Genomic DNA, 137,581 nt, shown 5'->3' on the forward strand with positions numbered 1-137,581 from the left:
TTTCCTTTCCCATATTAGGGAAGTTTTCAACTATAATCTCTTCAAATATTTTCTCAGTCCCTTTCTTTTTCTCTTCTTCTTCTGGAACCCCTATAATTCGAATGTTGGTGCGTTTAATGTTGTCCCAGAGGTCTCTGAGACTGTCCTCAGTTCTTTTCATTCTTTTTTCTTTATTCTGCTCTGCAGTAGTTATTTCCACTCTTTTATCTTCCAGGTCACTTGTCCGTTCTTCTGCCTCAGTTATTCTGCTATTGATCCCATCTAGAGTACTTTTAATTTCATTTATTGTGTTGTTCATCGTTGCTTGTTTCATCTTTAGTTCTTCTAGGTCCTTGTTAACTGATTCTTGCATTTTGTCCAATCTATTGTCCATTCTATCTCCAAGATTTTGGATCAACCTTACTATCATTATTCTGAATTCTCTTTCAGGTAGACTGCCTATTTCCTCTTCATTTGTTAGGTCTGGTGCATTTTTATCTTGCTCCTTTATCGGCTGTGTGTTTTTCTGTCTTCTCATTTTGCTTATCTTACTGTGTTTGGGGTCTCCTTTTTGCAGGCTGCAGGTTTGTAGTTCCTCCTGTTTTTGATGTCTGTCTCCAGTGGCTAAGGTTGGTTCAGTGGGTTGTGTAGGCTTCCTGGTGGAGGGGGCTAGTGCCTGTGTTGTGGTGGATGAGGCTGGATCTTGTCTCTCTAGTGGGCAGGTTCACGTCTGGTGGTGTGTTTGGGGGTGTCTGTGGCCTTATTATGATTTTAGGCAGCCTCTCTGCTAATGGGTGGGGTTGTGTTCCTGTTCTGCTAGTTGTTTGGCATAGGTTTTCCAGCACTGTGGCTTGCTGGTCGTTGAGTGAAGCTGGGTGCTGGTGTTAAGATGGAGGTCTCTGGGAGATTTTCACCGTTTGATATTATGTGGAGCTGGGAGGTCTCTTGTTGATCAGTGTCCTGAAGTTGGCTGTCCTACCTCAGAGGCAGAGCCCTGCCTCCTGGCTGGAGCACCAAAAGCTTTTCATCCACAGGCTCAGGATAAAAGGGAGAAAAAGTAGAGGGAATTAGTAGAAGTATGAGGAAAGAAAGAAGGAAAGGAGGCAAGAAGGAAAGAAAGGAGGGAGGGAGGGAGGGAGGAAGGAAGGAAGGAGGGAAAGAAGGAAAAAAGAAAGAAAGAAGATACAGTAAAAATAAAATAAAGTATAATAAAGTTATTGAATTAAAAACTTCTTATTTAGAAAAAAAAAAAAAGGGACGGAAAGAACCTTAGGACAAATGTTGGAAGCAAAGCTATACAGACAAAATCTTACACAGAAGCATACACACACACCCTCACTAAAAGAGGTAAATGGGGAAAAATCCTAAATCTTGCTGTCAGAGACCACCTCCTCAATTTGGGATGATTCGTTGTCTAAAGGAGGGAAGGAAGGACGGAAAGAAAGAAAGAAAGAACGAAGGTAAAGTATAATAAGGTTATTAAAATTAATTATTAAGAAAAAAAATTTAAAAAAAAACATGGACGGATAGAACCCTAGGACAAATGGTGGAAGCAAGACTATACAGACAAGATCTCACACAGAAGCATACACATACACATTCACAAAAAGAGGAAAGGGGAAAATATCATAGATCTTGCTCCTAAAGTCCACTTCCTTAATTTGGGATGATTGGTTGTCTATTCAGGTATTCCACAGATGCAGGGTACATCAAGTTGATTGTGGAGCTTTAATCCGCTGCTTCTGAGGCTGCTGGGAGAGATTTCCCTTTCTCTTCTTTGTTCTCACAGCTCCCAGGGCTAAGCTTTGGATTTGGCCCTGCCACTGCGTGTAGATCGCTGGAGGGCGTCTGTTTTTTGCTCAGACAGGATGGGGTTAAAAGAGCCGCTGACTGGGGGCTCTGGCGCACTCAGGCCGGCGGGGACGGAGGGGCACAGAGTGCGGGGCGGGCCTGCGGTGGCAAAGGCCGGCGTGACTTTGCACCAGCCTGAGGCGCGCTGTGCGCTCTCCCGGGGAAGTTGTCCCTGGATCCCGGGAACCCGGCAGTGGCGGGCTGCACAGGCTCCGCGGAGGAGGGGTGTGGAGAGTGACCTGTGCTCGCACACAGGCCCCTCGGTGGCGGCAGCAGCAGCCTTAACGTCTCCCGCCCGCCTCTGGGGTCCGCGCTTTTAGCCGCGGCTTGCGCCCGTCTCTGGATTCCGCGCTTTCAGCCGCGGCTCGCGCCCGTCTCTGGGGTCCGCGCTTTCAGCCGCGGCTCGCGCCCATCTCTGGGGTTCGCGCTTTTAGCCGCGGCTCGCGCCCGTCTCTGGAGTTCCTTTAAGCAGCGTTCTTAAACCCCTCTCCTCACGCCCCAGGAAACAAAGAGGGAAGGAAAAGTCTCCTGCCTCTTCTGCAGGTGCAGGCTTTTCCCCGGACTCCCTCCCGGCTAGCTGTGGTGCACTAACCCCTTCAGGCTATGTTCAAGCCGCCAACCCCAGTCCTCTCCCTGCGCTCCGGCCTCAGCTCGCAGCCCCGCCCGCCCCGGCGGGTGAGCAGACAAGCCTCTCGGGCTGGTGAGTGCCGGTCGGCACCGATCCTCTGTGCGGGAATCTCCCCGCTTTGCCCTCCGCACCCGTTGCTGTGCACTCCTCCGCAGCTTCGAAGCTCCCCCCTCCGCCTCCCGCAGTCTCCGCCCGCGAAGGGGCTTCCTAGAGTGTGGAAACTTTTCCTCCTTCACAGCTCCCTCCCACTGGTGCAGGTGCCGTCCCTATTCTTTTGTCTCTGTTTTTTCTTTTGCCCTACCCAGGTACTGGGGAGTTTCTTGCCTTTTGGGAGGTCTGAGGTCTTCTGCCAGCCTTCAGTAGGTGTTCTGTAGGAGTTGTTCCACGTGTAGATGTATTTCTGGTGTATCTGTGGGGAGGAAGGTGATCTCCGCGTCTTACTCTTCCGCCATCTTCCGCCTTCTCCTGTCTTTCATTTTTACAAATTTGATTAATATGTGTCTCGGTGTGTTTCTCCTTGGGTTTATCCTGTATGGGACTTGCTGTGCTTACTGGACTTGGGTGGCTATTTTCCTTTCCCATGTTAGGGAAGTTTTCGACTATAATCTCTTCAACTATTTTCTCGGGTCCTTTCTCTCTCTCTTCTCCTTCTGGGACCCCTATAATGCGGATGTTGTTGCATTTAATGTTGCCCCAGAGGTCGCTTAGGCTGTCTTCATTTCTTTTCATTCTTTTTTCTTTATTCTGTTCCGTGGCAGTGAATTCCACCATTCTGTCTTCCAGGTCACTTATCCGTTCTTCTGTCTCAGTTATTCTGCTATTGATTCCTTCTTGTGTAATTTTCATTTCAGTTATTGTATTGTTCATCTCTGTTTCTTTGTTCTTTCATTCTTCTAGGACTTTGTTAAACATTTCTTGCATCTTCTCGATCTTTGCCTCCATTCTTTTTCCGAGGTCCTGGATCATCTTCACTATCATTATTCTGAATTCGTTTTCTGGAAGGTTGCCTATCTCCACTTCATTTAGTTGTTTATCTGGAGGTTTATCTTGTTCCTTCAACTGGTACATAGTCCTCTGCCTTTTCATTTTGTCTATCTTTCTGTGAATGTGGTTTTCATTTCACAGGCAGCAGGATTGTAGTTCTTCTTGCTTCTGCTGTCTGCCCTCTATTTGTAGACTTTGTAATGATGGCCATTCTAACTGGTGTGAGGTGGTACCTCATTGTTGTTTTGGTTTGTTTTTCTCTAATAATTAGCAACGATAAGCGTCTTTTCATGTGCCTATTGGCCATCTGTACGTCTTCTTTGGAGAAATGTTTATTTCAGTCTTCTGCCCATTTTTTGATTGGGTTGTTTGTTTTTTTGCTATTGAATTGTAGGAGTTGTTTCTGTGTTTTGGAAATTAAGGCCTTGTCAGTCACATCGTTTGCAAATATTTTCTCCTAGCCTGTAGGGTGTCCCTTTGTTTTGTTTATTGGTTCCTTTGCTCTGCAAAAGCTCATAAGTTTGATTAGGTCTCATTTGTTTATTTTTACATTTATTTTTATTGTGAGGTATGGTTTTATACGGTGCTTATATTGTCACAATATGGTACTACATGTTCTGACTCCATAAGATAGAAAACACAGGCCTGGGAACCAAGAGGTAAGACTGGCCTCTGTCACCATAGCTTACACTGACCCACTTGGGGAATTTGTGTCCCCATCCTTTCAACATTACGCTCTGCTGGACCAGAGCACCTGGCTCTAGGTGGTTGGCAGGGGATACATCTATCAATGGTCATAAAAAGAGTTCCACCAAAAGTACGGCTGATACGTGGTCATTTGGGGGTCCTCATGCCAGTAGACCAGCAAGCAAGGAAAGGAGTAACTATCTCGGCAGGAGAAGGTGATTACCATGAGGAAAGGTGGGCAAGGAAGAATGTATCTGGAACTCAGGAGTTTCAATGAGATGCCTCTTGGTGTTGCCATGCCTGGTAATAAACATAAATTGCCAATTTCAGCAGAATCTGACAAAAGCCTGTTAACCAGGGGCTAAGACCCCTCAGGGATGAGGGTCTGGGTTACCCCACCAGTCAAGCAACCTAGACAAGCACAAGACTAGCCAATTGTGAAGGGACTATAGAATATGTGTGTATTAGTTTGATGAGGCTGCCATAGCAAAATACCACAGACTGAGTGGCTTAAACAATAGAAATTAATTTTCCTGCAGTTCTAGAGGCTGGAAGTCCAAGATGACAGTGCCAGCAGAATTGGTTTCCTCTGAGGCCTCTCTCTTTGGGTTGCAGATGTTCACCCTCTTGCTGCCTCTTCACACGGTCGTCCCTTTGTGCACACTCACTCCCAGTGTCTCTTCTTTTCCTACAAGGACACCAATCACACTGGATCAGAGCCCCACCCCAACGGCCTTACTTCAACTTAATCACCTCTTTAAAAGCCCTATCTCCAAAACGGTCACTGGGGTGCTGAGGGCTAGGACTTGAACATATGAATTTGGGGGAATACAACTCACTCCATAACAGGGTGGTAGAGGAAGGAGATGATGAATATCAGTTATAGACTCAGGACCATCTGTAGCAGCAGGGACTAGAGCTCGTCCTACTAAACTTCCTGGGGGGTGTGTGTGTGTCTTTTGGAAACTGGGACAAGTGGTGACAGGATGCAGTAAAGTGCAGGTGGGCATGGGTGGACCTGAGCCGTGCAGGGATCAGCACTGCCAGCACCCCATCCACTTCCCCTCACTACCTATCACTTCCTCACATGCCAGCCCAACTTGCAACTGCCAGGAACCATGTGAGGACTCTCGGCCTGCTGGAACCCACTCTGCTGGTGTTCATGGAAAGACAGAAATGCCAGGGAACCAACACCTCCTAGGAGCAGCCCTCTACCTGTGACTGGTGGGAGTTGGTGAATGACTATCCCAGCTCTCTCCCCTCAGGTGAACTATTTCTGAGGTGTGGGTCCCACACTGTCACCCAAGAGTCCCAGCAGCTGAAGTTTATTGCCCACAGTGGTAACTTGCTTGATAATGAACATTTTTTTTTGCTTTCCTTCCCTTCGCTGTCTTACTTCCCCACTTCCATACTGGTGCATTCTGGGATCACCCCCCAGAAAAAGTACCTGCATTCAAATCTTTATCCCAGGGTCTCCTTCTGCTGGAACCCAAATTAAGGTGCTGACAGTCTGCAGAACAGCTCATACTTACTAAATTCATCATGTAAACTTATTTGACTGGCTTCCCTTTACACTCCTACTTCTCTCTCAACTGGTTGTTTCTCTAGCTACGTTATCTTCTTCTAGGCCACTAGTTCTTTCATATTTACTACTATGTGTCAAGTTCTGGGGATGTAGCAGGAAAAACGATAAGAGGGACCCTGCTCTCATGGAGATTACAGTCTAGGAGGGAAGCCAGACTTTGAACAATTAATTTCAAGAGTGAATCCTGTAATAACAAGGAAAATGTGAGAGTGGGGAAGGAGACAGCAGCGGGATCCCACCAAGCCTGGAGGCAGGGAACATGCTTCCCCGAGGAAGGGACCCTGCATCTGGCACCTGAAGAGTTAGTAGGAAGTGGCTTGGTGCCAGTCTCCTCCTGGCTTCCCTGACCGGCAGTTTGTCCTTCTATGGTGGTCTAATGATAGCAAATGTAACAAGGGGTCAAATAGAGCTTGGAAGAGAGATACAATTAACACAAAAATGCAAAATAAATCCCAAATCACCAGGAACCTTTATTTTACTTCATATTGAACTGGAAGAGCAATAAAATAAAGATATTTTCAATTCTTAAGACATTTTTACATCAGTTACACTGACCAGTAGAGAGAAAATTGAAATCCCTATGGAATTGCTAACAATAAATAAAATACTTAAAAATAGAATGTTCTGAGTTCAAAGGAAAATTTCCTGAGCCTGTTCAATCTGGGGAAGTCAATGACCCTTTGCAAACTCCAGTTTTTCAAAAGGCTATCCAACTGATGCAAGCTGCTGGTTATGACAAGAAGCTGCCACTTTCAGCAGCACCTTATATGAAAAGGGGAAACAATCGATCTTCCTTCAATCACTTTGTCCATAGTTCTGGGGAAGCTATGCACAGAGCAGAAAAGGAAGGTATCTGCTCTTTGTGGTACCAGAATTTCACAACATCCCAAATAAATGCCAGTGCTATTTTAACTTGTCATTAACTAAAATGTACCATTTGCTCAGTGTGCGAATATTAGACCAATCTCTCTGCTGTTTGTGGGTGACCAAAGGAAGACCCAAATATTTGTGAAAGGGTAAGATTGACACTTTAAAAATTCCAGGACCTAGCAAGGGAAAGATTCTCTGTGAAGACCAAAGATTGAGTAGTGGCTTTGTAGGTCTAAAATTCTCTTCAGGGATAAAGTCAAAATACCATGTTTCATTGATTCTAGGATACACTTTTTCCCCCACACTTTAGCATCTCAGATTCCAATGGGCTTGGCCATTAATTGTCACAAGTGTCAACTCCCCCACTGACTTTCTTAGTGGTATATAAAGTAAGGGGATGTTTTACAACGAATGGTTTCTTAGATTAGATTAAATATGGTGCTCTGTAGTTCAGTACACACAGTGAGCCATATAAAAATAAATCTGACATTTTAACCCTGGTAACTTTCCCAAGTGAAAAGATGCTGGCAAAAACATTTGGCGTCTTAAATTTCAACATGCGCATCACGGTCTCAGGAAGGGTTAGAAGGATGGTGATGTGGGATGAGCTTGTACTCTGCCTCTGCGTCTGTCCCTAGTCGGCTGAGAGAACTATAAGGAAATCGATTTCACACTTCTGGGACTCAATTCCTCATCTGTAAAATGAGAAAGTGTTATCAGATGGCCTCTAAATCTTCCAGCCAAAAAGGAAGGTGATTTTAAATCTTACACCACTGAGTATGTGCCACGCTGCCCCCAAAAGGCAAAGGAGCTTCTTGAGTTGCTGAGTTGCTGGCTCAGACTTCTCTGCAGCCATCCCTGCCCCAACTCCCAAGAGTCAAGGCTTCAAATCCACAGACTTTCTTGAATCAAGCAGAAAACACAATTCATTCACAACTTTAGTAACTTGATTGGAAAAGGATAATTCTTCAGTGTTGGGCAATTTGCAAACTTCTTTTAAAAACTGGAGAACTCTACTAGGTTAAGTTGAACTAAATGTCTACCATAAATTTTAAAACATCAAAAAATTATAGCAAGGGTTCACTTCAAAGTCTTCATGATTGACATAATTTCTACAGATTCTGCTGCTTTAAGTGTCTCCTTCCATGCCACAGAAGCGCCAACCACAGAAAGCTTTGTTTTCTGAAAGAAAATAATAAAGAAATTTCATTTGAATTAACTATTCATATCAGCACCCTGCTCCTACATTGAGATTTTATTCAACAAGAACAATGTGCTTGGCCAAGGAAAACAAACAGTGAGAAATGGGTATTCCAACTGATGAAAAATGGAATAAAAATGTTGCTTTATGATAAATAACACATACATTTATATTTTTATATACATATTTTTAATTCAAAAGTCATAATCTATCTTTACCTAAACATGTTAGAATTAAAAACAAGAATAGCAGCTAAAATCAACAATTGCAGAACAAATCACAAATTCCTAAAGATTCCTATTTAAATGTCAATTCCAAAGGTTCAAACTATTTTAAGTGTTGTGATGTCGCTTAACAAAGTTACTAATAAAGGTAGACTCCCTCTTTAAAATTCTCTTAAATTCAGTCAATTATACATGCTCGATTCCTACTCCTTGAGCTGGCACAGACACTAATGAGGCCCAATGAAATGACCAAACTTCAGCAAATGTGTTGGTATTGGCATCTTACATTCAAACAGCAGATTCTTGGGCTCTGAGGAACTACAGTTGCTGGCTCAAATGCTATTATTAAGCAACTAGAATATATGCTTTACCCAAATGGGTGAGGGAAAGAAAGGAAGGAAAAGAGAAACGAAAAGAAGAGAAGAGAAGGAAGAAAGTGGGGAGGGAAGAAGGGAAAAGAGAGGAGGAACAGGTGGGGAGGAATGAGAAAGAGAGAAAGGAAGGGAGGAAGAAAGGAAGGGAGGGAAAGGAAGGGAGGGAGGGAGGGAAGGAAGAAGAGAGAGAGGAAAAAAGGAAGGTAAAAAATAAAAATAAACTCTTGGAGCTGCTGATGCCCCACCACATAGCCATCACTGCATGGTGTTCTGGAGAGCAGGTTCTACCTTTGAACACCACGTCACTTGATTTCCCACGTTCTTGCTCTACCTCCAAAATGAGCCGGGCCTCTTTCCATGAGAAAGAGAGAGGCTTATGAAATGAAGCAGACGTGATGACTGGCTGTAAAGACTACAATTTGTTTGTTGGTCAGAAAGGTATATATAGTTAGAGGATGAGGTTTTTTACGTCTTCAATATCCACTATCTTTTGCAGCAAAGTTCCTTAAATATTATAAACACACTTCTTAAGCAATTTGAAGACTTACATGCAAATGTAAATCATACTTTCTGATTATTTCTGTCTAATCAAGAAAACCATGGCTTCTGTCCTAACAGCTAATTGGCCGTAAGTCACAAAGTGGGTGGTTTTAGAGGAGTGCAGGCAAGTAATGTTTGATGTGCCCACTTCCAAGCACTGGCATTGTTTGCCTGCAGTGATGTTATAAAGAAGCTTCAAAGACTTCAAAAATACAATCACCAGTCTAAACACAACTTGATTCTGTGAAGATGAAAGGTTCTTACCATTGATGTTACTGATAGATCAAACTGTAGTTATCAGGCAAAGAATAATCAGGGTCATCTGTAAAGGGCAAAACACAGAGCAACATTAGTTAACATTTTTTCATGATAATATATTAGCCCTTTTCAAATCAAGGCATCCCACTCAGAGTCTGGTGACTGCCATTTTGTAAGAAGAAAATATATCTGGCAACAAAACCTACAAATAATAGTCATAACTACACGTCAGAAAACATATTGGAAATCCCTATTATGATTTCTTTGCCATTTTTCAACCATGCCCAGATAGCAGTCCCCACAGTAAAATCACCTTCAAAAATGGACAAAAGTAAGTCCCACAGTACCAAGTGGTAATTATAAGGTAATAAGAAATCAATTAACTTAAATCCTTATCTAGTTCAAAGATGTAATTTCAGCCACTAAATTTTTCAGTCACTAAATTTTTGCCAAGATGCTAAATGCAGCCCAAGATATCTCTTCCCTCTTCCTTTGAACATAGATAGGCATATCTTTCTTTTATTCAAATAATAGGTATTTGTTGAGCACCTACTATGTGCCCAATACTGTGTTATGTTTTGTGACTGATTCAGGAGAAAACAAAGTGCCTGCCCTCAAGGATCTTGTAATTATCCAGGGAATACAAATTAACAAAAAGCACTAAGTGTGTGGTTCTCCCAGAGGTATCATAGGAGTTCAGAGAGAAAAAGAGACCAGGGTGCTCAGTGAAAGATCCAATTATAGGCAGTGTACAAAATACATAATATTAGGTTACATGTTTCCAGACATCTTCTATAAATTACATTTCTGTGTAATCCAAAGGAAACTGTATCCCAGTTTTGCTGTTCTCATGGTCCAAGTTGAAATAATCTCTTAGTAAGAATGCCTTATAAGTTTCTTTTGGTACTTGAGTAGCTGAAATCTCTTAGATAAGCTATAAAATAGACCACGAATTACCAAATTCCACTCTGTGACAAACAGTATTATAGTTTCTAATAATAGGTTCATTCTCTTGGAAATTTGATTCTATTTATTCCCTTCTTTCCTTTTATTTCAAAATTCTAGCTACTCAACCTTAAATAAAAGCTGACCTAAGATTTCAAACAGTCTTTACCTGGTAAACTTTTAGGAATTGGGAGAGGTCTTCTCCTGTAAGAAATGAAAACCAAAATCTTTCAGATAAGTTCTTGTTATTTTTCTAATTTTCTACTTCACTCTACAAACACTGCATGCTAATCAGATGGGGTTTCTGCTCTGGAGGGTTAAGAAAAGTTCAGAGGAAGCAAAAGCTCTGCAGCGCTGACCTCCTGGATCCAGGCTGCAGACGTTACATTATTCTGGGGAGCGGGACGCACAGAGCCCTGCCCCGCAGCCCAGAAATCTCAGTCATGTGGGCAAGAGTTCCTGATCACCTTGATAAAAAAATGGGAAGTCAAACAGTTCCTACCTTGCTGTCAGGGTTAAAGGAACTAACTCAAAGTTACTGCTTTGAGCAGCGCTTGGCATTCTTAAACAGTGGTGATGAACTTGCACTTCCCCGTCAAACACTCCCTTATCTTTTTAAAAACTGGACTGAAAATTCAACAGCTTAGACTCCGAGGTGACTGTATGTGAAACAGAAGTTTCTCTTCCCTCAGGATCCTTTATATCAAGGCAGCAAACTTTTTCTGTAAAGGGCCAGATAGCAAATGATTTAGGCTTTTCTGGCCACACAGCATTTCTATCTCATCACTACTCAGCTCCAATGAGAAAGCAGCCGTAGACAGAATGGAAACAGATGAGTGCAGTCATCTTCTAACAAAGCTCTACATATGAACACTGATGTTTGCATTTCATGTAATTTTCACATGTCACAAAATAGTATCCTTTCAATTCTTTTCAACCATTTAAAAACATGAAAACTATTCTTAACTTGCAGGCCCTACCAAAACAGGTAGGTCAGATTTGACTCACAGGGGGCCAGAGTTTTCCAACTCTTGCTTTCTACAAGAAAGGTATAGGATTCATGCATGAGTAATAATAATTACACTCAAGCATGATACAATCCCCCTCGAACTATGACTAGTACAACCCATTTAACGTTTGTCCTAAAAATGCTATTGCCAAAAACCTAGCACTCACTAAGCAAATGCAATGGTAGAGATATGTTCTGATTCTAATACGTCCATATTAGAATTGGAACACTAAAAATAAAAATGTTCTTTAGAAGTACTTTTCTTTTCTTTTCTTTTTTTTTGGCCACACTGCGGCATGTGGGATCTTAGTTCCCTGACCAAGGATCGAACCCGCGCCCCCTGCAGTGGAAGAACAAAGTCTTAACCACTGGTCCGCCAGGGAAGTCCCCAAAAGTACTTTTCTACATGTGAAAGAAAGCTGGATATTACCTTGCCAAGTCAGACCCTGTAGCCTTTCCTGGTGGGGCAGCATTCTTCTGGGGGCAGTAGAAATTCTCATACATGATGGGTGCTAGGGAATCATCAAGACGTAAAACATTAAGAGGCTGATGACTTCCATTCTCAATGATCTGTGACAAGAAAGACTAATAGAATTGCTTAATTAACCCCCCACCCTACAGCTCCATTCACCTGGTGGAGTCTGTCCAGTTTTGCGCTGATTCACAAAGTACTCAATGTCCTTCTCAATGCTGCACATTTCTAAACTCTTACGGACTTCTTCATACATCTAACAAAAAGAAGATAAATCAAGGTAGAGGTATATGTCCATAAAAATGGTGACACAGCTTATTAAAATAGGAGGTTTGATGAATGGCTGTTTTCCAAATTTTGCTTTGAAAAGAAAAAAGAAGACATTCCCAAGTCCTGGACTCAAATAAAGGGATTTCTCTGATGCATATCTGCATTTAAATTTTTTTTAAAGATGACAAAAAAATATAGATTTTTTTTTTGTAGCAGCACAGAAACCTTGGTGGAAAGATTTTTTTTTTTTAACTACTGATGGGACAAAGAAAATAGACACCAAGTCCCATGACCAATTCTACACACAAATGCAAAGACAATTGGAGAAAAGTTCTTCCAGTCAATCCTACTTGTTTTCTGGGTGTTTAATTATTCTTCTAAAGTGAATGTCCCATCTAAGCGAGGGTGGCTATTTCTTAGGAAAGAAAGTGGTGATAATTTGATTCATGTCCCCCTGAGACCTGGGAACCCATGACAATTGCTGTGTACAAGTTAAATCTGGATCACTAATGGCCCTGGAACACTGCTGAAGTAAATCCTGAGCCCTGGAGTGACCGTTAGCCCGGGCATGGCTCAGTCTGCTAGTCCTTGGTGCTGTCCTGGAGTGACCTCATTTCAGACCGGAGCAGTCTCTGGGACTCACATTCATTTTGTGACATCTCTGTTTTCCATAAATTAAACTGCATTTGGGTCTCCCTTCTCTGCTCTCCTGCTCTGACCCTTTATTTCTTAGAGAGAAAGTCATAGTGGTAAAGTGAAACAAGAGTCAGGCAGGTTAGGTGTTTATCTGGGTCCATACTCACCGTGTGGACTTGGGCCAGTCACTGTACCTACCTGGGCCTCAAATGAGGCCCTAATAAATGTTTATGGAACATAAAACATTTATTAGTTCCTCCACGGAGGAACTAATAAATGTTTATGGTTCCTTCCACTCTAATGAATCTAATATGCAAAGCATCCTCCGTGGATGCCTCTGACTTACGTTATCGCTTGTGACACATTGTTGTGACAGCTGATTCATGTGTAACCACAGTGCATTCCGAAAGAAGTTTATTCGTTCACATTCTTGAGTCTCAAACACCTACAGAAACAAAACTACATGTACATATGCAGAGAAAGGGGCCATTTGTCTAGACTGGCTATGACTTAAGAAACAATTTCAACCTTGAATTATCTGTAAGCTTATTGTCCCATTTAGCATACTCCCACCCACCGAGGAAGCTCATAAACTCTTACTCAGGCAAAGAATGCAAATGGATTCTAATAACATATTAACACAAATAGGACTGGATATAGTTCTGAAAGTAAGAGGTGATGATGAACCTAAACGTCAATGTTCTAACCTGAATTCCAGCTCACATTTCCAACTGCCTAATGGGCATCTGTACCTGGGCAGCCTGCCAGAGCCTCCAATTCAGAGTTGCCCTCCTTCTCACCCCCTCCCAGAATGAGTGAATTCAACTGGCAAGACGGTCACAATTGTTGAAGCTAGTTGATGAGTACATGGGGGACCTTGCACTTGTCTTTTATCCTTGTGTATGTTTGAAATTTCCTTAATAAAAAAAGTTGTTTAAAAAGTCACTGCCTGAACAATAGTTTTTGGATGTAAGCAAATACAACTTATGGAAAATCAAACTATTCTATAAAGTGGATGCTATAGTATTCAACAGTGGATGTTATATATTAATGTATTTTTTAAAGGTTGACTACAAAACTATTACATTTTAAAGCTTCTTATAATGTAAAACTGTATACATATACAAGAGGAGAGAGAATAGCATAATGAATCCCCATGTACCCATCACCAGCTGAAACACTTATCCACTCACAACTGACTGTTTTACCTATTTCCCTACCAATGCACCTACTCCCTGGAGTATTTTGAAGCAAATACACTATTTCATCTATAAATATTTTATTATTCATATACAGTATATAAGTACTACATACGAATATTACATTATTTTTATTATAGACTATTTCACGTAGACAGAATCATAGAGACTGACATTAGGAAGACCCACATACCAACCACCCAGCTTTGTCAAAACTTTTGGCCATATTTGCTTCAGATTTTGTTAAAGCCTCTGTGTGCTTTCTTCAATCTCTACTATGTTCCTCCTCCCCCAGAGATAACCATTATCCTAAATTTTATCATTCTTATGCAGATTTTGACAATATATATGTATCCATAAGATGTATATGATATTGCTTTGCATGTTTTAAAACCATATAAAAATGCTCTTATTTCAGGTTTTTCCATTAGATTGTGGAATTAAGGAAGTAAAGCAGAAAAGAGTGTTTTAGGAGGGACCCACAGTTTCAGGTGCTAAAGACCGGTCAAATAAAATTAGAAACTGCAAAGGCATGCTGGACCTCACACCAAGGGGACCACTGGTTCCTCTGGGAGAACAGCTGCAGGGGAGCAGACCCCAGACACAGCCACTGGGACAGGCAGGACAATGAGGATGTGCAGGCAATTCCCCCAGGAAGCCTGGCTGTGAAGAGAAGGGAGAAGCAGCAGTGGCAGGCTTGAAAGCTGGAAGGAGCTGAGGTGTGAATGATAATAAAAGTCCACTGTGAAAGGGAGCTGTGTGCAAGGGGGTGGGGAAAGCCAGCTGGAGGATCCTGAGCCCAGTGGTGGCAGAGCAGCCCTTTACCACTATCACAGGAGAAGGGAGGGTGGTAAAGATCAGTAGTTCTCGTGCTTGAATTCACAGCAGAGTCACCTGCAGGACTTATTAACATGGAGACTGCTGCGCCCATGCCCAGGGTTTCTGATTCCAGAGGCCTGGAGTTGGTCTGAGAACCTGCATCTCTGCATCTCTAACAAGATCTGCATCTAACAAGGCAATGATGTTTGTACAGGTCCTGGGACCTCCCTTTGAGAACCACTGGTAAGGAAAATGTGTAGACAGGGTGACAGAAACTTGAGGAAGTTTCCAGGTTGTGTCTTTATTTTCTCTGGGTCATTGTGAGGCATGTGCTGAAAATGAAGGGGGCAATGGTGAAACAAAAGGTGTGAGAATAAAAAACTCTAGGTCAGCTCTCCTGCCATCTGCATTCCTCTGTCACAGAGCAAGTACAGGTGAGGCTCTCGATAGGAAATCAATGAATTAACTGTTAATTGATTCAGCTGCTTCATACCCGTGCGAATCAAACATCAGAGCAAGGCCATGAACAGAGTGGGACAGCATGGTCAGGATCGGGAAGAAGCAGAAAGACAAGGTTTAGGGGAAAGCATTCCAATTCCTTCCACTCTCCACTTAAATTCCAGATTTCTAATTTGCCCTCAAGTAATTCTACAGAAGTAGAGGAAGGAAGACCCGCCCTTCGGGTTCCAGGTACCTCGCAGGCCTTGATGTGTTCGCTCTGCCACTCTTCACGGACCTTATCCAGAGTGTTGATGTGCAGCATGTACGCCTTGTCTGCAATGGAGGGGAGGGGCCTGGGTCTGGAAACTGGATGGGAGGGGGCTCGCAGACCCATGAAAAGTAAGCAAAGGTGGGCATCACGTTCTTTATAAAGAAAAACCAAGCAATTAGCCAGAAATGCTCCAAGGAAGGAAAAGTGAAAGCTGACAAGGAACCTCAGCCAGGGTTTCCTTCCACCTCTTACCATTTTCAGGAAAATTAAACAAACAATGAGGGGTGCAGAAAAGTGAACTACCAAGTTACTTCAGTTTTGGATTCAGAAACTTAAGCAACCACGGTTGTGAGAGGCTTGTCTCCGGCAAGAAACTGTGGCTGGGAATTAGAAGCCTTTGCAAACGCTTGGTTTGGATTTTAGACTTCAATGATGACAAGGCCTCACGACTTGGTTGTTTCTTTCACAGCAGAGAAGAGTTATCAGGGCTGAAAAGGGGTTTTAAGATAGATGTTCCCAATAAATCGGAGTGAGCACCTGGTCCAAAGCAGCTGCCACTTGACCCCCCCTCCCCCCCCCACCCCCACCCTTCAGTCACCTGTCAGGCGGCAAGACCTAAGGCAGCAATGGCCAGAAACCGCTGCCTCACTTGCTTCCTCCGACTCTCCCAGGTTCCCATATACTCTCCCTTCCCCTCTCTCTTCCTTCCCTGTTTCCCCCTCCGTCCCTTCTCATACCTTGTTAATCCTACTGTATATGTATACATTCACTATTGTATGGTATATAAAACTGCCTTTCTCAGACAGATTTAGGATAACATAAGCCCCACCACAATCCTCCCCCATCCTTGGGAGCAGACCCGTCACCTGAGTCTTCTACTGCAGTCTTTGAAGTTGCCAGTTTCACAAAAAGCTGTGAGGACAAAACAGAAACAAAAACAAACAAACAAAAAAAGAGGTCAGGAATGCTGGGCTAGGGTTCTAAAGGCAAAACAGATTTTAAAGCAATGACTGAGAAGAGACAAGTTGTAGTTCAAGTCTAACCTATATTTCTCTCATGAGTTAGTCATTCAACTTGCCCTCTAATCTTAACACCATTGGAAAATAGCCATCGAGCATCTTGCCCTACATCTTCCTAAAAACATATCCCTCCCTACCTTCTGATTGCTGATGATCTTATATCCAGATTTTATAAAATTAAATTTATAAAACACCCAAGCAGGAGGCAGCCTAGCTATAAAGAATACATGAGCTGAGTTTTGAAAAAAAGATGAAAACATCAGAACCCCCTCCCCTGTGGCTATGCTCCTCTAGCTCTTCCCCGACCCCCAAAATAGGACAAGGGTTTTTCTGGCTCCGAGGACTCTAATTGCCTGAAGGAGGGTATTGCCAGGAGCTCAGAGTGCAAGTCCATTTTTTATTAAGACTATTAATTGGCTTTAGCTTGATATATGTAAATCTCAGATTTTTCAGGCTGTCTGCTCTCCCAGGTACCTTTTCTTGTTGCTTCGGGTTCGCCACATTGGCACTCCGGTGGACAGCCTGCTCTGCTTCATCTTTGTCTCGGCATTTCTGCTCGTAGTTCTTCTTTGCCTTTGTAGTTATGAGCCAAAAGAGGATCAAAACAGATAAGCAGACGGTGACCCTAGCCCCCCACGCCCAGGAGAGAAGAGGGCTCACTGATTAGGGCTCTGATCACCACTAGACTGGGGGCACTCAGAGGACATGCTCTTTCTTGTCTATCTTTGGAAGGTCTCTCCAGCCCTTTTCCAAATCATGTATGTAGTGGTAACCTGATCAAGGAAGTAACGACTCCTATTTGGCAAAAACAAAGTACATGAGCTTTAAAAATTTACTGAAACAAAAGATGGAATTTGAAATAGGCAAAATCAAACACTTATGTAACTATAGGATGTGAATATGTAATATTCATAACCCTCAGAACTTAGATGCAATCACTTGGTCCTGGTAACTATAACTATGTTTCAGTATTCTGACGTGCCTCCTCATAGCATGTGGACAGTGGGGAGGGCATCAATCCCATCATTTCTGTAGCTCAAGGGTAGTCATGTTCCTTCTTGATTTATAGAATTCTGTTTTAGCCAGTTTAAAAGTAGGCCGTGGTCTCTCCTGTGCTACCATTACTATCAGCAGTATGAAAATAGTTCACAAACTACAGTTAGTGAATCAAATAATTTTCTGTTTCAACTCTTGAAGCAAAGACTTAACTTGTTCAAACAAAGCAAAGCTGTGAATCAGTTGGCTAATAAATAAAAATGATACTCCCCCCAAAAAATGCTTGACTAAGAATCAAGACACCTTTGCAGAGATGGTTTGTGCTCATCAAATATCTGACGTGCTTTCCTACATTTCTCAGCATCCCTTGCAGTTCAGTTGGGGTTAACCTTTCAGTAAACAACCTTATAATTCTCTCTGCTACACATACATAGAAACAAAAGTTGATAACTTTTCTTAATTACAAGCACATAAGATATTCATGCAACAATTCTTTTCTTATGCAACAATATCTTATACACACTTCTCTGTATCAAGCATGAAGCCTGCAGCTGAACACTTTTTAAAAAAATTTTTATTGGAGTATTGTTGATTTACAATGTTGTGTTAGTTTCTGCCGTACAGCAAAGTGAATCAGTTATAAATATACATGTATATCCACTATTTTTTAGATTCTTTTCCCATATAGGTCATTACAGAGTATTGAGTAGAGTTCCCCGTGCCATACAGTAGGTCCTTATTAGTTATCTATTTTATATATAGTAGTATGTGTATGTCAGTCCCAATCTTCCAATTTATCCCTCCCCTCCTCTCCCTGTTGGTAATCATAAGTTTGTTTTCAATATCTGTTAAGTCTGTTTCTGTTTTGTAAATAAGTTCATTTGTGCCCTTTTTTTAGATTCCACATATAAGCAATATCATATATTTGTCTTTCTGTGTCTGACATACTTCACTCAGTATGACAATCTCTAGGTCCATCCATGTTGCTGCAAATGGCATTATTTAGTTCTTTTTTATGGCTGAGTAATATTCCATTGTATATATGTACCACATCTTTTTTATCCATTCCTCTACTGATGGACATTTGGTTGTTTCCATGTCCTGGCTATTTGTAAATAGTGCTACAATGAGCATTGGGGTGCATGTATCTTTTCAAATTATGGTTTTCTCCAGATATATGCCCAGGAGTGGGATTGCTGGATGATATGGTAGTTCTATTTTTAGTTTTTTAAGGAACCTCCATACATACATTCCCACCAACAGTGTAGGAGGATTCCTTTTTTTCTCCACATCTTCTCCAGCAATTTTTTTTTCTTTTTTTTTTTTTTGGTGGGGGGGTATGCGGGCGTCTCACTGTCATGGCCTCTCCCGTTGTGGAGCACAGGCTCCGGACGCGCAGGCTCAGCGGCCATGGCTCACGGGCCCAGCTGCTCCGCGGCATGTGGGATCTTCCCAGACCGGAGCACGAACTCGTGTCCCCTGCATCGGCAGGCGGGCTCTCAACCACTGCGCCACCAGGGAAGCCCTCTCCAGCATTTATTGTTTGTAGATTTTTTGATGATGGCCATTCTGACTGGTGTGAAGTGATACCTCATTGTAGTTTTGGTTTGCATTTCTCTAATAATTAGTGATGTTGAGCATCTTTTCATGAGCTTTCTGGCCACCTGTATGTCTTCTTCTATTTAGATCTTCTGCCCATTTTATGACTGGGTTGTTTGTTTTTTTTGTTATTGAGCTGTATGAGCTGTTTGGATATTTTGGAGATTAATCCCTTGTTGGTCACTTCATTTGCAAGTATTTTCTCCCATTCTATGGGTTATCTTTTCTTTTTGTTTCTGGTTTCCTTTGCTTTGCTGTAGCTGAACACTTTTAATGGTTGTAAATACACACACATACATATATAAATGCCATAATTTTCTTAACCAACTCTCTACTGGTGGACATTTACCTTATCTCCCATTTTGTATAACATAAAAATACTCTGATTTTTATTTTGGGTAGTGTGAATTTACAGGTCAGATTCCTAGAAGTGTAATTGTTTTCACTAATTCATACTCCTATAAACACGTACGTGAGGGTATATGGCCTCATGCTCTTACCAACACCAAAATAAGACAATGTTTTTAACCTTTTCTAATACTAGAGTTGAGAATGTTGGCATATGCCTTGTTTTATTTGTATTTATTTCATTACTAAGGTGATATGTCATTTCTACTTCATGTCTTTTACCTACTTTTTTTTGGAGCATTCTTCATTTTAATTGATTTTTAAGAGTTCAGTCTATACTAGGAACACTAACTGGTTATAAATTATATAAGTTACTAATATTTTTTCCCATTTGTTATCACGTATAAGATGATATTTTTTTCTTTTGCTCTAAAGCAGTCTTAAATTTTTTTATACTTTTTTTTTTTGACTGCACTGGGTCTTAGTTGCCGCACACATGATTTTTTAGTTGCAGCTTGCGAACTCTTAATTGTGGCCTGAGAACTCTTAGTTGTGGCACGTGGGATCTAGTTCCCTGACCAGGGATCAAACCTGGGCCCCCCTGCACTGGGAGTGCTCAGTCTTAGTCACGGGACCACCAGGGAAGTCCCAAAAAGTCTTAAATTTTAATGTCAGTTATCAATCTTTCTCTTTCGTGCATTGTTTTTTTAATATGACATATTAAGCACTTTTTCTCTGTTGTTACATAGTCCTCATAATAATATTTTTAAAGGTTACACAATTTAATCTTTCTCCATTTTTGTCACTAAATCATGTACATTGTAGTTTTCATTATAGGTAGTGAACACGGTAGTGCATTTTGTTTTTCTTATTTTGGATGATTTCCTAAAGATAGAGTCTTAGATTCTTAGTGTAAGATTGATGGGCTATGATCATATTTATGGCTCTAAAAGCATATCGTAAAATATCGTTTTAAAAGGTTATATGGGCTCCAGAGAAAATGGAGCAGATGTACTCTACCTTATTCCTCCACACAAGTATAACTAAAACCCCTGGACAGTCTACATAAAACAAACATAAGATTCTGAAAGGTGGAGAGAAGAAGGCAGATTAGCTGATGTCCTTGATCTCAGAGAGAAACCTAGAAGTGAGTGCCCGGGGTTTTCTTTGGGCCTCTTATATCACAGAATGAATGCCAAAGCAGCAGACAACCAAGAAATGCCAGTGGACATAAACAAATAAAAAAAGCCCCAATGAAAACCTCCCCTCTCTAGCCAAAAGACCAGAAAAGGGGCAGCACAGCAGGACAGAAGCCTCCACGTTGTACAGCAGCCAAACACCACATAAAGAAACCATGCCCCCCTCCCGCCCACCACACATCCAGCAAAGGCCAAGTGGGGAGTCTAGACTTCCACCCTCACCAGGCTATAATGCGGTTCCCAACTCCCCTGCTGAGGTGGTATCAGAGAAGGACCAATAGGGGACTGGGACCTTCATCCCCACCAGGAGGTAACAAAGCCCCACAAGCCCCACACACAGAGCTAGTGGAGACTCTGTGGGGAGCCTGGACTTCCACTACCCCCAGCTGGCAGTAATGAGGTACACGCCCTCCCTGCTGCAGTGGTGTCAGAGGAAGTCTAATGGGGATTCAGAACTTTAATCAACCCCCAGTAGTAACAAGGCCACACTGACCCTATGGTGTCAGTGGAGGCCAAGGTGGGGAACCTGGCCTGGAACCCCTCATAGCAGTTATGTGGTGGCACTTCACCTCAGTCGCTCGAGTGGTGTCAGAGGAAGCCAGCTAAAATAGAAGGTTTAAATAAGATCCAGAGTCTTGCAACAGAATACCTAAAATGTCCAAAATCAATTGAATATCACTTATCATACCAAGAACCAGGAGGATCTCAAACTGCATGAATAAAGACCATCCATAGATGTCAACACCAAGAAGACAGAGATGTTACAATTATCTGACAAAGATTTTAAGGCAGCCATCATAAAAATATTCAATAAACATTTGCAAACACACTTGAAACATGAAAAAATAGATAGTCTTAGCAAAGAAAAAGAAAATCTCAGCAAAGAAACAGAAGATATAAACAAGAACCAAATGGAAATTTTAGAACTGAAAAATATACTAAATGAAAGGATGGATGTATGAATGGAAGAGATAGAAGAAAGAATTGGTGAACTGGAAGATAGTACAATAGAATTTACCTGGTCTGAAAAACAGAGAGCAAATAGGCTGAAAAAAAAATGAACAGGACCTCATGAACCTTTGGCACCATAACAAAAGATCTAACATTCATGTCCTTGGACTCCTAGGAGAGAAAGGTGGGCTGAAAAAGTACTTGAAGAAATAATGACTGATGAAAAGAATGAAATAATGCCATTTGCAGCAACATGGATGGACCTAGAGATTGTCATACTAAGTGAAGTAAGTCAGACAGAGAAAGATAAATATTATATGATATCCCTTACATGCGGAATCTAAAAAGAAATGATACAAATGAACTTATTTACAAAACAGAAACAGACTCACAGACTTAGAGAATGAATTTATGGTTACCGGGGGGAAGGATAGTTAGGGAGTTTGGGATCAACATGAACACACTGCTATATTTAAAATGGATAACTGGGACTTCCCTGGTGGTCCAGGGGGTAAGACTCCTCGCTCCCAATGCAGGGGGCCTGGGTTCAATCCCTGGTTGGGGAACTAGATCCCACATGCATGCTGCAACTAAGAGTCCACATGCCACAACTAAAGATCCCGCATGCTGCAATGAAGATTCCACGTGCTGCAACCAAGACCTGGCGCAGCCTAAATAAATAAATATTTTTTAAGAAAATAAAATGGATAACCAACAAGGACCTACTGTATAGCACAGGGAACTCTGCTCAATGTTATGTGGCAGCCTGGATGGGAGGGGAGCTTGGGGAAGAATGGATACATGTATATGTATGGCTGAGTCCCTTTGCTGTACACCTGAAACTATCCCAACATTGTTAATTGGCTATACTCCAATATAAAATAAAAAGTTTAAGAAAAAGAAAGAAAGAATAGCTGAAAACTTTCCAAATTTGGCAAAAGATATAAACCTACAGATTCCAGAAGCTGATCAAACCCCTAACAAGATAAAGCCAAAGAAATCCATGACAAGACACAGAGGTGAACTTCTGAGAACTAAAAAAAGAAAATATCATATCTTAAAGCAGAAATGACACCTTATCCATAAAAGAAAATCAGTTTGAATTACAGCAGCTTTCTTATCCGAAACTATGGAGGCCACGAGGAAGTGGCACAACATTTTTCAAGTACTGAAAGAAAAGAACTGTCAACACACAATCCTATACCCAGTGAAGATATCCTTTAAGAATGAAGAGGAAATCACTAAAGGAAAACTAAGAGTAGTTATCACTAGCAGACCTACCCTGAAGAATGGCTAAAGAAGTTCTCCAAGCAAAAGAAAATTATAAAAGAAGAAACCTTAGAACAGCACAAGAAAAAACACACACCAAGCAAAAAATCCGTAAATACAATAGTCTTCCTTTCTCTTCTGAGTTTTCTAAATTACTTTTGACAGCTGAAGGAAAAATTTTAACACTGTTATGGCTCTAAATGTAGGTAGAGGAAATAGGAAAATTATATTTCAATAGGCTTTCTCTTTAATTGTGAGAGAGCTTTCCCCAGATTGCTCAAAACATAAAAGTTCTGGGAGTAATCATATATCAACCAACACCATTTCTGCATTACACTGACATCATTCCCTATTTATCAATCGCTTTTCAGGTGCTCTGCATCAAAGAATAAAAAATGCAGAACAGACTGCATACGCCATCAACATTGGTGACATTTTCTTTTTTGACAAAGTTACCAGATATGATGTCATAGTCATAGAATATCATGATGATACTTCTGTACAAAGATGGAGTCACAGATGTTCCAGTAACAAAGTTTCATTTTTAAGAGATTCATGAAAAGCTAGAGTAAGGTCCCCAGCAACTTCTCTTAGTTCTATCTTGTTAAGCATTTTTAAAATAAATTACTTAAAGTAAAGGAGGCTTTTACTATTTGCAGATATCTTAAAACTCAATAAAAATAGGTAAGAAATCAAGATTCAAAACAGTCTTAACAGGGAAGAAGATTCAAAACAGTCTTAACAGGGAAGAAGCTCAAACCCAACAAGATAAAAGACATCATAAAGTATACATGTCCTGGTCTGAAATATTTAAGTTGACTTGCTATACCTTCCCAGGTTGCCAGAAAGATAACATCATTGTATTTCTTCTGTCTGATTTCATCCTCAACCTTTCCAAGGCCTTAAATAGAAAGTCAAACCACCAAAGGCTGTTTTCCCTAAAACACCTCACTAATGTTATTTTCAGGAATATGTTGATACATAGCACAGGATATCAGAAAATATCACCATTACAAAAAAAAAAAAAAAGGCAACATAGTGAGACTCACATCCATGGTTTTCTTGAATTGTAAGCTCTTTTGTTTATGGGCAGCATCCATTATAAGCTCCGTCTGTGCAGAGAGAACAGGCACTATTAATAATCAAAACCAATTGCTAACACCAGCTTATCTTGAGGGCTCAGTGTTCAACGTGGCTTATCTCAATTAGTCCTCACACAACCCAGAGGGTAGATGTGCTATTTATTATTACTCCCATTTCACAAGTAAGGAGACTGCAGCACAGAAAAGCTGAACAATTTGCCCACCTTTGAGCCTGGGTGGCCACTAGCCACTATTGAGAATCACTGATCATCTTAGAGTATCCTCATCAGTAAATCTGGAATCAAGGAACTTAGATTTTAAAACTTTGTTAAAGCACCATTTATATTTTAAAAGGGGTCTTTATTCTGTAAGCCTATGTCAGCACAGTTAAAGACTCAGAAACATTCACTTCTGTGGCATCTGTCAATGGCACGTCCTTCACCAGCAAGGAGCCCAAGCAGTATGAAGGGAAGAAATGCTTGTGGGACAGCTAAAAGAAGCTGTTCCCCTACTCTTTACCCCATCTAATCCAGGAAAGGTAAGCTACTCTTCAAGTTCACTTGGGAGCAACTTCTTTGTTGTGGCTGTGATGTTAATACTTTTATTAGTCAAAATAATGGAGCTAATAATAAAAATGTAGCTCTCAGACATAATAGTAGCTCCCATTTATTAAGCACTATTACGTGCTAAGCAACTTTCATGCATCACAACAACTGTGAGCACTCATCCCCATTTTCTTGACAGTAAACTGAGATGGATTAACTCACCCAAGGTAAGACTCTCAACAAGTAGCAGAGTTGGGATTTGGGCACAGCCAGACTCCTGTGCCCTTGTTCCTAATCATTATCCAAAACTATCATTATCCTTATGATAGCTCTTTAAAACCAAAAGGCCAAGAAATGCAATAATTCAAAATGAGCTATGGCATTGCTCTTATACAAAACTATATAATCCAAAATAATGTTGAAAATGATATCAAAAGATTTCTCTTTCTTCTGGAAAACTAAGATTTTTTCTGTTACCATAGCACACAAACATGGATGGATTTTCAAGATATCTGGATGGAAGGTTTGGGATGGTCTCACTTCAAATATGAACTATGTGGAATACACGAAACTCCCTTGGGGGAGCCCCAAGGGCCCCTCAGGGAACAGAACAGCCATCTTCCAGCCCAGATGAAATTGAGGGACCAGGAGGTAGCTAATGGTCCCAAGGAGGCTCCAAGGACATGAGAACAGACAGGGCTCCAACGTGACCCGACAGGGAAAGACTCATGGGCAGCTCCCTGCCATCAAAGACAGGGAGCTGTGTGGCTCACGTGAGCATCTATGTGCCTCTGCCAGGAGGGGCAGGGTTTATTCATAATAATAAACCCTGATTTTCCCAGGCTCCACAGAGCAGATCAATTAGCAACGTCGGTCCATCCGTGGTCCTTTCTACTCCGAATATACACACTGCCATTCTTCCTGTTTGGGAGCTGCTATTAATTTATAGTTTATGGCCCAAGCCAGGCCTCCTTATCTCCAAGTTCTACGTAACACCTGCTTCAAGCACCTCTCGCGTGTCTACAAAGTTCTACTTCACACCATTCTTCTCTCTGCCTTCAAAGATTCCTGGCACTTGTATGTCGGCAGGATCTTAGAAAGCAGCAGTCCAGCTCTCATCTGACAGGTATGATCCCCAGGGCCCATGAGGTGATATTGCTCAAGGCCACTCAGTGACACCCAGTCCAGCTCTGTCTCCTATACCACCTTGATTTAAGTCTCCTCATGTCCATACTCACTTGTAAGGTGGTCTATTCATGGTGACCCCAGAAAGTCACAAGTTCTCTTTCAGGACTCCTTTTTTTTTGACCGCACCATGCAGTACGTGGGATCTTAGTTTCCCAACCAGGGATCAAACCCGTGTCCCCTGCAGTGGAAGTGCAGAGTCTTAACCACTGGACTGCCAGGGAGGTCCCCTCTTTCAGGACTCCTTGGGGGAGTTTTCCTTCTAGGACTCATTCTTTCTGCTTAGACCAACTCCAGTAGAAATTTGATTATGTTTTGTTATCAATAACACAAAATAGTGCAAAAACACAATCCTCTATGCTATCAAGTGGGGAGAAGCAAGAGGGAGGGGAAAAGGAAGAAGAGATTTATAAATGACCCAAGTGACCCTGCAGTAAATTACTGACAGAGCTGCTGAGTGGTCTGTTTGTCTACATACATTCAGACTGTACTCTGAAAACTGGAAGTGAAAACCTGCGTGACCAAAGAGGTTCCCTTTGGAGACTGCTCTCGACACAGGCAGAACATTCTGCTGTGATCGTCCCTATCTTAATATGGGCACCAAAGGAGAGGATGACTGACCACATGCTGCCTTTGTCAGGCTTAGGACGTTCTGGGCTGGGAAGGAACTCCAGCACCTAAAAAGTCAAGCCTCCTGAGAGTGGCTCCGAAGATCCCTCTCTGCCTGCCAACCTCCAGGGGTGAGAGACTCCTCTCTCTCTGCCCTCACCCACACTGCCTTTCACTCTGCTGGCTTTAGCTTCAAGGTCGCTGCCTCCAGAAGGCCTCCCCAGACCTATAAATTAGGTTAAGTGTCCCCACTTCATGTTCAGCTGGCACCTTCACTTCCCTACCTTTTAAGGCTCATCACACTTTGTCATGATTATTGTCACGTCAGTCTCTCTAGCCATGCTCTATGCTGTGTGGGAGAGATGGCCATGGCCGCATTGGTTACCACCCTCAGAAAACAGTAGTTCTGTAAGTGAGTTCACCAAAACTTCTACCAGCCATTCCATCTGTACCTCCCCCGTCCCAGTTTGCTAAAAGAAACTAACTGATGGATTTCCTGGAAATGGCTTAATTTCCAAGAATTGAGAGACCAGCGCATGCAGGGTTTGACCAGTGAAAATGAGAAGTTAACACTAACACATTTTCTGCAAAAGTTTGCTTTTTTTAAAAAAAAAGGTATCAATACAAAAGTGGAACAACCCAGAGTTCATTGCGACACAAGTAATTACAAATTTATTAATGAACTTCGGACTCTGCAAAGAAAGCTCAGAAGGTATTTTCCTGCTCTTGAGAGCACACAATATAGGGAATTTGGGTGACAGTGGTGGAAGGAGCCCAGGCGCCTCTGTTGCTTAAGAGAATTCAGAACAGTTCTTCTAGCTGTGAGAACTTGGTCTTTGTAACCTGCTAGGAAGGGAAGTTTCAGAAGCCTTGCAAAATTAACAAAACTCTCCCTGAAATAACTAAGGCAACCGAGGGCACTTAATAATGTGAGGAAATGACCCTCTTCTCCTCTTAGGGGAAATCATGTGTGCAGAGACTCTGGTTGTCTAAGGCATTTTGCTTCTGAAAAATTGTAAATCCTTTGGAGAGGCAGGCAGGGCTGGCAATGTCAGCCAAAAAGAGTTTGACCGTCCAGTAGATGGGTGTAATATACATATTATTTTTGCTCTGAAAAGTACTTTAGGTCAGATGCACCCCCTCAAACCTCATACATGAAGCTTGAGTTTGTGTGAAAACACCTGACATGATGTTCCTTAACTGTTGGTTTCTACCCTTCCTTCCTATAAGAGGTATAGCAGTTAAGAGCGGCTCATGAAATGACAATATATGTAAGGCAGTCAGGCTCTTAAGATAGTGCCACCCACTCTGAATGCCAAGTGGCCACCAAGGAAGCTGGAATTAGACTCTGATTTAGAACCACAGGCAAAGTTGCTGAGATTGAGGTAGGGGTAGAGCCAGCTGTTTACTGAATACACACTGCAGACTTCCAGACACTAAAGGGCCAAGATGAAGAAAGATGTCCAAAAAGTCCATGCAGAGCTGTATGGAGAGACCTGGGTGGGAATGTTTGGATGCCAAATAGGGAAGAGCTTATCCCCCATGTGAAGTTCATTCCAACCCTGGAGACCAGTCCAGAGGTTGGCAGTCCAGAGGTTAAGACTCTGTGCTTCTGGTGTGGCCAACAAATTTAAATAATTAATTAATTAAATGTAAAAGTTCTGGAAGGGCCCTATCTGGCTGCCAGGCCAACCTGAATGTACAAGTCTTTAAGGAACAAAACAGAAGGAAGTCAGAACAGTGGTCTAGTCTAAGGAACACTTTAATATAAATCTGGACTTCTTTTCTTGATGCCTATAACTTCCCAAATGTTTACCAGTTTTATTAACTCTTGTTCACTCCCATCTCCTTCCATATAATTGGCCAGATTAAACCCTATAAATGAAAAAGAGCCTGTAAACATCTGCTTTGAGGCCAAAAAGACTTGAATTTCCCAGGGCCTCAGTTTCCCTATTTGTAAAATAGGGTGGTTGGACGACATTATGGTCTCCAGGGAGAACATGGGTCCCCTCTACTTCTTATCCTCCCCTTACTGCCTTGTCCAGGAGGAGGAGTGTCGTCTGAGAACCTACCACCTTGGTAGCACATGCTAGACCCTTATGAAGACAGAGGGGTTCCCCCTTCCAGTCATAGTTTAAACAGTGGCAGCAGATATAAAAAGAAGAGGAAAGCAGGCTGGATCCCTGACTCTTACAGCAATTAAAAAAGAACTGCCCTAACGTGCAAATGGGCACAGAGGCATCACCATCTAGACTGAGTGCCCGTATGGTTCCCAGTAAATAATCTCATAGGTTAAAAGAAGAGTGTGGGTGCTTGAGGGTAGGAAATGGGTCAAGGAGTTTAATGAACAAACAAGCCTGGAATTTTCTGCTGGAAGAATGGCAACATCTTAACACATACGTAAACCCAACCTTTTTTCGCTGTAACTTTTGCTTTTCCCTGAATTCTTCCATCTTCCTGGCCTCTTCTCTTAGAGTCTGTGCAAGCTGAATGTGACTTTGTGCCACACTGTCTATTTCTGCAAAAAGAATTAAAAAAAAAAAAAAAGATCTACACATGTCTGATTTCAAACCAAAGAAACTATACAAAAAGTTTAAATACATACAAAACGCTAGGGCAAGTGGTAAAGTTAACCTGCTTCACTTGGTCACCAACATTTATTGAGCCCCTCCATGTGCCCAGCATTGCCCTGGCCACCAAGACCGAGCTGGCAAACCTTTAGCTTAGCTTCCTACCACTAACTGCTATAACCTAGTGCATGCCCGGGGCCAGGGAGAAGCTCATGGAGCTTGCACGCTAGCACACATTACTAAACCCATTACAATTTCAAACTCGATCCTATTTCTCATTACATGACTCTGAGGTTCTTTCCATCTCTAAAATCTCATGAGCCCATAAGAAATTTATCTCTGGATAGAAAGATTATTGGTGTTTTTCCCTTTATTTTCTTTGTAATAAGCACGGCTTACTTTTTTAATAGAAAAACCGAAATGCTTACCTTTCTTGTTCTAAGAAAACAAACTGAAGATGGCATTAAAGCTAGAAAGACTGACAGATCTGACCTAAGAAAAAATTTTAAACTTGCGTGTGTGTCAAATAACCTTGAACAAGGTTAGAAGGTACATGACAAACTGGAAAAAATATTTGCAATTTATGTAACAAAGGGCTTTCACAAATCAAAATAAATATATATACTCCAGTATTTTTTAAATGGTTAAAAAACATGAAATTTTTAAAAAGATTGGCCAAATAGCCAGTAAACATTTGAAAATGTATTCAGCCTTAAAACTACTGAAAAAACACAAAGCTTTAAAACCCTGAAAACTATCACTTTTTACCTTTCAGTTTGGCAAAATTTTTAAAGTGTAAAAATTCTTGGTATTGGCAAGCATGGGGAAAAACAGCATTGTTGGTGGGGAAAAAATCAGTATCACCTTTCTGGAGGAAATGTGGCATTTTGTAGAATAAAAATATTTTAAATGTAAGAGTGAGACAGATCTGCATGAACTGAAACGGAAAGATGTCTAGAACCACTCAACTAGCTACAGAAACATGTTAAGCACATACTGTGCCACATTAAAGCCCTTAGCTTGGAAGCATGAAGAACAGAAGGACTTAAAGTCTTAAATTCTGAGTAACAGGCCCAGGGAATACTAGAACTGGACAGGACCCCTGGAAGATCAGTGCCAGGGCCTCACCCTGAGTTTGCAGTGTGAGAACCACTGCCCTACGTAAGTCAAATGTACATCATAACGTGCAAGTGTGGACCGTTCTCCAGCTCATTTCAACTCTGAAGGGCTATTCCTCACCTTAGGAGTTGCTCTGATTTTTTTTTTTTTCACCCAGTATGAGATTGCTGTTCAAATTAAAACGCACCTTTGACGACAGACACAGAGCTTGCCAAAGACAGCAAATACATTTTTAAAGAATCACTTACGTAGCTTGAAGACGTCAAGGGCCCGCTTCAGGGTGCTTAAAAAAAAAAGCACATATATAATTTCGGTTCTGGAAATTGGCTGTATAACCTTATTATAATGCCATTGTGTGTTTCTCCCAGCCCACATCTTAACTGATAGCCTACGGTCTGATCTTTGCCTGGGAGCTTGAGAAGACACCAAAAGATCAAGACTTCTTCAGTCCAGTTTCCTCTCTCTTACCCTTTCAGTCCCAGGCACAAGCATCATAAATGCTTCACTGTCTACCTGGGTGGAGCCAGATGCCAAAATTCTTCATGCTTCATTTCTCCCAACAATAATATGGGAGTTATGGTCCCTTTCTCATAAGAATACCAGTCATTCTTTAAAGTATGGTAATTAGAAATATGAATACATAAAGGAAGGATTCAAACTGTGGCTCCTGATCACCTCCTTTTTCATCCATTCTTCAATCAACACATACTTACTGCACATAAACTATGGGCCAAGGCATTGCAATAGATGTTGGTGATTCAACAGTACAAGACAGATATTGTCCCAGACTTAAGAGTCTTAACAGAGGAGACAGACATTAAACACATCGATTTAGTGTTCCACCACTGATGAACAAACTACCACAAATTTAGCAGCTTAAAACAAGACACATTTCTTACCTCACAGTTTCTGTGGAGAAGACCAAACTCATTTTTCATACCTTCTCTCCGTCTCCCTGCGCCTTTCCCTCATAACCCATGGCTCCTCCTCCCTTATAGCTCGCCCTTGCCCATGGTTTTAGTTCACCCCCATCCTACACTTCCTTAGTAAGCCTCCTTTTAGGGCTTCCCTGGTGGTGCAGTGGTTGAGAGTCCGCCTGCCAATGCAGGGGGCACAGGTTCGTGCCCCGGTCCGGGAAGACCCCACATGCCGCGGAGTGGCTGGGCCCGTGAGCCATGACCGCTGAGCCTGCGCGTCTGGAGCCTGTGCTCCGCAACGGGATAGGCCACAACAGTGAGAGGCTCACTTATCACACACAAAAAAAAAAATTAAAAAAAAAAAGCCTCCTTTTAAGGTGAAGTGGCCCTGGGGATTTTCTTGCTCACTGCCGCTTTCATGGAAGCATATCTCACTGGGCTCACTCCAGCCACTCAAGAAGGAATGGGACTTAGTGAAGTCATGGTCCCCCAGCCCCCAGCCACAACAGCATGGGATCATGGATCATATTCTATATGTATATATGTAGGTGGAAAGTTCTGCTATTTTGCAAACTAATAACACTTGTATCTTCCAGCTGGCCCCTTCTTTTAGCTACACCTCATTTTTCTCACTCTGTTTATTTGTCCCAAAACAAAGCGTTCTTATTTCTCCCTGCCTTTTCTCACATAAACATTCCCAGTTATTACAAACACACTAAGCAGAAAAACATAACTGCACAGTCTCCATACACTTTATCCATCTTATGATACAATTTTTCAAGGCATGCAATGCACTAGAAAAGTGTCCATATCCAAACAAAGGCACAAGTGGCCCAGAAGGATGAATGAGCCCCACTGGGGAGCAGACTTATGACTGGAATTAGTGAGGGAGAAAGATGGCTATGGCTGCAGATACAACTAGAAGTCTTCCCCATAGTGAGCTGTGGAGTTGGAAAGTGACTTAGAGATAAAGTCTGTTCAGGGTCTAAAATTTTTCTCCTACCCTAAGTGACTGCCTAAAACACCACTAAGATAGAAGCCCCAAACTCCCTTTAGTTTGTCATCAGCTTTGTTGTCCCACACCATCACTTTATTGCTGTTTCCCATGTCCAAAACTGACGACAATCTGAGGATAGAATCTGAACCTTGGGGATGGTGTTCTCTCAACGTCCATGCCCTCTTCTCCCTGGTGTTCTCCTTAACTGTGGGAAAAGAAAATATTCTGCCACCTTTTAATAAGCACTTTGGCCTTAAACCCTAACAGGGCCCATCAGAAAGCCGAAGTCTCTCAAAGTGGTCGATGAGGTGAAAAAATCCTATTTAGTCCCTGGACAAACAAAGTCGTGCACTCTCATCTAGGGCACCTTCCTAAAGATCACCCTGGAGGTGACAAAAACAGAAGTACCTGAATGGTCTTTCACTTCCACCTTGGAAACACAGTCCCCAGGTCTCATATCCTGTTGCACCTTCCTCTCTGAGGAATTCTTAGAAGGAAAACTGACGGGCTTTCGTCACAGAAGAGAATGGCGCTATAGTCTCTTAATGAATTTACCAAGTTTAAGTCAAATGTGCAAGAAATATCACTTTGGATCAGACTCATTCTGCCAAATATATTTTTCAAGAAGTACTATGTGAGAGAATATGGCTATTTTCCATCACATCACCTAAAATTTTTTTGGATATCTTCCCAAATGGCTTATGCTTCTTTATGAATAAACAAGTTTTTGGATCAACTGACCCACTAATCTTCCTTGAAAGTATCTAAACCCTCCTTGAATAACAGTGAAACCTACCTAATACTATGCAATTCTGACCTCGAACATAGAAATGTTTTACATATTCAAAAAAGAAACTAAACCAAGCAGGAAAAGAAATTAATCCTTAAAATTTAAAACAAACAAACTTAACTATATATAAAACTGTTTACATAATCACACAGAAAATAGTATTTTACATGACCTTAGAACACAGTGTTCTTAGAGGGATATAAGGTCAAGAAGAACTGCAAAAAGAACTGCAAAGAAATGTTAAGTTTCATTCAGAAGTTTTATTGTTAGTAGCAGTTTAATATTATTATTTTGAAACATTTTACTATATATTGTCATATAAAGCAAATAATTCTGCTAATATTGTCAGGAACCAAGATTTTTCAGTGCAAGAGGAAATAAATATAAAATGAAAGAAGTTAAGTGAACTGTAAAGTTAATTAGAATTGGAAATATCAATATGAACTCAGGCTTTTAAAATCTGTCCCCTGAAACAGCCTAGAAACAGTGACACCTCTGTGACAATGACCAACTCTAGAACTCAGAGTTTCATCTCTAAATATGATTAATCATGAAAGGAAAACGTGGAGAAATATGTGGAAAAATAGCTGACTCCAGGTTTAAACACCAAAAAACTACATTAAGAAAATATGACAAGTATGAATAATTGTTAAATCTGGGTGATGGATTCACAGCCATTCATTACGTTTGTCTTTTTACTTTTCAGTGTGTTTTAAATTTTTTCATTTAAAACATCAAAAATATATAGAATATAATCAACAAACAAATTCTCCTTGTACTAATTTCCTCTGTCTGAGGGTAACAAGTTTTTAAGGTTTATGTAACTGTTAATATTTTAAATATCTCCCAATGTTTTCCTCCTCCTCAATAATCCAGTACTTTGTAGTCTGGGATAAGTGAGTGTGTGTGTGTGTGTGTGTGTGTGCGTCTTAGGATCAAGAGAAGAGAAGGGGAAGGGCAATGTCTTGTCTGCTCCCTGTACTACCTCTGAGGGGACACAGACCTCAGGGTGTCTCTGCAGCTGTCTACAGCACAGCCAAAGCAGTGTGCATGTCAGCATGAGGTGTGATTACATCTGCAGAGATCTTCAAAGGTCTGCCTAAACAATTTCCCCCTAGTCTCCCTCAGTATGCTATGTTAGAGAAGGAATTTAGAAACTTCCATGTGAGTAGGACTGGTTACATAATTTGTGAGGCCCACTGCAAAATGAAAATGTAGGATCCCTTGTTTATAAATCACTAAGAATTTCAAATAGTGACGGCAAAGAGCATTAAACCAATTACGAAGCCTATCTATGTGTGAGATCCTATACGACTGCCCAGGAAGCCAGCCCTGTATACGAGGGAGTGTGTTCCTAAAGTAGGCACCATGTCTGGCCATCTCTGTATCCTCAGAGTATTCAATGAATGATGGAAGAATAAATAATTGTGGTAAAGAAATCTCACACTGGTGGTGAGAACTATGAAATAGTGCAAAGAGAGTCTCTTGTAGCTATCACAAACTATGGGTGTGTTTTATACACACACACACACACACACACACACATATATATACATATAAATAAAACAAGAATACCCTCTCTATTAAACTTCTAGCATAAAATTATGTATAATTCTACCTATAAAAAGTATATATAGGAAAGGTCTTCAAGGAAAATTTAGAAAATATTAATGGGTTATGGCTTCATAATTCATTTCAGCTTTCTTTCTATTTTTCTATATATTTTTCACAACTAGAAATAAAAAAAATTAAAATTTTTTTTTCACCCAACACACTTCACCCTACTGGCCAGCTCTGCCTGCTGAAGTGCTGGGGGCTCTGAGTGGTATCAGCCAACCTAGAAACCAGAAAGAAATGTGGCACCTACTTGGTCTCAGACTGTCCACATGGCTTCTTCCTAGAGAGGCCGAGCAGATCTTTGCCATATTTCTCTTCAATTGATGCCCTAAAAGGAACATAAAAGAGGGTTATGAGTCCTTCTCAGGGCTGATTCTTATTTCAGACACATGGCACTTCCCTTGAAGGCAAAACTGTACCCTTGACAGTAGAAGCTCAGATATGACACATTTCTCTAAAATGTGAAACTCTCCTCTACAGAACCAGGAGGAACTGTAAAAGAACAGTGGCCTTCATCTCAAAGGTGTTCTTCTCCAGCAAAAAGTCTCTAGCTTGAATATTAAAGCCAGACCAAGCATGGCCCCTTGACCAATACTGGCTAGCACATTACAGAATAATTTTCAAAACTATGATCCATAATTTATATAAATAATCTATATAAATCTATATAGATATAAAACATACCTTTTATAAGTGGAGTAAAAGATATTTCCACGAAACGCTGCAATCCTAAGGCCCACCCCTCCCATCTTCTCTAAGAGTATCCTTTAACCAACCTATAGAGTTCCTCATTCATAGTCAATTCAAATACACAGCTAAACCATACCAAAGAGAGGGGAATTTCAGAATATAAACCCTGAAGTTGGCATGTCTCACAAGAACATCTGCTTGTTACTCGGTGTGGCACAGGTCTGTGTAAAGCACAAAACATCCCTCACTTCCCCCCTTCCCCTAGCCTCATGGCCCTCTGTCACCATCTCCACTTTGTGTCCCAGCCCCGGCCTTATCTAAACCCTTTAAGCTCATCTACCCCACTTTCTTCAAATTAAAAGAAAAAAAGTATATTATGAATACATTCTCACTGCAAAAGATTCACACAACACAAAGTCATATGGAATAAAACACAAAAAGTCCCCCTTCACGCTATCCCCCAATTCCACTCCTCTCCCCAGAGGGAGCCACTGCTAAGCTTGGTATGTACCTTTCCAGTTCTTTTTCTGCATTTACATAACTGTATCTCACAAATACACAACGGTTACATAATTGAGATCATTCTATTATTTGCTGTTCTGTTTTTCACCTAGTAATAAATACATCATATAGATCTTTCCTTATCAGTACATGCTAACCACCGTGTTCATAATATGGAGTTTTCCACAGTTCAGGGTCACCTATTTGTTTCTTCATTACTGCCAAAAAAAGCTAAATGAACATCCTCAGACAGACATTCATGGGCATCTCTGAGAATGTTTCTCTAGGCTAGGACTTCTGAGAAAGTGGATTTACTAGATCAGAGGAATATGTGTTTTAAATTTTGGAAAACAGTGCCAAATCGCCCTCCAAAAAAGCCTTCCCAATTTATATTCCCACCAAAAGTGTGTAAGAGTCCCATTCCCAGAAACCCTCCCCCACACTGGATATTATAATTCCTTTTTAATTATTACCAGTCTTTAGTGACAGACGTTAAAAAAAACTCTCATTTTAATTTGCTTTTCCTTGAGTTCTAGTGTGATTATGCATTTTATATATTTATTGGACATTTGTATATATTCTTCTATGAGTTACCTACTCACATTATCCCAATTTTTTTTTTTTTTTTCTGTACGCGGGCCTATCACTGTTGTGGCCTCTCCCGTTGTGGAGGACAGGCTCTGGACGCGCAGGCTCAGTGGCCATGGCTCACGGGCCCAGCCGCTCTGCGGCATGTGGGATCCTCCTGGACAGGGGCACGAACCCGCGTCCCCTGCATCGGCAGGTGGACTCTCAACCACTGCGCCACCAGGGAAGCCCTATCGCAACTTTTTAACTGAGTGTTTTGCCTTTTTCCTATTATTTTGTAGAAGTTCTTTATTATGAATATCAATACTTATTCTTACATGTTATAAAGTTTCTCCCACTCTCATCTGTCCTTTCTAAATAATGACCTTATCCATTTTATTAAAATGATACATGCTCATTATTCAAAAATAAGGAAAAAGAAAAATACATAGAAGAAAGCAACAAACTGTCCAAAATTCCACCAACTAAAAATAATTAATATTAACACCAGGTGATGATTGTAATGGACATTTCTTTATGCAGATATGCAGGCAGGAAGGATGGACAGACAGGCATGAGTAATTTTAAAAGAATGAGACTATATTCTACATGCTATTTAAAAATAAAGTATTAAGCCTGATTTTATTTAAATTTCACAGAAGAAAAGAAAACTGAAAGGAAGCTGAAGGAATTGCTGAATTTCAAATAATTGTTTCTTTGCCACAGGAAAAATTAATTCCTAAAATATCCTTCTAAAGCTAAAAAGGAGTTTATGAAAATAATTAAGGGGATTGAGACATTAAAATATTTTAATGACCTACTTCAGTTTTTGACAGTTTCAGATGTTTGACAGCCCGCCCGTGAAAGGATGAGATGATTAGCACTATCGTACCTCCACCTCCTCCTTGATAATGTTTACATTATTTTTACTTCATTTGTGTCTATAACACACTTTGTTCTCCAATCATAATTCCCCCAGTTGTGTAGTCTTAACTATTTATTAAAATGGATGTGATGCTCACTACCAGTCCTATTACCATAGCTTTTCCATCCCTAAGATTTGTATTTTGGTTCATTTCTTCACTTTGTGATCTTTTGGCTGAATTTCATCACTTTGTGACCTTTTGCCAAAATGGCTCAGAAGGGAGGGCATCAGTATTTCCTGAGTTCTTTCATATTTGAAACCATTTACCTGTGGCCTTCACATTTGAAATTATTATTTTTTACTTTTTATTGAAGTATAGTTGATTTACCAGGTTGTGTTACTTTCAGGCGTACAGCGAAGTGATTCAGTTATACATATACATATATCTATATATGTTATTTTTCAGTTTCTTTTCCATTACAGGTTATTACAAGATATCTAATATAGTTCCCAGTGCTATACAGTAGGTACTTGTTGTTTATCTATTTTATATATAGTAGTGTGCATCTGTTAACCTCACACACCTAATTTATCCTCCCCCCACCTTTCTCCTTTGGTAACCATAATAAGTTTGTTTTCTATGTCTGTGAGTCTGTTTCTGTTTTGTAAATAAGTTTATTTTTATCTTTTCTAGATTCCACCTGTAAGTGTTATCATAGGATATTTGTCTTTCTCTGTCTTACTTCACTTAGTATGATAATCTCTAGGTTGATCCATGTTGCCGCAAATGGCACTATTTTATTCTTTTCTACGACTGAGTAGTGTTCCATTGTATATATATGTACCACAGGTTCTTTATCCATTCATCTGTTGATGGACATTTAGGTTGCTTCCATGTCTTGGCTCTTGTAAATAGTGCTGCAATGAACCCTGGGGTGCATGTATCTTTTCAAATTAGAGTCTTCGTCTCTTCCAGATATATGCTCCAGAATGGGACTGCTGGATCATACGGTAACTCAATTTTTAGTTTTTTGAGGAACCCCCATACTGTTCTCCACAGTGGCTGCACCAATTTACATCCTTACCAACAGTGTAGGAGGGTTCCCTTTTCTCCACACCCTCTCCAACATTTATTATTTGTAGATTTTTTGATGATGGTGTGGCCTTTATATCTGAATGACAACCTCGCTGGTGTAATGAATGTTCTTAAACTTTCCCTCAGAACTCTGCTGAACTTGTTCCATTGGCTTCCGTCATTGAAGAGAAACCCAAGGCCATCCAGATTCCCTGCTGCTCATTCCTATTTCAAAAACTTGGTTCATTTCTTTCCTAGATACTTGAAGTATTCTTTCTTTAACTAAATAACTTAACCAGGATGAATGTTAATGTTGACTCTTAAATAATCATAATCAATATTGATTACTGTGTATCAATGTTTCCTGGTTTATAGTGTGTGTCCTTCAGATCTATTTAGTTCTTCTACATTCCATGAAATTTTTCCTGGATTCTCTCTCTGAATACTTTTATTATTCCCTTTTGGTAAATTTTCTACTTGGGATCAGTTACCCAGATTTTGGAGTGGCTTTGTCTATCTGTTCTTGAGTTTGGGGCCCTGGTTCTTTTGCTCTTTTTGACTTCATATCTTCCTTCCTCCCTCTCTCCCTTCTTCTCTCCCTCCTTTTTTTTGGCCGAGGTAATTTGCACGGCTGTTGCGTCATTTGGGTTTACCTTGCTCCTGGTACTGTGGGCAACCCTATCTACTTGCTCTGAAACCATGCGCGCGAATTCTTTTCTGCCCTTCTGATCTTATACAATACCTTCCCCTCACTACCATAGCTTGAGCAAGAATCCTGTGTTTTCTTGGGCCTCTACTCTTGGATTCTATTTCTAAACTTTTTGCCCACTCCTGATAATGTAGAGTGAAACACACCTGAAACTGACTCTAGTTGTAAAAAAGGATGCATTTTGGGCTTCCCTGGTGGCGCAGTGGTTGAGAGTCCGCCTGCTGATGCAGGGGACACGGGTTCGTGTCCCAGTCTGGGAGGATCCCACATGCCGCGGAGCGGCAGGGCCCGTGAGCCATAGCTGCTGAGCCTGCACGTCCAGAGCCTGTGCTCCGCAACGGGAGAGGCCACAACAGTGAGAGGCCTGCGTACCGCAAAAAAAAAAAAAAAAAGGAAAGGAAGGGAAGAGAAGGGGAGCGGAGGGAATCCTCTAAAGCATGCCAGATCCCCTCAGGCCACCAAGCCCACCACCCTGCGGAGCACCACTACTGGCACCTGCATCTTTCCCACCACCGCAGCTCAGTGGTCTCTGAGCCAGGCTCTGCCTCCCTGTCACTGCACAGGCCCTGCTTGCCGCCCTCCCATAGACACCTGGGTGTTCCTCCACAGACCAAAGCCATCTCTTCCTCGAGTTAAGGGACACTTCAAGATCTCCTCCTCCATGACGCTGGCCCTCCGTTTTTGCCAGTCGTCCCAAGCTCTCCTCTCCCGTGAGGTCTTTCAGTATCATACGTATCACAAAACTTAGTATTTTATTATATTTTGTTTGCTGTTTCATTCATAAATCTTATCTCTTGAACAGCTTCCTAAAAGCTTTAGGACAAAGATATCATTTACTTCTTGGGGATCCTTCCATAACTTTACAACAGAGGGTTTTGTGGACCATTAAAAACAAACAAAACCAGTAAACTGTCCTTGTCTGTGTGGGAGTGTTTTGTCCACCCTCTGTCTTCAGAGAGAAACAACATGTACCTTTCTTTTAAAAAGTCTTCAAACTCTTTGCAGTTCTTGCGGCCAGTGTTCAGATGCTGGATGATGGTCTCATAGCCAATGCTGCTGAGGATGTCTGAACTCTGGTGAGAAAAACAACACTGTGTGAGACGGGGAGTGCGGTGACGGTAGCCCCGAGGCCTGAAGCGTGGACAGGGCAGGGCACAGGGAAGCTGGCCATGGGGAGTTGCTGAAACACTTACCTCCAAGGCACATGTGACCAAAAAGGACAAAATAGAAGAAGTTCAGAGTGCATGTAGCTATGGAAGAGTTTTTAAAATTATGAAACCATGGGGCCACGAAACAGGAAGGAAGTGACAGAGGACTGAGAGGCACATGGACGAGGGAGCTGGCTGGGCTTGGGGCCCCTCCCTGGGTCCCCACATGCCCTGATCAGGCCAGGCAGGGAGCAGGAACTGAGCCCCCTTCCAGCCTTCTGCTGAGTGACCCTCTATCCCACGGTGGGAAACTCAGTTACACCACAGGTCCATTTTAACCAGGGATACACAGTGTTCACTGTGTCCTCACACCTGTCACAGAGCTTGACCCTGACATCTCTTCCCAAAGCCAAGAAGCCTGGTGTGAGGGTCGAGGGCACTGTTGAGCCACGCCCCAGCATTGCGAGAGGGAGGCCGGCTTCCCGCTGCAGCAGGAAGCTAAGCCCAGCAGCCAGCAGGCCCCGATGGGCTGGCCCCACTTTGGGGGAAAGGAATTTTTTTTAAATTTTAAGCAGCCATTTATTCCTATTTTATTCTACTACGTGCTCTGGAGTTGGAGGAAGCTGCCTGAGTCTCCCAAAGCAGTAGTCCCGGATGCAGTATATTTTAAAAATCAAAGTGCCCTCAGCTCCCCAAACCAACAAATCAGGAGCTTTAAAGAATACCCCTAAAGTGTCCCCTAATGTGGCTGGTTTCCTGGTTTCTACCCTCCAAATGCATATAATAGGTGGTCTGATCCAGACTCCAGTCCCTTAGGGAGGTTGGTTAGGCTGCCACTGGGTGTGCCCTGGGGAGCTTTGAACTGACCCAGCCCCAGCCTAGCCTCCCTACATTCCATCTGCTGAAGAAGGTTCTTCTGTGCCATTGGGTGGGGGTGGGACCCCCTGAAGATACCTCTCTGCCCAGCCCTGGACACTAGAGAAGCAGGATTTCTCTCTTCCATTTGCTGCCACTCCTCATGGCCTGGCTGAGCAGACAGGGGTCCCAGAGAGACCCAGCAGGACCAAGGCCTGAGGCTGATTTCAACCTCAGAAACTTAACTAGCCATAACTCACACTGCATTTTAAAAAGTGGATTATTATAAGTATAATAAATTTTACACATGGGCATACAAATAAATCTTAGTTAGAAATACATTTAATTCTACGGGTTCTGGCTACTGTTTGAGGATAGATTTCGGCCTCGGGAAGCCTAGAGAAATAGCCTCCACCAAAGCTTCATTTCTCCACCCACCCCCTCCACACATGCCCTTCTGTCTCAGCGGGGTAGGCTTCTAACTGCCCCCCTGAAATGCGGTGCTCAGTGGCAACTCTAAGACGATGCTTACATTATCCCCTCCTGAATCTAAATTCAGTCCCTCCACCCCCGAGGTTTCTGGAAGCCTTTCCTGAGTAGCCCTAATGCTCCCTCTTCTGGACTCTCAGACTGTCCAGCTTCTGAATTTGCTGTTTGCTACCCACCTTGTGAGTAGCCTTGTTGGCCCAACACTACTGCAAGAGCCTGCAGCTTCTCCCAAGTCTCAGACCAGTCCTGCACACACACACACACACATCCAAAACATTTAGCTTAAGATTATGCAAACCAAAGGTCTACAGTAAAATTCTGTGGGATGTAAATGTCTATTGTGTTCCCAGCCAGATGCATTAGAAGAGAATGATGAAAACAAAGGCTCCTGAGTGAATGAACGGGTACAAAGGGTCAATGTCAATATTGGTTTGTGGACGGAAGTGCTTTGATCTTCCCAGAGAAGTACACTTAGGTTCTCTGTTTTTTGATATTCATTTGGAAAAGGTGGTTTCCTTTTTCTTAATTAAGGGTGTGGACACTCTTTGAACTGGGCAGGGAGGGTGGAGCTAGAACAAGATTTCCTGGAAACGAACCAAATCACCAGGCCTCCTCCTGGCCACCAGCCTTGAAAAACCACAACTGCTGCTTCAGAGGAGTGACTGGACTCCAGAGGCAACCAAGAAAGAAAATCTCCAAGAGAAAACAAAGAGTGCCTAAGTCCAAGAGCCAAGAGGCAACAAAGAGTGCCTAAGTCCAAGTGCCAAGAGGCAGGGGATTTGGCCTGGAAACTCCTTCCCACGCTACTCAGAAAGCACTGCTGAGGAGCTCTGACTGGCAGATGCAGAATAAGAGGGCCAAGCAGGAAAGAAAACTGTGTGAGCACCAAGGTGGCACAGCAGATTTGCCACCAAAAATGAGTATGCCAGGGCTTCCCTGGTGGCGCAGTGGTTGAGAGTCCGCCTGCCGATGCAGGGGACACGGGTTCGTGCCCCGGTCCGGGAAGATCCCACATGCCGTGGGGCGGCTGGGCCCGTGAGCCATAGCCGCTGAGCCCGCGCGTCCGGAGCCTGTGCTCCGCAATGGGAGAGGCCACAACAGTGAGAGGCCCGTGTACCGCAAAAAAAAAAAAAAAAAAAAACAGTATGCCAAACACATACCTCCATATCCTGCTTCACAGTAGCCCTGACTTCTGTCCCCTAGTTTTCCCATGCTGGTCTCTCCCCATCCTCCAAATGGGCAGTGTACATTTATACCTCAGGACCATTGCACATGATTTTCCCACAGTGGGAATGGCATTTCCTCCATCTTCACTTAAATCCCACCTCTGTTTCAGGGCCACTTCAAATCCCAAGTCCTCTCTGAAATCCTCCTCAAATAATTTGTCCTACAGTCTCCTCTTCCTCTTCAGAGAACCTGGAGTGTTTAATGACATCTCCTCTCATTTGGTTTTTATTATATATTATTTTGTGTCGTTAGTTAATATCTTTTAAAAATTAGTTAAAGCGTATCTGGATTATACCCAACCTTTATCATCCACAATAGCTCCTACATTAATGGTGCTTAAGAAATGTCTGTTAATTGTATGCCAACTACAGACAAGGTACTAAAAAGTTTACAGAGTCAGCATACGATGGAGTTCCTGTAATCAAAGAGACTATCATTCATTTTGGGAGTCAGTAAAAGACACACACATAAAACAAATGTGTATGCATAAAAAAAAATGAGAGACTAAAACAGAGTATAAAAGTATACAGAGAAAATATATAATGAATGAGGTGGAAAAGAGGAAAATAGGCTAGAGTCATCAGAAAAGAGAAGACGTAAGATTTAAATTGAATCTTTTAAAGTGACTGGAATTCACACGAGAAATCAGAAGACATTTCAAACCAACTGACAGTGAAGAAAACAGCACATCAAAATTTATGAGATGCAGAAAAACAGTGCTTTTTCTACAGGGAATTTTCCTCTAGGGAAAATCTTCGTATAGGGAAACTTGTAGCTCCAAATGCTAATATTAGACAAGAAAAAAAGTTTTTAAAATTAACGACCTAAGCTTTCACTTTATGGAACTACAAAAAGAAGAACAAATTTAAATTTGCAGTAACTAGAAGAAAGGAAATAAAAATAGTAGAACACAATGAAATACAATAGAAATGGCCAAACAGGGACTTCCCTGGTGGTCCAGTGGCTAAGGCTTCATGCTCCCAATGCAGGGGGCCCGGGTTCGATCCCTGGTCAGGGAACTAGATCCCACATGACACAACTAAGAGTTCGCATGACACAGCTAAAGATTCCGCATGCCACAACTAAAGATTCCACATACCACAACTAAAGATCTCACATGCTGCAACAAAGATCCCATGTGCCACAACCAAGACCCAGCGCAGCCAAATAAATAAAAATAAATTAATTTTTTTAAAAAAGATAAATGGACAAACAATAAAGAAAATTAATGAAACCAAAAGTTAGTCCCTTGAAAAGCTTAATAAAATCGGAAAACCTATAGCTGGGTTGATCAAAAAACAAGAGAGACAGAAAGAAAAAACACAAATTATCAATGTCCTCAGTCTGACAAAGGACATCTACAGAAACCTAGAGCTAACAACTTAATGGTGAAAAGACTGAATACTTTCCTCCTAACAAGGAGGAAATAAAGCAAGAAAAAGATAAAGAACATACTTGTTGGAAAGAAAATAGTAAAACTGCCTTTATTTTCAGACAACATGATTGTATTCACAGAAATTTACTCCCCAAAATGACTAGAACTAATAAATGTAACAGCATTGCAGGGCACAAAGTCAATACACAGAAATCAATTATATTTCTATATACCAGTAGCAAAATCATTTAAATGGCATTAAGGATATAAAATATTCAGGAATATTAAATATTGAGGATATAAATATTTATTCAGGAATAAAATATTCAGGATATAAAATATTCAGGAATAAATGCTTAAATAAATTCAGGAATAAATGCTTAAAAGGTTATACAATACAAGATTTCTTCACTGAAAATTACAATGTTTTGCTGAAAGAAATGAAAATAAAGGTAGACCATGTTTGTCGATTGAAAGAGTAAATATTGTTAAAACATCAATTTTCTCCAAATTGATCTACAGATTCAACACAATCCCATGAAAATCCCAAAAGTCTTTTCTGTATAAATTTGCCAGTTAGCCTAAAATTTATATGGAATTAAAGGACCTAGAACAAACAGTTTTTTTACATACCACCTGACTTCAAAACTTGCAGGGAAGTTATAGTAATCAAAACAGTACAGTACTGATCTGAGGACAGACAAGTAGATCAATGGAACAGAATACAACCTAGGAATAGACTCACATGTCAATTGACTTTCCAAAAGGTGTCAAAGCCACTCAGTGGGAGAAATGACAGTCTTTTCCACAAGTGGTCCTGGGACAACTGCATAAAGCTGGGGAGAGAAGAGTCTTTGCTCACTGCCCCCACTGCTCCCACTGCACACAAAGCACACACAATTAATGTGCGATGGGTCACAGACTCAGATGCAAAACCAAAATATAAAGTTTTGGTTTATTAGTATGGGCAAGTACCTTTGAGGCCTTGAGGCAGGAAAAGATTTCCTAGAGAGGACACAAAAAATACGAACTGCTAAAGAAAAAACTGAAAAACTGGACTTCATCAAAATTAAAAACCTCTGCTCGTCAAAGGAGATTATTAAGAAAATTAAATGGCAAGCCACATGCTGGGAGAAGATATTCACAATACATATGTCTGTCAAAGGACTTGTAACCAGAACATATAAAGAACTTCAAATTAATAAAAATATAAGCAACCCAATAAAAACTGGGCATAATACTTGAACTTCATAAACACTTCATAAAAGATATTTCTTTGGCCAAAAAACTCATGAAAAGTTGCTTAACATGACAGGGAAATTCAAATTAAAGTCACAATGATATCTACTTCATGCCCACTAGAACAGCTGAAATTAAAAAGTCAACACTGAATGTAGGCAAGGATGTTGAACTATCAGAACTCTTATTCTGGGAGTGTGAAAATGGTACAATCATTTTGAAAAAAATGGGAATTTCTCAAAAAGCTAAACATGCACATATCATATGACCCAAAGTTCTACTCCAAAACATTTATCCAAGTGAAAGAAAAACATATGTCCACAAAAAGACCTCTACAAGAAGGTTCATAGGACTTTTACTCACAATAGCCCCAAACTGGAAACAACCCAATGCCTAACAGTCGATGGATGATAAACAATGTGTGGTATATTCATACAATGGAATACTACACAGCAATAAAAAGGAAAGAACTACTGACACTGAAACAACATGGATGAATCTCAAAAACATTATGCTAATGAAAGATGCTAGATGCAAAAAGTACTTACTGCATGATCCCGTTTATATGAAGTTCTAGGACAGGAAAGCAGTTCTAGGACTTACTTCTATGGTAAAAGAAGTAAGAACAGTGACTGCCTGAGTCAGGGGACAAATTGAGGGTGGACTGGGAAGAGCCATGAGGGAACTTCCTGGAATGATGGACACACATCCAATCAAGATCTTTCCATAGAGGTGTGAGTTGTACAGGAATATGCAGTTTTCAAAACTCGATCTGTGTGCTTCATCTTATGTAAATTACACCTCAAAAAATTAAAAGCCCCAAAAAAATTGATTAGGAGTCAGAAGAATAATGGGAGGGAGGCAGTCACTAGAAGGAACAGAGGTAGATAAGCCTTGAAAATTGATCCGGTCTTGGAGTCCCGGGTGAGGCAGGGAGATGAAAAAGAAGGAGGGGCAGATCCAACCACACAGCAACCTCCCAAAGACCCAGAATGTAAGGTTTAATAATGCTCAAATAATAAAGAGGTAAATAGCATTCAAGTTTTTTGTTTCTTTGGTTTTTTTTTGCATTCAAGTTTTAATCAGTGGATTAGTATTTTAATCATAAAGCCACTTAAGGGACTTCCCTGGTGGTCCAGTGGTTAAGAATCCGCCTTTCAATGCAAGGGACGCAGGTTCAATCCCTGGTCAGGGAACTAAGATCCCACATGCCGTGGGGCAACTAAGCCCATGTGCCGCAACTACTGAGCCCGCGCACCACAACTACTGAGCCCACGCACTCTGGAGCCCTCATGCCCGCAGCTAGAGAGAAGGCTGCACACTGCAGCGAAGATCCTGGGTGCCGCAACTAAGACCCAATGCAGCCAAATAAATAAATTAATTGAAAAAAATAAATAAAGCCACTTAAATTTCTTTAAGACAAAAATTTTGCCAGGTCCAGCAATGAGCACATGTGTGCCGCATCCAGGAGATGTGTGATCCAAAGAATAATAAAAACAGTCTTGCTGTGATGCCAGCGGCCAGTCCAGACCAGGTGGTGGTGTGGGTTCAGAGAAGGAAATCTCCGTGGGCTGCCTGGTGGAGGATAACTCCACTGCCGCCAGCTCCCCCAACCCACCCCTAACACTCAGGTCTGGTCTCCCTCAATCCAGGCACATGTACTCCTCCTTCCTGCCCAGCCCTGAGGCTCATGTTGCAGGGGCCTCTGAGAACTTGTTTCCAGAGACCTTTTCTACCATGTGGCCACTAGGCAGAAGGGGAAGGCAGAGGGGAAGCAAAAGATACCTGCAGCCTCCAAAGCCACCATCAGAATTATGGTGCTACCACCAGAGCGTCCCCACATCCAGTTCTGTGCTGCACCTCACGTCCATCCTATCATGGCATCTGCTACACGGTTTCAGTTTCTCTAGATGTGGGCTCCAAGGACCACCTGTGCCAGAATCACCCAAGCAGCTTGGTAAACGGGCAGTCCCCCAGTTCTCACCCCAGACCTGCTGATTCTGAACCTTGGGTGGGGGAGTCGCCACTTCTTACACTCTTCCAAGGACTGTAATGCCGTTTGAGAACTGCTGCCATAGAAATTACAAAAGACGATAGAACAATCATGGCTCCTGCCTTGAGGAAAGCAGGATACTTGCATGTGAAACTAGAGAACACAGCAGAATGGGGCAGGAAAGAATGACTGTTAGTAAATGCAAAGGAGAAGAGGCCAGGGAAGACTCTCCATGGTTTGCATTTTATTTTATAACCTCCAATTTTGAGTAAAAAATGCAAATTGGCATTGGTGCCCTTTGGAAGCCGAGAGAGCCCCATTAGAATGGGGAGAAGGCACTGACTTTGCATTACACACAAAGGTTGAGTTTGTTTGAAGACTGGCCATGGGATGTGTTAATGTACTATACTTTGCATTAAAGGACCACAGTATGCTCCATATAAACACAGTGAGACAGGAGCTATTTCCACGTTTACAGCTGGAGAAAATAAGACACAAGGAAAAGGAGTTCTCCTTATCACTTCCTCCAACCACAATGAAAGATCTGAACTCTCAACCAACAATATTATTCAAATCTCCATTATTTATTAAAAGCTATATGGCAACAGAAGACTTGGGATAAAGACCGAGGACTTCATTTTACCTCCCTCTGTTCTCAACCTTGATCTTTCTTTCCTATCTCTTTTACTAGAAGAGGTAAAACTAAATGGATCAAACTCACCTTGTCTGCAAATATGGATTGATTATTGTTAATTAATATTAATAATTCAGGCCAATATACAGTGAATGTTTGCTGTGTTCCAAATAGCATACCAAGTATTTTGCATGGGACATTTTGTTTAATTCTTGTAACAATCCTATGACGTAAGTATAATTATTATCTTCATTTTACAGGACAAGAAACTGTGGCTCTGTACTCTGAAACCACTCGACCACACAGCTTCTCTTGTTTGAGGATAAGAACCAAATCTAACTTTTTGCCAGTCAGCCTACTTCCCTACAGTTCTAAATGGGACATACGCAGGCTTTAACGCCACACTTGGGTGTGAGCCCTGGTTCTACCACACACAAGCTATGTGACTTGGAGCTAAGTAGCTCAATCCCTCCTTACTAGACTATAAAATGGGGGTATTGGAAGGACCAAATGAGATAATGTACTTTGAGTTTATCAAGTGCTTCACAAACTAAAGGAATTAAGGCAGACACATCAAGATTTTTCAAGACCAGGCCACATAAACAAAAAAGCATATGTGTTTGAACAATACAATTTTTTTTTTCACTGAAAGCAGACAACAGTGAAATAAATGTAGCTGTTAGCTATTCAAAAGTAAGTATGTCGCCATCTGAGGAAGCAGCTGGAAAGGTGTCAGGGATACCTCAGCAAAGGATATGGAAACTGCCATTTTCAGGCATGAAAAACCTAAAGTCAAAGTCATTACAGTGGTTGTGCCCTTAAGCCTTCTCTTAAGCAATAATAATGGATTGTGAAGGCAAGAATAAGACCCCACCCCAGTTCCCATGCCAGCCTTGTTCTACGAGCCCACAGCCCCAGCTCTGTCTAGACTGGATCCACACTTGACATTTTCACATGTCTAAGTGTCCCTCCTGTCAAGTCAGCAGGTCAATTACAAAGGCAACTCTACTCAACTGAAAATACTTTAAGTGAAAGATAAACCGGAGAAAGTGTGCAATGCAAAAACTCCACATAGGGAAAAAAAATGACTAGAAGGATGTGCACCCAAATGTTGAAAGCAATTCTCTTCTTAGCATGCTTCCATATTTTCTACATTTTCTATAATATCCTTACATTGCTTTTATAACCTGAAGTCTTTCTCCCTACGTCCATCCCTTAAAGATGGCAAATTGAAGTCTTGTTTCTCTCTCATCTGTTCCCAGGCCCCACTAAAATAACAAATGATCCACAGCAACAGCAGAAAATAGGAAAGGGCCCAATGAGGAAGGTGCACATTTGTAGGAATTTCTGTAATATAAAAAACAGATAGGACTAGATGGGCAGGGTCAGAAGCCAGTATTCCAAACTACACAAAACAGAAGAAAGTCCACAAACATTCCCAGCAAAGCCCTAGAAAATCCCAAGCTCAAATCAGCAGGGGCTGAAACTGGAGCAGCCATGGAAATACTGGGAGGGTGTCTGTAGGACACCCAGAACCCAGCCAGTGCCCTGCCCCAGAGCAGCTAACTCTGAATTTTGTACCAGAGCCACAGCTGGTGAGGACTCCACCCTGCAGCAGGCTCCTCGCAAGGGCACAAAGACCAGAACGGCAATGGGGCACTGTCCCTAGGCACCATCAAAGCTTGCACACTAAAAATTGAAGGAAAAAAAGGTTCTGTACCATTATCAAGTCCTGTAAATACCCTTCACTTCCAGGGTAACACCTTTCCCACTTTCTTACTCCAGACAGAGGCAAAAATATCAGAAATTGTCATTATTTTTAGATTATATAATTATCTACTTGGAAACCAGAGATTATCAAGTGAAAAGCTAGGAACTGAATTAAATATTTTTTAAAAAATCAACAGTTTTCTTATATATCAATAATAACCACTTAAAATGTAGTTTAAAACACAAAATCCTATTCATAATGCCAATAAAACCTATAAAATACCTAGGAATAAGCCTTTTTGAAGGAAAAATATAAAACATTACTAAAAAAATACAAAGATCTCAAAACATTTAGAAATATATCCTAGTCCAAGATGGGAAAGTCCAATATTGGAAAGATTCAATTCTCCCCACATAACCTATCAAGTTAAAATAATTTCAATCAAGGGACTTCCCTGGTGGCGCAGTGGTTAAGAATCCGCCTGCCAATGCAGAGGACACAGGTTTGAGCCCTGGTCCAGGAAGATCCCACATGTCACGGAGCAACTAAGCCCGTGCGCCACAACTACTGAGCCCACGTGCCACGACTACTGAAGCCCGCGCCCCTAGAGCCTGTGCTCCTCAACAGGAGAAGCCACCACAGTGAGAAGACTGTACACCACAATGAAGAGTAGCCCCCACTCACTGCATCTAGAGATAAGCCCACACACAGCAACGAAGACCCAATGCAGTCGAAAATAAATACATTTCTAAATAATGATAATTTCAGTCAAAATCTTAATGGAATTTCTTTTTAAATTTAAGTTCATTCTAAAACCAACCTAATATGACCCAGCAATCCCACTACTGGGTATATACCCTGAGAAAACCATAATTCAAAGAGTCAGGTACCACAATGTTCATTGCAGCTCTATTTACAATAGCCAGGACATGGAAGCAACCTAAGTGTCCATCAACAGATGACTGGATAAAAAACAAATACCGTATGCTAACATATATATATGGAATCTAAAAGTAAAAAAAAAAAAAGGTTCTGAAGAACCTAGGGGCAGGACAGGTATAAAGACTCAGATGTAGAGAATGGACTTGAGGACACAGGGAGGGGGAAGGGTAAGCTGGGACGAAGTGAGAGCGTGGCATGGACATATATACACTACCAAATGCAAAATAGCTAGTAGTGGGAAGCAGCCACATAGTACAGGGAGATCAGCTTGGTGCTTTGTGACCACCTAGAGGGATGGGATAGGGAGGGTGGGAGGGAGACGCAAGAGGGAGGAGATATGGGGATATACGTATACATATAGCTGACTCACTTTGTCATACAGCAGGAACAAACACAACATTGTAAAACAATTATACTCCAATAAAGATGTTAAAAAAATAAATAAAGCAAAGAAGAATTTTTTGGGGAAAAAATTTAAAAACAACCCAAAAAGAATAAGTGAATGAAAATAGACCCTAAAATGTTGAAAAGATGAATAAGTGAAGACTTACCCTACCATGCAAAAATGAGTATAAGTAATCAAAAATTTTCAAAGTACTATGTTATGACATTGAGAACTGATAATCAGGTAAGTAAAATACAAACAACAGTCCAGGAATGGCCTTATGTATGTATGGGGATTTAATATATGATAAAGGAAGCATTTACAACCAGAAAGAAAATGATGCCTTGTTCAATAAATATTATTGTAACAATGACTGTTCATTTTGCCAAAAACTAAATATAGAGCCCTTTCTAACACAGCACTCTAAAATAAGTATCTGATGAATTAAAGATCTAAACATGGAAATCACAAACATGTAAAAAGAAAATATAGAATGTATATATTTTTAAAATATTGAGGTAAGAGATTTTTTTCTAAGTATGACTCCAAACTTAGAAGAAAAGACTAACAGACTAGCCTATTCTGAAAATAGGGTTTACCAAAATTGACACCATTTGAGATAGAAAGCTGAGAAAGGCCAATTTCCTTAGAAGAAACAGAGAAAGTAATCAAGGAGCAGAAAAAAGCAACATAACTGGATGTTTTTACAGGAGAATGGAACTCTACCGAATCTTCAGGAAAAAAAACATATTTCTAAGGTCCATAAATTGATCGGGAATGAAAGACAATGTATTAGTTCACTTTATAAAGCAAGTATAAAACAATACTTAAGCTCGATAGAGTATAAAAAAGAAACTTACTAATATCATTTATGAATATTAATCAAAAAGTACTAAATAAAATATTAGCAAAAATAATCCATTACCACATTAAGAAGAGACTATACCATGACTGAGTGGGACTTATTCCAAGAATGAAAAGTTGGTTGAATATGAGGAAATTTATTAACCTAATAAGTCATTTTAATAAATCAAAAAGAAAAATCATCTGGATAGCTACATGTAAAAGAATAAAATTAGAACATTCTCTAACACCAGATACAAAAATAAACTTAAGATGGATTGAAGACCTAAATGTAAGACTGGAAACTATAAAACTCCTAGAGGAGGGTGGGAGGGAGGGAGACACAAGAGGAAGAGATATGGGGATATATGTATATGTATAGCTGATTCACTTTGTTATAAAGCAGAAACTAACACACCACTGGAAAGCAATCATACTCCAATAAAGATGTTAAAAAAAAAAAATAAGAAAAAAAAAAAAAGAAATACAAGGAAGACAGCAAATGCCAACACCACAATTCTTCCTCAGTAATTTGTCATCTTGTCTGTCATCTTAAAGGGTGCCCTATTATACTGTTCACATGCTGTATATTTGTTAGTCCTACTTTACAGAACATCACAATGGTTCTTTTGTTCTTTTATTATCTTATATATGTATTTGGCATTAAATTTGATATCATGAAAAATATAAAAATAAACAAATGGGACCTAACTTTCCTTTGCATGGCAAAGGAAACCATCAACAAAACCAAAAGACAACCTACTGAATGGGAGAAAATATTTGTAAATGATATGACCAATAAGGGGTCAATATCCAACATATATGAACAGTTCATACAACTCAACATCAAAAAAAAAAAACCCGATTAAAAAATGGGCAGAAGAACTGAATAGACATTTTTCCAAAGAGGAAATGCAGATGGCCTACATGAAAAGATGCTCAACATTGCTAATCATCAGGGAACTGCAAATCAAAACCACAATGAGATATCACCTCACACCTGTCAGAACGGCCATCATCAAAAAGAACACAAATAACAAATGTTGGCAAGGATGTGGAGAAAAGGGAACACTTGTACACTGTTGGTGGGAACACAAATTGGTGCAGCTACTGTGGAAAACAGTATGGAGATTTCTCAAGAAACCAAAAATTGACCCAGCAATTCCACTCCTAGGTATATATATGAAAAAAAACCAAAAACACTAAGTCGAAAAGATACACGCACCCCATTGTTTCTAGCAGCATTATTTACAATTGCCAAGATATGGATGCAACCTAAGTGTCCATCAACAGATGAATGGATAAAGATGATGTGATACACACACACACACACACACACACACACACACACACACACACACAACAAAATATTATTCAGCCATAAAAAAGAATGAAAATTTTCCATGTGCAGCAATGTGGATGGACTTGGAGGGCATTATGCTAAGTGAAATAAGTCAGAGAAAGACAAATACTGTATGATATCACTTATACACTTATATGTGGAATCTAAAAAATACAATAAACTAGTTAATATAACAAAAAAGCAGACTCACAGATACAGAGAACAAACTAGTGGTTACCAGTGCGGAGCAGGAACAGGAGAGTGGCAATACGGAGATGGGGGTTGGGAGGTACAAATTATTAGGTATAGAACGGGTTGCAGGGATGTGCTGTGCAGCCCGGGGAATATAGCCAATATTTTTTTTTTCTTTTGCAGTACGCGGGTCTCTCACTGTTGTGGCCTCTCCCGTTGTGGAGCACAGGCTCTGGACACGCAGGCTCAGCGGCCATGGCTCACGGGCCCAGCTGCTCCATGGCATGTGGGATCTTCCCAGACCGGGGCACAAACCTGTGTCCCCTGCATCGGCAGGCGGACTCTCCACCACTGCGCCACCAGGGAAGCCCTATAGCCAATATTTTGCAATGGCTATAGATGCAATGTAACCTTTGGGAATTGTGGATAACTATGTTGTGCATCTGTAAATTGTATGGCATTATGCAACATCTATACTTCTAAAAAATAAAATTAAAAAAAAAAGAAAATCATGACTTTCTCCATAGACGTAGACTGAATAATGGACCCCAAAGATACCTAGGTCTTAATCCCTGGACTCCATGAATTTTATCTTTTATGGAAAAAGAGTCTTTGCAGATAGGATTAAGTTAAGGATATTGAAATAGGGAGATTATCCTGGATTAGCTGGGTGGGCCCTAAATGCAATCACAAATGTTCTTCTAAGAGACAAGCAGAGGGAGATTTGACACAGAAAAGGAAAAAGCATGTGACCATGGAGGCAAGATTGAGTAATGTGACCACAAGCCAAGAAACCCCAACAGCCACCAGAAGCTGGAAAAGATGAGGAATTGATTCTCTCCTAAAACTTCCAGAGGGAGTGTGGCCCTGCTGACACTTTGATTCCATCTCAGTGAAACTGATTTGGGACTTCTGAACTCCAGGACTGTAAGAGAATACATTTCTGTTGTTTTAAGCCACCAAGTTTGTGGTGATTTGTTACAGCAGTCGCAGGAAAGTAATGTAAGGCCAAAAAAGATTTTGACAGTATTCAACACCCATTTCTGATTTTAAAAGAAAGTCAAGAAAATAGGAATTGATGGTACTCTCTTAAGATGAATATACTGAATATATATTCATGCCCATATCTCCACTACTTTATACTGAAGGTATTAACCAATACAGTTTGAGAAGATAAATCAATTAGAAGCATAAGAGTAGGAAAAGAAATAAAACCATCTTTACTTGCAGATAATATAATACAAATAGAAAGATTCTGTCATTAAAATGTCAGTTCTTAGTTAATTTTAAAACGCAATGCTGGGGAATTTCCTGGTGGTCCAGCGGTTAGCACTCGGCACTTTCATTGCAGGGGCCCTGGTCCGGGAACTAAGAACCCTCGAGCCACGCAGTGCAGCCAAAGAAACACAACATAATATTATCCCAATAAAAATACCAACAAGTAATTTTTTTTTTTTTTTTTTTTTTTTGCAGTACACGGGTCTCTCACTGTTGTGGCCTCTCCCATTGCAGAACACAGGCTCCGGACGCACAGGCTCAGCAGCCATGGCTCACAGGCCTAGCCTCTCCGCGGCATGTGGGATCTTCCCAGACCGGGGCACGAACCAGTGTCCCCTGCATCGGCAGGCAGACTCTCAACCACTGTGCCACCAGAGAAGCCCCAACAAGTAATTTTTTACATAGTAAACAAAGTTCACATGGAAAACATAAAAATATAAAAATAGCAAGGAAAAAACTGACAAAAGTTATTAGGGAAGCCAGCCCTACCAGACATTTAAACATATTATAAATGCTATATAATTAAAACAGTGTGGTATTGGTGCATAAATAGCCACACAGACCAGTGGAATGGAATATAAAATCCAGAAATAGACCCAAGTACACAGAGAAATTTAATATATGCTAAAGGTAGCTTCTCACATCACTGGGGCAAAAATGGAATTTTTCATAAGTGGTTCTGGGACAACTGTTAGCCACTTAGAAAATGATAAAAATAGATCCAAACCCCAAACTATATACAAGAAATTCAAAATAGATCAGAGATCTTAATGGAAAAACATGAAACCACACAAGTACTAGAAGTAAACATTCAAAAAGGTTTTCTAATCATAACAAAATCCAACTGCAATAAAAGTTTCATAAATTTTATCACCTACGGAATTCCCTGGCAGTCCAGTGGTTAGGACTACACACGTCCACTGCAGGGGGCATGGGTTTGATCTCTGGACGGGAAACAAAGATCCCGCATGCTGCAGCATGGACCAAAAAAAAAAAAACTTGATCACCTAAAAAGAAAAACTTTTCATAGTAAAAATAACAATTAAGACACACCTCTTAGATAGCCTCATCCACCAGAGGGCAGACAGCAGAAGCAAGAAGAACTACAATCCTGCAGCCTGTGGAACTAAAACCACATTCACAGAAAGATAAACAAGATGAAAAGGCAGAGGGCTATGTACCAGATGAAGGAACAAGATAAAACCCCAGATACACAACTAAATGAAGCAGAGATAGGCAACCTTCCAGAAAAAGAATTCAGAATAATGATAGTGAAGATGATCCAGGATCTCAGAAAAAGAATGGAGGCAAAGATCGAGAGGATGCAAGAAATGTTTAACAAAGTCCTAGAAGAATGAAAGAACAAACAAACAGAGATGAACAATACAATATCTGAAATGAAACTACACTACAAGGAATCAATAGCAGTATAACTGAGGCAGAAGAATGGATAAGTGACCTGGAAGACAGAATGGTGGAATTCACTGCCATGGAACAGAAAAAAAAAAAAAAAAAGAAAAGAAATGAAGACAGGGCTTCCCTGGTGGCGCAGTCGTTGAGAGTCTGCCTGCCAATGCAGGGGACGTGGGTTCGTGCGCCGGTCCGGGAAGATGCCACATGCAACGGAGCAGCTGGGCCTGCGAGCCATGGCCACTGAGCCTGCGTGTCCAGAGCCTGTGGTCCGCAATGGGAGAGGCCACAACAGTGAGAGGCCCGCGCAAAAAAAAAAAAAGAAATGAAGACAGCCTGAGAGACCTATGGGACAACATTAAACGCAACAACATTCGCATTATAGAGGTCCCAGAAGGAGAAGAGAGAGAGAAAGGACTAGAGAAAATATTTGAAGAGATTATAGTCGAAAACTTCCCTAACATGGGAAACGAAATAGTCACCCAAGTCCAGGAAGCACAGCAAGTCCCATACAGGATGAACCCAAGGAGAAACACGCTGAGACACATATTAATCAAATTAGCAAAAATGAAAGACAAAGAAAAATTATTGAAAGCAGCAATGGAAAAATGACAAATAACATACAAGGGAACTCCCATAAGGTTAACAGCTGATTTCTCAGCAGAAACTCTACAAGCCAGAAGGGAGTGGCATGATATACTTAAAGTGATGAAAGGGAAGAACCTACAACCAAGATTACTCTACCCGGCAAGGGTCTCATTCACATTTGATAGAGAAATCAAAAGCTTTACAGACAAAAGCAAAAGCTAAGAAAATTCAGCACCACCAAGCCAGCTCTACAACCAATGCTAAAGGAACTTCTCTAAGTGGGAAACACAAGAGAAGAAAAGGACCTACAAAAACAAACCCAAAACAATTAAGAAAATGGTCATAGGAACATATATATCAATAATTACCTTAAACGTGAATGGATTAAATGCTCCAACCAAAAGACATAGGCTTGCTGAATGGATACAGAAACAAGACCCATATATATGCTGTCTACAAGGACCCACTTCAGACCTAGGGACACATACAGACTGAAAGTGAGGGGATGGAAAAAGATATTCCATGCAAATGGAAATCAAAAGAAAGCTGGAGTAGCAATACTCATATCAGATAAAATAGACTTTAAAATAAAGAACGTTACAAGAGGCAAGGAAGGACACTACATAATGATCAAGGGATCAATCCAAGAAGAAGATATAACAATTATAAATATATATGCACCCAACATAGGAACACCTCAATACATAAGGCAACTGCTAACAGCTATACAAGAGGAAATTGACAGTAACACAATAATAGTGGGGGATTTTAACACCTCACTTACACCAATGGACAGATCAACCAAAATGAAAATATATAAGGAAACAGAAGCTTTAAATGACACAACAGACCAGATAGATTTAATTGATATTTATAGGACATTCCATCCAAAAACAGATTACACTTTCTTCTCAAGTGCACATGGAACATTCTCCAGGATAGATCATATCTTGGGTCACAAATCAAGCCTCAGTAAATTTAAGAAAATTGAAATCATATCAAGCATCTTTTCTGACCACAACACTATGAGATTAGAAATGAATTACAAGGAAAAAAACATAAAAAACACAAACACATGGAGGTTAAACAATATGTTACTAAATAACCAAGAGATCACTGAAGAAATCAAAGAGGAAATCAAAAATTACCTAGAGACAAATGACAATGAAAACACGATGATCCAAAACCTATGGGATGCAGCAAAAGCAGCTCTAAGAGGGAAGTTTATAGCTATACAAGTCTACGTCAAGAAACAAGAAAAATCTCAAATAAACAATCTAACCTTACACTTAAAGGGACTAGAGAAAGAAGAACAAACGAAACCCAAAGTTCGTAGAAGAAAAGAACTCATAGAGATCAGGCAGAAATAAATGAAATAGAAACAAAGAAAACAATACCAAAGATCAATAAAACTAAAAGCTGGTTCTTTGAGAAGATAAACAAAATTGATAAACCATTAGCCAGACTCATCAAGAAAAAGAGGGAGAGGACTCAAATCAATAAAATTAGAAATGAAAAAGGAGAAGTTACAACAGACACTACAGAAATACAAAGCATCCTAAGAGATGACTACAAGCAACTCTATGCCAATAAATTGGACAACCTAGAAGAAATGGACAAATTCTTAAGAAAGGTATAACCTTCCAAGACTGAACCAGGAAGAAATAGAAAATATGAACAGACCAATCACAGAAGAAGAAATTGAAACTGTGATTAAAAATCTTCCAACAAACAAAAGTCCATGACCACATGGCTTCACAGGTGAATTCTATCAAACATTTAGAGAACAGCTAACACCCATCCTCTCAAACTCTTCCAAAAAATTGCAGAGGAAGGAGCACTCCCAAACTCATTCTATGAGGCCACCATCACCCTGATACCAAAACCAGACAAAGATACTACAAAAAAGAAAATTACAGACCAATATCACTGAGGAATATAGATGCAAAAATCCTCAACAAAATACTAGCAAACAGAATCCAACAACACATTAAAAGGATCATACACCATGATCAAGTGGGATTTATCCCAGGGATTCTTCAATATGTGCAAATCAATCAATGTGATACCCCATATTAACAAATTGAAGAATAAAATCCATATGATCATCTCAATAGATGCAGAAAAAGCTGTTGACAAAATTCAACACCCATCTATGATAAAAGCTCTACAGAAAGTGGGCATAGAGGGAACTTACCTCAACATAATAAAGGCCATATATGACAAACCCACAGCAAAGATCATTCTCAATGGTGAAAAACTGAAAGCATTTCCTCTAAGATCAGGAACAAGACAAGGATGTCCACTCTCACCACTAGTATTCAACATAGTTTTGGAAGTCCTAGCCACGGCAATCAGAGAAGAAAAAGACATAAAAGGAATACAAATTGGAAAAGAAGAAGTAAAACTGTCACTGTTTGCAGATGACATGATACTATACATAGAGAATCCTAAAAATGCCACCAGAAAACTACTAGAGCTAATCAATGATTTGGTGAAGTTGCAGGATACAAAATTAATGCACAGAAATCTCTTGCATTCCTATACACTAATGATGAAAAATCTGACAGAGAAATTAAGGAAACACTCCCATTTACCATTGCAACAAAAAGAATAAAATACCTAGGAATAAACCTACCTAGGGAAACAAAAGACCTGTATGCAGAAAACTATAAGACACTGATGAACGAAATTAAAGATGATACCAACAGATGGAGAGATATACCATGTTCTTGGATTGGAAGAATCAATATTGTGATAATGACTATACTACCCAAAGCAATCTACAGATTCAATGCAATCCCTATCAAATTACCAATGGCATTTTTTACGGAAGTAGAACAAAAAATCTTAAAATTTGTATGGAGACACAAAAGACCCCGAATAGCCAAAGCAGTCTTGAGGGAAAAAAATGGGGCTGGAGGAATCAGACTCCCTGACTTCAGACTATACTACAAAGCTACAGTAATCAAGACAATATGGTACTGGCACAAAAACAGAAACACAGATCAATGGAACAAGATAGAAAGCCCAGAGATAAATCCACACACCTATATGGTCAACTAATCTATGACAAAGGAGGCAAAGATATACAATGGAGAAAAGACAGTCTCTTTAATAAGTGGTGCTGGGAAAACTGGACAGCTACATGGAAAAGAATGAAATTAGAACACCCCCTAACACCATACACAAAAATAAACTCAAAATGGATTCAATACCTAAATATAAGACCAGACACTATAAAACTCTTAGAGGAAAACATAGGAAGAACACTCTTTGACATAATCACAGCAAGATCTTTTTTGATCCACCTCCTAGAGTAATGGAAATAAAAACAAAAATAAACAAATGGGACCTAATGAAACTTAAAAGCTTTTGCACAGCAAAGGAAACCATAAACAAGATGAAAGACAACCCTCAGAATGGGAGAAAATAGTTGCAAACGAATCAACGGACAATGGGTTAATCTCCAAAATATATAAACAGCTCATGCAGCTCAATATTAAAGAAACAAACAACCCAATGCAAAAATGGGCAGAAGACCTAAATAGACATTTCTCCAAAGAAGACATACAGATGGCCAAGAAGCACATGAAAAGCTGCTCAACATCACTAATTACTAGAGAAATGTAAATCAAAACTACAATGAGGTATCACCTCACACCAGGTAGAATGGGCATCATCAGAAAATCTACAAACAACAAATGCTGGGGAGGGTGTGGAGAAAAGGGAACCCTCTTGCACTGTTAGTGGGAATATAAATTGATACAGCCACTATGGAGAACAGTATGGAGGTTCCTTAAAAAACTAAAAACAGAATTACCATATGATCCAGCAATCCCACTACTAGGCAAATACCCAGAGAAAACCATAATTCAAAAGGACGCATACACCCCAATGTTCATTGCAGCACTATTTACAATAGCCAGGTCATGGAAGCAACCTAAATGTCCATCAACAGATGAATGGATAAAGAAGTTGTGGTACATATATACAATGGAATATTACTCAGCCATAAAAAAGAACGAAATTGGGTCATTTGTTGAGCCGTGGATGGATCTAGAGACTGTCATACAGAGTGAAGTAAGTCAGAAAGAGAAAAACAAATATCGTATATTAACGCATGTTTGTGGAACCTAGAAAAATGGTACAGATGAACCAGTTTGCAGGGCACAAGGTGAGACACAGATGTAGAGAACAAACATATGGACACCAAGGGGGGAAAGCCGCGGGGGGATGGGGATGGTGGTGTGTTGAATGGGTGATTTGGATTGACATGGATACACTGATGTGTATAAAATTGATGACTAATAAGAACCTGCTCTATAAAAAAATAAATAAAATAAAATTCAAAAATTAAAAAGAAAAAAAAGTAAGTTGAACTATATGCAGCATGATCCTATAAAAAAAGAATAAAATTAACAACATAAACATAATTGAAAAAGTTAGAGAATATAAAATGTAGCAGAATAACAGTTAAAGTACTAATATATAAATAATTCTTTGAAACTGATTGAAAAGAACCCAAAAATGGGCAAGAAATATGAACAGATGATTTACTTTGGGTGTATGTGTACCTTAAATATATAGAAAAATATACAAGCTCACCCATAAAAAAGAGAAGTGCAAATGAAAACAACTGAAATACCATTTCTCATCCATCAGAATGACAAAATTAACAAGTGTGACAACACATTGTGTTGACAAGACTGTGGGAAACAGCCACTCTCTTATATTGTTGGTGAGAATGAAAATTGGTTCAAACTTTAGGAGAGGAAGTTCAACAATATCTAACCAAACCACGTATGTATTTACCTTTATCTTTTTTTTAAGATTTTTTTTTGATGTAGACAATTTTTAAAGTCTTTCTTGAATTTGTTACAGTATTGCCTCTGTTCTGTGTCTCAGTTTTTTGGCCTCGGCGCACGTGGGATCCTAGCTCTCGACTAGGGATGGAGCCCACACCCCCTGCATTGGAAGGCAAGGTCTTAACCACTGGATCACCAGGGAAGTCCCTGTGTTTACCTTTTGATCCAGCTATCCCACTTCTAGGAATGTACCCCTAAAGATACACCTCCAGCAAAACCAAAATACATATGCACAGGTTATTCACTGCAGTACTGTTTGTAACTGGGAAATTTTGGAAACAACCTAAGTGCTCATATATAGGAGAGTGCTTGATAAAATATGGTACATCCACACAATGAAGTTTTATGCACCTATGAAAAAGAATGAGGAATATCTCTAAGAACAGATATAGCATGATTTCCAGTCTATATTTTAAAGTGAAAAAAGCAAAGGGCAAGTTTTTATACCATAGAAATTGGCAAAGGTTGCAAATCCCAGTTTTTATCCACTGGAGACCCAGTTGTTAACCATTTAGCAGCACACCACCTGAAGGGATTGGGAAATATAGCAAGCAGGGTAAGGCTAGAATAATCTTGTGACATTGGAATGGAACTGGAGGTATCATTATGCATACATACATATATTTCCTTACTCTGTCTGCTGAGAGAGCCTAGAAATATGACATGTAGGGTCAATGAGCATAACTAGAGCACAAATCCTGGTTTCTAAATACTATTCTCTATGAAAAGGAACCTGGGCTCTTTGGAGAAATGGAAGATTCCAGGACTGGGGCAAAAAAATGTCATACTAAGCCTGTAACATCCTGTGCCAGAAAGCATGGAAGTGCTCAAAGAATGATGGGGATATTTCAAAAGGACACAGGATCCAGGATAAGAGGATCCAGTTTAAAGGGGATCCCCACTGTCCAAATCTAGGACAATCTGAGCATCAAGATAAATTATTGTATAATAGTAACATAATCCATTGAACAAAATAAGAATCCATAAATCCATACTAACAGAGAAAGAGAGAGACAGAGAGGGACAGAGAGAGACAGAAAGAGAGAGAGAGGCTCTTCCTTCCAGTAGAATGCCAACTTTATTATGTAGATGGAATTAGAAAATCACCACACAAGGACTTGTACATGAATGTTCACAGTAGCTTTATTTGTAATAGCCAAAAACTGGAAATAACCCAAAAGTCCCTTAAAGGTCAATGAATATACAAACTGTGATATGTCCATAAAATGGAATACTACTCAGTAATAAAAAAAAACCAGACTATTTACACACGGCAACATGGACGAATCTCAAAATAATTATGATAAACGAAGGCAAAAAAAGAGTACTTGTTGTGTTCCAATTACATAAATAAAAGAAAATACAACTAACCTACAGTGACAGAAAGCAGATCAGTGGTTGCCTGGAAGAGGACTGATGAGGTAGGAGGCATTTCAAAGGGGCAAAGGAAAGTTTGGGGGTGATGGATATGTTTACTATCCACTATCTTAACTGTGGTGACAGTTTCATGGGTGGAACACACATGTCAAAACTTATTAAAGTGTATACTTTAAACATTATCAGTTTATTATATGTAAATTATTCTTCCATAAAATTGCTAATATTCGAAAATCACTATTTAGGAACCATCCTAAATAGTTGATTAAGAGTAATAATTGGGGCTTCCGTGGCGGCGCAGAGGTTGAGACTCCGCCTGCCAATGCAGGGGACACGGGTTCGTGCCCCGGTCTGGGAAGATCCCACATGCCGCGGAGCGGCTGGGCCCGTGAGCCATGGCCGCTGGGCCTGCGCGTCCGGAGCCTGTGCTCCGCAATGGGAGAGGCCACAACAGTGAGAGGACCACGTACCGCAAAAAAAAAAAAAAAAAAAAAGAATAATCAATGGATGTTAAAACTAATGGATGAAAGTTTGAGCAAAGTGGTATGTTTACATATTTTCAAGTATTTTCCTGTAATTACAAAGAGGAAAGCAGTAATTTTACAGTGGAGAAACCTAGAAAACACCACTGGAGTAGGCTGAATAATGACCCCCTAAAGACGTCTACAGCCTAATCCCCAAACCTGTGAGTACGTTTCCCTACGTGACAAAAAGGACTTTACAGGTGTGATTAAATTAAGGATCTTGAGATGTGGAGATTATCCTAGATTATCCAGGTGGGCCCAGTGTAATCACAGGGCTCATCATAAGAAGGAGGCAGGAGAGTCAGTCAGAAATGTGAAGAAAGGTGCAGAGGTCAGAGAGAGAGATTTGAAGCTGCTGTGCCGCTGGCTTAGAGGAAGGGACCACAAGCCAGTGAGTGCAGGCAGCCTCAAGAAGCTGCACAAGGCAGAGGCTCTAGAGCCTCCAGAGGGAACCAGCCTTGCTGACACCTTGATTTTAGCCAAGTGAAACTCATTTCAGACTTCTGACCTCCAGAACTATAAGATCATAAATTTGTGCTGTTTCAAGCCTCTAAACTTGTGGTAATTTGCTACAGCAGCAACAGGAAACTAACACAACAACCTTAACCAAAGGGTCAAAGTTAACACAACCAGTAACAGGACACATAAATATCACATGCCCCTGATATTGAGAATAACACAGCATCACTTCTGTGTAGCTCATGCCAAAAACAGCTTGAATCTAATCATAAGGAAACAGGCAAACTCAAATTGAAGGACATTCTACAAAATAACTGGCCTATGCTTTTCAAAAATGTCAGTCATAAAGAACAAAGACTGAGGAACTGTTCCAGATTAAAGAAGACTGAAGAGACCGGACTAAATGCAACACAGAGTCCTGGATCAAACGAAATGTTTTCTTCTTTAGTTATAAGGACATTACTGGGACAATTTAAATAGGGTCTATATGCTAGCTAATAGTATTATATTATCATCATACTGTGATTAAGCAGGAAAATATCCTTATATTAGGAAATATACAATGAAGTATTTGTGGATAAAGGGAGATCATGCCTGCAACTTTACTTTTAAGTGGTTCAGAAAAAATAAGTGTGTGTGTATATATTTTATGTGTGGATAGATACACAAACATCTATATGTATGTGTGTGTACATATATATGTATATGTATGTGTGTGTGTTTTATATATATATATATATATATAGAGAGAGAGAGAGAGAGAGAGAGAGGGAGTGAGAGAGAGAGAGAGAGAGAGAGAGAAAGAGAGAAAACAAAGTATTAACATTTGAGGAATCCAAGTGAAAAGTAAATAGAAATTCCCTGTACAATTTTACAACTTTTCTGTAAATCTAAAATTCTCTTTCAAAGTTAAAAACTTCCCATAACAAAAGACACTCTAAACAAAGTAAAATGACAAATTGAGAAGAACATAAATATTTATTTATTAATTTTTTTTTATTTTTATGGCTGCGTCGGGTCTTAGTTGTGGCACGTGGGATCTTTCGGTGTGGTGTATGGGCTCTTCGTTGCGGTGCGCGAGCTTCTCTCTAGTTGTGGCATGCGGGTTTTCTCTTCTCTAGTTGTGGCGCACAGGCTCCAGAGCTCGTGGGCTCTGTAGTTTGTGGCATGTGAGCTCTCTAGCTGAGGCGAGTGAGCTCAGTAGTTGTGGCACACGGGATTAGTTGCCCTGCGGCGCATAGGATCTTAGTTCCCTGACCAGGGATCGAACCCACGTCCCCTGCATTGGAAGGTGGATTCTTTACCACTGGACCACCAAGGAAGTTGCAGAGTAGAGCAGAAATATTTAATCAAGGATTAATGTATACAATGAGCACCTAAAATCAATCATATAAAGATGAACAACCAATTTTTTTCAAATAGCTAAGAGATATAAACAGACAGTGCTCTTAAAAAGAAAAACAGGGACTTCCCTGGTGGTCCAGTGTCTAAGACTCTGCGCTCCCAATGCAGGGAGCCCGTGTTCAATCCCTGGTCGGGGAACTAGATCCCACATGCATGCCACAACTAAGAAGTCTGCATGCTGCAACTAAAGATTCCGCATGATGCAACGAAGATCTCACACGCGGCAAGCAAGATCCTGTGTGCTGCAACTAAGACCCAGAGCAGCCAAATAAATAAATAAATGGATAGATATTAGAATAAAGCAGAATTACACATAGAAACATAAGAAGATATTCACAATATATTGTTACAAGAAAACTGAAAGTTGCATATATGAGCCCATAATAGGTGAACTTATATATGTTAAGAAAAATGTATAACTTCATTATATATAACAGCAAAGAGAAAAGTCTAGAAGCAGACATACCTCACATTTACTAGTGGCAACATCTATTTCTGAACTGATTGGATTCCTATAACAAAATTGGACATAAAACTACAAAAAGTTCATATTTTACTAAATACAGATTAATTCATATTATGCATGGTGAGATCATGGCTTTTTGAAAGACGATTATCCCTGTAAATTTAACAAAGAAGGCATAAGATTTAGAAGATATCAATGTTCAGAAAGTTGGCTGTCTGACATTACTCATCTAACCTTTAACATGATCCAAATCTCACACACATGTGTGTGCACACACACAGACACACACACACACAACCCTCAGGGCCACGAGACATTTGACTTACAAATCCCCTGGGAGAGAAAATATGAGAATTGAAGATAGGTGTTTTAATTCATAGGGAACACCAGACCACCCCCAAGAGCACTGCTAATGTTAGTGCTACGGCTTTTCTAGTTAATAAAAATAAGTTAAAGGTTTGTAGTTTACCCTGAGAGGTGCATGACTATACACATCACAGGGTAAAAACCAGTGATGTGTCAGTGCCCAGAAATACAGACCCCAAAGTCCTCTTCCTGGTCCACGGCATTCCAGAGAATTCCCAGACATGCCCAGGACACTGTCCAGGCCTGGGAGGCAAGCAAGTACCAGGAAGAGGTTGCACCTGAAACTGAAAGTAGGTCCTCAAATATGGGACCAACAAAATCCAAGGGAACGACAAACTCTAGCAGTCCCGCCAGGAAAGGCAAGAAAGCAAGCCAGTTCAAAAACCAAATGTACTGCCAATCCTGCCCAAAGCAAATACAGCCAGGAATCCAAAGTAGGTCAAACCCAGGGGAATGGGCACAGTGACTGCACCAGCTGACTCGTAGCCCCTCCTACTCCCGGTGGGAAGTTTGGGCCCAATCCAAAAACATTCCCAACAGCCTCTGACACGCTTCATATCACACCCCCACTGCGATACAATTTTAAAGGGCTTTAATCTCTATCTACTACCCTTCTGGTTGACCCACCAGGCAAACTGGGTACTCAAAGACAGTAAGTTTTGAAGTCTTAAGACAATACATAACTGTGAAGATTCTTAAGTGGTCTCATCCCTGCAAAATTCACAGCTAGGATGCATTTCACAGTGGCTAACTGGCACACCTCAACTTAACTCCTTATCCTGTACTCAAGTAATCCAGATATTCAATTGCCTGGATCTTTTTCTGAGACAATTTATCTGAAGTAAAGGAACTGCAAGTTAATAGAAAATATTTACTGTTAATAACTTCCTTAAGGTAAAACCTGGCCTCAGTGCATTCATTCCTGTTCAGTTTCCTCCATCTTATCTATCTCTATCTCTGAAACCCCAATGCTTAATCAGAAAAGTCCTCAAGAAAAATTCCCTTATATTCTCTGGACTTCGATTATCCAAAGCAAAATTAGACTTATAATTTCTAACAAATTTTGAACCAAAAATGAATCAGGGTCAATTATCAATTGATCAGAAAGTATTGCTAATCAGAATATCCCATTTCCTAAACAGTCTAGGTAATCGAAGAGTCTGTTTACTCTCCCACAGTGTTTCAGCCTTGGCATGCTGGTGTATCAGAAGACATCTTAGAGCTCAAGTAATCTCTGTCCTTTAACCAATGAAGAAACTGAGGCCCAGTCATAACATTCTTTTCTTTTTTAAAAAAAATAAATTTATTTTCAGCTGCGTTGGGTCTTTGTTGCTGCACGCGGGCTTTCTCTAGTTGCCGCGAGCGGGGGCTACTCTTCGTTGCGGTGCGCGGGCTTCTCATTGCAGTGGCTTGTCTTGTTGCGGAGCACGGGCCCTAGGCACACGGGCTTCAGTAGCTGCGGTGCGCGGGCTCTAGAGCACAGGCTCAGTAGTTGTGGCTCATGGACTTAGTTCCTCCACGGCACGTGGGATCTTCCCGGACCAGGGCTCGAATCCATGTCCCCTGCACTGGCAGGCGAATTCTTAACCATTGCGCCACCAGGGAAGCCCCCAACATTTTTAACTCAAGTAGAAATACATAAATGCAAAAAGTGTTACTCAACCAGCAACATGCAAATAAATGCAATAATCTCTAAATTTGCACATCAGGCTGATTAACTTTGATCCTGAGGAATAACATTTTTTTCATTCCAGAAATCACTCATCCTCTGTCTCAGTGATTCAGCTTTCCCTGACCCCTGAAATATGTGACTCTTGGTTCTACTTGTTTCTACTGACTATAAAATAGACAATTTGGGTTGACCTTGAGGCTTTTTCAAAGTTTTAATTTAAATTTAGTTAAGTTGTAGGTTTAGTTTATTTTTAGTTTCATCACTGCCATTTCACTGAGGCCAGCCCAAGTTCAGTATATTTAGGGTTTTCTGTACTTCCTGTCCATGAAATTTGGGAATGAGAATGTTTTCATATTCAAATTTCAGACTTATGTGTGAATTAAATGTCAGGATTTTAGAAGCGAATAAAAAGTAGTTCTTCCAGTACATGTTCATCTGAGTCCACTGCCTTTTCTCCTTTTCTAACTCACTGATTTCTCATCCAGCTTGATCCAGTGAACATCTTGCATGAATTTGGAGCACAGAGGATATTCAGGCATATTAGATGTGAAACACATGTTAAAATGACATTCAACTGAGCTGGATCTGACTCACTGAAACTAAATCTCAACTAAATCAAGTTTAAAACTTATGTCCATGCAAACCTACACACAGATGTTGATAGCAGTTTTACTCATAACTGCACAAAATTGGAAGCAACCAAGATGTCCTGCAATAATAGGTGAATGATAAACAAACTGTAGTACATACATACTATGGAATATTATTTAGCAATAAGAAGAAATGAGCTATCCAGCCACAAAAAGACATAGGAGAATCTTAAATGCATATTGCTAAATGAAAGAAGTCAGTTTAAAAAACCTACATACCATACGATTCCAACTATATGACATCCTGGAAAAAGCAAAACTATGGAGACAATAAAAAGGTTGGCAGTTACCTGGGGTTCAGGGGAGGCAAGGAAGGACGAACAGAGGATTTTTCAAGTTAGTGAAACTATTCTGTATAATACTGTAATGGTGGATACATGGCATCACACATTTGTCAAAACCCATAGAAAACGCAAAGTGAACCTTAATGTAAAGTACGGACTTTAGCGAATAATACTGGTGCAGCAATTGTACACACTAATGCAAGATATTCAGGTGGACCCAACATTAATCACAAGAGTCCTTAAAAGAGAGAAGCAGAGTGATGTGATTGCTGGCTTTAACAATAAAAGAGGGCCAGTAGCCAAGAAATGAGGGCAGTCTCTAGACACAGGAAAAGGCAAGGAACAGATTTTCCTCTTGAGCCCCCAGAGGGAATGCAGCTCTGCAGACACCTCAACTTTAGCCCAGTGAGATTCCTGCCATCCAGAACTGTAAGATGATAAATTTGTGTTGTTTTAAGTCACTGAGTTTGTGGTAATTAGTTGTAGCAGCAATAGGAAACTCATACACTCTATTTCCTTCACTGCTGTCACCAAGATCCTTAACTGTATGATACGTGTATTTGGCCACCATGGGATTCACAGACTAGAATATAAACTCCTAAAATCTCGTGTCATGTCTAGCACAGAGTAGGTGCTCAGCAAACACTCATTAAAGGCAAGATTTCTCACCCCAACCCTAACAGGTATCATCATCCAGATGTTTCAGATGCAGACACAGAGACTCAGAGAGGTAACATCACTAGCCCAAAGTCACACAGCAATAGCATACATAGCCGAACAGAGATTCAAAGCCACATTCACCCAGTGCCAAAACCGGTGCCACTGGGCCCTGAGGATAATACTGTGGAATCAGCCTCATGAGAGAAGTACAGAGATCCCTGTGGGGGCACAGAGGAGAAGCACTGTCAGGGCTGGTAAGACCAGGCCTCACAGAAAGGGAGACATTCTGGAAGACTTGAGGAGGAATTTTCTAGGTGGAAAAGCAGGGATGGAGGTGGTTATTTTTGTTTAGGTAATTTGAAATTTTTTTGTCCATTAAGTAAAATTTAGGACCCATGGGAATGGGAGAATAAGGAAAGAAGAAGTTTAAAATGTAGAAACCATTAACAGAAGCTCGTTTGGGGCAAAAGTTCCCTAAAACAAGCTCCCTCTGGGTGTAGGGCCTTGGGGCATATGGGTCTTTGAAGCAGACTTTCTTTCCCTTTCTTCCTCTGAACCTTGCAGTTTAGGGATGCCTAAACCTGTGCTGTCAGCTGACTACCCTGTCATAAGATAAAATCAGACTATTCCAAACTTTTGCTGCAATGTACACCTTTCTGCGTCAGCACTTTTTTCATATTTGGAGTATTTCCTTAGGCTTGATTGTCAGGAGAGGAATTATGGTGCCAAAGCCTATGATTGTTAAGACTAAAAACACATGCAGCCAAATTCTTTCCAAAAAACTCTACAGTGTTCCCTGTCACCAGCAATGACTAGGAGTGCTCACCTCCCTGCATCTTCCCCAGAGGAAGGCACTGCACTTAACACATATTTTTTTTAACTTGCTAAATGTGACAGGTGAAAAATGTAATCTCAGTACTGTTTTAATTTGGATATTTTATTATTAGTGAGGTTGAACATTTTCCATATTTTTACAATATTTTCACTTTTAGATCTTCACTTATGAATTGGAAAGATCACTATTAAAACAGTACAAGGCCAAAAGGTGGAGAAAGCACACAGATAAACAAGTTTCTACTGCAAGGGAAAACCTGATCTTTTTTGGCTACATCTTTCTTGTTGGATAAGTACCTAACTGAGCCTTAGGTGGGCTTCCTCCCAAGCCTGGCTTCTGCAGGAGCCCCCTCTCCCACACCTTCCCCTCCTCCTTCTCTCTCTGCAGCAGAGATGTGCTCCACGCTCAGGAGACCTTCTGTGAACCCACAGCTCCAGCAGCCATGAGGGAGCTGAGAGAACAGAGAATCCCGAGGCTGTGCTGGGTCCACTTTCTATCTCCTCACCAACATGAAGCTTGTAGCTGGTCAGGGAATTCCCATGGAGCCCCACGTATGTTCTCCCAGCTTCCCTCTCCCATCACTCCCAGCCCACCCCGAGCCAGGGCCTCCCTTCTGCTGTGAACTGCCCTTTCCCAAAGTGCTTACCATTTCCAAAGGATCCCTTCTACCAGGGAGGACCCATTCCAAATAGGGTGAGGCAAATAATGACAGGACCATGCAAATACAAGATTTTCTTTAAAATTTTGTTCATTGTGGGGTTTTTTGCATTAATTTTGATTTTTAAAAATACTGCTTTAAAGTATTATTTATCTTGATTCCTGAGGGTTTAGGGCTTTTTGGCATCCCCTTAAATGTTATGCCCAAGGCAAGTGCCTCACTCTAATCCTGGTCCTGCCTTCCTCCCACCAGCAGGGATGCCTCTGTCCAACCAGGACCTCCTTCAGTCACATTGAGGTGCAAAGAACTCAGCCACTACATTTCTTGGGTGGGGAGACTTAAAACTGTTGTAAATTTACAGAATATCTGATTATCCTACAGTGAACACACTAGGAAAAAAGAACATCAAAATCACCCACAATCTTGAAAACCAGAGATGACTTCCATTTACATGCTTTTAAAAAACACAAAAATGCTGAGTTGAGGGGAGGAGCAGCTTTATAATCTGCTGTTCCTTACAAGGATCATAAATATGCTTCTTCAACAGCTATGTGGACAAGCTATACAAGCATATGTCTACTGCAAAAACCTCCAGAAACTTACTCTATAACTTACCCCTGGAGGTTGGGATTTGAGGCGCTGAGGGAAGGACTCTGATGTTTTAAGTTTTCTTTTCTTTTTTTTTTTTTTTTTTACTATATATGCACCTGTATTGTTTTGCTATTTTACAATGAGCATGTGTCACATGTCTACTTTTAAGAATACCAATAGGGACTTTCCTGGTGGTCCAGTTGTTAGGACTCCATGCTTCCAACGCAGGGGGTGTGGGTTTGATTCCTGGTTGGGGAACTAAGATCCCACATGCCATGCGGCAAGGCAAAAAAAATTTTTTTTTAATTTTAAAAAATACCAACAGAGGGCTTCCCTGGTGGCGCAGTGGTTGAGAGACCGCCTGCCGATGCAGGGGACATGGGTTCGTGCCCCGGTCCAGGAAGATCCCACATGCCGCGGAGCGGCTGGACCCGCGAGCCATGGCCACTAAGCCTGCGCATCCGGAGCCTGTGCTCCGCAACGGGAGAGGCCACAACAGTGAGAGGCCCGCATACCACAAAAAAAAAAAAAAAAAAAAAAAATACCAACAGAAATTAAAAACAAATGACTCATTGTATCTGCCAACTGGTTCTCTGCTTACAGGGCAGATGGCAAGGAGAGGTGATGGTGAGGGTCTTGTCCTTTCACCAGTGTGTGTGGGAGCAGGAGGGGGTCTCCCCTGGACCTGAGTCCCCCCAGTCAGGTGGGGCCCCCTTCCCCTCTAAGGGGAAAGCCTTGGCCTTGGCACAGGCAGGTAATGAGGCCCCTTCCCTGCAGGCTGGTCCGTGTCCCTCTGGGTTTGATACTTTTATTCTACGGCCTAAACAGGTGTACTTCTTCTTTTAACAATTTTTTTCTTGTTAAAAACCTTTTAATTCTTTATTTTAAAAGTTACACTTATTGTATAAAAATGGAAAAGTACAGATAAACTTTTGAAAATAATTATATTTTTCATGTCACATGAAATCCCAGAGAAAACAATAGTTAACATTTTGCTGTACAACTCCCAGATATTTTCCTAATGACACATGACTATGTTTTCATATTTTTTAAATAAAAATGAGGTCTTATTTTACAAATTAGTAACTTTTTTAACTTAATGTATTATAAATACCTTTCTTGCTGCTTGTTTTAAATCATAATTTTTAGGGATTAGGAACTATATTTCACTTGTTCTAACAATTCCTTAAACTTTTTAAAGTGATCTCCACTCATCATTTTCATTAATGATCTCAATTTAAAATATTAATTTAACTGCAAAAAACACTACAATATTGCCATACTAATACATTACTGACAATTCCACCTCTTCCATCTGAGACACAATGGCCCTAGGATTGGGCTGGCCAGATAGTATTATCATCATTGCACAATAGGAAGCTCAAGCCCAGAGTGGTTAGTGGGTGGCTTCCAGCAACCCATTTAGTCTGAGGCAGAGTGGGGTACAGACCCCAAATGATATGTAGCCCCGGCCGGGAGGGATGTGGCTACCCTTGACTGCCAGCCTCTCCCTCCCTACTTCCTGTTCTCTCCGAATCAATAACAATTCCAGGGCTTCCCTGGTGGCACAGTGGTTATGAATCCGCCTGCTAATGCAGGGGACACGGGTTTGAGCCCTGGTCCGGGAAGATCCCACATTCCGCGGAGCAACTAAGCCCGTGCGCCACAACTACTGAGCCTGCGCTCTAGACCCCGCGAGCCACAACTACTGAAGCCCACGCGCCTAGAGCCCTTGCTCTGCAACAAGAGAAGCCACAGCAAAGAGAAGCCCACACACAGCAACAAAGACTACCCCCGCCCTCAGTAACTAGAGAAAACCCGCGTGCAGCAGGAAAGACCCAAAACAGCCAAAAATTAAATAAGTGAATAAATAAATTAAAACAACAACAACAATTCCATCTGAATAGCTGAAGTCTTGTTCACTCAGCCTCTCTCGGGGCCCCTGCCTTTCCAGGCTTCCAGCTTCGCCTTCAGCAACTGCCCCCCCCCCCACCCCCCACACACACAGGACTCATTTATTTGCCCTCAGAGAGCAGACAGGCTCGTAGCTTGCTGAGCCTTTGGGCTCTGGGACCTTTTGTTTAGTTTCTGCAGAAGGGGCTGTGTGGCTCACAGGCAGGTGCCTGGACCTGCAGCATGTCTCCTCCCTGAGAGCTGAGGATGCCCAGGAGGAACATGCGGGTCCCTCATACACAGACTCCCCAGGAAAGGGCAACAACAGCCTAGGTCTTCCAGGGAGAGGCCTGCCGGCCAGGAAGTAGCCCTGAGCCATGGCTGGTCAGAATCAAAGCTGACCACTCTTCTGAGCAGGAATTATGTGGGAATCCTGATTAAACAGGTAGGTGCTAACATAGGACAGGTGGATGAGGAAGCCTGAGCTGGGGCAGATAGCCCACAGAACTGGTCAACTGTCCAGATCTGGCCATCAGTAGAGAAGCTGTCAAATGCCTGAGAGCTTAGGTCTTTCTGTACCCTTAGTTCAGGACCTGACTCTCAGGATCAAGAAAGCCATGTCTGTGTTTGACAACAGGGTGTAGCCTCAGAGGAGCTTCTAAGAGGTGGGGCAACCAAGGCCTTGAGCAGTGAAGGAACTGTATTTGTGGCCATTTATGAACCCATCACTTTAAGCAGCTATTCTTTAAATAGAAAAAGTAGTGTTCAAACAGGAGTGGAGACTCAGCAGTGCAGGGCAAGAGTGGAGAGGAAAGATGGTGGTGACTATTTTCTCAGCATTTCAGCTGGCATCCATCACGCAGCAAAACTAAGCCTGAAAATAAACTAGGCTCCGGCCCCTCAGAAGGTGGCCAGACTATCAACTGTTTTCACTCAAGCAAGATCTTCAGGTACAGGTGGAGTCTCAGTCCACCTACCCTAAGCAGCTTATTCAAGTACTTCTTCTAGCCCTGTGCCATGCCATAGCCTCCCTTGAGGTGATCTAGAACCACAGATTTCCCCATCTTATCACGTACCCGGTACCATCTCACCACTTTTTAGGGACTGGTACCCCAACTGAGCCTGCCCCATAATCCTGCCCTGCTAACCCACTCATTGCAGCATGAGGAAAATAGATGAACCTGTTTCCAATCAGTGTGTTTGCCCCTTAACAAAAGTGTAGGCCCCCCGAGGGCAGGGATCAATCTTCTCCTGACTTTACAAGTCCACACACATCTCTGGCTTCTGCCAATGTTCTAACACCTAAGGGTTCATACAGAAAGACAATTAAATACTGAGTAAAACTCTACCATTAAAAAAATATCAAAAAAAATAACTGAATGTTTATCAAGCTTTCAGCATGCAGAGGAGTTTTTAAACCTTGACATGCAATAGATAAAATTACAAAAGATTAGCTCCACGAACTTCACTGTATAAAGTGTTTTCAAAATACATATACATATTTAAGCACAATGATCATTTTACAGATGAGGATACTAAGCTTAGGAAGGTTGAGTAATTTGAACAAGGGTACGTCCCTCAGCTTTAAAGGAGCAGAGCCAGGATTCCAACCCAGGAATGTCCACGGCAAAAGCTTGAGTGCATGAGGAACGCCCTTCACTACTGCATGCTAGTTACTGGAGGCTAGAACGTGTGAATTACACACACAACTGCGTATACACATACTCATATATATAAGAATATACATACAAATATTTGTAGCAAATGACAAAGAATATCTTTATCATTAAAAAAACTTATGTAGATTTATGAGTAAAGCATGAGGAAGGAAATAAAACCATTTGTAGAAGGGGAAATACAACAAGAAAATAAACAATGTTCACTCTCCCTGTTGATAAAAACACAAATGAAAGTTTAATAAGGCATCTGTTTTTGCTTATTAAACGGGCAGGGAAAAAACCACACTGGCCATGGCTGATGTAGTAAAACTGATTATCTTCACATATTACTGGGGACACTGAGAATGTGTCTGCCCTTTAGGAAGTCAGGTTGGTTCTATATATCAAAAGTTTTTAAACGTTTTTAATGTCTGTTAATAAACCCTATTTTCAGTCATTCAACAACTATTACTGTGAACTCATTATGTACTAGGCATTAACCCAGGTACTGCTCAAGGAGCCAGACAGACGTGTGGGCTCTGACACTGTGGGTGGCCGTGCCAGCCCTGGAATGAATGGCTGGGGATTTCGTGTGCGAGATAAACATTGTCTTTGTAGAGGCCACTGTTGTTTTGGGTTTTTCTGTTACTCATGGTTGAACCTAATTTTATATAGAAGGTAAGTGAGCTTTTACCAGCCGGTGTCTGATTTCTTAATGGAGTAGGAGGCAAGATCATCAAAACAGAGGAAGAGGGCTTCCCTGGTGGCGCAGTGGTTGGGAGTCTGCCTGCCAATGCAGGGGACACGGGTTCGTGCCCCGGTCTGGGAAGATCCCACAAGCCGCGGAGCGGCTGGGCCCGTGAGCCATGGCCGCTGGGCCTGCGCGTCCGGAGCCTGTGCTCCGCAACAGGAGAGGCCACAACAGTGAGAGGCCCGCATACCGCAAAAAAAGAACAAAAGAAAAACAGAGGAAGAATGTGGAAGGTAAGTGGAGGTCTGAATAGAGAGGAAAACAAAAGCAAACAAACGGAAAAGAAAGTAAGAGGTGTTGGTGAGGATGTGAAGAAACAGGAATCCTCTGCACTGTTGGTGAGAATGTGAAACCATACAGCTGCTGTGGGAAACATGTGGCAGTTCCTCAAAAAATTAAAAATAGCATTATTATATGATCCAGCAATTATACTTCTGGGTATATACCAAAAGAATTGAAAGCAGGGTCTTGAAGAAATATTTGTATACCCACGTTCATTGCAGTATTATTCACAATAACTAAAACATGGAAGCAATTCAAATGTCTATTGATGGATGAACGGATAAGCAAAATGTGGTATATACATACAATGGAATAATATTCAACTTAAAAAGTAAGGAAATTCTGGGCTTCCCTGGTGGTACAGTGGTTGAGAGTCCACCTGCCGATGCAGGGGACACGGGTTCGTGCCCCGGTCCGGGAAGATCCCACATGCCGCGGAGCAGCTAGGCCCGTGAGCCATGGCCGCTGAGCCTGCGCGTCCGGAGCCTGTGCTCCGCAACGGGAGAGGCCACAACAGTGAGAGGCCCGTGTACAGCAAAAAAAAAAAAAGTAAGGAAATTCTGACATATGCTGCAACACAGGTGAACCTTGAGGACATTACACTAAGCGAAATAAGCCAGTCATAAAAAGACAAAAACTCTATGATTCCACTCACATGAGGTACTCAGAGTAGTCAAAATCACAGAGACAGAAATGTAATGGTGGTTACCAGGGGCTGGGGGAAGGGAAAATGGGGAGTTACTGTTTAATGGGTATAGACTTTCAGTTTTACAAGATGAAAAGAGTTTAGGGGATGGATGGTGGTAATGGTTGCACAAGAATGGGAATGTATTTAATACCACTGAACTGTACACTCAAAAAAGGCTAAGGTGGTAAATTTTATGTTATGTGTATTTTATCACAACTTTTGAAAAATGTGGTAGCAGACTAAAAAAGGCAACAAAAATTAAATATGTGGAATTCAGTTGCTTGGCCCCTGAATATTATGTATTGTACAGGGGGTGGAGGGTGGGGTGGTGACTCTTTAAACATCAAGTAGCTGAGGCTTCAGTGTTCATTTATTCACTTGTTAAACATTTATTGAGCACATATTCTGTTCTCGGAACTGTGTCAAGCTCTAGGGACACAGAGGTAAATAAGAGAGAAGTTGACCGTAGTCCACCAAGGAAGGCAAACAAGGAAAGATGGTTAAACATAGAGTGATAAGTATATTGTTAGAAATGTGCAACAGACTTGCAGAGAAAGTCTCCTCCCCAAGACCTGGAGGCTGGAGTAGAGGTCAGTGCAAAGGCTTGGGAAGGGAGCCAAGCAACACCTCCCACCAACCTCCCTGACCCCCAATCCCCCTGGGGTGCAGCAAGTAGTCTTGTGTGGCTGCACCTCACAGAGTGAATGCTGAGGGTGTGAGGCAAGGGTCAGCCATCCTCTGTCACTACAACTTTTCTTATTTTTTATTCTGTGTGTGTGTATCTCCCTCTCCTAAAATATAGTTGTAAAAACAGTGATGTCACTGAGGTATGTGGCACTTACTACCATTCTTGGGGATTTATAAAAGCACTTGAAACTGGAAACTACCCCTATAAACAAACAGTAATATGTTTAAAGAATGAACAGTGATCTATGAAAAAATATTTAAGATCATTGCAGCCTTTAAAAAAAGAAGAAAAAACAGTAAGGAAATATAGCATTTAAACACCTAAGAATACTCTTTTGCTTTACTTTCACAAATATTTAGCTGTGATCATTTCTTGAACCAAAGTCTTCACTTGGTTTCTAATCCCCTAATGCAGTCCAGTGTGACTTGGTTAGTGCTAATGCAACAGCCATATCTGACCGGTAAGCTGGGAGGCTATGTAACAGTTCCCAAAGAGAGATTCTCATGAATGTTACGGGTTCATGCACTGGGGTTTAAGTTGCTCTGTGCTGCCCTGAGCCTCCTTACACATACAGATAGTGTAAAGCATTTAAGGCAAGAGCATTAGGGTCGACCGGGGAAAAGCTTTCCCCTTCTCATGAAGAACAAACCCCTATCACACGTGTTAAAATCCGCTGCTTAACCTTTGTCTAACCTTCAGCCCAAAACTCACAAAAGTAATACAGCTAATCCCAGAAAGCAAGTTTAAACAAACAAGCCAACAGTCTACTGTGTCTTTAAAAAGCCTACTCTGCCTACTTTCCTCACACGCATGCTGTTTGAGAAGCAAGAAGCCCCTGATTCTGAGGGAGGTTCCGAAGCCCTTGTTGGAGGCTGTGAGACTCACAGCAACTATTTGAACAGTGGTGTCCAAAGTATCTGGTTTCCTGCTGCCTGCCTTTTCTGGAGTGAGATCACATAGCTCTGCAGTCTTCATGGATTTTCACAACATATAAGAGTTTTAAAATTCCTGGCAACCATATCTTAATTATTCTCATTTATCTAGATGGAAAATTCTAATAGTTCTATATTTTTAAAAATTACAATGGCTATCATTCTATGAAGCTAACCAACAGTTCCTACTCTTACTTAAAGCTCCTTTTTTGTCAAAGCTGGAGATTTCTAGCATACGCGAGGAAAGAAAAATGTTAGCCACGTCTTACTCAGATGACCTTTTCATTAACACTGAAACTTAGATGATATTGATGCTGTAACAAAACATGTACCAAAATGGACAATCTGATTACATTTAGGAGATAGTAAATGAGAATTACAAATATTAATTTCAAAATTACCTATTAGCTGTACACATAGAGGTACTTTGGATATTGTACATATTTGGAAGTAACAATATTTTGCTTTCACTGGCTGATGACACCTATAGTTGCCTTTACCAGAAAAATCCATAAATTAACATGCAACCATTTACACTTATACCAAGTTTGCACAAACCAAGTCTTTCTGACTTTAGAATTAACTTTAACTATGTGTATTTATCTGTGCATGTGTTCCCATAATGGGTATCTGAGACACCAAACTCAGAATTCTACATTCACTGTGTAAGTCCAATCTGAATAAACTGTTTGTGGGGAAAAAAAAAAAACCTGATATAGTGGAGCATTAAAAAAAAGCCTCTGATAAAGATGAATAATGTCCCCTCAAAAACAGGAATTAGAAAGACCAGGAAGAGTACTTCTGCTGTCAGTGTCCTTGTTCCCACAGTGAGCCAAAGCCATCCCCTGCCTCAGCAGGAGACCCTCCAACACTAGCAGACAGCAGAAGCAAGAAGAACTACAATCCTGCAGCCAGTGGAACAAAAAACACATTCACAGAAAGACAGACAAGATGAAAAGGCAGAGGGATATGTACCAGATGAAGGAACAAGATAAAACCCCAGAAAAACAACTAAATGAAGCAGAGATAGGCACCTTCCAGAAAAAGAAGTCAGAATAATGATAGTGAAGATGATCCAGGACCTCGGAAAAAGAATGGAGGCAAAGATCGAGAAGATGCAAGAAATGTTTAACAAAGACCTAGAAGAATGAAAGAACAAACAGAGATGAACAATATAATAACTGAAATGAAAACTACACTACAAGGAATCAATAGCAGAATAACTGAGGCAGAAGAACTGACAAGTGACCTGGAAGACAGAATTGTGGAATTCACTGCCACGGAACAGAATAAAGAAAAAAGAATGAAAAGAAATGAAGACAGCCTAAGAGACCTCTGGGACAACACTGAACGCAACAACATTTGCATTATAGGGGTCCCAGAAGGAGAAGAGAGAGAGAAAGGACCAGAGAAAATATTTGAAGAGATTATAGTCGAAAACTTCCCTAACATGGGAAACGAAATAGCCACCCAAGTCCAGTAAGCACAGCGAGTCCCATACAGGATAAACCCAAGGAGAAACACGCCGAGACACATATTAATCAAACTGGCAAAAATGAAAGACAAAGAAAAATTATTGAAAGCAGCAAGGGAAAAATGACAAATAACATACAAGGGAACTCCCATAAGGTTAACAGCTGATTTCTCAGCAGAAACTCTATAAGCCAGAGGGAGTGGCATGATATACTTAAAGTGATGAAAGGGAAGAACCTACAACCAAGATTACTCTACCCGGCAAGGATCTCATTCAGATTCGATAGAGAAATCAAAAGCTTTACAGACAAGCAAAAGCTAAGATAAATCAGCACCACCAAACCAGCTCTACAACAAATGCTAAAGGAACTTCTCTAAGTGGGAAACACAAGAGAAGAAAAGAACCTACAAAAACAAACCCAAAACAATTAAGAAAATGGTCATAGGCACATACATATCAATAATTACCTTAAACGTGAATGGATTAAATGCTCCAACCAGAAGACACAGGCTTGCTGAATAGATACAGAAACAAGACCCATACATATGCTGTCTCCAAGAGACCCACTTCAGACCTAGGGACATATACAGACTGAAAGTGAGGGGATGGAAAAAGATATTCCATGCAAACGGAAATCAAAAGGAAGCTGGAGTAGTAATACTCATATCAGATAAAATAGACTTTAAAATAAAGAAAAAAACAAGGAAGGACACTACATAATGATCAAGGGATCAATTCAAGAAGAAGATATAACAATTGTAAATATATATGCACCCAAAATAGGAACAATGCAATATATAAGGCAACTGCTAACAACTATACAAGAGGAAATCGACAGTAACACAATAATAATGGGGGATTTTAACACCTCACTTACACCAATGGACAGATCAACCAAAATGAAAATATATAAGGAAACAGAAGCTTTAAATAACACAACAGACCAGATAGATTTAATTGATATTTATAAGACATTCCATCCAAAAACAGCAGATTACACTTTCTTCTCAAGTGCACATGGAACATTCTCCAGGATAGATCACATCTTGGGTCAAAAATCAAGCCTCAGTAAATTTAAGAAAATTGAAATTATATCAAGCATCTTTTCTGACCACAACACTATGAGATTAGAAATGAATTACAAGGAAAACAATGTAAAAAACACAAACACATGGAGGCTAAACAATACGTTACTAAATAACCAAGAGATCACTGAAGAAACCAAAGGGGAAATCAAAAAATACCTAGAGACAAATGACAATGAAAACACGATAATCCAAAACCTATGGGATGCAGCAAAAGCAGTTCTAAGAGGGAAGTTTATAGCTATACAAGCCTACCTCAAGAAACAAGAAAAATCTCAAATAAACAATCTAACCTTACACTTAAAGGGACTAGAGAAAGAAGAACAAACAAAACCCAAAGTTAGTAGAAGGAAAGAAATCATAAAGATCAGAGCAGAAATAAATGAAATAGAAACAAAGAAAACAATAGCAAAGATCAATAAAAATAAAAGTTCGTTCTTTGAGAAGATAAACAAAATTGATAAACCATTAACCAGATTCATCAAGAAAAAGAGGGAGAGAACTCAAATCAATAAAATTAGAAATGAAAAAGGAGAAGTTACAACAGACACTGCAGAAATGCAAAGCATCCGATGACACTACTACAAGCAACTCTATGGCAATAAATTGGACAACCCAGAAGAAATGGACAAATTCTTAAGAAAGGTATAACCTTCCAAGACTGAACCAGGAAGAAATAGAAAATATGAACAGACCAATCACAGAAAAGGAAATTGAAACTGTGATTAAAAATCTTCCAACAAACAAAAGTCCATGACCACATGGCTTCACAGGTGAATTCTATCAAACATTTAGAGAAGAGCTAACACCCATCCTTCTCAAACTCTTCCAAAAAATTGCAGAGGAAGGAACACTCCCAAATTCATTGTATGAGGCCACCATCACCCTGATACCAAAACCAGACAAAGATACTACAAAAAAAGAAAATTACAGACCAATATCACTGATGAATATAGATGCAAAAATCCTCAACAAAATACTAGCAAACAGAATCCAACAACACATTAAAAGGATCATACACCATGATCAAGTGGGATTTATCCCAGGGATTCTTCAATATGTGCAAATCAATCAATGTGCTATACCATATTAACAAATTGAAGAATAAAATCCATATGATCATCTCAATAGATGCAGAAAAAGCTGTTGACAAAATTCAACACCAATCTATGATAAAAGCTCTACAGAAAGTGGGCATAGAGGGAACCTACCTCAATATAATAAAGGCCATATACGACAAACCCACAGCAAACATCATTCTCAATGGTGAAAAACTGAAAGCATTTCCTCTAAGATCAGGAACAAGACAAGGATGTCCACTCTCACCACTAGTATTCAACATAGTTTTGGAAGTCCTAGCCATGGCAATCAGAGAAGAAAAAGACATAAAAGGAATACAAATTGGAAAAGAAGAAGTAAAACTGTCACTGTTTGCAGATGACATGATACTATACATAGAGAATCCTAAAAATGCCACCAGAAAACTACTAGAGCTAATCAATGATTTGGTGAAGTTGCAGGATACAAAATTAATGCACAGAAATCTCTTGCATTCCTATACACTAATGATGAAAAATCTGACAGAGAAATTAAGGAAACACTCCCATTTACCATTGCAACAAAAAGAATAAAATACCTAGGAATAAACCTACCTAGGGAAACAAAAGACCTGTATGCAGAAAACTATAAGACACTGATGAACGAAATTAAAGATGATACCAACAGATGGAGAGATATACCATGTTCTTGGATTGGAAGAATCAATATTGTGATAATGACTATACTACCCAAAGCAATCTACAGATTCAATGCAATCCCTATCAAATTACCAATGGCATTTTTTACGGAAGTAGAACAAAAAATCTTAAAATTTGTATGGAGATACAAAAAACCCCGAATAGCCAAAACAGTCTTGAGGGAAAAAAACGGAGCTGAAGGAATCAGACTCCCTGGCTCCAGACTATACTACAAAGCTACAGTAATCAAGACAATATGGTACTGGCACAAAAACAGAAGGATAGATCAATGGAACAAGATAGAAAGCCCAGAGATAAACCCACTTACCTATGGTCAACTAATCTATGACAAAGGAGGCAAGGATATACAATGGAGAAAAGACAGTCTCTTCAGTAAGTGGTGCTAGGAAAACTGGACAGCTACATGGAAAAGAATGAAATTAGAACACTCCCTAACACCATACACAAAAATAAACTCAAAATGGATTCGAGACCTAAATGTAAGATTGGACACTATAAAACTCTTAGAGGAAAACATAGGAAGAACACTCTTTGACATAAATCACAGCAAGATCTTTTATGATCCACCTCCTAGAGTAATGGAAATAAAAACAAAAATAAACAAATGGGACCTAATGAAACTTAAAAGCTTTTGCACAGCAAAGGAAACCATAAACAAGATGAAAGACAACCCTCAGAATGGGAGAAAATAGTTGCAAACGAATCAACGGACAATGGATTAATCTCCAAAATATATAAACAGCTCATGCAGCTCAATATTAAAGAAACAAACAACCCAATGCAAAAATGGGCAGAAGACCTAAATAGGCATTTCTCCAAAGAAGACATACAGATGGCCAAGAAGCACATGAAAAGCTGCTCAACATCACTAATTACTAGAGAAACGCTAATCAAACCTACAATGAGGTATCAACTCACACCAGTTAGAATGGGCATCATCAGAAAATCTACAAACAACAAATGCTGGAGAGGGTGTGGAGAAAAGGGAACCCTCTTGCACTGCTGGTGGGAATATAAATTGATACAGCCACTATGGAGAGCAGTATGGAGGTTCCTTAAAAACTAAAAATGGAATTACCATATGATCCAGCAATCCCACTACTGGGCATATACCCAGAGAAAACCATAATATAAAAAGACGCATGCACCCCAATGTTCATTGCAGCACTATTTACAACAGCCAGGTCATGGAAGCAACCTTAATGTCCATCGACAGATGAATGGATAAAGAAGTTGTGGTACATATATACAATGGAATATTACTCAGCCATAAAAAGGAATGAAATTGAGTCATTTGTTGAGACATGGATGGATCTAGAGACTGTCATAGACAGTGAAGGAAGTCAGAAAGAGAAAAACAAATATCATATATTAACGCATGTTTGTGGAACCTAGAACAATGGTACAGATGAACCGGTTTACAGGGCAGAAGCTGAGACACAGATGTAGAGAACAAACGTATGGACACCAAGTGGGGAAAGCTGCGGGTGGGTGGGGATGGTGGTGTGCTGAATTGGGCGATTGGGATTGACATGTATACACTGATGTGTATAAAATTGATGACTAATAAGAACCCGCTCTATAAAAAAATAAATTAAATTAAATTAAAAAAAAAAAAGTCCAGGAAGGATAAGAATGGAGGTCTAATCATAATATACTACTTAGCTTTAAACTAAACAATCTTTACATGCTGTGGGAATTCCCTGGTGGTCCAGTGGTTAGGACTCCATGCTTTCACTGCTGTGGGTCAGGGTTCAATCCCTGGTGGGGGGAACTAAGATCCCACAAGCCGTGCGGCCAAAAAACAAACAAACAAAATAAAGCAATCTTTACATGCTGTGACAACATAAATAATGTTTATATTGTTTTTCATTATAAGTCTTTTGGAAATATTTGGATATTTAAAGAATGTGCTTGCATCATCTAGATTTTTTTAAGGCTTGTTAACAAACTTTTGTTTCCTCTTTACTTGTTCAGATTTTGTTTTATATATTTCAATAAGAATTTCGTATTTTCCTTAGAAGGTAGGCCCCATGCCTCTTATTAAATTTTAAAGAAGCTAAAACAAGAAAAAAGGATTTTGATAATTATTTTAAAGATAGACCCCAGTGGCTGCTCTAGGAAGAATGAACTGGAGGGGGCAATCGTCAATGACTTTGCCTTGCATTTTGCCACCAGGCAGGACAATAGCCCTCCTGGTGTGTTTCTAGGGACTGGTTTCCAAGGGAGAGGATTAAAAAAGAAAAGCAACAGCCTATACATTGTATGAAATAGCACATGGGAAAAAAAAGAAAAGCACATGGGGGGCTTCCCTGGTGGCGCAGTGGTTGAGAGTCCGCCTGCCGATGCAGGGGACACGGGTTCCTGTCCCAGTCTGGGAAGATCCCACATGCCGCGGAGCAGTTGGGCCCGTGAGCCATGGCCTCTGAGCCTGCGCGTCTGGAGCCTGTGCTCCACGACGGGAGAGGCCACAGCAGTGAGAGGCCCGCGTACAGCCAAAAAAAAAAAAAAAAAAAACCACATGGTGTGATAACCTGTTTTCTTCTTTGTTTATTTAAGAAAAAAAGCACCCTCCCATACTGTATAGAGAAAAGTCAAGGAGCAAAGCCAGATACAGTACCAGCTCAAGCTCTGGTTATACCCAGAATGACCAGATTCCAAAGTGGCCAGAGGTTTGAAGCAGAGGGACAGCCCTGGGTGGCCAGGGGCAATGAGCAAGCTCCTTCCCCTGGTCACTCACCAGGCAGAGCAGAGAGGCCACACCCACTGCAGGTGTTGGGGCGGGAAGAGTGCAGGACAGACAGTAGGAAGCTGGTCTGGGCCAAGAGCCGTAAGAATCAGGAAGACCAGGTCAAAATATAAGGGTCAGGCTGGGCCTCACACCCTTGTGAGGAATGTGGGGCTCTCCTGTGGCAGGACATCTTGCTCTTCTGGAGCAGGTTCTACAGTCACCTGTGCATGGCTACATGGATCACAGGCCAAAGGCTGGGACTTTCCCTCTGCGGCCTCCTACCCTGGAGCCCTGGAAACCACATCCATGGTCCCCGTCTTATTCCGACAAGGTACCACCAACATTAACCAGAATAAATAACAGCACCACTTAGCCACATGACTGCTGGGAGGGAAACAGCACACAGGCGTTGTGTCCGAGTCAGGCAAACTTGGTTGGGGACGATCCCAGTTTTAAAGAACACTTGAGTATTCTCTTTTCAAACAAATCCACCTAAAGGTTCCTTTAACTAAACTCTCCATGGGGCATTTGAATAAGATTATTTGTAAAGTATGCGCTGACTTATACCTTTTCAGGAACATCTACGTAACCATGGGTCTCTCAACTTTCATGGAACATTCCTCTCCTGGCCCTGTGATGGCTCCTGTGAGGGTTGAATCCCTACATCTCTGCCTCTCTTTCTCTGACCCCTCTCTCTTCCTGCCAAAATACAGGTAGTCACCAAGAGTGCTTCTCTGGGGACCTCTTATCTCTTGATTCTTTCTCCTCAAGTAACTGTCACTCATTTCCTTTGTCACCTCTGTGCTGATAATAGTTGACAATCACAAGTGCTCACTATGCGCCAGGCACGTACTAAACTCTGCTTTAATCCTCACAACAGTCCTAGAGCGTACACATTGGTATTGTCCTCATTTTTCTACATGGAAAAACTGAGTATGGGAGTTGAAGTAATCTGCCCAAGGTCACCCAGCTACAAGGGGCAGACCCGGGATTCAAACCTGGCCAGGCCACCTCATAGTCTCTGCTTCTGCACGTTATGCTGTTCCGTGCACGCTCTTGCTTGGACACCCTTTCCAGGGTACTGGGGCCATCTCCACCAGCCCCTCAAACCCAGAATGTTGACATCAGAGCACACTCACTGACGTGTTTGTACTGGTTGTTAAAATATTAAAATACCCCCAAACCTTGCTGTCTGGCACCCTGTTCCTTCCCCAAGACCTCCCCATACCCAGCAACCCTGGCATGGTCCTGGAGGGTGGGGGCCGGGTGGGGGGGTTCAGGATGCTCCTGGCCTGCCTATTGTCAATACCGCTTCTGCTTCCTCTTCCTTCCCTCCCCACAAACCAGTTCCTCATCTGACTTCCTTATTTCTGGGGTCCGCAACTCATTTTCCTGTTCACCTTACACACAGCTTCCTTCAAGCTCTCCTTTCCTCTCTCCTACTGCCCAGCTTCAATTGGTGACCCTGTCCTGTGGCTCTGACTTCTTCTACCCTCTGCCATTCCTCTCATCTGTCTCCTCCTGTCCCTTCCCTATGATTTCCATCCTGGAACAGACCCTTTCTACCCCTGGCCCAGTTTTCTTCACTCCTGCTAGACTCTCCCATCCCCTGACCCCTTTGCCCTCTACATCCCTGAGGACACGCATTCAAGACCAAAGCCCACCCTCCCTGCCGGCTTCCTAATGAGGAATCTACCTTCAATCCAAGAGTATGGTCTTAACCGCTGCAAATGCCACCTCTATACAGAGAAGGTATTTTCTTAAATATTTATTAAATTCACTCAACTGATACCCACCTTGTTTCCAAAGTTTTCTACCTTATGTAATCACAACCTTCTTGTCCTTGAAGCATGAAAGTTATTGCCATCTCCTCAGTGATAACAACAGCCTTGCTCCCCACCCCCACCCCTGAGAGTGTGAGAGCATCGCAGGCAGCCCCTGAGGTCTCCAACAGTTTCCCTTCTGCCCCTTTTCTCCCAAATCCAGGCTGACTGTCCCATCTCCCTGATTCCTAAGCCCACATGCAAAGCACCATCGCAGTTCTGGGGGCTCAGTGGATGGTGGGAGCCAGTGCAAACCTCCCAGGAGCTCATGGTTGGAGCTGAAGGAGAGCAGGTCTATGCAGAGTCCTGCTCCACTATTTAATAGCTCTACAAACTTGGGGAATGTTGCTTAACCTGTCTGCCTCTCAGTTTCCTTATCTGTAAAATGGGATACTCAGTAAGGGTAGTTGTGAGACTTAATGAGTGGTATGTGTAAAGTGTTTAGAACAGTGCTTGCCACAGACTCTATACACAGTAATATTAGCTATTACTGTTTTTGTTATTTGACATAAAGTATAGGAAATTAGAGATGGAAGATATCTTTGCAAACTATCTCTCAGGATCGCATATCTTCTGAAAGTAAAAGCTCAGAGGGGAAAAAAAGAAAGTAAAAACCCAGAAATTTCTCTGCCTTGGACCTTCATCCTACCTCTAACTCCCAACACAGATCTCACGTCTCCCCTCTCCCCTAACCACTCCTGCAAGTCTGCACTGGGAGGAGCTGGGGGGCTGCCTTCCTATGGCCTGGGAGACCTCTGAGGATGGAGGCCGCAGCTCTCACCCCACTACATACCCTGTCAGCCTTACAGATCCACTGTACTCATTCAACCACTATTTGCTGAGAACCTACTGGCATCAGCCTGTGCAAGGGGCAGTGGCATTGAAAGCCAGCACAATAGCTGTCCACAAGGTGCTCACATGCTTGTAGGCCCCAAACTCAAAACCATAAACTGACAAATGCTATGAAGGAACAGAACATGTGCTATTGGGTGCAGTCAGGAAAGGCTTCCCTGAAGAGAAGACACTGAGCAGAGATCTGAAAACTGCATGTTACATTATTATTTTTTTTAATTTTCAATTTTTTATTTTTTCTTACATCTTTATTGGAATATAATTGCTTTACAATGGTGAGTTAGTTTCTACTTTATAACAAAGTGAATCAGTTTTACATATACATATGTTCCCATATCTCTTCCCTCTTGCATCTCTCTCCCTCCCACCCTCCCTATCACACCCCTCCAGGCGGTCACAAAGCACTGAGCTGATCTCCCTGTGCTATGCGGCTGCTTCCCACTAGCTATCTACCTTACGTTTGGTAGTGTATGTATGTCCATGCCTCTCTCTCACTTTGTCACAGCTTACCCTTCCCCCTCCCCATATCCTCATGTCCATTCTCTAGTAGGTCTGTGTCTTTATTCCTGTCTTACCCCTAGGTTCTTCATGACACTTCTTTTTTCTTAAATTCCATATATATGTGTTAGCATACAGTATTTGTCTTTCTCTTTCTGACTTACTTCACTCTGTATGACAGACTCTAGGTCTATCCACCTCATTACAAATAGCTCAATTTCATTTCTTTTTATGGCTGAGTAATATTCCATTGCATATATGTGCCACATCTTCTTTATCCATTCATCCGATGATGGACACTTAGGTTGTTTCCATCTCCGGGCTATTGTAAATAGAGCTGCAATGAACATTTTGGTACGTGACTCTTTTTGAATTATGGTTTTCTCAGGGTATATGCCCAGTAGTGGGATTGCTGGGTCATATGGTAGTTCTGTTTGTAGTTTTTTAAGGAACCTCCATACTGTTCTCCATAGTGGCTGTACCAATTCACATTCCCACCAGCAGTGCAAGAGTGTTCCCGTTTCTCCACACCCTCTCCAGCATTTATTGTTTCTAGATTTTTTGATGATGGCCATTCTGACTGGTGTGAGATGATATCTCATTGTAGTTTTGATTTGCATTTCTCTAATGATTAATGATGTTGAGCATTCTTTCATGTGTTTGTTGGCAGTCTGTATATCTTCTTTGGAGAAATGTCTATTTAGGTCTTCTGCCCATTTTTGGATTGGGTTGTTTGTTTTTTTGTAAGAGCTAACACCTATCCTTCTCAAACTCTTCCAAAATATAGCAGAGGGAGGAACACTCCCAAACTCATTCTACGAGGCCACCATCATCTTGCTACCAAAACCAGACAAGGATGTCACAAAGAAAGAAAACTACAGGCCAATATCACTGATGAACATAGATGCAAAAATCCTCAACAAAATACTAGCAAACAGAATCCAACAGCACATTAAAAGGATCATACACCATGATCAAGTGGGGTTTATTCCAGGAATGCAAGGATTCTTCAATATATGCAAATCAATCAATGTGATAAACCATATTAACAAATTGAAGGAGAAAAACCATATGATCATCTCAATAGATGCAGAGAAAGCTTTCAACAAAATTCAACACCCATTTATGATAAAAACCCTGCAGAAAGTAAGCATAGAGGGAACTTTCCTCAACATAATAAAGGCCATATATGACAAACCCACAGCCAACATCATCTTCAATGGTGAAAAACTGAAAGCATTTCCACTAAGATCAGGAACAAGACAAGGTTACCCACTCTCACCACTCTTATTCAACATAGTTTTGGAAGTTTTAGCCACAGCAATCAGAGAAGAAAAGGAAATAAAAGGAATCCAAATCGGGAGAGTGTTACACTTTGAGGGGAAGAAAGGCAGGTCTCTGTACCCTGCTTTTTCCCACAATGCCTGTCATGGGACCCAGAAGTCCTTTATTCTACCCAAAGAACTCGCAGGCCTCTTCAAGGGGACAGCTGCGAGGTTGTTCACCTTCTCTGTGAAGCTGAGGGGGGTGGGGGTTGGGGGCGGTGAGCTGCACCCTACAGGTGGGCAGTGTCCCAGGAGAACCTCAAAATCTCCAGGAAAAGGGACTTCACAAAGCAGGGTCTAAACTGTGTCCCGAAGGTTACAGGGCCAGGTTTCTCTACCCAGCAGCTCTAGATAGGGGCCAGGAACCTGCTAAGCAGCTATGAGGCTGAATGGGGGACAATCAGGGTCTCAAGTAAGGAGCTGGGGCGGCTTGTTAGCAGTGGGTCAGTCTGGAGACGTGCTGACTTTCTGCTCCTGCCTTAAAGGGATGAGGGCGGTTCCTCCGAATGAGGGGGTACAGACCCTTGAGGGGCACCTGCGCAGTCAGATGACGGGGGGAAGACGACTGGACAGAGGGAGAGGGGCAGGCAGAACTGCTGCCTCCTGGTTGGGCCCGTCCTCGGGCTCAGATGTCCCCACCACCTCGCAGGGTCTCACACACGCACCAACCTCCCCCTGGGCGGGGGCAAAGACAGGGAGAGGCTCAGGAAGCGGAGCTGCAGAACCCGGCAAAGCTTCTGCTAGATAACACCTCTAGGGTTGTCTGCCGGGGCGAGCCGGGAGCTAATGGGGCTCGGACAGGCTGTACGTTTCCGCGGACCTGGAAAAGCCGATCAGCCTGGCGAAGTTCACCCCACGTTCTGCGCCCCACGTCCCCCCAAATCCGCTCACAGCGCAGCCTCAGGGGCCACCGGCGACTCTCCCCGGACGGGTGACTCCTCCTTTTGGGTCTCGGTTTCCCCATGAGATGAGGGGGTAATGTCCCGACTCTAAGGCTACACCCGTCAGCAGTGTTCCGGGGCGCGGGCGGCCGAGGGGGAGCCTAGGAACCGGATCCCGGGGACCCGCGGGCGCGCGGTGGGCTGGGGGAAGCGCAGAGAGGGGCCGGCGGCGGTGCCTCCCCTCGCGTTCTGCCCCGGAGCACTGGGCAGGCGCCCACGTCTCCCCTCGGAGCCCCCGTTCCCGAGCCCGGCGATGGGTCTCTTACCCCGCCGACTTACCCAAAAGTTCCCCTTGAACAGTGAGCCCGTCATGGCCGGCGCGCGAGGAGAGGAGAAAGCCAGAGCAGGCGCGCTGCGACGCGGACTGTCAGGGCCAGCGGCGCGTCCCGCCCCCGAGTCCCGCCCCCGCGCCTGCCCCGCGCAGCCCCGCCCCGCGCCGCTAGCACCCGGCACGCCGCACTCGTCCCGCGCGTAACGGAGGGACTGCCCGCGGGTTAGAGCCCTGCGGCGTCAGCCTTCAGTTAGTCAGCCCTACATTCGCCCTCCTTCGGGAGGCCTTTAAGGATTGGAAGGAACCGGTCCTGTCGCCTCCCCAAATTCGGCTCCGTTCCTGCCCACAAGCCCCCTCCTCCCTCGACCCAATTCCTCACGGAGAAATCCAGGCTTGCGCGGTGGTGGAAGGAGCCCCCGCCGGATCGGAGGTGGTCGCGGGGACAGCGCGTCGGCTCTGTGAAGCCTGAGCACTGACAATGCTAGCGGCCGCGTCAGGTGTGGACGCTTCATCTAGTCGAGTGCAGGACCCCAGAGGCGCCCGCCACAGACAGACAAGCACGGTTTAGTCTCAAAGTCATGGAAACATCACTGGTACTGTTTCCGCTTGACTCTAGGTCCCTCAGTGGGGTCCTTACAAGGCATCCGGGAACTCAGCTCCTCGCGACCCTTCCGCATCTTAGGACCCAGACCCAATACCCTTTTCCACCAATCCCATTCCAGAAGTAGGAGCCCGAACTTCCTTCCTCTCCCTCCACTTTCGTAACATCACACACTCACAAACATAACCCAGGGCAAGTCAGACCCATCCGGGCTTTGTAGTAATGCGGCACTCTGGGACAAAGTACTGCCCTGTGCTACATGCCCTGAACCAAAACTGAAGCCCAGAGGCTGATTGACTTGACCAAGATCACAGCGTATTTAAGGTATGAAGAGCTCGGTTACAGCTCTTCCAAACAGAATCAGAGCCCAGGATAGAGGCCATTTCTGGGACAGATCCATTCAAGGAGGGAAGGATGAAGGTCAAGGGTGCCAGCCCAGAACCTCATGCCTGGAGAGGCAAGCTTTGCCTCTGAGCAGGTTCTAGCTTGGTCCAGAGCGAAAGGACAATTGCTGGGGTGATATGAAGGACAGCTGGAAGATTCTGCCTCGTAATACCTAGCCCCCTCCCCTGTGATGAAATCCCACCAGTAGAGTCATCGCAACAACAAGGATAGAGGGGTGGCCTCCAACCCTGGGTCACTCCGAGGACATGCATTCATTCATCTTGTTGTTCATCTCTTTGTAAAGCAGTTAGGTTAGAAGGAAGAAAGGGAAGCCTGACAGCATCATAAAGGGCAGCAGAGGCCACAGAGGGCACCAGGGGGACAGGCTAAACAGCAGGAGGGGTAAGAAATAGTGACAACTAGGGAAATGAAAGACGCTGCAGTGCCACAGGCAGCATCAAAGCTTTTTCCTGGGAGTTTTGAATATTTTGCAACAAATATTTTAAATACAATTCTAATTGTCTAAGTTTTCATTTTTAACATTTTTTTAACATCTCACGGAACATTGTACTTGATTTTCGTGGCTCAAGCCCAGTCCCCTGGATTTTAACTCTCTTCCACCACCCGGTGGCAAGATTGCAAAGTGCAAATGGTTGTCCGCGCTGCCAGAAAATATTCCTCATTCATTCATTTATTAATAACCTCATCACCTGGACAGGTGTTGGGAGTAAAAAGACAAGTAATATCTGTACTATATCCAAGGGTCTATAACAACTTGGGGACATTTTATTAATGAAATTAAATAACACTACTACAGCAACAATGGAATGATGAAGTTTAATGATCAATACATTTAAGATAAACCACTATTAATGTTTTGGCATCTCTTCCAATAACATACATTTGCATGATTGAGCTCTTACTGTACATAAAATTTTGGGTTTTGCTTTTGTAACTTAACATTTCATTAGTATTTTCTAAAGTCCTTTAACACACTTTTCCTAACAAAGTTTGATAGCACCTGGTGCGGGCCAAACAAGACAGATACTCTTTCATGTAAAAATTGAAAGTCTCTGTGAAGAGAAATTTGGCCATGGCATCAAATTTTTGTATGTATGTATGTATGTATGATTTATTTATTTGTTTGTTTGTTTGTTTGCCGCGAGGCTTGCAGGATCTTGCAGGATTGCTCCTGACCAGGAATTGAACCTACACCCTCAGCAGTGAAAGCAGAGTCCTAACCACTGCAGTGCCAGGGAATTCCCTAAATGCTCCTGTGTTTTGACCCAACAATTCCATGTTGAAGAATTTACCCTCCAAATATCCTTATGTGTGCCAAGTGAAGTACGTACAGTTATTTATAACAGCATGGTTATTCTGCCAAAGATTTTAAAGAACTAAATGTCATCAGTGGAGAACTAGCTCAATAGATTGTGATACTGCTATACAATGAAATCATATTCAAGCATTAAAAAAGCGAGGAAGCTGTGTTTTGATATGGGACAATCAACAGCTATTAAGTGGGAAAAAAAAGCAAAACAAACTGCCATTGGGTGAGGAGGAAAAAGAATAGACACACGTTTTAAATGGGTTTCTTTGATAGGGGGATGGGGCAGAGGGGCATAGGCGGGAAGACCTACTTTTCTTCATGCCCTCTGGACCTCTGAATTTATACAAGGTGAGTTTATTTCAAATCCCCCCAAAATTAAAAAGAAAAATCTTCAGTGTCATTTTTTAACTTTTGCGTAATTTCCTATCAAGTGGATATATCAATACTTCCTTAGCATTTTCTTAATGCTTTTAGAAATATTACTGTGATAAATATCTTTCATATAAATTTTTGTTAAAATTCTTCATAATGGAATGTTCATAGCAGCACTGTTCACAATAGCCAAGATATGGAAACAACCTAAATGTCCATGGACAGATGAATGGATAAAGAAGATGTGGTACATATATACAATGGAATATGACTCAGCCATAAAAAAGAATGAAATAAATGCCATTTTCAGCAACGTGGATCTAACTAGAGATTATCATACTAAGTGAAATACGTCAGAAAAAGACAAATATATGATATCACTTATATGTGGAATCTAAATGACACAAATGAACCTATCTATGAAACAGAAACAGACTCATGGACATAGAGAACAGACTTGTGGTTGCCAAGGGGGAAGGGTTTGGGGGAGGGATGGAGTGGGAGGCTGGGGCTAGTGGATGTAAGCTGTTATATATGGAATGGATAAACAACAAGGTCCTACTGTGTAGCACAGGGAACTATATTCAATATCCTATGATAAACCATAATGGAAAAGAATATTTTAAAAAAGAATGTATATATACGTATAACTGAATCACTTTGCTGTACAGCAGAAATTAGCACTGAAAATCAACTATACCTCAAAAAAAATTCCTCATAGTTGCATTACAGGTTAAATAATATAAACATTTTTAAGGTTTTGAAATAAAACTGTCAAATTGTTTTCCAGAAGTTATGGAGAAAAAGGAGGCTTCCCCAGAAGGAAATAGGGATCTTTTCCCGGAAATAGGATAAATGGATGATGAGCGGCAAAAATAACAAATGCCCACTAAAATCACCAATTTTCCTTCACACTTTAAAAAAACCGGTCTGCATTCCTCTTCCTCCCCTCCACCAATTCCTCTTAGCTGTTCCTTCTTGAAACACTGCTTTCTTCTCGTCTCTGCTCTCCTCACAAAGCCACATTTCCCTATCACAATTAAGTCCCAAATGCCCCTGTGTGGTCAAGACCCTCTGACCTTTCCCACTTCACTCCCCGGCTTCCTCCCCTCTCCTCACCCCAGGCCAGTCAGGCTTTTCTGCCATCCCAACTTTGCTCCTCTTTTGCAGGCTGCCTGGGTGCTGCTCTTCTTTCTGCTCAAGTTCCATCTCACTTCCCCACCTTCTCCAGCCCTCAGTGTCTTCTCACTTCTTGCATTTCTAGAAATTGTCATCCTTGTCACACAAACTAGCCCTTAATGAAATATAATTTATATCCTATGTTCTTCTCTAATTTCTGTTCCTCTTGGATAGCTTACCTCCCCAAGAACACTGAAAAGCACCTCAAGATAAGGATATTTTCTCAAGTACTCTCATGGATTAGACAATGATGGAGCCAGCCAGGGAATTCAATAAGCTCTTTCTGATCATCAACAGCAGAACCAATTTTTACTTCAGTTCCCATAGTCCGATCCCTTCCTTCCAGGAGACGGGAGGAAACCTGGCCAAGGAGGTAAAGCCAGGATCTGAGGACCAGGACCTGGCCAAGCAGAGGCCATGGTACAAAAGCAACAGAGGGCAGGAGTAAGCTGTGTTATTAGGTCTGCCAAGTCAATGTCAAAAGCAGAGAGGATGGATTTCGTCACCAGGATTAGAAGCTGAGTAGATTGAGGAATGGAACAGAGGGTCAGAACAGGACAGGAATAGAATACAAAGGGAAAACTTCCAGAAGGAGGCTTCAGTGCCCAAGGGCTACTAGCTGCATGGATCAAAGCAAGGGTTAGGGTGAATACCATTGTTGGGGCCCAAGGCAGACCACCCGCAAAGTATGCCTCAGTGGCATACTGATTTTGAGTTAAAGTTATTTAAATTGCAAATGCAAGAGGGACACTTGACCATCCTGTCTCCCTGAAAGCAGGAAATAAATCTCCCATTTGAAAGGTGCCCTCCCAGTACTAGGAGGTTGAAATACATCCTTATCACCAGAGATATGGAATTCAGGGCCAAGAAGCCTGTATAAACAAAACTTGTTACTGTAATTCTTTCATCTACTACCCCAAGCCCAAACTCTGTTTAGACTCACTTATTAAGCACCCAAAGCCTAAGTTTCTTTGTCCTGACAATTCCTATCAAATTTATTCTTTGTCTAAAAATTATAGACACCACCCCTGGTGGTGCAGTGGTTAAGAATCCATCTGCCAATGCGGGGACACGGGTTTGAGCCCTGGTCGAGGAAGATCCCACATGCCGTAAAGCAACTAAGCCCGTGTGCCACAAATACCGAGCCTGCGCTCTAGAGCCCATGAGCCACAACTGTTGAGCCTGTGTGCCACAACTACTGAAGCCCGCATGCCTAGAGCCCGTGCTCCGCAACAGGAGAAGCTACTACAAGAAGTCCGCATACTGCAATGAAGAGTAGCCCCCACTCACTGCAGCTAGAGAAAGCCCACGCGCAGCGACAAAGACCCAATGCAGCCAAATATAAAAATAAATATATTTAAAAATAAAAAGTATAAAAGTTGCCTGCTTTAGCCACTTCTTATATCCCATTTCTGAGACTTCCATGTGCACGAATTAAAATTTGTTACTTTTTCTCTTGTTAATCTGTCAGGTGTCAATTTTATTAGTAGGCCAGTCAAAGTGGGGGAGGGGAAAATTCCCCCTACTCAACACCTAAATTAAGATTGGAATTTTCATAAGTGAAAGTGAGTGAGGTAAGGAACTCAGAGGATCTGTTCCTGGTCCAAGTAAAGATGGAAAAACTTTGATATTCACTGTCACAAAAGACAACCTACTGCATGTGGGGCTTTTTCATCAAAAGCCACCATTTAAGAGTGAAAAGCAAGCTAAATAGGAGATGAAATTTCTAATACATTTATCCTACAATGAACTCATATCCAGTATGTGTATATATACATGTATATGTGTGTGTGCTTTTTTATATATATATATATATAAAACTTGTAAAACTAAAACTGAAATACCAGGACTGTTTCTAGGGCTGGGGCAGGAAATATACAATATAAGGTAAGCATGGAGCATTTTGCAGTACCAGAAAGCCCACACGTACACATACACAATTGAGGGCATTACAAAGGGGCACCGGGGCCAACTGAAAGAGGCCACAATGGCCAAAGCTGGAACAATTTGAACAAAAGTAATGTAATACTGCATTATAACCCAAAGTATAAAATAACTAACCAGGAATTCGTACTGATATAAATAGGTGACTGAATACATAAAGGATATATAAATCTTCTGTGCATAATTCCAAATAATTTATGTTGATGCTCCACCTTCAAGGAGGTGAGTAAAACTTCCCATCCCTTCAGTGCAAGCTATGAATAGTCACTTCCTCCCAAAGAATACAATATGGAAGGAGGTGAGGGGAGAGTAACCTTACAGTGGAGAAGCCTGATAAACAAAACCTCAGGTAGGTGATCAAGATTAACATGAACAGTCATAACTCACATTGACAGTATGTACCCTTGACATCAGGTGATAAGACTGGTAATCTACCTCTGTGGTCTTTCACCTAAAAACCTATAATCCTAGTCTAATCATGAGGAAAATATCAAAGTGAAAGACATTCTATAAAATACCTAATTACTATTCCTCAAAACTTTCAAGGTCATTACAAACAAGGAAATCTAAGAAACTCACAGCCCAGAGGAACCTAAGGAGGCATGATGACCAATGTAGTATCCTGGATGTGAAACTGGAACAGAAAAAGGACATTAAGTAAAAACTAAAGAAATTCATGGTGTGGGGGGGGGAGTAAAAAACAAAACACCTAAGGAAATCTGAATAAAGGATGAACTTTAGTCAATTATGACGTATCAATATTGGTTCATTAGTTGTGACAATATACCATACTCCTGTACTATCATGATGCTGCCTCAGCTCAGAAAGGCATTCAGGTCAGCTCCAGTTCAGGGGCCAGAGCTGTGCTGGGCTCGAGTTGATACCTTGGCCAAATAAAATAGGTTCAGACAGAAACTTGTATAAACCACCTTTCTAAAATACATCTTTATGGTTAATAGGATTTGTTTTAACTGGCTAAATGCAGGACCCCTGGAGAGCACAAGTGAGGTCAGTATTGCAGGTTGGTCTTGCGATAATTATTGTTTTAAAGATGCCTGTGCAGAAGAGGCAGGCCTGGGACTGCTGCTATCTTGAGAAAAGCCTGCTTGCAAGATTAGCCCTTGACTAGCATCTAGGAACCTGACTGGTATTCAGTTCCAACACAGATATAAAAATTTTGTGCCTAAACTGTTTGTACAATGTGACTTATGCTGAATACCTGTTTCCTTCCAGGAGTCTGGAATTTTAGTACATGCTAGGCAGAAGGTACCCATGTGACTAGCCCCAATAAAACCCTTGGACTGGGAGAGGACTAGAAAGCTTACACCTCGTTTCCTCCATACATTACTCCAGGAGCATCTTCCCATTGCTGATTTTGCAATCTCTGGTTCATACTGATATGAGATGGAATGCTTTCCTTGAGAAAATGCCAGCTAGTCAATGTAGAAAAGAATTATAAAACCACCACTTTACAACTCCCAATGTTGTAACTATTTCAGGCAAGAATCAACAGATCCCAAAACCATTCAGTGAAAGATGCTGGGGAGATAATTAGGGAAATTTTATTAAGGACTGCATATTAGTGAATCAATGTTTGTCTTCTTAGGTGTAATAGTGGTATTGTGGTTATAAAGATGAATATCTTTATTCTTAGGATATAGATGCTGAAATGTTTTAGCTCAAGTGTCCAAACTGTCAGGATGCCTGCAACTTACTCTCAAATGGTTCACCAGAAAAATGAATAAACGAAGTAATGAATGAATAAAGCAAATGCATCAAAATATTAACAACTGGTGTATATGGATAAAGAGTAAATGGGTGTTAATTGTACTATTTTTTCAACTTTTCTTAGGTCTTCATAATTTAAAAAGAAAGTAAAGAGGGGACTTCCCTGGTGGCGCAGTGGTTAAGAATCCACCTGCCAATCAGGGGACACAGGTTCAAGCCCTGGTCCAGGAAGATCCCACATGCCGAGGAACAACTAAGCCCGTGCACCACCAACTACTGAGCCTGCGCTCTAGAGCCTGTGAGCCACAACTATTGTGCCCGCGTGCTGCTACTGAAGCCCAGGCACCTAGAGCCCCTGCTCCGCAACGAGAAGCCACTGCAATGAGAAGCCCGTGCACCACCACAGAGTAGTCCCCACTTGCCGCAACTAGAGAAAGCCTGCGCGCAGCAACAAAGACCCAATGCAGCCAAAAATAAAAAATAAAATAAATTTAAAAAAAATACTAAGTCAGAAAAAGACAAATATTATATGATTATCACTTATATGTGGAATCTAAAAAATAACACAAATTAATTTATTTACAAAACAGACTCACAGAACAAACTTATGGCTACCAAAGGGGAAAAGGAGGAGAATTAATTAGGAGTATGGGATTAACAGATATATACTACTGTATATAAACAAGGATTTACTGTATAGCATATACTACTGTATATAAACAAGGATTTACTGTATTAGCATAGAAAACTATATTCAGTATCTTTTAAAAACCTATAATGGAAAAATCTGAAAAAAAAAAAAACTGAATCAGTCTGCTGTATACCTGAAACTAACACAATATTGTATCAACTATACTTCAACCCACTAAAAAACATGGGCTTCCCTGGTGGCATAGTGGTTAAGAATCCACCTGCCAATGCAGGGGACACGGGATGGATCCCTGGTCTGGGAAGATGCCACATGCCATGGAGCAACTGGGCCCATGCACCACAACTACTGAGCCTACACTCTAGGCCCACAAACCACAACTGCTGAGCCCGCATGCCTACAGCCCGTGCTCCACAACAGAAGCCACCGCAAGAAGTCCATGCACCACGACGAAGAGTAGCCCCCACTCACCACAACTAGAGAAAGCCCGCACACAGCAACAAAGACCCAATGCAGCCAAAAATAAATAGATAAAATTTAAAAGTCTTCCTCTGGCCAAATGCCAATACGAGCTCTTTTCCAGCTCTACCAGTAGGTAGTCATTTTTAATTCAAATGGCATTTTGTACTGGTTACTTACTGCATCTTATTTGTATTTCTAGGTAGTAGCTGCACAGTATTTACAAAGTCATCATTGTATTAAACGTCTTTTGTCCCACTCCCTAACCCTAGATAAGTTACTGAAAGGATCCTTCTGCCTTGCTCACTTTGTACCTTTCTTTAGTGTTCATCTCATAGTTGATGCTCAATAAACTAAGCACTATTTAAAATATGCCTATCTTGGGCTTCCCTGGTGGCGCAGCAGTTAAGAATCCGCCTGCCAATGCAGATGACGTGGGTTTGAGCCCTGGTCCAGGAAGATCCCACATGCCACAGAGCAACTAAGCACCCCTGTACCACAGCTACTGAGCCTGCACTCTAAAGCCCACAAGTCACAGCTACTGAGCCCGCGCACCAACTACTGAAGTCCATGCACCTAGAGCCCCTGCTCCACAAGAGAAGCCACCGCAATGAGAAGCCTGCGCACCACAACGAAGACCCAATGCAAACAAAAACAAAATTTTAAAATTTATAAAAAATATGCCTATCTTAATATTTCTAGAATTACAGACTTTATTATCAAGAGACCTTAAAATACATATCTGAAAGCCATAAAACCTCAAATTTCAAAGCTCAAGTACCTTTTCAGACGTTCACCATTCCTCTATAAGCTGTACAAAAACCATTTTATGATAGGCCATTTGGCTGCCGCACAAGAAGGCCATTAATCAGAGTATTCAGGCCTGCCTGTTCAGAACAGCCAGGTGAAGTGCCCCATCACATTAGTCTCTGAGTGGTGAAAAAAAAATACATTTGAATCTTAGAATTTGTTGCTCCTGGTTCACTGCTGCAATAGAATGGGCTGGGCTTTAGCTCAGTAAAATCAGGGAAAGGGCCATACAGCTTAGAATTCTTGACATGTTCTAGCACAACTCTTTATTTACATGAACAAAAACTTAAATGACTTACCAAATTCATACAGTTTATTGACAGTAGAAACTAAAATCTAAATGACCAGACTCACCAAACTTTTCATAGGGCACATCTGCTCTTTTAGTATCAGTATCATCTGTCTATCGTTAGACAAATTAAACTAGTACTTCTATTTATACAGAGAGCCTACCGAGACTGAGAAGAACATAAACATTTTGGCTTTCATCAGCTAATAAGTCACATAAGCAAAATTTCTTTATCTCAAGTCATAATCTGCTTATATTGTAATGACAGAGGATTATGGTAGGGTGGGTAATGTGAGTGTCCACATGAAAAATTCTTATCTATTTGGTGAGATCAATAGATCACACATATAATATAAAAGCGGCATAATAAAAACTGCAATATGGAGGTAACTGACAAAAGAAATAAATGAAGTTAGTTGCTTTAAGAGAGCAGAAAGTTGGGGGTAGACAAGCAAGAGATTGCCATTTTTCATCAACAGCCCTGTCTTGAGTTTTTGATTCATTAAATTATATACCTGTGTTAATTTAAAAATGAATAGAGCCCAGAAAGTCACAGGCATGGGTGAAATTTAAATACAACACACATATGGCAGTCTAAGTGGGGAAGAACCATTTAATAAATGGAGCTGAAAAAACTGGATATACATATGGAAAAGAATAAAAAACGACTTCTGACCTCTACACAAAAATACAACTCCAAATGGATGATGATGGTCAATCTTTTATGTCAGCTCAGCTGGGCTATGGTATCCAGTTTTTGGTCAAACACCAGTTTAGACATTGCCGTGAAGGTTTTCTTTTTTGGCCACGTGCCACTCAGCACATGGGCTCTCAGTTCCCCCCCCAACCAGGGATCGAACCTGCTCCTCCTGCATTGGAAGCACAGAATCTTAACCACTGGACCGCCAGAGAAGTCCCATGTGAAGGTATTTTTTTAGATGATTAACACTTAAAAAGCAGTAGACTTTGAGTAAAGCAGATTACTCTCCACGTGGGCGGGTCTCATCCAGTTGAAAAACCTGAGGTCCACCATGGAAGAAGGAATTCTACCCCCAGATGCAACTGTTCCCTGGGTCTTCAACCTGCCCATCTACCCTTTCAAACTTGCCAATCCCATAATCTCTCTATACAGCTATGTTTATGTTTTATTTCTCTGGAGAACTCTAATACTGAATTAAGCTCAGATGACAAAGCAAATCTTTAGAACTCTTAGTAGAAAATATAGTTATCTTTCTGACTGTAAAAATTTCCTAAATAAGACCAAAAATACTAACCATGAAAACTTGATCACTTAAGAACTGCAGCTTATAAAAGGTACGTTAAAGCACACAATGAGAAAATATTGACATGTTCACAATTTTACTCTGATACCTCCTTTCTCAATTTTTGTCCTAATCTTTCACTCTTCACTTAGCTTTTTATTTCCTTGACAATTTTAGTTGCCCTGTTCTTTTCCTGCCTACAGTACCTCTTTATGCAAATTAGTCTTCTGGGAAGAGAAGTCAATCAGACTTTTCAACATTATCAAATATGAACTTTGCCACATATATACAGTTAGTGAATTTCTTTTTAATCAATCACAAAGCACTCTAGAATCTTACAAAGAACTCAGTCTCGAATATTATGTGGGCCTGCTAACTTTATAATAATCAAGTAAAAAAAGCTAAGAAACATGTTTACCAATTCCTCAAAGTATAATCTCCATTCTTTTTAAAGAATCTATAGGGCTTCCCTGGTGGCGCAGTGGTTGAGTCCACCTGCCGATGCAGGGGACATGGGTTCTTGCCCCGGTCCGGGAGGATCCCACATGCTGCGGAGCGGCTGGGCCCGTGAGCCATGGCCGCTGGGCCTGCGCGTCCGGAGCCTGTGCTCCACCACGGGAGAGGCCACAGCAGTGAGAGGCCCGCGTACCGCAAAAACAATCTATAGAAAGCCACCAAGCAATAATGGAACCTTTATTTTAATGTGATTACTGTACATCTGAAGTATTGCAATAATCCTTTTATAAATGGAACAAGAAGAAACAATGACAAAACCAATCTGGCATTTGATGTGAATCCACAGGAGTTTAAGCTTCAAACCCAGCCAAGAAGTTTGTTACAACCTCTTTCATCTTTGCATCTGACTCTTCTGAGATCTTTCCATCAGCCCTATTTTGAAAACAAAAGCAGATCAGTTCTGACCTGGATAAAAATTCAATGACTAGCTTAATTACAGAATTCAAAAGAATTTTAACAAGACTTTACATTTTAAAGCTTACAAAAAAGAAGACATCAGTTGTGTTCATACCTGATTTTGCCCAACAGGGTTTGATGTTGGCTGATAACATGAGACAAGAAAGCATTCTCAAACTTTGTGATCTTGCTGGGCTCCAGCTTATCAAGATACCCCCTGACACCAGCGTAGATAACAGCCACTTGCTCTTCAATAGCCATGGGAGCTGAAAAGAAATAAGTGAGTTGCTCAACAAATAAATGCCATGTTTCCAAAGTCAGAGAAACTTACTTTTTCCACAAATTATTAACACGTGTCTACAGATTGCCTACTTTCACAAGTGGAAACTCCACATCAGTACTCCTTCCCACCTCCCCACCCTGAATCAGTTTTTTCCTCATAATGGTAAGCCTTGAAGTGTAACCTCTGAGCATATTCCATGAGCACTGTATATCATCCAGCAGCATTTATATTCTTTTGGGTATAAATAACTTGCTGAAATTTTATAGCAAGGTAGTACACACTAACATTCTTTTTTTTTTTTTAATTTTTTTTTTAGGCCGCACCCGCACAGCTTGCAGGACCTTAGTTCCCTGACCAGGGATCGAACCCAGGCCCTTGGCAGAGTCCTAACCACTGGACTGCCAGGGAATTCCCGACACTAACATTCTTTTAAATCTGCCAAATTCCACAATCATATAGCCAAGAGGGCGATGGTGGGGAGGAATGGAATCTACTATGTCTTAACTCCCAAAAGAAGGGTATTAGTACACCTTTCCTCACATTTACATTCAAATGGTAAGGACTGTACTTTAATTAACACAGGTATCAATCACATTCAAAAGACAATATCTCTGATCAAAGATTAACAGCACATATTCTTATAAGGAGCTATGCGATATTCCCAGGTCCTAACACACAGTAGGAACTTGACCAAATGGAAAAGTACAACTCACAATACTGTCCTTGCTTCAGCAACTCAGTCAAACGCACACCACGACTCAAGAGTTGTTGAGTGGCAGCATCGAGGTCAGAACCAAATTGGGCAAAAGCAGCAACCTCACGATACTGAGCCAATTCCAGTTTCATGGTACCTGCCACCTAAAATACAGAAATGGTTAATTCACACGATACAAAAATACTTACCTCAATGACACAGACCACCATACACTTTGATTTTTAACCTAATGACAAAGTGATGCAAATTACCTGTTTCATGGCCCTGGTTTGGGCAGCAGATCCAACACGGGATACAGACAAACCAACGTTAATGGCAGGACGGATACCTTTGTAGAACAATTCTGTTTCCAAGAAAATCTACAATGTAAGGAAAATACTCACGCTTATTAGCAGGCCTAAAGAAATCAACTATTTTCAAAATTAAGTCATTGTAGCAAATGCTGAAGCCAGGAAGAATGCTAAATGTCTTATAGTAAAGAGCTCCTCAAATCTTTCACAACCCAATCAACCTGCATATTCTATTGCTGAGATTAGGAAATGTGAGTGAGATGAGAAAAGAACAGGTATCATATCTATATTGAATCTTATACAGGTGAAGTGGTGTGATTTCTCCAGGATTTGCTTCAAAATTATACAGGGAAGAGAACAGTGGGTAAAAAGAAAGCAAGAATGAAGTACACTATACCACGAATTGATAAATGGGTGCAATATGTGGGCTTTCATTATACTATTCTCTTTACGTTTGAGATTTTCCATAATGAAAACTAAAAAGCATTTAACAAATTAGTTCAAAACTACTAATCTCAACCAATGCCTTCAAATCATCCGAAGCTTTCACACTTATTTAATCATAAAATCAATACCTGTCCGTCAGTGATGGAAATGACATTCGTTGGAATGTAAGCAGACACATCACCAGCTTGTGTTTCTATGACTGGTAAAGCAGTCAAGGAGCCACCACCAAAAGCATCGTTCATTTTGGCTGCTCTCTCTAGCAGACGGGAGTGTAGGTAGAACACATCACCAGGATAGGCCTCACGACCAGGGGGTCGGCGGAGCAGCAGAGACATCTGACGGTAAGCAACAGCCTATGGTATAGAAAAGGGTTGTGAAGTTCACCTATTAGACAGAAGCTACATTTGTCAACTACCACTGGGGCACTAACATACAGAGTCTAAAAATACATTTCATTTGACCTGTTTGGATAAGTCGTCATAAATGATCAAAGCATGTTTGCCATTATCCCTAAAATATTCTCCCATAGAACATCCAGAATAAGGAGCCAGGTACTGAAGTGGGGCAGCATCCGAAGCAGTAGCTGAAACCACAATGGTGTACTTCATGGCATCTGAGAAGAAAATAAATTTTAAGTTTTATATGGTTATCAATACTGTGATTTTAGATTAGAGACTAGAATAAAAATTATCTAACTGCTTTACTACTGTGACTTACTATTAAAATTATCCAAATACCTTCTACTTCAAAGAAACTGACAGAACCTTAAGTTAGCTGCTGTTTTCTACTAGTTTTTTACATATTACTTTTGTATTGATTTATATTAGAAACTTCAGCTCATTAAGGAGTAATTAAAATCAGCCTACATTAAGCATAAGCTATCCTAAGATTAGCAGCATCCCAGATAACAACGAGACTACAGTTCCTTAATACCTGCATCTGTAAGTCTCTTCACCAACTGGGCAACAGTGGATCTCTTTTGACCAATAGCAACGTAGATACAGTATAGCTTCTTCTTTTCATCAGTTCCATCATTGAATCGTTTCTGGTTAATGATTGTGTCAATAGCAATTGACGTTTTGCTTTGAAAAGAGAAAATAAACATAAATATTACTAAACACTTCAAAGGATCCCCCAACTTAAATTTCACTCCTCTTCCTCTTCCTCCTCACATCACATTCTACTCTCTCCTGGATATCCAAAGTATTTACCATTCCAAGCCTAAAAGTAATCTTTCCACAGAGCAAATTTTAGTTAGAACTTTTCAACAAGCTATCAAGTCTTTACCCAGTCTGTCGGTCACCAATAATCAGCTCACGCTGACCACGACCAATTGGCACTAAGCTGTCCACAGCCTTAATGCCAGTCTGCATTGGTTCCCGCACAGAGATTCGAGGAATGATCCCAGGGGCTTTCAGACCAACTCGCCTTCGGGTCTTGGAACCAATTGGACCCTGTTAAACGATAAAAAGAAACCCCAGACCAATCAGTTTGGCTCTTTGTTAGAAGCTACAACCACATCTAATAAATGTTAAACCTACCTTTCCATCAATGGCATTACCAAGGGCATCTACTACACGACCCAACAGCTCCTCGCCGACCGGAACATCCACAATAGCCCCAGTTCTCTTCACAATATCTCCTTCCTTAATTAGTTTATCATTTCCAAACACAACAACACCAACATTGTCAGGTTCCAAGTTCAGAGACATACCCTATACAAAAGACACAATTGAATACCCATGAAGCTTGAGTGGCACTTCTTCCCATATACCTACACTACATATGAAAATAGAGGGAAAGAGTAATATTGACTTTTCAGATCTGGTTTACTCGTGAGTATTTTTCCAACGAAAAATCTTCCTTAGTTAAGACTTCTAAAACAGCAACACGTTCCCTTGAATAATTATAGGTTAGAATTATAAGCCTAAGAAGCACCTTATCACATCCTCTAAGAACTAAAAGCAGCAAAGAAATTGAACAGTTTTAAGCTTTTTCTACTGCATTTCCTTTGCCTATGGTTTTTGAACTGGGTGCCAGTATGAAATAAAGCGATGCAGGTCAACTGGGAATTTTAAGACATGCTTGATTCACATCTGTGAGAACTCCATGAACAATTTTTAAAAACTATCTAGTCAGAACCTGTACCCATCAGGTTAGTAAAAAGTTAGATTAAAAGCTACTTAATCAAGAACAAATCTATATAATATGACAGTGCTGGGTCATCTCTCATCATTACAATCATATTTCAAAATGGTAAGACTTTAGGTCCCTAAATCACAACCAAAGCAAAAAGGCTAGTCCAGGAACTGACTCTGGTCAATAAATGAAGCTCTGGAGAATTACTTACACTAAATACAGAGGAATATCATGGAATATCATCACAGGTACAAAATCTTTAGTCTGAATATCTGATGTTCAACAGAGTAGTCACTAATCACATGTGACTATTTAAAATTTAAATTAATAATTGCCCTGTTGGGACCTCCCTGGTGGTACAGTGGTTAGGAATCCGTCTGCCAGTGCAGGGGACACGGGTTTGAGCCCTGGTCCAGGAAGATCCCACATGCCGCGGAGCAACTAAGCCTGTGCGCCATAACTACTCAACCTGCACAGGTCACAACTACTGAGCCCACACAGCTAGAGCCTGTGCTCTGCAACAAGAGAAGCCACTGCAATAAGAAGCCAGTGCACCGCAATGAAGAGTAGCCCCTGCTCGCCACAACTAGAGAAAGCCCATGTGATGTGCAGCAACGAAGACCCAACACAGCCAAAAAAAAAAGCTAAAAGGAAATTCAGTTCATCTATTTCAGCCTAACCTCTCAAAGATATATACACTATAGATGAGAGGTTAAATTCTTAGCCAAGGTCTGAGAGCTACTGATAAAACTTTCGGCTCCATAATTAGTCTTCCACACCAACAGGCTCTTTTTCCACACTGGACACTACCAAGCAGACCAAGAAGATCTTTCCCCCTGTGTGATTAGTGGATAATCCTACTGCCCCTGGTCCACCTGGATATCATGCTCTGCTTTCATCAGAGAACCCGTGACTCCTACAACTTTTCTCACCTTACTGCCCAACTAGGCTCAATCTAATAGAAAAAAGTAGACTTGTATCATTAGAGAGCTTGATAGCTACATCACTAGCTCACTTTTCAACAATAGATCCACTCTTACTAGAAATACAAAGTCAGTGGCTTTCAACTTTTCACCGGAAATGAATTTAATTAAAATTATCAAATGCTTTCGTATAGGATGACTTGAACTTCTCAAAATCTGGGTGAAGATTTACTCAGTTTTATATTTCAATGCTAATGTTTACAACTTATGTGTAAATCAGTCCCTAGGGTAAAAAGTTTGATTAACAAAAAATTTATTTTTTTCACAATCAAAATAATGACAAACACAAACAGTGAAGCAGATTCAGATTCAAAGTTAAAAAAAAAATCTTACACAACCTCTGAATTACTAAATGAATTAACTGAGGAGACACCAATGTTAAAACATCAAAATCTCATTTTATAATTCACCTTTAAACCTGAAGAAAACTCTACCATTTCTTCTGCTTGAACATTTCTCAGCCCATGTACACGGGCAATACCATCACCAATACTTAAAACACGCCCAGTCTCTTCAAGGTCAACAGAGGTATCAGCTCCAAGAATACGCTCTTCAAGAATAGAGGACACCTCAGCAGTGCCTATTAAGAGAGGACAATTCCATTACAAAAAGAGCCTGGGCCAAAGACCTTTTCAAAACTCATTTCCCTAACAATATATAAACTAGAGTTGTGATCATAATAATTAAATTGCATTCTAAAACATAATGTCCAACATTCTTTTCAAAAAAGCTTGATACCTACCACTATGAAAATGAATCCAAGTGACTGAGAGAAAACTTCACGAGACAAATGTAAACCAGATTAAGGAGCTAATCAAATTAAGCAATACCCTTAAAATAAACATTTCCTATCTTGTAATTCTTTGGTTTAATCTCTAGGAAATCTGTATTTATGTTAAAATTTGAATATAACTCAAACTAAACTCTATAAAAAGCATATTTTTAAAATGCAGTGTATTTTAAAAAGCAACTCTTTGGGAGTTCTCTGGTGATCCAGTGGTTAGGACTCTGTGCTTTCACTGCTGAAGGCGCAGGCTCAATCTCTGGTCTTGGAACTAAGTTCCCGCCTCGCAGCCAAAAAAAAAGGGCAACTGTTTAACAAAGTGTAAGTACAGGTATCCCCCTCTTTTTGAAAGTTCCATTTATGCCATTTCACTTTTACAAAAAAGGGTAATCGCTTCTTCACACTTTAGCCATTTCAGCTAAGGAAAGGTTTCATTAGAATGTTCCACTTTCAAATAGTGGGGAAAACCTGTAACTTTTCCTTTAAAAGGATACAGGTACTATTCTTCATCTCAGCATGTGGGAGATACCTAACTTTATTTCAAATGCACATCTCAAAAGAAATTCCCCAACCTACAGCATCTTCCTAAACTTACCTCCTCACCTCTCTATTGCATTTACAATGTGCAAATTCAGACTGCCAGGTATAGCTTACCAATTATTGTCTTTGAAAAACACAGAGGTAAAAATTACCTGTTTTTTTTCAGTGTTTTTTAGGAGAGGAAAAGATTCATAGATCAGAAACGGTGCCCACCACCTGACATATACTTTGTTTCCACCAAAGGAGCATTCATTATGAGAAAAAAAAGAACCTGTACTAACATCAAAAGAGAAATACATAATTATAGTTCATTTCACTAGAACAAGAGACCCTACCAAGACAGGGCTAAATGGCTCATTATGGGTTAAGAATCTGAGATACCATAGTAACTAAAATTGAAAGAAAACACTAACTAATGGAAAAAACCCAAAACATCCACAATAGGTATGTAACCTACGTAACTTCATTTTTCACTTAATCGCAAGGTAGTAAGTGTGGTGTAGACACAGAATTAACAACTTACCAGTCTTCTGAAGACGAGAGTTAGAGGCATGGAGGTTCCTTACAGCAATGAAGGATGACCCCAAAGCATTTTTGGAGACCTAGTGCAAGGATTTTTTTGTTAATTTAATTTTTTAAAAAGCCTTTATAAAACTAGCAAGCTTAAACAAACGCAGGCTTGGCCTGATCAAATTATCAGCGTAAATATTAACCACCTGAGAAAGCACTTTTGATCTATGTGAAAATTTATTATGCAGCTCCTGGTACACAATAAATATGCTAAAAAAAGCAGAGCATATTTTAAAAAGCAACAGCTAACAAAATATCTTTCTTTTTAAAGGCATCAGATAATATTATTTTGACTTTAGATATATTTCAATTGAGTTGCGGAAATTCTCAATTTGATAAACTGCTTCCTAAAAGGGGCAAATCTCAATAGATTTTCTATTTCAACCTTAAAAATAAAAAGCCTGTAAATGTTAGAGTTTGATTAGAAACTAAGAGATATGGCACATGCACTTTTTAAAAAAAAAATGCCAACAAATGTCAACAAAGCTTGCAGTAATCTGGACCCCTCCTCCTTCAAGTTGAAACACTGTGGTTGGTCAATGTCAATTCTGAAGACACTTCCTTCTATAGGACCTGGATGAAAATCATTAAAAATGTTTTTTTTTTTTTTTTGCTAACAGAAATCCAAAACGGTACCAAAGGTGGTTAGGGTAGTAAAATGACCAATATATTTATTTCACCTCCCAAACTGAGATTACTCTTAAAATGAAAGAACAAGTAAAAGTGTTTACACAGGACCTAAAAGTTATTTCCGTAACTCCAAGTGATATTAGTAATGAAGGGCACTGACCTCCACAGGTTTTTTCCAACCTATGTTCCATTTTATTCTACTTGATTTCTCAAACACTAACGATTCCTCAAGGAATCTTAAAACACGTCAAAGCACCACAAAGGAAAATCTGCCTGACTAGGACAATTTAGAAGCCAGCTCCTCTGCTGTCAAGGTATCGGCCGCAGTGAAATGCATATTTGCACCTGTACGGTGTTTTCATGATCGTTTCACTATTCAGCACTAAGAGACCGCCTACTGAAGCATTCAGAAAGCCACCTTCATTTATTGATGTCCTCTGAACCGACCTCGGGGAAGAGGTGGAAGTCTGGGGCCTGCTGACCTTCAATACAATGTCAGGCTCCCCAAGCTCGCTTCAACCAGGCCTGACAACAGTGCTCTGACCTTCAACGAGGAAGTCCCGGAGAACCAGCGGGACCGAACCTCGCCGTTTCGCAGCAGGCCTCGGAAAACTAGCGCCCCAGTCCTGACCTTCACTCAAGGCCTCTCTCAGACAAAGACTGGATTCCTCCGGAGGCGCCATCTCTGGATAACACGAAGGTCACTGCCTCCCCTGCAGCACTCGGCACCCTCCCGCACGGGGCGACCAAAGGGCCCTTCCGCCGCCAGCCCAAGACAGCCCGAGTGGCCAGCGGAGCAAGATGGCGAGGGCCGCCACAGCCCCTCACCCTCCGCGCAGAAAGAGCGGCCGAGCCCGTGCATCACCACCTACTGCCGCCGAGCCCCCTCCCTGCCGCCGGGACCCCGCGCTCACCAGCCCGGCCCGCCGAGGGAGGGCGCGGGCCACGGCCGCGGCGACGCGCACGGATAGCATCTTCGCTGCTCTTCCTCAGGTGCTTCCTCCGAAGCCGCAGCCTCTGGACTGACTGGGACAAAATGGCCGAGCTGCGAGGAAGGTCAAGGCGGCAGCACACGTGACCCGGAAGTACCGCCCCTCCCCCGGACGCGAATCTGCCGGTAATTACTTTTTTTAAGTATCATTTTTAGATTTGAACCTCCAAATGATTAATTAGACCTTTTGCCAGCCTCGGCCCAGGCATTGGTTACCCATTTACTTTGATCTTTCGCGTCGACCTTATGGTTGCCCTGGGCGACCACATGGGTAGCGGAACCGGCCAAGAAGCAGTTACCAGACCGCATCCCGGCAGGGAAATGATGCTGGCGTCACCCCGTCCTGGGGCGCGGCTAGCTTGACCGTCAGGGGGGTTGATTGTGGCGGGTCCGAAGCTACAGCTATTAAACCTTGGTGATGTAGGTGCAGTAAACAGTAATTTCAACTGGGCGGTTTGGCAGCAGACCGTTTCCTGCTGGGAGAATTAACGCGGATTAATCCGCAGATCGCTGGCTAACACTCCAGACCCTCTGAGTCAAAAACTGGGGGCAATCTGAATCTTTGAAAAGCATCCACACCATGCTAGATGATATGATAAGCACTCAAATTGGAGAATCGCAGTTCTTTTAGATTCGATCTAAAAGAATCCTGTTTGCGAATTAGAGCAAATTGTTTTTAAAAAAAAAGTATAACGAGCATGGGGACCTCCCTGGTGGCGCAGTGGTTAAGAATCTGCCTGCCAATGCAGGAGACATGGATTCCAGCCCTGGTCCAGGAAGATCCCACATGCCACGGAACAACTAAGCCCCTGCACCATGACTACCGAGCCTGCGCTGTAGAGCCCACAAGCCACAACTACTGAGCCGGCGTGCTGCAAATACTGAAGCCCACGTGCCTAGAGCCCGTGCTCCGCAACAACAGAAACTACTGCAGTGAGAAACCCGCGCACGACAATAAAGAGTAGCCCCCACTCACCTCAACCAAAGAAAGCCCGCCTGCAGCAACGATGATCCAACGCAGCCAAAAATTAATTAATATAAATAAATAAAAGAAAATCGGTTTAAAAAAAAAGTATAACAAGCACAAATTCTAATAGAGTGGTTGCCAATCCTGAGAAGAATGGTCCAGAATCAAAAGTCTCATTCGAGAGTGGGCTAGGGCTCAATTTTTCCTCTACAAGCAACTAGTTTCATGACAGTAGGGACTTTACTTTTTCATTTGAAGTAAAAGGGAAATGATGAAAATAACTTTCTATACCAACCCAATGAAATCAGGGCGGGACTTTTGTTCCTCCTACAGATTTTTTGGTGATATTGAGATTTTTGTGATATGTAGAGAATTTGGCGTGGGTGGGGGGATGTTGGGTATTTTGTGATAGTGGAGACTATTAACGTTGCCTTCACTTGCGGCTGTACTAAGAAGGATCTTTCAGCTTCATCCACCAAATCCTGGTTTACACAAAACCTTAATTTGGGTGGGGCATATAAATATGGGTTATAACAGTCATCTCCTAAAACAGCTTGCAAATACTATATGGCCATCAATCCCTTTCTCTAATATTCTACTTTCTTTTCAAGATGAGCCATGGATACATACGACAGTCCTCCTGGAAATTAGGTGTAGGAACAGGTAAAATTTTGGTTTGTAAAAACAAAGTTCAGGAATATTTTGTAAAACTTGTAGTGATGAAAGTGGACAAAGGGCAAAAAGATAACTTTCCCCACCACTTATCTGGAATTTAGTTAATGAGCAGATACATATTTAACCAAAACAAACAAAAAAAGAATAAGAAAGCCATACAGTATGGTGCTGGCTAGTTAGTTGAATTTCGTTGAAAAGTTTAATCATTTAAAATAGGCATATGACTTAGGAAAAAGATATTTGGTACTAAGTTATCCACAATTTGATGTTAAACCACATATCACAGAAAGTTAAGTCCATGGTCTACGTTTCCTAATGTAACAGTATACTACAGGAGGTTGTGGACAGCAGCATGGTATAACCTGAGGAGACTGAAACACCCAATAGGAGTCAGAACACTGTGGTCAGATTCCAGCTCTACCACCTCATCTTGGTCAAGTCATATACTCCGAGTGTGTGGTTTTAATGTGAAAATAGGTAAAATAATGTGTGTCCATCTATTTTACAGGATTCCTGTGAGAATGAAACAAAAATAGGAAAACACAGAAAACTATACATTCCCGTAGAAATATAAAGAACCTCTCATGGCGTTAACTACAGAGTGATGGAAGGAGAGAACTTTAGGAAACGCAAGAAATGAATGCAAGAATGGCTGAGTGGCAGTGCCAGTGCCAGCAGTTGTATGCCGTTTTAAAACAGTCTCCAGCACATTTAGAAAGAAAAAACAGCCTGGCTCTAGGCAGCTTTAGTTCTCGTTCTGGAGGTGATACCATGGAGAGCGCAGAGAGCTGCGAGGTGGTAACGGAGGAGAGCCTTGCAGTGCTGAAGCCTTGGACCAGCCTAGTCCAAGGGCTCAGCGCCTGGAGTCCTAGTAAAAACTACAACTCCCAGAAATCCCGGGCCCCAAAGGGGGCGTGCCCAACGGTGTGCGGGCGGGGTCGTCAGAGCAAGCGGGGCGCTTGTCCCGCGAGAAGCTGCTCGAGAAGTGGCGGGAGTGGCGGCTATGGAAGCGCTGGAGGAGAAAGAGGCGCAGGTGATGGGGCGGGAGCGGGGCTTTGCGGCATCCCGGAAGCCGCGTCTTTCATACACCCACCCTGCCGGCGGATCTCCTGGGCACGCCACTTTTACTTTGTTTTTCTGCTGGTCCATATCTAGCCCCGTCTTCAAGATCTGTGAGCCTCCCCGCCCCACCCTCCTTAGACCATCGCCCCCCACCCCCACCCTTGGAAAGGGAGTTTCCCTTCCTTCCCGGCCTTCCCTGCCAGGATTCGAGCTTGGAGAGGGGTTGAGGAGAGGCCCCTGGTACGAAACCTACCCCTGGAGACTGGAGGGGGACTTCTGAACCCAAAGTCAACTTCCAGCCAAGCCTAGCCGTTCACTGCTGCTTCCTACCAGAATTTTCACACCAGACCTGCTTCAGTGTCTCGCATCCCAGCTCTAGGAGTTTCCTGGCATTGCGAGTCTTGTGGTGTGTTGAGGACAACCCTTTTTTCAGACTTTGCAACTGTAATAATGCCTTAGCACCTGCATATTGAGGTTTAAAGTTATTCGAGTGATGTAAAATATTAGCCTATACTGCTTTCGTAGCTTTGGGAAAGGATAGATTGTTTTCTGGTAGTTTTATCTATTGTGCTTGCTCACTTTTTATTTCCTGACATCTGGTATCTCTCTCCCTAAAGACAAATTAGGATGTGAAGTAAGTAGGATGCCAGAATATTCATGGAAAGCATTTCCTTTGCTACTCATCACTTCTTGGCCATATTTTCTTCATGCTATTGCAAAAAACAAGGCTTACAAAATTTGTATCCCTTGTAATGGTTAGGTTGCTGCCTGGTTGAAAAAAATATTTGGAGATCATCCCATTCCACAATATGAGGTGAATCCGCGGACAACGCAGATTTTGCATCACCTTTCAGAACGCAGCAGGGTCCGGGACAGGGATGTCTACCTGGTAATAGAGGACTTGAAACAAAAAGCAAGGGAATATGAATCAGAAGGTGAGATTAATTCCAGAGTGTTGAATGAGATAATAACTAGAGGTAACCAAATTGTTTAACACTGAAGTATACAAGATTGATTTAGTGTAGACTACTTGCCAGTTTTGCTTCTTTATTTTACCCAGATTTGTCTTACACTGTGTTGTTATAGTAACTATCATAAATTTCATTATAGTATATATTTTATTGATACTCTGATGGTGAAACAGTAACCCCTAAAAGATAAGAGTCTAAACTTATTAGCCTGACATATACGATACCTGTGGTTTTTCACTTACATATCTTTTGGTCTCTTTCCAGTCTCCATGCTTTAGTTATAATAAGCCATCATGACACCTGAGGTGGCAGCCATGAACTGTGACTTGAACAAATCACTCTGTTGCCATGTATTCATGGGACTGCATGAGAATTTTCTGCTGTGCATATGTAGTTTAAAAAAGTGTATTCAACACATCCATTGTTTTTATAACACAAACCACAAAAATAAAGATTGGGAATATACAAAAGAGGAAAGAAGTGAGATCTACGTTTGCCTACACTTAAGCAGGTGTATGGCATATGTTACATATGTTGTTTTGAATGTAGAGCAATTTATATTGTAAATCTATTGCATATGTGCTTTTTTCCAGTTTTCTTTTAAAACATTAATATGCAGTAAAGTGACTTTTTGTTTGGTGTACTGTTTTAACACACATGGATTCTGAGAACCACCCCCACAGCTAAGATGCAGAACAGTTCTGTCACCCCCAAACACCTCCCCTGTGATGCTCCTTTGTAGTCATACTCTCCCGTATGCCTTTAAACTTGTTTAAATTTTAAATGATTTTGTTTTAGTAGTTATTAAAGTATGGAGAAAGGGGCTTTGAGTCCAGAAAAATCTTATTTTGCAAGAGCTTTCTTTTTGTCTATACTATTATGTAATGAAAATTCGAATGATTTTAAAAGTAAGATTATTCATGGCTGTCCTTGAGTACTTTTTTTTTTCCTTGAGTACTTTTTAGAGTGGCATATATTAAGTAGAAAATGTTTCTAGTAATACATACAAAATTTTGACTATTTTCTGTACTAAAGTATCCAGAAGAGCCCTGCCACCATTGATATCTTAACTCTACACTTCATGTGCTTTATTGTTTTCTTAAAATATTTATTTATTTAGGTTGCGATGGGTCTTAGTTGTGGCATGTGGGCTCTTAGTTGCGGAATGTGGACTTCTTAGTTGCGACATACTCTTAGTTGTCGCACGCATGTGGGATCTAGTTCCTTGACCAGGGATTGAACCTGGGCCCCCTGCATTGGGAGCGCAGATTCTTACCCACTGGACCACTAGAGAAGTCCCCATGTACTTTATTTTTTTTTAATTAATTAATTAATTTATTTTTGGCTGCGTTGGGTCTTCGTTGCTGCGGGTAGGCTTTCTCTAGTTGCGTTGAGCGGGGGCTATTCTTCGTTGCAGTGTGTGGGCTTCTCATTGCTGTGGCTTCTCTTATTGCGGAGCAACAAGCGGCTCCGAGCGCAGGCTCGGTAGTTGTGGCACACGGGCTTAGTTGCTCCGCGGTATGTTGATCTTCCTGGGCCAGGGCTCAAACCTGTGTCCCCTGCATTGGTGGGAGGATTCTTAACCACTGTGCCACCAGGGAAGTCCAACCCCCCATGTACTTTATTTTTTCTTTTTTTTTAAGATATTAAGATTATTTTTATTATTTAAAAAAAATTTTTTATTTTTGGCTGCGTTGGGTCTTTGTTGCTGAGTGCTGGCTTTCTCTAGTTGCGGCGAGCGGGGGCTACTCTTCGTTGCGGTGTGTGGGCCTCTCATTGTGGTGGCTTCTCTTGTTGAGGAGCACGGCCTCTAGGCACGCGGGCTTCAGTAGTTGTGGCATGCAGGCTTCAGTAGTTGTGGCTCACGGAGCACAGGCTCAGTAGTTGTGGCGCACGGGCTTAGTTGCTCTGAGGCATGTGGGACCTTCCTGGACCAGGGATTGAACCCATGTCCCCTGCATTGGCAGGCGGATTCTTAACCACTGCGCCACCAGGGAAGTATCCCCCACCACGTCCTTTAATTGTTACTCCTCTTTTCTAAGTTTTTCCTCCTTTTAGACAGCAAAGCTGTCAAGCAGAGAACAGAAAATTTATGGAACCTTGTAACAAATATAGATTCATATACACTGTTAAGGAACTCCTGCTTCCAGAGTTTCTAAATTTTGAGTAGTGATACTCTATAGCCCCCAGGACTTGAATGACTTTTGAGCAAAAAATCATTTCTTTGATTTAGTTTTTATTTCTGCACAGTACAGTTCTTTGCAGCACGTAAGATTGGAACATTTTGGAAATATTTTCAGGAATTGGGAAAGGATGTAAAAGTTTTGTATGAAGCCTTTTTTTTTTTTTTTTTCCCGTTACGCGGGCCTCTCACTGTTGTGGCCTCTCCCGTTGCGGAGCACAGGCTCTGGACGCACAGGCTCAGCGGCCATGGCTCATGGGCCCAGCCGCTCCGCGGCATGTGGGATCTTCCCGGACCAGGGCACGAACCCGTGTCCCCTGCATCGGCAGGCGGACTCTCAACCACTGCGCCACCAGGGAAGCCCTGTATGAAGACTTTTTAATCGTGACAAATACAGATGAAACTATTGAAAACATTCATTCTTTATACTGCCAATTCTTCAGTTGAGGAGGAAAATTAAAAGAAATTTCCCTAGCTAGAACCTCCAATAAAATGTTGAATAGATGTAGACATCTATTAGAGTAGACATCCTTATCTTGTTCCTCATCTTAGAGGGAAAGCATCTAGTCTTTACTGTTGAGCACAATGTGAGTTGTGGGTTTTTTGTAGATGCCCTTTTTCCGGTTGAGGAAGTTTCTTTCTAATCCTACTTTGTTGAGTGTCCATATCACGAAAGAGTGCTGGATTTTGTCAGATGCTTTTTCTGTCTATTGAGATGATCATATGACTTTAGTTTTTTATTCTGTCGATATGATGTGTTACATGAATTGGCTTTCAGACGTTAATCCAACATTTATCCATAAGATAAATCCACGTCCTCATGGTGTATAATTTTTTAATAGGTTGCTGGATTCAATTGCTAGTATTTTGTTGAGAATTTTTGCATCCATATTTATAACAGATAGTGGTCCGTAGTTTTCTTTCCTTTTAATATGTCTTTTTCTGGTTTTAGTGTCAGGATAATATTGGCCTCACAGAAACAGTTGAGAATTATTCCGTCCTTCCTATTTTTTGGAATAGTTGATGAAGAATTGGTATTAATTCTTTATGTAATCTATAGAACTCAATGGTAAAACCATCTGGACCTGAGCTTTTTTTGTGGGTAGATTTTGATTACTAATTCAGTCTCTTTGCTTACTGTAAGTCTATTAGATTATCTACTTGTTCTTGAATTAGATTCAGTAGTTAGTGCCCTTTTTGGAATTTGTCCATTTCATCTATCTAAATTTCTGGGTACAATTGTTCATAGTATTCCTTTATAATCCTTTTTATTAAGTAGGTAGATCAGTGGAATGTACTGTCTTCTGATGCTAGTAATTTGAGTCTTTTTTCTTCTTAGTCAATCTAGGTGAAGGTTATAGCACAGGAAAGTCTGCTCTCTCTCTCTCTATATATATATATTTAAGGAAATAACAGTCACCTGATATTCATAGTGGTGTGCTTTATAGTTTATTTTATTGCCATTGTTTTAATTTTTTTAATATTTATTTATTTGGTCATGTTGAGTCTTAGTTGCAGCAGGCAGGCTCCTTAGTTGCGGCTTGTGGGCTCCTTAGTTGCGACTTGCCGGCTCCTTAGTTGTGGCATGCAAACTCTTAATTGCAGCATGCATGTAGGATCTAGTTCCCCAGTCAGGAATCGAACCCAGGCCCCCTCATTGGGAGCATGGAGTCTTAACCACTGTGCCATCAGGAAAGTCCCTCTGCTCAGTATTCTGTAATAACCTAAATGGGAAAAGAATTTGAAAAAGAATAGGTACTCTACATGTATAACTGAATCACTTTGCTGTACATCTGAAACTAACACAACATTGTTAATCAACTATATTCCAATACAAAAAAAATTTTTGTTTTTAAATCTAGGTGAAGGTTTTTGAAGTATGTTGAGCTTTTCAAAGAACTAGCCTTTGGTTTTAATGATTTTTTTCTTCTTTTTAAATCTATTTTATTAACTTTCACTCTGTTCTTTATTATTTCGTTCATTTGGCTTGCTTTAGGTTTAGTCTGCTCTTCTTTTTTAAATGTTTTAAGCTTAGGCTATTGATTTGAGATCTTTCTTCTTTTTTAACCTAGGAATTTACAAGTATAAATTTCCCTCTAAGCACTGGTTTAGGTGCATCCCCTAAGTTTTGGTATGTTATGTCTTCATTTTCATTCACCTCAAAGGATTTGATTTCTTTTTGACGCATTGGTTATTGGGAGTATGTTGTTTAATTCCACATGTTTATGAGTTTCCCAAATTTCTTTCTAATTTCTAATTTCATTCCATTGTAATGGGGGAATACTTTGTATCATATGACGGTATTATCATTATAAAATGTCCCTGTTTATCTCTAGTAACATTTTTTGTTAAAAAGTCTATTTTATCTGATATTAGTATAGCCACTTCAGCTTTCTTGTGGTTGCTGTTCGCATTATATATCTTTTTCCATCCTTTATTTTCATTGCACGTTGCTCTATTGCACTTCACAGATATTGAGGGGTCTTTTTTTACAAATTGAAGTTTTGTGGCAACCCTGTGTTGAGCAAATCTATCATTTTTCCAATAGTATTTGCTCACTTCGTATCTCTTACATTTGGGTAATTCTCACAATGTTTCAGACTTTTCCATTTCTCTCTCCCTCTCCTTGGGCCTCCATATTCCCTGAAACATAACAAATTGAAAATAGTCCTATTAATAACCCTACAGTGGCCTCTAAGTGTTCAGGTGAAAGGAAGTCACATGCCTCTCACTCTAAATCAAAAGCTAGAAATGATGAAGCTTAGTGAGGAAGGCATGTTGGAAACCAAGACAGGCTGAAAGCTAGGGCTCTTATGCCAGACAGTTAGCCAAGTTGTGAAAGCAAAAGAAAAGTTCTTGAAGGATATTAAAAGTGCTACTCCAGTGAGTCATTTCCACTTTCAAGTCATTCTTTAATAAATACATTTCATAAGGCTATAGCTGGCATAGATAGTGATTCCTCTAATGGATCTGGGCAAAGTAAATTGAAAACCTCTGGAAAGAATTCACCATTCTAGATGCCACTGAAAACATTCGTGATTCGTGAGAAGAGGTGAAAATATCAGCATTAGCAGGAGTTTGGAAGAAGTTGATTCCAGCCCTCATGGATGACTTTGAGGGGTTCAAGACTCCAGTGGAGGAAGTAACTGCAGGTGTGGTGGCAATAGCAAGAGAACTAGACTTAGAAGTGCAGCCTAAAGATGTGACTGAATTGCTGCCATCTCATGATAAGACTTTCATGGATGAGGAGTTGCTTCTGATGGATGAGCGAAGAAAGTGGTTTCTTGAGAAGGAATCTACTCTGGTGAAGATGCTGTGACGATCGTTGAAATGACAACAAAAGATTTAGTATATTACGTAACTTACTTGATTAAAGCAGTGGCAGAGTTTCAGAGGATTGAGTCCAGTTTTGAAAGAAGTTCTTGGGTAGAATGCTGTCAAACAGCATTGCATGCTACAGGGAAATCATCTGTGAAAGGAAAAGTCAAATCAATGTGGCGAACTCTGTTGTCCTATTTTAAGAAATTGCCACAGAATTGCCCAGCCTTCAGCAACCATCACCTTGATCAGTCAGCAGCCATCAACATCGAGGCAAGACCCTCCACCAGCAAAAAGATTATAACTCACTGAAGACTCAGATGTGGTTATCATTTTTTAGCAATAAGGTATTTTTAAATTAAGGTATGTACATTGTTTTTTAGGCATAATGCTATTGCACACTTAATAGACTACAGTATAATATAAACATAACTTTTATATGTCCTGGGAAACTAAAAAATTCACGTGACTCTCTTTATTGCAATATTTGCTTTATTGCAGTGTTCTGGAACCCCAGTATCTCTGAGTTATGCCTGAATTTGTATCTCTGAATGTGAAGTGTGTCTCCTATAGACAGCATGTAGTGGGATCCTATTGTTTTTTTCAGTCTTATAATATCTGCCTTTGGGTTGGATTGTTTAATGCATTCCCATTTAATGTTATTATTGATATAGTTGTATTTATATCTGCCAATTTACTTTTCATTTTCTATATATTACATCTTTTTTTGTTTCGCTATTTTTCCCTTATCGCTTTCTTTTGCATTAAGTAAATATTTTCTAACGTAACATATAAATTTCTAAAGTGATTTTTTACTTCTTTTTTTTCAGTTCTTTTTAGTGTTGCTCTGAGGTTTGCAAATAAATCTTACCAGCTCAGCTTCATATTTGTACTAGCTTAATTCCAGTGAGATAGAGAAATGTTGCTCCTGTGTAGCTCTGTTCCTCTTTTCCCCGCTTTTGTGGTATTATTGTTACACATATTACATCTAATAATATTATGGACTCAACAGTATACTGTTATATTATTACTTAACCATCTGTAGTCATTTCCTTAGCCCTTTACACCTTTACTACCACCACATCCTTTGTGCTGATACATTTCTATAACCCAACAATACCTTATATAAATATTACTTTATCCAATTGCTTTTTAAGTCAGTTAAGAGAAAAATGAAGAAAAAAATGCATTTATGCTCTTTATAATTCTGCATTTACCTTTAAGGTCTGGTGACAATGAAATTCTCTCAGTTTTTGTCTATCTGGGAGTCTTCATTTTGCATTTATTTTTGAAAGAAAGCTTTGCTACCTGTAGGATTCTTGCTTGACAGTTTGCTCTTTGAGCACTTTGAATATGTTATCCTGTTGCCGTTTGGGCTCCGTTGTTTCTGTCAAGAAGTTGACTGTTAATCTTACTGAGGTTTCCTAGTATATGTCATTTTTCTTTTGCTGTTTTCAAGATTTTCTCCTTGTCTTTTTTTTTTTAATAAATTTATTTATTTATTTATTTTTGGCTGTGTTGGCTCTTCGTTGCTGCACACGGGCTTTCTCTAGTTGCGGTGAGCAGGGGCTAGTCTTCGTTGCAGTGCACGGGCTTCTTATTGCAGTGGCTTCTCTTGTTGCGGAGCATGGGCACTACGCGTGCAGGCTTCAGTAGTTGTGGCACACGGGCTCAGTAGTTGTGGCTCACAGGCTCTAGAGTGCAGGCTCAGTAGTTGTGGCACACGAGCTTAGTTGCTCCGTGACATGTGGGATCTTCCCGGACCAGGGCTCGAACCCGTGTCCCCTGCATTTGCAGGCAGATTCTTAACCACTATGCCACCAGGGAAGCCCCCTCACTGAATTTTAATAGATTTTCTTGAACAGATGTTTCTTCATTTGCTGTTTGTCCTTAGGAGCATTTCCAGAAGCTTTAAATGGTTGTGTTTTGTTTTGGGGGGTATATCTTTGTTTTGCTTTTTGGTTTTTTTTTTACAATTTTCACCAGTTTCACTGGAGTGTAGGTGAGCAGAGTTCCTCACACTGTTATGTTGGAAGTCAGACTCCTGGTGGATTGATTTTTGGCAAAGATGACAAGACAATTTAATGGAGGAAAGAATAGCCTTTTCAGTGAACAGTGCTGGGATAGGTGGATATCCACATGTTATATATATATAACATATATATATATGTTATGAGGCAGGGTCCAAGAATGAAATTGGACCCTGCCTCATAACATATATAAGAATTAACTCAAAATGAATGAAAAACCTAAAAGTAAGAGCTGAATCTAAAACTCAGAAGACAGCATATGTGTATATCTTCATAACTTTGGATTTGGCAATGGTTTCTTAGCAATGATACCAAAAACACAAGCAACAAAAGAAAAGTAGGTAAATTGGACATCATCAGAATTAAAAACTTTTGTCCTCAAAGGATACCATCAAGTAGATGAAAAGACAGCCCACAGAGTGGGAGAAAATATTTGCAAATTGTATATCTGATAAGGGACTTATATCTACAATAAATGAAGAATTCTTACAACTGAATAATAAAGAGACAACCCAGTTAAAAATGGATAAGGGAGGGAATTCCCTGGCAGTCCAGTGGTTAGGACCCCACGCTTCCACTGCAGGGGCCCAGGTTCTATCCCTGGTCAAGGAACTAGGATCCCATAAGCTGTGGCCAAAAAGAAAGGTTAAGCGATATGAATATACATTTCTCCCAAGAAGATATACAAATGGCCAGCAAGCACAGCATCATTAGCCATCAGGGAAATGCAAATCAAAACCACATTCCACTTCACACCTACAAGGATGGCTATAATCAAAAAGACAAGGTCTTGGATTATCATTTTACTGATCATTATTCAGTTCTATGAATGATCACTGTGCAAAAAAAATAAATAATACAGCTGTTGGTGAAGATGACACTGTGGAGAAATTGGAACCTTCATACATTTCTGACAGGAATGTAAAAATTAGTAGCTTTGGAAAACAGTCTAGCAGTTCTTCAAATAGTTAAACATAGAGTTACCATATGACCAGTAGTTCCACTCCTAGTTATATACCCAAGAGAAATGGAAACATATGTTTATGTAAAAACCCATACGTGAGTGTTTATAGCAGCATTATTCATAATAGCCAAAATGTGGGAGCAATCCAAATGTTCATCAATGGATGAATGGATAAATAAAATATGGTAAATCTGTACAATGGAATATTATTCTTCCATTAAAAAAGGATGAAGTACTGACTGATACAGAACGGATGAACCTTGAAGCCGTTATGCTAAGTGAGAGAAACCAGTCACAGAGGATCACATATTATATGATAACATTTATATGAAATGTCCAAATTAGGCAAATGAATAGAGATAGAATGTAGGTCAGTGGTTGCTAGGGCTTCATGGGTTGGGTAGCTGGAAAATAATGACTGAGGAGTGTGGGATTTCTTTTTGGGGTGATGAAAATGTTCTAAAATACTTTAGGTGAGTGGATTATATGTTATGTGAAAGATTACAATAAAGCTGTTAAAAATTAAAGCAAAACAAAGATCTTAGTCACCATAAAACTCTTACATCTTTTCAGCTAAGCATCTTCAAGACCTTCTCCTGGAGAGTGTGAATTTTTCCCCTGCCAATCTCTCTAGCACTGGTTCCAGGTATCTGAATGCTTTGGTTGACGGTGCTGTGGCCCTTGAAACAAAGGATACCTCACTAGCTAGGTAATTCTTGTGACAATTTTAATTTCTGCAGTCATATACACTGTAAGGCCTTGACCTAAGGAGCTTTTGTTTCTCAGGGTAATTCTGTATAGGAAATTAGCAGTGTATGCAGAAATACTGAATTTAGTTAACTCCTTATCATTGCTAGTGAGTATGTATAATTACTTCAGATAAACTTGGTATTGGTTAAATTTTAGTGTTTTCTTCTTTCAGGATTAGGTTTGTGAAGGCTGGTTCTCATGTATATTTGAAAAGGGATTAGGTATCACATCATTCCGTATAAACAGTAAAAAGAGCAGTAGGCTAAATCATCTGTTGAGCATAGAGTAGTGATTTTTGGTTATGTCCCTACCCTATTGGATAGAGTAGGTTAAAGACCTTCAGTTCTTTGTGACAGGCATTTCACCTATATAATGACATTATCCTTCTAACAACCTTAAGAGGAAACTGAGGCTCAGGAGAGGTGAGTTAAATAATTTCTCTGAGCTAGTAAATGGCAGGGTTGGGATTCAAACCCGGTCTGACTCAAAAGTCCATAGGACTATCACTGTTGGCTGCATCTTAGCTAGGACTACTGCTACAACTTATAATCAGAGAATTATGTGGCCATTCTGCTTAACTGCTAATATAAGAGCTTGGAATATATGCAAATATATATATATAAATATATATACACACACACACTTAAATAGTAGAGTTTTAGATATAAGATCATGTGGGCCGTATGGCAGCAGAAATCTAGACTTGAATTAAGTCAATTCAGCAGTCAATTAAGTCAATTCACCAAATACTAATTATATCCTAGGCATATAATCTATATAACTCTTTATGTAACTACCTGTCTCCCTCTCCCTTCCTCCCTCCCTATATATATGTGTGTGTGTGTATATATATATGTATAGCTATACATATAGGCACTGGGGAAGCAGAAATGAATAGAATAATGAGTGCCAGCAAGTACGGTCTCTGCTCATGGTAAATTAACAGAGATGGACATGTAAAATTATAACAGAGTATGACAGCTGCAATACTACAGTAATGTACAAGCTGTAGCTAGGAAGCACAGAGGAAGGAGTAGTAAATTCCAGAATGGGAGTAAATCTTATTTGAGTTTTGAAGGACAAATGGAAATTTGCCAGCTGAAGAAGGTTATTCCAGACAGTGAGAACAGCGTGTAAAATAGTATAGAGGTATGAAACAGCATGGTTAAAGAAGAATCCACATAGAAATAAAATCAGTTTTAGAAATGAGGAATAATTGTAATTATTGTCTTTAATGTCCATTTACGTGACTAGATTCTTCTTTTAGTTTTATCCCTGCAGTGAATGATTTGACCTCTGATCTTTTTTGCACCAAATCCAAAAACGAAGAAATCAAGCTTGAATTGGCAAAACTTGAGAAAAATCTAACTGCAACTTTAGTATTAGAAAAATGTCTACAAGAGTAAGTAATTGAGTTGGAAGTGGTGACAATTTTTATTATAAAGGCAGTAACAGGACATTAGTTTGGGCCATAGATATGATTTAAAACAACACATTAGGAAATGGGAAGATAAAATGTTTTTTTAAGTAGAAAATGACTTGGGTGAAGGTAGGAGTGGTTGAGTACATATTTTTACCTTCTACTTTATACAGTTTCTTTTTTCTGTGTTTTACAAATAACCTGTTTATAATTTTCAAAATGTATGTGAATTTTTTTTTTTTTACTTATAAACTATGGTGCAACTTAAAGTCATGTTATATTTTGTTGCCCTTTCTTACTAGAGCTCTGGTATCCCTCTTGATGCTTTGGACCTTCTTTAGGTCCCTGTAGCCCCAGAGATTAGATGCTGGGGATCAGGAGTATGTGTATGCACAAGTAATTTACTGGTGTGTAAATTTATCCAACAAATATTGACTATGTATATGCAAAGCACTGTGTCATGTCACATTTAGGAGAGAGGACTTTGGGACCTCCATAATTCAAATTGACTTTAGGATCTGTTAAGTCACTTTTTTGAGCAGCAGATCTACTTTCTCCAAGAATAATTGGCATAAATTAATCTTAAAATTATTTAGTATTCCTTGAGGAAAATCCCAGATGGCAACATGGAGGGAAAGATGACCTAGAAGGGTGCTTGGTAGCCAGTCTGGGATATAAAATTTATGGTAGAAAATCCAGCAAGTGTGTTATCTCCTCTTGATACTCTTGACTAATCCAGAGTTGAATCGAAAAAGTGGTAGAGCTTCCTTTTTATAATAATTTCACTGAGAAGAAAATGTTCTCAACTTCATTTTTTAAAGGGATCTCAAGAAGGCAGAGTTGCATCTGTCTATGGAAAGGACCAAAGTTGACAATCGTCTTCAGAACATGGACTTCCTAAAAGCCAAGTCAGAGGAGTTCAGGTCTGGAATTAGAGCTGCAGAGGTTTGTATGAAGGACTGAATATATTTAGCTCGCTTCAGACTTACTTGCAACTTTCATCCTCAGAAATAGGCAGTATTGTTATTCCCTTTTTACGACCAGGGAACTGCGTTGAAGGCGGGTAACTTGCCCAAGGTTACACAGCTACTTAACAGCAGATCCCAATTCAAATGCAGGCTGCCAGGCCCGGAAGCTCAGGCTCTTAAGCACTGCCCCCATCTTGTCACAAATCTCTGTCTGAAATGACTCGCATGCAACATAAAAGTGCTTAGGAGCAGGTGTAGTCCTTCATCTATGATTTATAGCTTCTCTTTACTATGTTATATATTGAAAATATTTCATGAGGGTCACTTGCAAAATAATTTTTTAAACTGAACTCCCTGTTTTTGTAATTGTAGGAGCAACTTTCAGCCAGAGGAATGGATGCTTCCCTGTCTCATCAGTCACTGGTAGCACTTTCAGAAGTACGCTTACTTTAACCCAATTTAACTTTCTTTAAAATGTTAGTGCACAATCTACTTTTCCATTTGTTTCTTTTTAAAGAGCTTTATTCACTATTGACCTGATTTATTTTCCTTTACCGCTGTACTTTATGTTCACCAGTATTTATATCTTTATTACTTGTTTATCTATATATCTTCTTCCATTTGTTTGGTTTCCTTTATTTATTACTATATGCTAGAAACTCTTTGCTGGAGTCAGTTATATGTTATTGATTTATTTATTGAATGAGTGTATCAAGGGACTATGTGCTAACCACCTAGGTCCTCCTCTTTATTCTCTTTCAGTAAAACACAGGTCCCATACTCCTGTAGAATGCAATTCTGGGGTTTTAGATTGTATAAGGGTTTTATCTTTCATGGGAAGAGGGAGAAATGAAAGGTTTTGTTTTACTTTTTTTTCTTAAGATTTTTTTGTAGTTTGATTTTTGGAATTTAAAATTGGCAATTCATAAATATGTATTTGAGACTCTTAATTATTCCCTGATGTTCTGATTCCTCTTAATTACATTGTTTTGTATTCCTAGGCAGCATACTTAAATCTTATTCTTAATAAATGGGAGTATAACTTGCCTATTTTAGCATCTTCTAAGGATTGTTTCCATTTGTTATCCATTTATCTTTGAAACTCTTTATTTGATACATTATTTAAACTATCCTAATGTTAATGCTTTGTCATGTTTTATTTCAGAAATAGACAGTGTTTAGTTGCATTGTGAATATCTCTATTACTCTGTGTTTTTTTCACCCCCAGAAATTGGCAGAACTAAAACGACAGACTATACCTTTGAAGAAAAAATTGGAGTCCTATTTAGATTTAATGCCGGTAATTATTTTTATGAAACAAACAAACAAAAATGTTCCTCTTTTCCACCTTTCCCCAAGGGCACTAAATGATCATGAAAATACTGGGTCCATGTTTAAGGATTTAAAATCTATGCTGAGGGACTTCCCTGGTGGTCCAGTGGCTAAGACTCCATGCTCCCAATGCAGGGGGCCCGGGTTCGATCCCTGGTCAGAGAACTAGATCCCACAAGCCTCAACTAAGAGTTCGCATTCTGCAACTAAAGATCCCACATGCCACAACTAAGACCCGGTGCAGCCAAATAAATATTTAAAAAATAAATAAATAAAGTCTGTGCTGAATTTTAGTATTGTATGTACATTGGATATACTTTCCACAACATTTTTTGCCTTTTGAAAAGGATTGTTACATTCTTTTTCCCCTTGCATCCTAGCTGAGGCAACATAACCTTCCTTATTTTATTTTCCTTTAAAAGAATCCATCTCTTGCTCAGGTGAAAATTGAAGAAGCAAAGCGAGAATTAGTAAGTAGTTCCATTTTTTCCTTCCGATTTTTAAAAAATAAATGCTGACATAGCTAAAGCTCCCTTTCTCCTCCTTCTTTCCTTTCTACTCAGAGGTGAGCCACAGTCCCAGACTTGCTGTGTATCATTACCATGCATCTTTTAATACTCTTATGGCATATACGTATCTTTTTTTTTCATAAAAAGTACATAGTGGTCTTTTAAAATTTTGTATAGATTTTCCTGGATGGAAAAGGAGGGTGGAGAGACATAGAATATTCTAGGCAGAAGGAATTAACAAAAGCATAAGAGCTGAAAAATGGAGGACTTTTTCAAGCTTCAGCAAGTGAAGCAGTCCAGCTGCTTAGGAGTATGCAGTGGAAGATAGGGCTGAAGAAGGTCAATTGGTTTATGAGATGAAGGACCTTAAATATAAAGAAGGTTGTTCTTGGAGGCTGTAGGGGACCACTGAAAGTTGTTCTGTGTTACCTTGTTTTTTAAGCTAAAGAAAATGTGATAAAGGTTATGCTTTTTGATCAGGCCAGTTGTTTAAGAAGATTTTTCTGGAATCAGTGTATAGGGTGGATTGGAGGAGGGAAAAAGAAAATTGCAGAAACTAGTTGGCCTGTTTAGGCCAGATGAGAAGTAATGAGAACAGTGGCAATGAGATTGGAAAAGAGTGATGTGAGAGACATTGCAGAAGTATGTTGTTTAAGGAGTAAAAGTCAGAAAAATCTATTCAAGTATCACTGCAGTCATTCACCTCTCTAAAGGTTCCCCCCCACCTTTTAATGTTTAATAGCATCAGGAGTCTGAAAACTTTTGGGGTGTGGGAAGTGGGGAGATATAAAAGCAAGGGGAATATCTCAAAGAATATTTAATATTTTGTAATCGTATTTTAAAAAATTTCTGTTTCAATGTTTTTCCTTTTTGCTTCCCGTATTTTAAATAACATTAGAAGTTAGAGCACCTTCTTTATGTCCTTATTTATAATATTTATGCTGTTTCTTTCTTCCTTTAGGATACTGTTGAAGCTGAACTTACAAAGAAAGTAAACATGATGGAACTGTGACCAGAGCCAAATAAATTTCATCTTAACAAAGTAAACTGAATAGGACTTTAAAGCATTATTTCCTCATGGCATTCCTTACACCTTAATTTCTGTGTTCTTAGATGAGATAATAATGTCATTATTGATAGAATAGTGGTTTCTGATTGTGTATTAAATTTTTATGCTCAAATACAGTTTTCGTATGAAAAAACATTGGTTTTCTATGCTGTTGGTGGTTAAATGTCCTTCAGTAGTTCTCTTAGGTGAACTGTGACTGTTGTCCTGCAGTCGCTCACTAGGTCAGCTAAGTGAAAGGGAAAGGTTCTGCAACTTCAGTTATGTTTCTCCCACACCCCCGATCAGCTTACCTGCCTACCTCCAAATGTTCATATATGCAGGAATTTGGTTTATGAAAAAGATGACCTTTTAAATCAGTCGTAGAGAGATAGGTAATTCAACACATGGTGGTAGATCTGTACTTCACCCCTTATATCAGGGTAATTTCAAGGGATCAAAGATTTAAATATTTTTCTAAAAAGTTAGTAAAAGAAATCATGGAGGAGTTTTAATGTTTTGATTTTTAAATAATCACAGAGTCAGAAACTTATGACAAATCCAGGAGCCATAAAAAAACGATTGAAATGTTTGAAAATTTTGAAATACCAAAACTTCCTGTATGGCAAAATCTTTCATAAATAAAATCAAACCATGACAAATGTAGTGTAGAGAAGAAGAGAGATTTTTCACTATGTAGCTTTTTGGACTTCAAAAAATTTTGTACCAGGGAATCAAGAAGCAATTAGTTTTTTAAAGATTATCTAATTGACCTTAAAAATTTCCCTCTTCTCCTTTTCCACAAATATATGGCTAAAGACATTTGTATTTCCTTTTTTGGAGACTGTCCATTTCCTTTAGCCATTTAGGTATGGTGGTTTGATCTTTTTCTTAACAGTTTAAGACAGCTCCTGATGTGTTAGCTATATTTGAATTGTAAATATTTTCCAAGTTTGTCGTTTGCCTTTTAACTTAATTGCAGTGCTTTTGGTAAGGTAACTTGGTAGGTTGACTGTGGAAATAACCACCATAATTCTTCCCATGCCTGTGCACTCACCCTTTGTATTGTGACCTTGCTACTTTTCCGTTGAGAGGTGGAGTCTATATCTAGCAAATATTAGAAAAACAGAGGATTAAAAACTGGTTGTGTGGGACTTCCCTGGTAGTCCAGTGTTTAAGAACCACCTTCCAAATTAGGGGATGCGGATTTGGACCCTGGTCGGGGAACTAAGATCCCACATGCCATAGGGCAATTAAGCCTGTGCACCACAACTAGACAGGAGCCCACACACCACAACAAAGAGCCTGTGCACCACAACTAAGACCCGATGCAGCCAAATAAATAAAATAAAAAACAAAACAAAACTGGTTTTGCATTGGATCTTGCCCTCTCTTACTGCTCTAGAATTCTGAGACTATCATGTGAAGAAGCCTGGACTATTGGAGGATGAGCTGAGACAAGTAATTCCAGCTGAGCCCTGTTCCCACCCCAAGACCAAACAGGCTGCCAATACTGCCAAATATGGGAATGAGTCCTTCTTATACTGTCCAGCCCCACTTGAGCCACTAGCAGACTGCAGAGATCAACCACACTGACGCAGGCTAGAAGCCAACAGAGTCAACCCTTAGAATCATGAGAAATAAGAAATGATTGTTGTTTGAAGCTTATTTTAAGTTTGGGGCTGGTTGTTAGCTGCAGTAGCTAGTTGATAAAATAGCTTTTGAAACTTATGTTCAAAGAAAAAGGAGAGCAAAAAATGTACAATATAAGAATCAAAAAAGAGGGACTTCTCTGGTGGTCCAATAGGTAAGGCTCCATGCCAGTGCAGGGGGTCTGGGTTTGATCCCTGGTTGGCGAACTAGATCCTGCATGCGTGCCGCAACTAAGAGTGCTTGCCACAAGTAAGAAGTCTACATGCTGCAACTAAGACCCGGCACAGCTTAAATAAATAAATAAATAAATAATCAAAGACAGAGGCAAGCCAGATTTGGCTCACAGACTGTATTTGTCAACTCCTGCCCTACAACAATAGCTATAAAAGGAAAACAAAGAGGTATAGCTAATACATCAATTGTGGAGTTAGCATGGAATCATAAAAAATGCTCAGTCCAAAAGAAGTCAGGAAATGAAAAAAAAGGAAAAGATGAGACAAATAGAAAACAAGATAGTAGATTTACACACAACCATATCAATAATCGCATTAACTGCAAATGATTTAAGTACTCCAATTAAGAAGCAGAGATTGTCAGCTTGAATAAAAAAATCAAGACAGTTAAATGCTGTCCCCAAGCAACCCACTTTAAAGATACAGGTAGACTGGGCTTCCCTGGTGGCGCAGTGGTTGAGAGTCTGCCTGCTGATGCAGGGGACACGGGTTCGTGCCCCGGTTCGGGAAGATCCCATATGCCGCGGAGCGGCTGGGCCTGTGAGTCATGGCTGCTGAGCCTGCGCGTCCAGAGCCTGTGCTCTGCAACGGGAGAGGCCACAACAGTGAGAGGCCCGTGTATCAAAAAAAAAAAAAAAAAAAAAAAATACAGGTAGATTAAAAGTAAAATCGTGGAAAATATATACAATGTAAATAGTAACTAAAAGTTTACAGTAATATCAAAATAGATGTTAGAACAGGAGATAAAGTTGTACATTTCATAGTGATAAAGAAGCCAAAATCATCCAATGGGGAAAGAATAGTCTTATGGTGCTGGGACAATTAGATGTCCAAATGCAAAAAATAAAGTTGGACCCTTAGCTCACAGTGTATATAGAAACTAAAAATGAATCAAAACCTTCAATATGAGCTAAAACTATAAAACTCTTAGAAGAAAAGTTAGAGACAAGTCACGATCTTGGATATGACAAAGGATTCTTAGATATGAAGCCAAAAGCACAAGCAACAAAAGAACAAAATAGTTAAATTGGACTTTATGAAAATTGAAAACGTTTGTGTTTCAAAGGACACCATTAAGAAAGTGAGTAGGCAATCTACAGAATGTGGGGAAATATTTGCAAATCGTATGTCTGATAAGGGACTTGTACCAGAATCTATAAAAACTCACAACTCAATAATAAAAGACAAATAACCCAATTAAAAATGGGCAAGGGATTTGAATAGACATTTCTCCAGTCTAGATATATATGAATGCCTAATTAGCACATGAAAAGATGCTTGACATTAATTATCAGGGAAATAAAAATCAAAAACTCAGTGAGACACCATCTCATACCCACTAAGATGGATAGAATAAAAGAGACATAATGACAAGTGTTGATGAGGATGAGGACAAATTGGAACCCTCATACACTAATGGTAGGATGGTAATATGGTACAGTCATTCTGGAAAACAGTTTGGAAGGGTCTCAAATTACTAAATATCGAGTTACCTTCTGACCCAGCAACTCAACTCCCAGCTGTATACCCAAGAGAAGTGAAAACACATGTGCATACAAAAATTTATGCATGAATGTTTGCAGCAGCATTATTCATAACAATGCGAATGCCCATCAATGGGCAAACAATGTGGTATAGCCAAACAATGGAATATTATTTAGTCATAAAAGGAATGAAGTACCCAGACATGGTACAACATGGATGAAACTTGAAACCGTATACTAAGGGAAAGAAGCCAGTCACAAAAAATCACATATTGTAGGATTCCATTCATATGAAATGTCCTGAAATATATAGAGATAGCAAATGATGACTGAAGGATGAGGGATAGGGGGTAATAGCTAAAGGGTACAGAGTTCCTTTTGAAGTAATGGTTGCAAATGTCTGTGAATACTTTGAAAACCATTGAATTATATACACTTAATTTTTTAAAAGATAGCTATTATTATTGGCTGCATTTGGTCTTTGTTGCTGTGCGGGAACTTTCTCTAGTTGCAGCAAGCAGGGGCTACTGTTCATTGCAGTGCACAGGTTTCTCATTGCAGTGGCTTCTCTTGTGGAGCACGGGCTCTAGGCGCGTGGGCTTCAGTAGTTGCAGCACACGGGCTCAGTAGTTATGGCTCACGGGCTCTAGGGTGTGTGGGCTTCAGTAGTTGTGACACGCAGGTTCTAGGGTGCGCAGGCTTCAGTAGTTGTGGCATACAGGCTTAGTTGCTCCGTGGCATGTGGGATCTTCCCAGACCAGGGCTCGAACCCGTGTCCCCTGCATTGGCAGGCGGATTCTTAACCACTGTGCCACCAGGGAAGTTCTATATACACTTTAAGTGGGTGAATTGTAGGGTAAGTGAATTATATCTCAATAAAGCTGCTGAAGAGAAGGTATACAGATTAAAAAGGAAGAAGTAAAACCATATTTATTCACAAATGGAGTTAGTAAAGTGAGCATCCATGCCAGAAAGGCAGGAAAATAAGAGCAAAATAAACCCAAAGAAACTAGCAGGAGGAAATAATGAAGATATGAGCAAAAATTAATAAAACAAAATAAATACAATAGAGAGGATCAACAAAGCGAAGAGTTGGTTCTGTAAAAAAAATAAAGCAAACTAGAAATCTGCCGCGTCATCTACATTTTTTTTTTTTTTTGGCCGCGCCATGCAAAACGTGGGATCTTAGTTCCCCGACCAGGGATCAAACCAGCATCCCCTTCATTGGAAGCGTGGAGTCTTAACCACTGGACCACTAGGGAAGTCACTCGTCTAAATTTTTAAGTGTATAGATATAGCATTGTTGTTTATATCCTCTATTTCCAGAATCTGAAGTGAATCCCCTTTGGTTACTTGTTCCAGTAGGACTGGGGGTTTTAAAAAAGGGCTGGTCTAGGAAGCCAGGAAACCTGGATACAGAGGGCAAAGAGAAATAGACTAGGTCATGGAGGAGTCAGGGGCATGGCTCAGGCTGACAGTCCGCCCATTTGTAGATGTGCCAAGAAGGATGTGAGGTGTGGGCAAGCAAGCATCTAAAGCAGCCCCTAATTAAACCTTCTTGCTCTAATTCCATTTCTAGGTCTCTAACTTGCATATTTCTTGGAAATATCAAATATACCCATATGTATGGCTGTGTGTGTGTGAGAGGGACCTCTGTTCTTTTGTCTCTAGTTCTGACTGCATGTCTGTCTATGAGAACCACACCCCTACCCCTACATACTTCTGCATTTATCTCCAATGAACAAAGACACTCTTGGATAATCACAGCAAAATGATCAAATTTAGGAAATTTAACATTGATAAAATTTTATTATCTAATATATAGTCCATACTCAAATTCCTCCAATTGTCTCAATGTGCTTCGTAACAATTGTTTTTCCAATCCAAGATCATACATTGTATGTAGTTGTGTCTGTCTTAATCCAGTTTTTCATATCTGACTCTGACCATTTTGCCTTTACTGTTTCATTAGACCCGCATTTCTAGGTCTATGAAACTCCCCCCACTCCAATTCAGCTGTCTGAGCGAGTCCAGTCAGGGTGGCACAGACCTAGGGACCATTGCATATATAGGTCCAAGCCCTGCAGAGTCACTATCCTTTGCCCGAAGTTCTGCCCTGTGGGCAGGGGAGGGGGAGGTGCTGTACTGTCAATAGATTTGCCTTTGCCTATACTAAATTAAGAACTCATGACCTTGGCAGGGGCTTGAGTTACCAGCAGAATGGGATTAGCTCTTACAGCTTCGGCTCCTTGTGAAACTGAATATTGGGTAAGAAGTGCAGCTTGAATGAAAAGATGCTTCTCATCAAATGTGTCTGAAGCTTTTTTTTTTTTTGCTGTACGCGGGCCTCTCACTGTTGTGGCCTCTCCCGTTGCGGAGCACAGGCTCCGGATGCGCAGGCTCAGCGGCCATGGCTCACGGGCCCAGCCGCCCCGCGGCACGCGGGATCCTCCCGGAGCGGGGCACGAACCCGTGTCCCCTGCATCGGCAGGCGGACTCTCAACCACTGCGCCACCAGGGAAGCCCTGAAGCTATTTTAAGAGAACACTGAGGATTGTGTGTGGATGTCCTTGGAGCCTGTTTGGTTGCCAGGGGAACTTTTTCTTGTGAGTTATCACAGGAGCACGTGACAGCTGGCTCACCATAGTCTGGCTCTGACCCTGTGCCAGGACAGCTGATGCCCGGGCTTTGATGACACACCACTCAAAAAGGCTGCTCTGCCAGCTTTATTTAGTACTGTGATGCATGGATGTCCTCTTATTAGCACAGCTTCCTCTCACACTGTGCAGGTTTATGTTTTCAGGTTTATCTTACAGTGATCAAATCTCATATTTACAGTTTTCTTTCAATTCTGCAGCAACAGTTGTGGGCTGACAGCCTGCCTCCACTGCGTTGGGAGGGAGAATTGCTGTATTTTCCACAGCATGTTCAGACACTGAGCATAAAACCTGGCTCTTATACTACCTGGCAATGTGACCTTAAAGACATGTAAACTTAGGTATCGAATGGATATAATAGTCGCCCTACCTGCCCTGTTATTTGTTCTTTCACTTACTTATTAACAAATTTTATTAAGTACTATGTGTTGGGTACTGAAGCCACAAAGATAAATAAGAATTTCCCCTCAATCTCAGAGAGGCAGCTTATACATTTACAGAATATCAGATGGGAAGTGATTGTTCAGTCCAAATTTTAGTCTTATAGACAAGGAAATTGAGGCCCAAAGAAATAAAATGACTGCCCAGATGTCACACCCAGTCACTGACCGAGTTGGGATGGGACCCCAGATTGCTTATTTCCCAAACCAAAGATCTTTCCTCTGTATCACCTACTTTTGGCTGAACCGTAATAAGTCTCAATTTCCCTGCTTAGCTTTTTTTTAAAAATAAATTTATTTATTTATTTATTCATTGCTGCACGCAGATTTTCTTTAGTTGCGTCGAGTGGGGGCTATTCTTCATTGGGTGCACGGGTTTCAGTAGTTGTGGCACGCAGGCTCAGTAGTTGTGGTGCATGGGCTTAGTTGCTCCACAGCATGTGGGATCTCCCCGGACCAGGGCTCGAAGCCATGTCCCCTGCATTGGCAGGCAGATTCTTAACCACTGTGCCACCAGCGAAGCCCTCCCTGCTTAGCTTTTAACTACTTTAGAAATGTAGACTGGGGATGCCCAAGCTCCTCAAATGTTAGAAAAAAAATTTTTCCTTAAAAAAATAACAAAAAACTCCAAACTACTTGTAACCACAAAAGTAATACCTGTTTATTACAAATAATTCCAACAATTCAAAAGTATATAAAATTTGAAGTTTAAGCTCTTTCCTACTCCTAGCCCCAATTCTACTTCCCAAGAGTAACTGACTACTTATTCTCTGCTATCATTAGAGTGAATCATTCTAGACTTATCTGTGCAAATCCAGCATGTACACGTATATATTATTTTAATATTTATTTATTTATTTGGCTGCGTCGGGTCTTAGTTGGGGCATGTGGGATATTTATTTGTGGCATGCAAACTCTTAGTTGCAGCATGTGGGATCTAGTTCCCTGGCCAGGGATTGAACCCGGGCCCCCAGCATTGGGAGCACAGAGTCTTAGCCACTGGACCACCAGGGAAGTCCCCACATATTTTTATATTCTTTGTAACACTGTAGTATTTCAATGTATAGATATATTATACTTTATGACTTTCAGATGGCTCCAATTCAAAATACTTTATAAACATCAAAAATCATCAGATATTCCCTCCCCCTTTAGGGTTGTAAAATTAGTAACCAATGATTGAGAAAGTATACAATAACAAAAAGCTAATATTATTCAGAAATTAAGACTTTTTATATCAATTTGAACTTATTCATCAAACAGCAGCTCTAGATATTTGAAAAATAGTTGTTATATATGTGTGTGAGATATGGTATATATTCAGCCTGAAGGTTTTTCTGTGTGTATGTATAGATTTTGGGTCCTTTTGATAACTTTGTTGCCCCTGTCCCATCCCCTGTTCCTTTGTTAGGGGCCACTGCTCTAATGCTGCCAAGGATCATTAGCACAAGTTTATACTGTAGTACCAAATGCTCTCTATTGGCCAGCAGGTCCCTCTGAGTCATTGTGTCGGTTTTGAGTTGCATTTAGCTGCATATAACAAAAAACGCAAAGAAATGGCTTGTCTCTTGTAAAATGCCAGAAGCAGGCAGTTCAAGGTAGAGATGGGGACTTCTCTAGTCATCAGGGAAATTGGCTCCTTCTTTGTGGTTCACATGGTTTTAGCACTGGTTTCTATCCTCAAGGTCACTTCACAGTCATATAATGGCTGCTGTAGCACCAACTTTCATGTCTACATCACTTTGGACAATCCTACCTGCAAAGGGTGGGGGCTGGAAAATGTAGTGTTTTTATGGGCACATTGTTGCACAGAATAAATTTGGGTTTCTATTCGTTAAGAAAGAGTGAGAATGAGGATTAACAAGTAGGGACTTGTAGTTACCCACCCTAATTACGGACAAAATTCTTTTACATACCAGTCCTGGGTTAAATTTTCTTTTAGCTCCCATTCTCTTCTTTGCGGAAATAAGATTTCCTTTCTTTTTATTCAGCTTTGTCACTTCTCTTTCTGCCATTTTTTGTTCTAACAATGCTCAATTATTCTTTATCTTCCA

General features: G+C 40.8%; 3 protein-coding genes across 5 annotated transcripts; 1 reads left to right on the forward strand and 2 right to left on the reverse strand.

Annotated features, from left to right (window-relative positions):
* Positions 1 to 6,164: 6,164 nt before the first annotated feature.
* PSTPIP2 (proline-serine-threonine phosphatase interacting protein 2) lies at positions 6,165 to 90,686 on the reverse strand. Of its 2 annotated transcripts, XM_019936978.3 has the most exons (15): positions 90,585 to 90,686; positions 39,435 to 39,535; positions 34,306 to 34,383; positions 29,983 to 30,017; positions 28,457 to 28,563; positions 23,674 to 23,736; positions 16,737 to 16,835; positions 16,110 to 16,155; positions 15,226 to 15,305; positions 12,860 to 12,958; positions 11,767 to 11,863; positions 11,566 to 11,647; positions 10,296 to 10,330; positions 9,188 to 9,245; positions 6,165 to 7,766 (listed from the first exon to the last, which is right to left on the reverse strand). In XM_019936978.3, the coding sequence occupies exons 1-14, from the start codon at positions 90,615 to 90,617 to the stop codon at positions 9,196 to 9,198; spliced, it is 1,005 nt and encodes a 334-aa protein (XP_019792537.1). In that variant the 5' UTR covers positions 90,618 to 90,686; the 3' UTR covers positions 6,165 to 7,766; positions 9,188 to 9,195. The 2 variants fall into 2 exon arrangements, with proteins under 2 accessions (XP_019792537.1, XP_019792538.1); XM_019936979.3 differs by lacking the exon at positions 23,674 to 23,736.
* An 11,572-nt stretch (positions 90,687 to 102,258) lies between these two features.
* On the reverse strand, positions 102,259 to 110,944 carry ATP5F1A (ATP synthase F1 subunit alpha). Its single transcript, XM_004317665.4, has 12 exons — positions 110,791 to 110,944; positions 109,200 to 109,278; positions 107,763 to 107,932; positions 105,772 to 105,945; positions 105,518 to 105,684; positions 105,164 to 105,312; positions 104,692 to 104,843; positions 104,359 to 104,583; positions 103,745 to 103,852; positions 103,492 to 103,636; positions 102,611 to 102,761; positions 102,259 to 102,471 (listed from the first exon to the last, which is right to left on the reverse strand). Exons 1-12 carry the CDS (start codon positions 110,848 to 110,850, stop codon positions 102,390 to 102,392), a joined length of 1,662 nt encoding a protein of 553 aa, XP_004317713.1. The 5' UTR covers positions 110,851 to 110,944; the 3' UTR covers positions 102,259 to 102,389.
* A 2,451-nt stretch (positions 110,945 to 113,395) lies between these two features.
* HAUS1 (HAUS augmin like complex subunit 1) lies at positions 113,396 to 129,200 on the forward strand. 2 transcript variants are annotated; one of them, XM_004317664.4, is made up of 9 exons: positions 113,397 to 113,542; positions 114,332 to 114,506; positions 123,610 to 123,745; positions 125,054 to 125,188; positions 126,028 to 126,151; positions 126,547 to 126,612; positions 127,403 to 127,474; positions 127,929 to 127,976; positions 128,977 to 129,200. In XM_004317664.4, the coding sequence occupies exons 1-9, from the start codon at positions 113,513 to 113,515 to the stop codon at positions 129,025 to 129,027; spliced, it is 837 nt and encodes a 278-aa protein (XP_004317712.2). In that variant the 5' UTR covers positions 113,397 to 113,512; the 3' UTR covers positions 129,028 to 129,200. The 2 variants fall into 2 exon arrangements, with proteins under 2 accessions (XP_019792540.2, XP_004317712.2); XM_019936981.3 differs by lacking the exon at positions 125,054 to 125,188 and having other exon boundaries at positions 113,396 to 113,542.
* The last annotated feature ends 8,381 nt before the right edge of the window (positions 129,201 to 137,581 follow it).

Source organism: Tursiops truncatus, chromosome 13 (genome assembly GCF_011762595.2).
Source record: "Tursiops truncatus isolate mTurTru1 chromosome 13, mTurTru1.mat.Y, whole genome shotgun sequence".
Classification (NCBI taxonomy): domain Eukaryota; kingdom Metazoa; phylum Chordata; class Mammalia; order Artiodactyla; family Delphinidae; genus Tursiops; species Tursiops truncatus.

Bases quoted from the DNA above. Each gene is read 5' to 3' on its own strand.
- HAUS1 (XM_004317664.4), top strand. From the start codon at position 113,513: ATGGAAGCGCTGGAGGAGAAAGAGGCGCAG. The intron at 125,189-126,027 runs GTAAGTAATTGA...CATTTTTTAAAG, and splicing joins TTAGAAAAATGTCTACAAGA to GGATCTCAAGAAGGCAGAGT. The intron at 127,977-128,976 runs GTAAGTAGTTCC...TTCTTCCTTTAG, and splicing joins AAGAAGCAAAGCGAGAATTA to GATACTGTTGAAGCTGAACT.
- PSTPIP2 (XM_019936978.3), bottom strand. From the start codon at position 90,617: ATGACGGGCTCACTGTTCAAGGGGAACTTTTGG. The intron at 39,536-90,584 runs GTAAGTCGGCGG...TTTTCTCACCAG, and splicing joins TGTTCAAGGGGAACTTTTGG to AGTTCAGACATCCTCAGCAG. The intron at 16,836-23,673 runs GTGAGTCTCACT...ATAACTACAAAG, and splicing joins AATTCAAGAAAACCATGGAT to GCAAAGAAGAACTACGAGCA.
- ATP5F1A (XM_004317665.4), bottom strand. From the start codon at position 110,850: ATGCTATCCGTGCGCGTCGCCGCGGCCGTGGCCCGCGCCCTCCCTCGG. The intron at 107,933-109,199 runs GTAAGTTGTTAA...CTCTCTTAATAG, and splicing joins CTCTCGTCTTCAGAAGACTG to GCACTGCTGAGGTGTCCTCT. The intron at 102,472-102,610 runs GTATGAACACAA...TTTTCAAAATAG, and splicing joins ACCCTGTTGGGCAAAATCAG to GGCTGATGGAAAGATCTCAG.